This window comes from Haliotis rufescens, unplaced genomic scaffold (genome assembly GCF_023055435.1).
Source record: "Haliotis rufescens isolate VD_foot unplaced genomic scaffold, xgHalRufe1.0.p SCAF_1, whole genome shotgun sequence".
Classification (NCBI taxonomy): domain Eukaryota; kingdom Metazoa; phylum Mollusca; class Gastropoda; order Lepetellida; family Haliotidae; genus Haliotis; species Haliotis rufescens.
In genome coordinates, this window is record NW_025963779.1 from 5,355,659 (window position 1) to 5,499,837 (window position 144,179).

The 144,179-nt window shown below is 40.0% G+C and overlaps 1 protein-coding gene across 1 annotated transcript; it reads right to left on the minus strand.

Annotated features, from left to right (window-relative positions):
• Positions 1-1,006: 1,006 nt before the first annotated feature.
• LOC124150095 (lachesin-like) lies at positions 1,007-72,843 on the minus strand. The gene is made up of 8 exons (XM_046522009.2): positions 72,444-72,843; positions 20,475-20,584; positions 14,049-14,253; positions 12,940-13,092; positions 8,612-8,740; positions 6,039-6,329; positions 5,354-5,590; positions 1,007-4,172 (listed from the first exon to the last, which is right to left on the minus strand). The coding sequence occupies exons 1-8, from the start codon at positions 72,481-72,483 to the stop codon at positions 4,069-4,071; spliced, it is 1,269 nt and encodes a 422-aa protein (XP_046377965.1). The 5' UTR covers positions 72,484-72,843; the 3' UTR covers positions 1,007-4,068.
• Between the last annotated feature and the right edge of the window lie 71,336 nt (positions 72,844-144,179).

The window sequence follows — 144,179 nt, forward strand, 5'->3', positions numbered from 1 at the left end:
TTAATGAGACAGAGATATGTCCAAAGTGAGTCGTGTGTATTGCTGGGAGGCAGATAATATCACACGATGATATATTGAAATCATACGCGTACTTTTAAGTTTGTTATGTAAAAGAAGACGTCACACTATGATGATGGAACGGCCGCTGATATGAACTGGCGCATGAGTAGCTGTGAGGGGCGAGCGGCACATCTCTGGTCATGGATTTCATTGTATACACGGACAAGTGTTCTGTGTTCGTGAATGCTTCTCTGCACGTAGAACATGCACCAGCGTGCATGCTACTCATCTTAATCATCACTGGTGTTGAAGAAGCGGGGTGAATTGTATGTACATTGGGACAAGCGTTTCGTGCTCGATAATGCTTTCCTGCACCATGCATAGCCGGGTCAAGGAGGCTACATACAGTCACTGGTTGTTTAACGCCGCACTCAGCGATATACCACCTATATGACGGTGGTCTGTAATTAGTCAATTCTTGACCAAACAATCCAATGGTTGATATCATGAGCGTCGATCTACGCAGTTGGGATATGATGGTATGCATCAACCAAGTCACCGAGCGTGACAACACGATCCCGTCACGGATGATTAAGAGGGGGGACGACTATTACTGAGATTGTGAGACTTTATCATACATATTTAGAGACAGTTGGGTAGCCTAATTGTTAAAGTGTTCGCCGAAGACACGGGTTCGATTCCCAAACCGGGTACAATGTGTAAAGCCCATTTCTGTTTTCCCCCGCCGTGATATTGTTGGAATATTGCTAAAAGCGCCGTAAAACAATACTCACTCATACATATTTCACTGGATATCCTTATGTCGAGTATGATGGCCAGAACTTTGAAGAGTTATTTTTGAAATATACTTTTTCGCTTGATCAGATACACACGTAATTTGACGATGACGAGACGTTCAAACAAATGTCCTTTAATTGTTTATCGCACGCCTGCTGGGGCTATAAACGATCACATTGAGAGGCGTGATAGATAACACCGACAAGTGTAAATATACACAGTTTATTATCTACAATTTGCCATGGATGATTTCAACAAGACAGTGAAAGATGGTGGGAATATACACAGAGATCAAAATCAACTGATAAAGAAATAAATAATGAAGAACATTGATGAACAAGTTTGTCCAACAACATCACACACTGAGCATATCATACACGCATGAGTAGTTTCTAAAACTAAAATAATCCATGATTGACCAATAATAAATTATCATCAGAACATAAGATAATATTGACTGCCAAGACTATTATTTTGTGCACTTTTGCTAGCCAGAATTTATGAATGAACTAAACTATACTGCACAAGAAACGTAAGGAATCAGAATGTTTTGGGGGACATCTTTTGTAGTGAAAACGGAGCACACAATTTCATGAAAACATCGCCAAATATATTCATGATTTCTAACGATATTTGTTCAGTATATGGATGTGTTATGTATTGAAATGGCCAATTCATAGCTTTAGAAATATATAATAGTATGACTTGCATCATTGTTTGGCGTCTGTTCTTTTCACAAATCAAATCAACTCCATTGTATATTGAACATTTAACCGTTTTTGCTATGTCACTGTGAAATGCTTCATGAGACTATGTAAGGAGTTTGGTGCCGCTAGATTGTCCTACTGTACAGGTGAAGTGAAGGGACGATAGCATGGAAGTCACATGTACACTCAAGTTGCCAACGAGGACTAGCACATGTACTCTGGAGCGCTGCCCACCATACATGGATTCAAATACAAGGTACAACATCGTGTTTCTCTTATCACATATGGAAATAAATCAAAGCAATATCTAAACACACCAATAGTTGTCTTAACTCTCTAGATAAACGTCTTCAAATTAAGCTCTGAAACACGCTTTGAACCCAATTACTTGTAGTTAACCATACCATATGTTCACATAAATGCTATCCAGAAATTGTTGCTGTTTTGCAATGTGATAAGCATGCTATATTGTGTAGATGTTGCTTTCCACGCCTATTACCAACATGTCACAGTTTGAAGCCTGTCTGTTTAAACAAACTACCAACAACTACCAAACTCACAAAAGACGTATGCAATTCCTTAACCATTTTAACATAGATAATCACACTACAAAATTTTCAAGATTTTACCTAAATATTTATATTTACACATAAAAGTGTTGTTTGGCCTTGACCCAGAAATTTTCTTTGCATCCGGGACCCTAACTCCACAATGAGGCTTGAGTGGAAAAGCACTCCACGTTTTTGTAACGTTCCATCATTGAAACCCCTTTTGAAAATGGGACGCTTGGGACGAAATTGTCGCTTATTAACTATAGCAACCAGCTATTTTCAGATTGAATTAGATTATCAAAATTGGTTTACGGACAAGAAGAGTGTGTTTTGACAGCCAGATACAATGCAGCGTATTCGTTATTTTGAGGGCAACGGCCCCTTGTTAAATAATTAAGTACACTAACTACATTTTGCTTGATAGCACCATAGCAATCTCCCATAAATATGTACATCATTGATACACACGTCTAGAGAGCGTTCAGTCAATACCTACACAGTCGTATATACAGAGGGTGTACAATATTGCTCCCGTGCAATGGGGGAGGGGTCGGGTGAGTATGAGTGTCGGATCAATTACAGAGGGAGAAGCACTTCAGATCAGTGATAATAATTATAGCAATTAAATTGTGAACTAAAATTGACTATTAGGGAAATCTCAATTAAATATTACAACGAAAACGTGATACCTGATGACATGGAGAATGGTGTGTGTAGTTTAGTTTTAACATAATTGGACAAAGTTGACTTGTGATGCAAAGGATAACACGTTTTACAAAAGATTATTTGTCATTCATCCCGGATACAAATAAGACTAGGAAATATGCAAGAATTCGGCCAACGTGCCTTATGCGACAACACCTATTATGTTCATATCAAGGGGAGTGAACTCGAGTTTCAATGTCATCATTGAATGTGTGAGGGGCCTGATCTGAATGTTACCTATTCAATAAATGATCAAGCGATCAAGGTCATACAACCTTGGAACAAACACTTTCAACAGTGACGGGTGCATAGAGAGCGAAAAACCTCAGTTGTTGGTAATGTGTTCTACATATTTTCTATAATAGCATAAAACATCTTAAATGGAATTTTGAAACAATAGTATTACAAGAATAATGTGTATAACTGTTCCCACTATGAGATCTTTCTAGTATGATAATAACGTAACATACAAACAATTATTGTTTTGTTTTCTCTAAAAATGAAGGTTGTATTTGTATGTATTATTGATATATGGTTGTACGTCATACTTATTTGTTTTATTAATGGCTTACCATTCTGAATCACGTTAATGGACATTTCAAATATTAATCCCACTTGGTGAAACATTCGTAAAAGATACACAAGAATCGGAATGATGGATTCGTTGATCGAAATACGAATTTGGATATGTTGAACGATTCAATTGCATACAAAGCAATGTATACAATCATTGATATTATACGACACAAGAGAACAGTGTTGTACACGGTTGTAAATATATTTGTACAGAGCCTGGACTTGTCCCAGCAGTTATTAGTGGGGGTAGCATCAATGCAAATATGTTATTTTCAGCTCCACTGCTTCAATTTGGTACTGAGCTGATTTCATTACAGTTGATAACAATATACAAATAGCATTGTCTTTGCACTCCCTCCAATAAGGTGACTGAAACTTTTGTCGGGTTAAACAATAACCTTCCTCTTTAAGAACCGTTGTGTTTCACCTTTAGTTTATTTGGTTCCCGGGAGTGCTTGCAGTTCTTCACAGTGTTCTGCATCCATAAGATGCAACATGATAACGAGAAATGGTTTTCCAATCAATAATACTGCCTGCTATTATCACCTTTTCCTTCGACATTAGACACCACTGGTTCAAAACACACACACAAGGTCCATCTGCAAGCGAATCCTTCCTTCTACTCACTGCAAGCCTTTAAGTATCCAGGTTTCTTATTGGATCGCATACCAGCCGGATGTGACATCATGTGACCTTCACTTTGGTGTCAGCTATGATACAGTATGTTGAGGTCAAGAAATCAACCAAATATTAATCACAGTCAATATGGATGTAATAAAAGTATATTTTTCATCTGAGGCACAGTTTCTATGACGGAGAATGGATCTGGGGTCATCTGAAAAGAATTAGAAAAAAACCATTAAAGAATTCAATTCAAACTGTGATCAGATGTCTTGAGATTAAGACGGCTTGAAATATCTTGCAGAACTGATATGAACATCGCTCAATGAGTTTATTTAATAAGGAATACACCCTATACTAGTGTTAACCTTTTGTGTATTTCTATTTGGTGTACATTCTACCAATGTAACTTCATTGCCAATGATAGAGAGCATCATAATAATGTAATTAGGTAAATAAGCTTCGCATTTCTTATTTTAATCTGACATCTTGAATGAAATCAGATTCGCCCCTGAGTATATGTGATATTATCCAACGTTATAAACACCAACTAGGCCGGAGAACTGGCGACGTCGACTAATACAATATAGGTGTGTTCATTGTATCATCAGGGAGCCTATATACAGTCCTAAACCCCTCCAAGGCTGGATCAGATCACAAAGGGTATTTTTACTGAGATTCATTTATGAGATTTTAAAGAAAGAAAAACACCCTCTTTCATACCGATGATAATGTGTCAATTGTCGTGAGACCCACTGGAAACTGGTTATTTAATAGAGTTAAATGCTTTTTGTGAACCACGTAGAGATGAGAACTTTTCCAAGGTATCTTAAAAAAGGTGAAGCTCTGATACGGCGAAATATAACAACTGTTTATTGTAACTTTTAAGAACGTTTACGTGCCACGTCTTGTCCCCTGTGATGAGATTGACCAGAAAGGACCAGAACTGCAGCTGTAACGTCATTAAAATCAAGAAAGAAAGTTGTTACCCACACACGTTTCGTCATGTTCTTCCGGGGGCATGAGTGGCGTCCCATAGGCATGCCAGAAGCGTATGGTCGTGGGTTCGAATCCCAGATTCGTTCTGATTATGTTTCCAGGTTTGTCAGCACCATACCCGTGCTCGTAGGTTTCATCTAAGTGGTAAACGTCTGAGACCCCCATCACTTCGGGTTTTCCTTCCACATTGAGTTAACACGCCGTGGTATAACTGGAATACTGTTCAAAACGGCGTTAAACCAAACTCACTCACTCGTAAACGTTTAGACTATATACCAGAGCTCCGGAATTAAGCGGACACGCTACGACATACCTTAATATAATCACCTAAAAATCATGTTCTACCAAGTTCTGCATGCCATTAAAAGACTTCTCGTATTTGAACATTATACATACTGCCCGTCTCTCCACTGTATCGACTAGTTGGGGATCTGGTAGGCTGGAGTTTGTCCGGGTATTTACCCGGGTACTGATCCGGGTATATTGTGGAGGCTGGTCCAGGGCGTTGTCGGTCGGAGACGTAGCTACTTTCCTCATCCTTGTCTTCATCAACGTCGTCGGGGATGTCTGGTAGTACTTCGTAAAACGGCCTTTGTGTTGTGGAAGGCGTTGTAGTAATTTCCGGCTCAATTTCTGTCAAAGAGAACCAAAAAAATAATTAACTGTTTTTTTTCCTATTCAACAATATACAACATGTTAGCAGTGACATTTTCCATTTACAACTCATTCCGATCATTAGCAGCCATGTGACCATGAAACACTTAATGTAAATTTTCATCATAGTTCCTCGGATATCAAGTTTGTATTCTTAGTCTAATAATTATTCTCAAAATGATAAAGTACTATTTAGCAACTCTTTAAGGACCCAGTCCTATGCTTGTCTTAATAGGCGACCAAATGGCTCTGGTGGTTAGACACGGTGCTCATCATATCAGTCACAGGGCTGTTAAACGTAGACACGATTATTTACAGGCTGGCGTCATAAACCTAGAGTTCTGCTGACGACACACATTAAACAACTATGTATGCATTCAAATTGTCAAACTAAGTTAAACCAAATTCAGGGAAACAAATCACTTGCCATATAAGACCATTTCCTCTCTGTCCATCCCTAGATGGTTACTTCCCTCACAGACGTATCTGCCAAAATCCTGCTTCTCCAGTGGGTTGATGCGGAGACTGAGGGTCACTATCCTATTCTCAATGTCCTCGTACGCCTCCACCGTAAACCGTTCGTCAGTTATAATCTGGCGGCCATTTTTCTTCCAGAATGTAAGACCTTGAGGGTTGCCGTACACACTGCATTCTAGTATGGTCTCGCGTCCCAGGCGATGTCCTATGCGCTTGTTGGTCATCACCACTTCCGGCGGAACTACAACAGAACATGGCATGACATCAATATGAATCTCTGGCGTCATCCTAAAGGCCATATATACGTCCAACAGGGTCATCTCTGGAAAGTTTACATAAAGACAAGGTGGAACTTTTAAATGTCATGGAACTAAATGACTGTTTTATTATGACAAACATGGCATACAACTGAGTATGTACATGTGTATCACATCTCCACAATCTGCGAGATCTCAAATGCATGTCTATGGTAAAGGCATGTGAGCAGCTGAGCAGGAGCGAGATAAAGTCAAAGTTGGTTGATGGGGAAAGGGGCAGGAGAAGAGAGCCATTTGGGTGAAAACAGAATGAAAAGTAATATGGAGCGAATTGCCTCAGTGAAGCGGTGTCATTGATGCTGGCAGTTGTGCCTGGCGAGATGTGTAGGTAGAAGAGTATTTAGGTGTGGAAAGATGGTAACAACAAACATGTAGCTTTGTTGAATCAACACGTCCGAAATGTTGCAAGCAGAATTTAGTTCAATTCGGTTCATTCCCTTTTTGTCCAAATTCGTGTTATTAATTAAGCAATATTTACACAATGACTCTTGCCTTCGTCAATGCTGACAGTTTTGTTGAGTGTTTTTTCAAAACTCTTTTACAAAAACTCCACCGCAGAGTCCGCTATGTACAAAACCCACAGGAAAGCTGCGTTACGTCAGTTTATTAAGTAATTTGGCGCACATTTACTTGTGAGTGGGGGCATCTGGTTTACAGAAGCCGCTCAGTTGAGTAATTACAACACGCAGACTTCATGTTATGTAAACATCTTGAAGAAGACAACGCTATTGTTGCGGAGGGTGTTGGTATGGCCCATAAAAGACCCCTTTCAGCTCATCACATCATCAGCAACGATGTTCCTACGTCATTTCAAGACAGTACTTCAAGGGAAGATTTAGAAATCAAGATTGAATTAGAAATAATGACTCTCTAATGAACCTTGAAACGTTTGATCATGCTGTTTGGCTCGTGAAAAACCACACGAAGACTTCCAAATGTTTGGGAGGTTTGTGAACCTTAATTATGTTTTTCGTAGATGAAATAATTTATTGACACAGGTCATATATGCATAATAAAGCGATGTCTGGTACTGTCGAGTTTCCATGGAATTTGGCTATTCACTCTGTGAGTGTTAAGAAATATTGTGTGTTCCATGTCTGTGAATGAAAGGTCTCAACTAGCAAGCAGTACAATGGAACCATGCAGTGTAGAACCAGAAACACTGATAAACGTATAACCATAATATCATAGTAGTCTATATAAACACGAAAGGTCATATAGCGCGGGATTGTATAGAGTTCCATTGGTTTCCAGACATCATTGAAGAAGGTCGTCGTGACATTTATTTCCGGAAGGAGTCTTGCCTGTGCTGTGGAAATCATAGGGCTTCGTCTTTAACGAATAGATTAAAGGGTGTCATTGTTCGACGTATCGATTTGAGAATATTGTCCTTGAAACAGGGAAAATGTAGAACTTTTCACATCTAAACTTCTTTTCCGAAACTACTGACGCAACGATGCATGAATGATTACTTTGGTGTCTGTTTTAGATTTTTCAGATTCTTTCGATCAGAAGATCAGAAGATCTCCCTGGCAATCACTGTAAAGCTGTCTTTATTCATTTACCAGCCATTTAGGCGGATGCATTGTACATTGTAAATGTAGCGTGTGGTTAGTGTGCAGTAGGGTTGAACAAATTGAAACAGTTTCTTTGTGAATTTCTACTTAACATGTCTTCACCACTGTCCACTAATTCTATATTTTCGATTTCCTCTCTGGAACTGTAAAGATGAAGCTTTGCATGAGTTACATCAAAGCTGGTCCCGCACTGGATTGTTCGAAAAGCCAAACTTTTGACTTTCGGTATTCATTGTTAACATAAAGGAAAAGCCATGTTTGTATATTTTTTCAGATAATGCGATGAAAGAAAAGTGTCACGTTGCTTGAAAGTCTTTTAAAAAAGGTACAACGTATGTTGTTTGTTTCGCATGTGGTCAGGTGAGCTACAGGGCCTACGGCTGTATTCTTTACCAGTGAACGTATGTAGATGCAGAGACCTATACATCTGGTACTTTGACCTTGACAAGAACTAAAAACATGTGTGTAATGTATCACTCAGCTATTTCTTGTATGTGAATAGAAACTGTTTCAGTAGATCTAATTTTCAGGACACGCTTTCTTGACATTGTAACTGACTGGCGCTTATAAAAGGAATATCTTCAGTCTTACAACACAGCTGGCAACACGCATGTCAATAGGAGACTTACATTCCACGACCACTCTGATGGCTTTACTGACAGCCGGGGGAATGCCGTTGTCAACGTAGCATTCGTAGATGTCGTCACAGTACCGGGTGACATTGTGGATGATCAACACCTCCCCTTCTAGACCGATTCCTGAAACAAAATCCACAGAGTTATTTGCAGTTTTATATTTTACTGAGTGAGTTTGGTTTACCATGACTTTGATCACTATTTCAGTTATGTCACGGCGTTTCAGTCTGATGCGAGAGAAACGCTCGATGTGACGAAGGCAAGGGAGTAAACTCACTGTCAAAGTCCAGTTTCCATCCTTGCCGAACGAGGCTGGGAGTTCTGGGCACGATTGTAGCGCCACCAGTGGCTATAATGAGTTATGTCCCGTCTATGCCCCTCCTATTGACCAATCAGATTTCACCTCTCATATCACTTGCATTTGCTTCAAACAAAATGGCGGCGCCTAGTCAAGACGATCTCATCGATGATCAAGATATATATTGTCATAAAACGGGTCTTTCATCGCGAAGTACATCAAATTGCGTAAGCACCTTGATTAAAAACATTAAAAGATTTCGAAAATATGTCGACGCCCAGTTAACGGTATACATGTTTTGCAAATGCTGCAGTCGACCTAAATTTGCACGTTGAAGTCCATGTCGTTTACAAATCGGATGTCGATTTCGTTACGCGATTTTGATTCGACTATGCACAGACTCGTTAGTCCAGCCAAAATATAACGCAAGAATTCAAGCCTATTTCGGCAAGGGTGGAAACTAGACTTTTATAACAGTTAACTCCCTTGCCTCGGGAAGATGACCACTTTGGTGAAACCCACGATCTTATTGTATATAGTGCTGACAAACCTTGGTCTGTAAAGGTAAATCTGGGATTCGAACCCACAATCATAAGTTCCTGGCACGAAGAGACTCAACTCTGCAAAGCGAATTGCTGTACCTGAGCCACCTCGGTCAACCATACCCGTTCTTAATTTGAATCCAAAAGGACATCACCGGAAGAGAAAGTGGGTTGATATTCTTGTGAAATAATCAATCTTTTCGTGTTACTGATGTAACTGTTTTGTAACTATTTGTTTTTTAATCAATGTGTAATAACATCCGAGTAATTGTTGCTTCAGCACCCTTCAAATGAAACCAAAAAAACACACCAGAAACAAGATATGTACAAAACAAAAATCGACAGAGGATCCAACCCTCACGAATCAGAGTAAACTTACAATGACAAGAAGTTATACCACAACAGCTAATGTTGGAATCTGTACGTAACGTTAAATCTGACATTTTTCATCTCCCAAAAATACATCTGTTATCCTGATCTGCACTAACCACAGGAAAATAATAATCATGTAATACTTAGCACACTAAAAAACATTAGCCGTGCCTTTTTAATTTTAATGAGCGAATCTCCTCAATATTCCCTCAGTGTAGACCCGTGAATATTCCGGGATAGAATAGGTCTTCAGCAACCCATGCTTGCCGTAAAAGGTGACTATGCTTGTCGTAAAAGGCGACTAACGGGATCGGGTGGTCACGCTCGCTGACTTGGCTGATGCATGCCATCGTTCCCGATTGCGTGGATTGATGCTCACGATATCAATAACTGGATTGTCTGGTCCAGATTCGATTATTTACAGACCGCCGTCATATAGCTGGAATATTGCTGAGTGCGACGTTAGACAACAAACCAACAAACCAACCCTCAGTGTACCCCTTGCCCTTTAACATATCTGTGAATTGAGAACCAACAATTGGCAGTAGCGCGTCCATTATAGCCTTTTGTCCGACACTGTGAAGTGGCCGCCGGGTCACAGCCCTGAGAGCTTCCTTATCTTTGACCGTCAATAACGTATGTGTACTTCCGTGTATCCCCATTAAAAGCCGACTTCTCAGTCCCATCTCCACCCCAATCTCGTCTCCACTCCTATCGTACATGTGGCTACCCAGGGACTTTCTGATGCCACCGCCAAGGATCAGTGTAAAAGGGAAATAAAATCAGAAAAGTGAGTGAGGATGATTTTATCAGTTCCTTCTGCGGCTTGAGCCAAATGGGATCCAGATAGATTTTCGGTTAAAGATCGCTGTGCGGCCACTCGAGAGATAAAACCGGCGCACATTCTAAGACAATAAATGATGGCTGCCGGAGGGAATGTGTCTTCTCTCCCATGAGGCGAAGCCGGATCCTTGAGTTTTACGTGAAGCCGTTAATCTTTGAGGGTATGACAAAAAAAGACCTCCAATTAAATTTACACGAGTTTGCCAGGAAATAAAATCCCTGCATCATGCTAAAATTATCTCGACCGTATTGTCAAAGTTCAGGACTTTTATCGACTCAAACACCAGTCAAACTATGCTTTTACCACTAAAAGTATACAGAATAACGACAGGAAATAATTCCACAACCGAATGCACTTCTTTCAAAACCAGAGAACTATTTTTGTGTTGTTTGACCATGGATCTGTGCTCTGATTAGACAAAAACCTTTGTTTATTCTCAACCAACTGCGCTTTCGTTTAGAAAAAGATAATCTATTTTTTTCCGTCTAACGTGTGAAACATATCAGAACTGGGTTATAGCAATCAGTGGGAAGGGACCGTCAGGTATTTGTTGATTAAAGAACTGTACTTAACCTTTATCTTTCAAAGATGTAACGAACTTCCACTTTTTTAAAGTACACGCTGAGATTGAAAACAGAAATAGTGTTTCTTTATTGGATAACTTTCGGAATTCGTCGGCATATCCTCTTTCGAAGGAAACCCGATGAACCCAGGCCCCTAGGGGTGAACTGTTATACTCGGATGTAAAAAGATCTAGGAAGATAGTAACACATTGATATATGAAATGTAAACAGTTCTGTGTATATGTATATTTTGTATATACAGAAACATATAGATAGATCACATTTTGAAAAGACTATCTTGGCTATATCTGTAAATAATATTGACAGGGATATTTCGTGAATATGAGTTTTTCAGAAGCACCGACAAATCTAAATGAAAGCCTACAACACCAAGACGTTATAATGACAATGACATACATGTGCCACCTATTATAGCTTCTGTTGGCTGAATTTGTCACCATAAGTCTGTCAGCACCAAATAGTGGATTTCACATTAAGAGTGAGTTAGGGTAAATTCCGCTTTGAACAGTATTTCAGTTATAAGACATGGTGACAGATTAATGAAGAAGAAAATCGCCAAGCGTGACACGTGAGAGATGTTTACAGGTCTACTGAGGCCAAAGAGCGCGGGCAAGGTGCTGTCAAACCAGGTACGGAAGAAGGGCGAATCGGGTACTCATGACCATAAAGGGATTCTGGTGTGGTTGACGGACACAACTCTACACAGCCAATTAAGCGGCTTTGACGACTTTGCACCCCGAGCCTCAACTGTGATACCACTGAAATTCTTTCTAAAGACGAAAGCGAAATTACCAACTATTGCCAGCATTCACTGCCCCTGTGGGTAGCCGGACGAGAAAAGGAGTTAAATTATAAAAGTTCCAGAGAAAATATGTAAAAAATATTGCCTCTGGTCCAACAAATGACTTGAACAACCGAAACATAACAGCATAACAAATTATAATACACTACAAAACGGTAATACCCTGCATTGCCTCTGGTCCAACTAATTCTATTAACCTGAACAACCAAAATATAACAACATAACATATTATAATACACTACAACACGGGAAGACCCTGCATTGCCTCTGGTCCAACTAATTCTATTAACTTGAACAACCAAAATATAACAACATAACATATTATAATACACTACAACACGGGAAGACCCTGCATTGCCTCTGGTCCAACTAATTCTATTAACTTGAACAACCAAAATATAACAACATAACATATTATAATACACTACAACACGGGAAGACCCTGAATTGCCTCTGGTCCAACTAATTCTATTAACTTGAACAACCAAAATATAACAACATAACATATTATAATACACTACAACACGGGAAGACCCTGCATTGCCTCTGGTCCAACTAATTCTATTAACTTGAACAACCAAAATATAACAACATAACATATTATAATACACTACAACACGGGAAGACCCTGCATTGCCTCTGTTCCAACTAATTCTATTTACTTGAACAACCAAAATATAACAACATAACATATTATAATACACTTCAACACGGGAAGACCCTGCATTGCCTCTGGTCCAACTAATTCTATTAACTTGAACAACCAAAATATAACAACATAACATATTATAATACACGACAAAACGGGAAGACCCTACACTTAATGCAGACCCAGGTGGCTCAGTAGGGAGGGTTGCTGTTTTCAGATACATGTACGTACGTTCTTTATGACCTCGTCCAAGTCTGAAATTCCTCTTGAACCATGTGACATTTGGGTGTGGCACCCCCGTGACGTTGCACACCAACTCCGCCGTCTCTGACTCCCTCAGTTTTAGGTTGTCGGAGGAAAGTTTGCTGATGATGGTGGGCGGAACTGTCAAAGGGAGATAACTTGTGGTAAATGCAAAATTGATGCCTTCCAAAATCATTCAAATAAATGTCAGCTTTTTTCCAGTTTTCACACTCTAAAGGAAACATATGTTTCCTGTTGGTGTACTAATCGCATTATATGTTCCCCTTAATGAAGATGAAGCAGTGGTTACATGTTCAAATTGATTACCCCCGGCTTTTTTCATTCCATCTATTGATTTACCGTTATGGGGTTGATAAAGAGAATGATGGAACACGCATCATTCACTCACTCACCCAACGAGAAAAGCATTAGTAGATGACATGTGTTCATTTGAAGGGAAATAGTTATTTTCTGTCTTTCGTGTTTTTTTCTTCTGAATATATGGTTTTAATTTATCATTTTCGAACAAGTCTCTCTCGCTGGTCGTAACAACCCATGGAACAAGGATTGGGAGGTAACAAAGAGCGTGCGTGTTCGTACACCGGTGCTATTAGTCACTGCATTTCAGCAAAGCGAAATCTGCATTAATATTACCTTAACTTCCATACTTTAAACGAACTTAATTACGACTGTCGGAGCTCTGTGATAACTTTGTGACCCTACGTATTGATGACATGAAGTGAACGACAACTAAATTGTCTATGCTTGATACTATGACTCGGGTTGCATTTAAGGACATTGCCTCTTCTATCCGTACTAAAACTAGATTGATTCCCAGTTAAAACTGTGAGTTTATCCCTATACAAGGAGAGATACCCACCATATACCGTCCTCCTTTACCCCATGTACGTGACAAGGGCTTCATCTATGAATCACCTACAACTTAGAGTGTGATAGATGTACGTGACAAGGGCTTCATCTGTGACTCACCAACAACTTAGAGTGTGATAGATGTACGTGACATGGCTTCATCTATGACTCACCTACAACTTAGAGTGTGATAGATGCACGTGACAAGGGCTTCATCTATGACTCACCTACAACTTTGAGTGTCACTTCTTTAAACTGTATAGGGTTTGTGTTGATCTCACACTTGTACGTCCCGCTGTCGTTATAACGAACATTCCTGATGTGCAGATTCCATTCCTTGATGTAGGGTCGCTCAACGCTGATCCTCTGGTCATCTATCAAACGTCGGTCCTCCAAGCTTATAAGTGTCTTCCGAGGACTCGACCACACAACCTAGAAGTACAACGATGACCTATTAGAGAACCCTTGTCACCGTGGCATGAATCAGGATCATCACTTGTACTTTACAACATAGTCATTACCAAAGTTCCCAGGGAACCTGTACGTGTCGCACTACAGATAAACAAACAAACGAACAATCTACGCCCGTATGATAAATCAGGACCATCACCATTACTATGTGTATTAAACCATAGCCATTAGATATAGTGACCGCCTCCGTGGTCTTGTGGTATAGCGTCCGCCCGGAGAGCGGAAAGTCCAGGGTTCGATCCCGGGCCGCGTCATACAAAAAGACGTTAAAAGATTGTACTTGTTGTTACCCTGTCTGGCGCTCGGCATTAAGGGGCTAAAACAAGGACTGGTCGGCTCGGAGTCAGTATACTGTGTCTGAGTGGGGTATTCATGTTAAACTGCGGCATGGTATCTCAGTGAGCTAGCACTATAAATCTGCATCAGTCCGGACTAGTACAAGCAGCCACACACACACATACACGTGCATGCACGTCGCTATATAAGTGCAATAATCTTGGACGCGACGTTAAACCCAATTTCACCTCACCTCACCATTAGATATAGTAGAGCCAAGACATTACAAGAATCAAGAATCAAGAATTTGTATTGAACAGAACACCCTCGTAAGGCAGGGTACACACAATCTACATATGGGAATAAATATAACTATAGTGAGTGAGTAAGTTTGGTTTAACGCCGCTTTTAACAGTATTCCAGTTATATCACGTGTCAGCTTAATGTGGGAGGAAAGCCCGAAGTGATGCAGGTCTTAGACGTTTACCACTTCGGTGAAACCCACGAGCACGGGTATGGTGCTGACAAACCTAGAAACATTATCGGGGCGAACAGGGATTCGAACCCACAAACATAGGTTTCTGGCGTGCCCAAGGGACAAATATAACTATAAACATGAAAGGTAGATATTCATAATGTACATTATATATATAAATATTACATATTATTTCATTCATAGAGTTTGTTACATTATGTACATGTATCGTATCATAGCACAGAACATATAATAATACAAAATATTACAAAATAATACAAATAGTCCATTTATATGACGTTGCACTCCATGCATAAGCAAGCTCTAAGTGCTTAGACATTTACTACCCCGGTCAATGGAGCAGTGTGCGCTCAACAATCATTCTCAGCTCCCTGGGGAGTATACCACTCAAGCTGCCTGTTAGGCGCTAGAAGGTTTACAACCGCATTGCCATCTCATCCTACCGGGTACCCATTCACTGCTGGGTGAACAGAGGCACAATTCGAACAAAGTCACTTCCCTAAGGAGACACCACATGTTCTACATGTGTTTCAGTGTGGGGCAGGACCGAAGCCCTAGAAACTCCCAGCCAAGATGCTGAATGCGGTCAATCATCCATGGAATCTCCGCGTCGACGTTGCTTAACTTCTCCTAGGACCACGTGTCAACATCAAGCCTAATATGTTGAATATCAATGAAGATCAAAATTTTGATCATGTTGAGATCATAGCACTGATGTCCTCCGATGACTCACCGTGACACGTAGCAGTATACGTATATAAGGCGTTCCGAGCGCAGCCCCGTGCTACCAGAGGCGGCAAGTAATATAGTTACAAAGGTATTCGAAGGAAGGAAGTATGCAAGCTATAAGAAGTTACATGAGGTGGAAACACATTCAGCAAGAAGTACTCGCAATCTATTTGCCATGTCGGTGCAAAACACATTCACTGACATAAACGTCTTGTGATGAATTAATCGTACATTCCATTAGCAATAGGGGTGAAATAATATAGGCATAACTTGGGAATACAGTATGCAGCCAGTGAGCGGTCGCTGCAAACAATACTGATATATATACCAACGTTCCCATATAAAATAACGAATGACCATGGGATGGGTTCAAGCGATACGAACATGTTGGTCTGCATGGTCACATACACGTGTGAAATACTGATGGTTGTAGGTTGTATTGATATAATTCCAGTCAGAGAACCATCACTCATGTACTAACTACTGCCACCAGTAGGGCAGGATGCGCTTAATCTTTTCGCGAACACCTGGTTTCATCGCTGATTTTCTCCGCTACTTTGCCTTTTAAGCAGAGCGTAATCTGTTTCCTCGTATACGAGGAGGGTAATGCTCTGGCGTTGACACTTTATATTGTATGTTTTGCTCGACCGTTACTTATAGCCTGATACTTGACCACCATTATATTCTAATACTTGGCTTTACATATATACTAATACTCGACTGTTACTTATATCGTGATACTTGACTATTATTTATAGTCTTATACTTGGCTCTCGTCACGATATGGCTGAAATATTGCCGATGTGACGTAAAGCATTAACTCACTCACTCACTTTTACTTGGCTATTACATATATACCGATACTCGACCGTTACTTATATCCTGATACTTGACCACCATTTATATTCTAATACTTGGCTTTACATATATACTTATACTGGACCGTTACTTATATCCTGATACTTGACCACCATTTATATTCTAATACTTGGCTTTACATATATACTTATACTGGACCGTTACTTATATCCTGATACTTGACCACCATTTATATTCTAATACTTGGCTTTACATATATACTTATACTGGACCGTTATTTATATCCTGATACTTGACCACCATTTATATTCTAATACTTGGCTTTACACATATACTATTACTGGACCGTTATTTATATCCTGATACTTGACCATTATTTATAGTCTTATACTTGGCTATCACATATATACCGATGCTCGACCGTTACTTATATCCTGATACTTCACTATTATTTATAGTCTTATACTTGGCTATTATATATATACCGATGCTCGACCGTTACTTACATCGTGATACTTGACCATTATTTATAGTCTAATACTTGTCTATTATATATATACCAATACTCGACCGTTACTTATATCCTGATACTTGACTATTATTCATAGTCTAATACTTGGCTATTATATATATACCGATGCTCGACCGTTTCTTATATCCTGATACTTGACCACCATTTATATTCTAATACTTGGCTTTACACATATACTATTACTGGACCGTTATTTATATCCTGATACTTGACCATTATTTATAGTCTTATACTTGGCTATCACATATATACCGATGCTCGACCGTTACTTATATCGTGATACTTGACTATTATTTATAGTCTTATACTTGGCTATTACATATATACCGATGCTAGACCGTTACTTATATCGTGATACTTGACTATTATTTATAGTCTAATACTTGGCTATTACATATATACCGATACTCGACCGTTACTTATTTCGTGATACCATTATTTATATTCTAATATTTGTCTGTTATATAGTAACTAATATTTGACAGTTAATTATCCGCGAACACCTGGTGTCATCACTGGTTATCAGTGTTTCATTCATATATTGGTCACCTCTGTTTCGCCTTTTGTACCCAGTGGAATCTGTTTCCGAGGATAATCGAGACTGGTTATTGTCTGGCGTTCGCGTTTTATATTATGTACTCATTCTCGACCGTTACTTATGCAATTTCCTCGATCATTATTTTTATAACAGTACCAATTCTTGACACTTGACATACCTGTATTCTCATCCTTTAACATGTCTGTAATATACATTATTCACGTGCATTATCAATCTTGACCATCACTCATTGTTAATTCCAACTATTACTTGTTCGTTAAATGATGACCGTTACTCGTTTCTCAAACCATGATCGTAACATGTGGTAAAGGATTATCATAACTGATATTATATTAAATCATTGCCAATCAAGTAATGAAATGGTCGTTATTTGTACAAAGTATCAAATGTGTATAAATTCTGTCAATTCTGAGTAATAAATGATATATCATGTTCGTTTGGGAATGTTACGTTAGAATTATATCTTGACTTGTGTATCAAATAGTTACATGACTTAATAAAATTATTAATTTTATGTTTCGAAAACCATAAACAACATGTTCAGACAAGAACAGTAGAGCAGATGCGGCCAAGGCTTTAGATGCCCAAAGTCGTTACAATAAGGCTACCCAGATGCAACATGACAAACTTCAGCTGCACAAATACTTCCCAGGCTGCGAAAATAATCAAATTAAAATATCAAATATCTAATATTACAATAAAATGATGGACAAACCGAATATCGATAAAGGGAAAACTAACTAAAGTAATTATCACAGTTGCGTTTGTGTCACACATTAAATTAGCCAAAGTTTGGTTTTGTTAGCACAAGGATCGATATGAAAAGGGCAAAATAGAAACGCAATTAGCGACATGTCGAGAGAGAAATTAAGACTGGTGGCAAGTTTGCGTCCGGTGAGATATAAAACACCACTTAATGACAGCGTCTCGGAAAGGTTAGTTAACATTATTAATTTGGCTTGTCAAATGCACACTTTTCCAAAATGTTTTCTTTTATTTTTAACAAAATCAGCATACCCTCAAGACAAAACCAATAATTGAGATTCATATTACAATGATCTAAAAAAAACCATTCTTTTACCTTTCTCTCACACGCTGTAAAGAACTGGGAGTCATTGTACTGTGGGCCTCTCAGAGGTTTAAAACCGTTTTGGAATTCTATTTGCATACACCTGGGGGATGTGCTGTTGATTATTTCCAGTTGAAAGTACAATCGCTTAAGAATGTTTTGTGGTTTCGGACATTGTGTGATGGGGTCTGATGTTCAAATAATGTGGGTGGCGGTGCATGGGGTTGCTGGTTGTTTCATGAATTATTTCCATGCTACATAGTAATACATAGCCATGTATAGTACCTTCAAGTTACTTTGGGATTGTGAATACTACTGACTTAAGGTAGAATCATATGCTTACAGAAGAATTATCACTAAATGTAGAAGTGGATGAAATACCTTAGTTAGGTATCCAGAAAGTGTGTAGTGTTATTACTGAGATTATAAATGAAGAAGATTTATGTAAAAAATGTAAGGTACCTGAGGATAAATGACATCATATTCTGTATAACTGTGTTGTTTATAATGACAAAATGGACCAACTCCTTCCACAAACGTGTGACATGTATCAGGGCATTGCTTCTCTGTGAGAACTAATTGTAACTTATGCCAAATTTCAAATTTATGTTTACAAAATGCGTGAGGAATTTAAATGTATATAAGTCTAAACAATAATGTCTTGAAGACTTTATGTACTTAGGGTCTTTGGCCTTTACTACAATAAAAGCAACATAAAGATCCGGGTTACAATAGGTCTTCAGCAACCAATGTTTGTGGTAAAAGGCGACTATGCTTGTCGTAAGATGCGACAAACAGGATCGACGTGGTTGATGCATGTCATCGATCCCAATTGTGTGGATCGATGCTCATGATGTCAATCACTGGATTGTCTGTTCCAGACTCGATTATTTACAGACCGCCGTCATATAGCTGGAATATTGCTGAGTGCGGCGTCAAACAACAAACTAACAAACAAAACTACAATAAAATCTGCCTTTCAGTCTGTCTGTTTCTATTAGGGTTGCTTAAACGTTAAGCCGTTCACGGTTGTGGGTACGTATTATTTTGAACATTTAACATTATACCATAAGCGAGAGACAAATAGGCAAACAACTAATTATTTCAAGGCAGAGGTCTTGTACATCATTATAGAACATTTTAACCATAGTTAATTTATGAATAACTACTCATCTGTTCGAGATAATATGACGTTATTATGATGAATATAACTAACCGACATGGGTGAATGAAATAACGTCTTTTTGTGTGATTTATAAGGACATTTTCAAAGATTGAACCGAAGGTCTGAGTTAGTCCATTACTTTTTGGAAATATTTTTTGTCATAATAATTACATAAATGCCCACTGTTCGGATCACCTTTGGTACTGGTGTCACCAGATTTGCAATGATCATTACTTGTTATAATATCATGTGGCAACATATTGTCCTCACAGCATGCACAGTTTAGAAACACATCCAGACCAGTGATGTAACAAATTGCATGCTATAACATGATGTATATGATGGATTAATCGAACGTCCTATGATAATTTCGTTACTATCATTATTAATTCTAGATGATGCAAAAATGGTCCAAATAGCAGACAAACGTGCATGCTTATGGCCATTAGAACCATTCTCTCGTCGTTCCTTGAACAACATGCAAGACCCTCAAACGGAAAACGGTCTTCATGAAGCTGTTCTGAGATTGAATGTTACCTGATGACCTCCTATGTACACCACAGAACAAGGTAGAATGGCCCGAGAACCCTGCTTTATCCTCAAGTGTTCTGGTGTAGAGTTAAACTGCGGCTCGAGTTCACACAGAGCTGAAAAGATAAATAGTGAAGCTTATAAGGTGGGTTATAAGTAACAATTAGCGAGATAACAGGGCCTTCCTATAAGTACGGGACATGTTGTTGTTGGGTAAGCCTTTTATTGAAGACGGGTTTAAGCTATTTTTTCCAATTAGTCTAGACGTAGGCTTGTCTGTCTGTGCCCTTCGTGTTTGAATCATTTGCCCCAAAACAAAACCGGTGTGAAATTGGTATCAATTATTCATGCAGAATGTTGGCTATGGAAGATAAACGACTCTAGACATTTAATCGTCTGTCATCGATAGCACTTCTTATTTTACCACCCAGTATCGTTATGTTATAAGAAAGACAAGGACATAGAATCATAAAATGTCCTTGTCACTATACTACAGAACTGTCAATTATAGGAATGTGCAAATGTATAAACAAGACGATTTCAAAGAATGAACAGTACATTAACCTTAGTCGCATTAAGCACGAAATTGCGTCAGTTGTTTATATTTGGTTTTCAATCATAAAGCTATGTCAATTATCAAAGGGGCAACTTTGCATAGGGGAATCATGTCTAACAACGCTTGCTCCGTATAACAGCATGACGCAAGACAAACGCCGCCACTCGAAACAGAACGAGCAATTTCTCGCAATGACCTTTGACTATGTCTGATTCATCAATAATTTGACACTGCACACAGTGTGATGACTTTGAGTCTACATTTCAAATCCCAATCGACTTTTGTGCAGCATCAATCATAAATATCGGCTATTGAAATTGGGAAGCACTCAAGCTTGCTGAAGCCACTAATTGACAACTACGGAGCGGACCAATCGCAGGCCTTTGTAGTGGTTGTCTTCTCCCACGTCCGCGTCTTTCCGAACTCGGGTATTAAGTGCTTGGCGGCGGCACACGATACACACAAACAGAGTGGTGCTGTTATTAGCAGATTGGTAATATTTGAAATGTAAACCTCTTACATGTCACCTCCCACAGTGTCTATCTAACATATTTACCAACACCAGCAGAGCAAAGAACAATGTTGGCATTAGATGTACATTCAGTCCATTAGACGATGAAAGTATAGGACATCTTTGATCTTGTATACAGATTTATTCATATTCGAAATGGATACAACAACATGTATATCTATAGGGTTGCTGATCACAAGGAAATGCTGGAAAGGATGTCGAAATATTCGATCATGTTCACTCAGTCTGTTCAGGGACTGGTCACTTATTATGGGAGGCGGGTGACTGGGTGAATGGGAGTCATGACAAAAGGACCGCGAAAGAGGGGGCAAAATATGATACAGTTCTAAGACCAATCCCCGCCACCTATAATAAATGCCAGCCCCTCACATCATACAAACATGCACTAATTTATTAGTTAGCAAACGCATATTTTATCAAAATATTAAAGTATAAATTAATATTGGCACCACCATTAACAGCACAAACAGCAAAATTGGCAATGTACATGTTTTAACTATCCATGGAATGCTGTACAGAAGACAATGATATCCCGTGGTGCTCTGTGTAGTCAGGTTTTCCTAATGCTCCTCAAAGTGAGTGTTAATTAACACGACTGTCAGTGATTAACGGTTTGGCAAAGTTGATTAACTCGCCGAGTTCTGCCTGCAGCGAAACACCATCTTCACGTGGCAACCTGTCAGTGTTGCTTCAAACTACGAGGGGCATTTGTGGATATATTTATCAAGCATACATATAATAACAAGAAGATAATTAACTCTGGGTCATAATTCGACCCCAAACTGCTTGCTTATGATATAACATAAATACCTGAAGACGTGTTTTGCTTACAACGTAAATTGAAGCACAGCTTTCAAATATTCACGAATAACTGTCATTTAGAATTAGAATTTACAATAACCTTACTCTTCGACGTTATTTATTTTGGTAAAAAAATATTCCATGAATTTCGATCTGCTTCAGCAGAGTGGCTACAGTTCGCACTATGCTTGGAAATCGCTCAAACTGCATATACATAATACTTAAATTCTATTTGAAATTTTTGCGTACTACATAAATTTAAAGATCGTACTTGAGTGTAGCACGTAATTAGCAGAGCAGGGGCCTAGTAATAACAATATGACAAATGTCAAGGGACCAGTGTACGTTTTTTCTCCTGCCTCAGCTGTTTCGATGTTTGCGTGAGAAAACAATAATTGGGAAGTTCCTTAAATTCCGGAACCGAAAAACGCCAACTGAAGTTAAAACGAAACAAAGGATGTAGAAATAATGTGTGGAGGAATTGAAAGAAACAATTTTGTTAAGATCCATGTGGATGATAAACTGTGTCATTCCAACGCCACTTGGTATATGTGTGAAACATTTGTCGATTCTTCGTAAAATTTGAACTCAGAATCCAACGCAAAACGACATGCTTAATGCAAAATTGAACAGATCAATAACTCAAACATATGGAAAATATACATGCCTTAACAGCGACAAAACACTTTCCATAATCATGAGAAATCTCTGATGAAAGCAGACCCTATTGTACGATTCCGACTTTATCATGAGCATGTATTTATGAAGAAATATCAATGGTGATAATACCAGGTTTTCGTGAAACGGTGTGCTAATCCTGGCCCACTGATGGCACCCGTCACAAACACATGCAAGATAAGCATATCCAATAAAGGATTTTAGTCGTGAAAGGTCGCCTTTCAGCAAAACCTAATAGTACTATTCCAATCAAACAGTCAAGACTGGTCATTGTCAAGTTCTCACAATGGAGATAACACATACAGAATATTCAGACACTTTGTGTTAGGTTTGTATGATCGCCCACGTGTGAATTATTGACAATGTTACAGAGCCCCTACAGACACCAACATGTAGAGAACGCCTCACGTTACTAACGCCTGTCAGTAAATCACTTTGGGATCACGCCTCCGGTAGGGGATGGGTGAATGGTGACGATAGTAGCAAGTGACGTGCTGATCATTTGCCAGAACGCATCGAACCGCTCTCGGTCCAAGACAGAAAATACCACGGAGTCAATGATTAACCGCAATAGACAATATACTTTAATAGGTAAGGAAGACAATTTAACCCATCTTTAACAATTCAGCGTGCATATCCAGTAAAGACACCAGAACTGGATCTAAGTAAGTTCGGGACAACTTGCAGATTCCCATCGCAGGCTGTCTTAAAGATACATTATCAATAAATCAAGCAGGTATCATATTCAGGCAGAGTCGTTACAAGAACCCGGTGTGTATTCCTGGGAAGAAAAGGCCCCTAGTGCCCAACCAATACTAAAAATCGACGTTCCCGTGAATATCCGGGTTATAATTGGTTCTGAGCAATCCATGCTTATGAGACTAACGGGATTGGATGGTCAGGCTCGCTGACTTGGTTGATGCATGTCATCGTATGTCAATCGCGAAGATCGATGCTCACGATGTCAATCACTGGGTTGTCTGGTCCAGACTCGATTATTTACAGACCACCGTCATATAGCTAGCATCTTTTTCTAACGTGTATCACTTCTAAACGTCATACAAAGACGTGAAACTAAAAGTCGACTAAGACTAAGGATAGCGTTGTCAAAATGCGTAGTTACGTTGATAGTGTGTCATGGCATCTTAATGACGTGGACCGTTTACTCATTCAATGTTTACTGTTTGGATCTATACAGGTTCTTGTAAGAGAGGAACATTTTCCTTGTGGATCTATACAGGTTCTTGTAAGAGAGGAACATTTTCCTTGTGGATCTATACAGGTTCTTGTAAGAGAGGAACATTTTCCTTGTGGATCTATACAGGTTCTTGTAAGAGAGGAAATTTTCCTTGTGGATCCATACAGGTTCTTGTAAGAGAGGAACATTTTCTCCTTGTGGATCTATACATGTTCTTGTAAGAGAGGAACATTTTCCTTAGGTGCTCGCCAATTATAGACAATTACTTTCCGAATAGCATGCTTCATCTACAATCACAGTTTAAATGCATCATAGCGCCTCAATGTATCGAATGGTCATTTAACATACTATATGGCCACTATAATATTCAGCGACATATTTAGTTATATAAGTTGTTATTCGGATAACAGTATTTTCTATGTTCATGAACATCCAGTCTATGATTAATGTATACAAAAGTTAATTTGATTTATTGACGTTTTATTAAAGTTTGGACCTCTCAATGGCAAGGGCCTAATACAGATAGAAGTTTGATTATGTTCTCACTCAACTTCAGAAAGAAAACTTTATTTCATTATATTTGATGAATATCAAGTTAAAAACGAATAAGGGTCAGTTGGCGACCAATTTGTTAAGGTTGTCTTATTACGCACATTGTCGTACAATGTATCAATTTAACACGTCAACGCCAGAAAATAATCAGTCTCAAATACATGCCGAAACAGATTCCATAGGGAATTATAGGAACAAAGAGGTGAAAATTATATGAATGGATCACTGAAAAACAGTCATGACATCAATCTTGTCTTTACATTCCCGCGAGTTTTAACTGTAATGTTGTTAAAAGCGGCGTTAACCATAGTTATGCAATTTGAAAGATTATATAATGTTTTGTTGATATATTCCTGACATATTGTAGTATAAATCGAAACATCAATGAAAGCTGTTGCATATCACTGGCCTGTTGGCACGTCATGGGAATATAACACATGGGAGGTAACTCTAGAACATAGATTTGCAAAAGTGACAAGAAAGCAACGGCTGGCCAACACAAGGTATCTTATAGTCTATTGATCTTCTATTACAGTCCCTGTGAACACAGAAGGATGCCTAGCTTTGGTACAGACGCTTTCATATCCTCGCCGTGAGTCAGGCGTGATGTGACAAACTAACCAAGAGACAAGTAAAAATCACCATTTTCCAAAAAGTTATGACGATACTGGTGATGATCGCGAGCTGTCAACAGTTGATTGATAACTTTGAAATCTATGACACAAAGTCACCCTACCAAAACATTCCGATATTGAGAAAAACACTGCGGCAAATGGATATCAGTTAACGTAGAATGAGGGGCAAGAAGAGAGCGCTTTGACAACTGAAATTGAACAAATTGAAGATATTATTTAAAGAACAGATTAGGAGAATATGAAAAGAATGTGACATTTAAATCACACATCAATTGATACAATAAAGCATTTTGAAAGAAACGTATGCCTATTTCATCTAAGACTATTGATTTTTGCCTGTAATCAGATTCTACTCAAAAAACGATTATTGGCAGAATGAATACCGTCAATGGGAACATTTGATGACAAGAAAAACATGTCCGAAAACTAAACGATTAAGTAAAACTATTTTTTTTAAATCAAACGAATTTCAGGAATAACGAATAAACGTGTGTGAAATTGCGATGAAACATATGCGGGATTCAACATGCCACCTCTCGCAATAAACAATAAACGATAAACAAGTACAATGAACTGAAACAGGATTCGCTTGTCATGGGTTCGACTCTCGGCTCACCCAGATCCTGATGACTTTTCAAAAGTGGAAATCATGTATGGACTAACACTTTGGACTTTCAGATACTTTAAATGGCCGAAATGATCAATAACCGTGATCCAAATTGTATCCTTATTCACTCAACAATGCTGTTTGACTGGTATACAGCCACATACATGAATGCTACTCAGAAGAATATATTTGCTGGTTATGATGACAAGCTAGCTTGTAACTAATTGTTTTAGATTCTGTATAAAGTTTCAACACTCAATCATTCTGCCTATGAAATTTGATCATTTGATTTAGTTGTTATAGATTGTTCACTCACAAACTTGGCAACGTAACATATATTTTATTACCCAAAAAGTGTCATCCGGAAGCAAATGGTTTCAAACATTTTTATGTGATTGGCATATCCTGTTTTGATATACATGGTTTGGGCGTTATGGGCAACACATGTTCCCTTACATCAGTATTTACAATGTCAATCTGTTATATTGCATGCTTTCAAGGTTCAGGAAGAGAGGGGACAGAGTGAGAATATCATGTCAACACGTAATGGATCGCTGAACGGAATCTGCAGCTGAAGGGAACCTATAAAAACATCCTAACATCGATTTCAAACATGATCAAATAGAATTGAGTCCGAGTTCTTTCCGGCGAGGGGCTTAACGCGAGGGCATGGCCCAATCATAGACGAGTTATGAAACTATATTCATCACGGTAACATTAAGCAATGGCTAACGTCATTTTCTTTACACGTCAGCCAAAGTGTGACCCGAACGTTGGGTATACAGATACTTCATGGCAGAATGTCGGCTACATAAAGTATGGAAATAGGTACGATAATATGATGCAGAAAAATACTATGTTTCTGATATTTTGGAGTGGCCTAACATTATCTGGATTCACCAACGCTGACATAAACAGTGCAATCTCGGTATTCTAGAGGAATAACGTAGTTGTCTCCAGTATTAGAATCCCTTTCGCAGGGATGCATAAAAAAATATCTCAACTGCACTTAACAAGGCCAAAAGGCCTCAAATCGCCCTAGGTCCCGCAATATCACACACAGCCTGTACAGACACGAACTGTATTGTCCATCATGTGCAGTTTTTACTTTCAATTTGGGGGGCTCTGGTTATAAGGGGGAGGAGGGATAATGCTTCATTTTTTCCTAATGTAAAGATAATGCCTTCTTCCAAAATAAGGTTATCACTTCAATCATTCATAGAAGTGAGTGAGTATTGGTTGGATTAACGTCGGTTTGACCAGTGAACGGGATTTTGTCCGGAGATCAGATATTCTTTAACTCCAGATACAAAACCGGATGGAGGCAACAATTTCTTTTTCTTTTAACGGTCTGAAGCATAATCAATTTTTCCAAGATTATTCCGGGACAATTTTGTTCCCTTAACCCGGACTGGACCAATGCATTACATTCATCGCCTTCTCTTGAGTCCGTGTTGATATTAGTAACTGGAGCCTGTAACATGCATTTATTGCAGTTATTAGGCCAACCTACACATACATACTTTCGTTGACAGTCAGATAAAATATGACTTTACGATAGTAGCAGTACTTTACCTTTGCACCTCTCAAGATCATTCTCTGAGCCTTCTCTGAGACAGATGCTATCCTGCTGTTATATCAGACAAACAGAGTGAAATTACTTTGCACGTGGAATATTTAAGAACCAATAACATGAACGCATTATGTCGATAAAGAAGCTATAGGACTATTAAATGTATGTTTCCATCACAAATCATAACATAACAAGAGCCGTTTTACTTCATCATAAAGAGATTGCATCCTAAGGCATTGTACAGTCACGTGCTGGCTGTATACATGACTTATTGCATATACATTTACTTGGAATTTGCACGAAGATATGACCATAAATAAAATGAGAATTGATAGCAAATGTCACTAGATATGTGTTTGTTATGGAAATAATGCAAAACATACCAATTTCCCAGGGTGCTGCTACTCAGATTTCACATGAAACATTAAATATCCGCTGTGCCAAATCAGTATTACATTGCATGTCCTCCTTACCTCATCCTCATCGTGATGCATAACATTTGCGTTGTTCTAAACCAATGGTGCTTAACCAAACATAACTGAGATCAAGCAAACTTCCTAACTTCAAACTAGCAATGTTATAATCCTTAATTAAACACATTAGTTCTATTATAGCTTCACCGGTAACTATTCCGAGCAATATAACCTTTAATAGACACTTTAACATTTCTTTGTAAAATCCCATTCACCTAATTATACCTGTAACAGATCATATAATTCCAAATGGTTTCAACTTTCACAGGTCATGTACGTCGAATATTAAAAACCATCGACGCTAAATTGGTAGTAAATTGTATGTTATGACGAGATTCCCATCAACCACAACATCCCAGTGGCTCGCTATCAACACGTAAAGACTAATATTCTTGCACATCTGAAGCCTCTGTCTGTCTGCTGGGCCGTCTTAGACCAATCCCACAACAAAACATCTCTTAATGATCTAAAACGCTGGTGTGTAGTCGACTAGCTCGGCTGGGTCACCCAATGAGTCACTGACCATTATAACACCCATGCTGTGCCAGGGCTGATTGTTTGAGCTGAAGAAAATCCCTACTAAGCCACTTCTGGAACATTTCAATAATGTCTAAATAGAATTTGTAGCAATCGACTTGCCGATTTAGTTTTGTGAATGAGAACAGCCGGGTCTGTGAATTGAGTTTGGAATAGCATGGGCATCCAGTGCATTTCTATTGTAATGCCAGATTTAAATATTTGTAAAATCTTTATTTCAACAGTTTAGACCAAAAGCTTATAACTGTAGACATTTCGTTATGAAAAAAGATGAGATTTTTTAGAATTAAAAATCCCCGATAATAGAAATTTAAATGCACTGCGTTATTGTTAAAAAAGAAATTGCACTCTCGTATCATTACATGGACAGGTACAAAGTAATAAATGTCATTTAAGGGCCAGCAATTGTCCATAAGGACACAATAATAATGGTTATTTGTCGTATGGTTCCTAGCCCGTGATTTTCAACAAATGTGCAAAGTAACGAATAAAAGAGAAACACTTCACAATAAATGATGTACGATTCCCCTGGTGTTTTGTCTAACAGCTTGCAAACAAATGTTCACATATCCAACTCTCAAGTAGGTGATAAAGAACGTTTATTACGCTCTGGTCGGTTAACACAACGGAATAATCCATACCGTCATTTACACTAAAGCCACCGGGGGATACATGTCGGATATCAATAATAAACCAACTTACGCACCTTTGGCGTGAACATGTCAACACCATCAATAATTAATTACGATTCTAATTATTTTTGTTTCATTAAGAGTATTTGCTATCAATCAGTTAAGGATTATTGCTGGACCTGAGAGGATTCCCGCCCTGTAATCATTTGGGAATCAGCTTTTGTGGCAGGTAATTTGAATCGACTCTTGTCACTGTAGGAATATATGGGTATTTCTCAGTTTATCAATAAATTTGATCGGAGCAAGATGGGAAGTGACCCAAGTCGAAGACTGTCAACCTTAACATAATTATCGTAATTAACCCTTTATCACCTAAGAGAACATCAATTTGGATCAACATCCTTGATTCTGTTCGTTTCTACAAATGTTTCGCCTCGACGCTTTTTCCCATTTTGTCTTTCAGTACGAACCAGATCCCGTGTGATTCTACGAGATTGGCATCCATGACAATCGGATGAGGAATAATGGGTGTTTTCTTGCTGTCTGCCACGTCGGGTTGTGAGCGCTCAGTGCTGGCGTTAATAATGTGTAGGGGTCGAGTGGTCAAGCTGCAATTCCACTGTCCATTGGAATTTAGTACTTAGTTCAAGGGTGTCAGTTGTGTATCGGCCGTCACAAATCGCAGCCGGTAGTCTCTGCCCGACATTACATTTCAGACCTTTCATTGGCTAATCCATAACATCACATGGTTTTACGTGTACCATTCCAGATCCATAAGGCGCTGATGAACCGTGACCTAGTTTTCAGAGACAATTTTCTTGGGTAATTGAATATTTAATGACCCAATATCGAGAAATCTACAAGAACATGCTTCAGGATCAAAGAGTTTGACTATCTGCCGATATGTATTCATAATAACCATTCATTCTAATTACACGGACAAAGGGACCAATAGTAGGAATTAGTAGATCGCATCGACCAGAGCCATACTCATCACAGCCGTCATCCAGCAGCCACAGTAATATTTTGTTCAAAGAGCATGTTATTTGTAAAGTTCACCTGCACTTCGTTACAGTAACTAAATGATACATGATAAAGTTAACTGTCAATGTAACCCTGCGTTAAACCCTTACAAACAAAATCAAGCATTCCCCGGGGCTTGAACCCTTTCTATATAAATCATCACATTGGCTGAGACAATAAGCAATGGTTGGCAGAGTCAACAAATATAGAGTGGTAGGTAAAACGACCTATTCTTCACCTCAAACATCCAGGGTAATTTTCGTTGGATATGAAAACAAACGCGAGTGTGGATCTTCCCTGTCTCGCTGCGAGCTATCAACAGCCGTCATGTTGGCATTACGTGGATCTTTGCTGTTCACACAGAGATCGGTAGATTGGGTGGGGATAGCGGGAGGGAAACATCGTGTCTCCTTTGTTTAAATACCATGCTCTTGGACGTATCACCCAAGGAAGGGAGTTTGGGATAACATTGATTACATTGCATAACACACATGGAAGGTAACTGTAGATCGGCTGTGATCTTTACAGTGCACACACGTTTCAACTTTGTAGACATGATATTGACAGTGAAGGACCGATGGGTGTGGTGGTGGGTGGATAGGTTTTGGGTGGGCGTGGGGCTGATATGGATGTGTCAGCTGTTTGTGTTACCATGCACCAGTAGTGTCAGTTTGAGTATCTTTTTTGCAATGCATGTAGGAGCGGTACATCTCCACCTGCAACAGTTTTACTCCAACAGGACATGCATGATACTCGACTTCATGACGATGCAACATCATTAGCTCTCGTCCTTCAGATATACTTAGTACTTCCAAATGCATTAGAGGTTAGTTATTTTCAGCATACCACCCATCAATAATGTGCGATCATGTAAGCCACAAGAATCATACACCAGCCACAGCAGTGTTCATGAGAAAACGAAAACCAAAATGTATTGATTCTGTTATGTTTTAAAGAGGACTGACGTGCAACTGGTAGACAAATTATAACATGAGTGAGTGAGTGAGTGAGTTGGGTTTTTCGCCGCTTTTAACAATATTCCAGTTATATCACGGCGTGTCAGCTTAATGTGGGAGGAAAGCCCGAAGTGATGCAGGTTTACCACTTCGGTGAAACCCACGAGCACGGGTATGGTGCTGACAAACCTAGAAACAAAATTGGGGCGAACCGGGATTCGAACCCACAATCATAGGTTTCTGGCGTGCCCAAGGGACGCAACTCTGCACAGCGAGTCGCGGCGCCTTAGACGACTCGGCCATCCGTGCCCCCTATAACATAAGTACATGTGTCAGCACGTGATCCAAGTACGTATGTCTGTTACTTCTGTTACTCGGTAAATGACACATATAAGACATATAGATTATCTTATCTAGTATGTACTGCACCTCAACCGAGATATACGTACGAGACTAAGTATATTGCATCATGGGTAACGAGCAATTGCTCGCATTAAGAACAGAAGATGGGGAATTGGTGGTATGAAGGAGATGGTTAATGTCGTGTTCGTTAGAAAACATAACATTTCTCAATCCACAAGCCTCCAATTCTCCAAGTCTTAGGCTAAGAAGTGCACCATCTTATCGCACTGGGGATGCTTTGAGCCAGCTACACAAGTACATCGCATTGATATACGTGACTTTTATTACCCCATTGAGATGAGACTCATTTGGTAAGCAACAGTTGCCCTTTTCTTACAGAATGTTGTCGAAAACATAAACAAACGTTGATATATATGTCATGCTCATCCTATTTGGTTTATGGGAGTTCATCATTACAATCCTCTTTGATGTGCATATTGCGGCAATCATACCAGAGACGCTAACTGGGATGTAACGTTGTTTAACTTACTCTTCTGGCATTAACATGTCTGTACTTCGTGAATACAACCGTCCTTGTTTACCCTCACATCCGTAACACCGTGGGTAGGGAGATGAAGACGTTATGGTGGAAGCTACGGTTTTGTTGGTGGGTACTAATCTGAGGAAAGGGTCTAAATTATATTTTTAGCTTTTAAGCAATTCTAGAACAGGTGTTTATATTCTTTAAACTACGCAATGGCAGATGATAGTGTTATCAACATACTTCTACCCACTAACACGACATGGAGACCATATCTGCAGTGTGGAAGATGATAGTGCTATCAACATACTTCTATCCACTAACACGACATGGAGACCATATCTGCAGTGTGGAAGATGGTATAGGTAGAGGTCCAATTACTGCACTTTTTTGGAAGCGTGGACTGATTGGGAGAGATTTATTCTTCTGCTTGAGAACTCACTTGGTGGTTTATACTGAAGGTCCTCCGGGATTACCTTGGAGGCCTTGGTGATAACATGTAGTCAATAACTACCCAATTAAGTTAATTGTGTGTTAAGATGGTAAAACTGCTGCGTTACTGGGCCATTAAAGGCGAGACAGTGGGTTGGCAAATGGCTGGAGGACTGTGCATTGGAAGTAAGTGATACGAGGAAATGGATTGTGAAATTGGGTAGATTACCAACTCCTAGCAGAAGCTCTGAGGTCGTGCTTTGAATCATACACTGCTATGGATATAATGCAAACTTAATTACTGAGGGGAACCTTTGTTCTGAAAGGTTACTGTCTGATGCTCGATTCTACAAAGGGTATTTGTGATGAGGCATGATTATAATCAATATCTCGTCAGCTTGCAGGCACACTTGTTGGAAATGAAGCATTATCTCAACACCATATAAGCAATGTTTACCCTACACAGTAATGCACTGTATCAGGTGTACCTGCATACTTGTCAAGCAGTAATTACCATTGACAAGAACCATGCAACGTCTTTATTACCCGGTGCAGTCCCGGGATATCTGTCTTACCAAACTATGTTCTTTGAGGTCACATATACCGTACATGATCCTTATCAGTGGTGTTGTGTTTGCGTAGGTGCATATTATATATTACAAATTTGTCACTGACACACTAAACGGACACAACTTGATCCAAACCTGGTCCAAACTTACACCACACAAAACAATTATGAGGAAAAACATCGCTATAAATAGACAGCAATATACCCATTGTATCGTAATATGTTCTGGATACAGTAGCAGTGCAATGTTATCATATTCGCAACTGTTACATCCATTCGTGGTTTTAAAAAGATGTACAAAGGTTCATGAATATTTCTCTAACATGACCCATTAATCCTTATTGAGCTCAAAACGTGAACAATAACGGTCAAGTAAAACATATTTGTAGTTGTCACTGTCAAGATGGAGAGTTTAAGATTTTCTTCTGTTGTATAACTACACCATTTCAATTAAAAGTAGTATTTAGTTTGCATATTACCGAAGAATACAATGCAAGTGGAATGACTCCGCACTCATTAAACTGTAAACTATTTCAGTGGCAAAGCGGGCAAACAGAAATTCAAATTACTATTATAGTATTTTACAAATGTAATAGCATTACCTTATCTGACTCATTATGAATACCTTATCAACAAGTCATCATGCAACACGTGCTTAATACTGAGATAAACAACTCAATCAGCTGAACAAATGTTTAGCCCATAAAATTAATGAACACACAACTAAAATTCTACTTTGATTCGTCCAAGTCCTACTGTTGCTAATATCTATGAAGGCAATAACACTATCTGTGGTATCCCCGTTCGTGCAGTTGTTAGCAAGACAGCACAGAACCAAGAACAGCTGTCACATCTCACGGGTCAAGTCGACAGAAAACTCATATTGCTTCACAAGATTATTTTGATTAATTTGGACAAATCGTGTAATAATTTGTCATTTATCAAATATCCACCTGCCAGGATCTGCGACATGTTAGCAGAACGTATGAATAAATAATGACGGACATCTCTCGTTTAGCTGCCTGATTGGATACGTTTTACAATAGGGTGAGCTTTTCTCTAAGGCAATGAATCAGGTAGAAAGAACAATCGAATACTCCACATTTGTTCCCTGTGCAATTCCATTATGTCATCAGTATTGTGGGCGATCGATAACGGCTCTACATCATCAATGGGAACCCGTCAAATAATTATGTCTTGCTTTCGTGATCGAAAAAGCTGTCTCTCAACTTCTAAGGTGTTAACTTTATCATTACAGAGGCGTGGGTAATTTGCCAAACATACTGATTTATTGTATTGCGCACAAACAACATTGATTTGTCTTCCACTTGAGCGTTCAGTCTGGGCGTGAAGACCTATAGAGAGATCACACAATGCTTGAGGAACATTTGATATTCTGGCACATGAATCGAAATCCCCATTCTTCGCCTCTCTGTATTCCCTTATAACGTCTGTAGTTAGATGCCATGGAAACGAAATAGAGTAACGAATCTCAAAGGAAGATTTACAACGTTTGTCGAGATGACTGTAGGACGTTATTTGTTCTTCCCGGGATAGTGAAGAGGTTAGACTCAATATGGGAGCAGTTACGTCGTGTTTGCAGGTACAATGTATTCTATCGTATTCATTAGTGTCAGTGGGGAGGAGTGGGGAGGATTTTACACCGCTTGCCATGTTCCGGCAATATCATTGCGGGAAACACCAAACACGGGTTTCACTTTGGGTATGAATCGAGCCTGGGTTTTCGTTTTGACGGGTTACCTCTTCGTTAAACAAGGTGATGTGAGGTGAAATTGGTTTAACGTCGCGTCCAAGATTATTGCACTTTTATAACGATGTGCATGTACGTGTGGCTGTTGTATTTGTTTTATAGTGCTAGCTCACTGAGATACCATGCCGCAGTTTAACATGAATACCCCACTAAGACACAGTATACTGACTTCGAGCCGACCAGTCCTTGTTTTAGCCCCTTAATGCCGAGCGCTAGACAGGGTAACAACAAGTACCATCTTTTAACGTCTTTTGGTATGAAGCGGTCGGGGATCGAACACGGACCTTCCGCTCTCCGGGCGGATGCTCTACCACTAGACCACGGAGGCGGTCCTCGTTACACAAGGCTACCTCCTTTGTTATTGAAATGAGATGGTGCAGTGAAAATGTACTCCACGCGGCCACTCACTGACACATTATGAAGTCACTATTCTTCGATGTAGATTCATAAGGCAGGCCTTTACAGTATATGTTTACATGTATAAATAACTCGGGATACATCATACTCAAACATTCAGCTAAATCGTCACAAATTCACTATTAAGAAAACCTTCTAATACATTGACCCATCAGCAAAACGAAAACGTCATTTGCCTTTTTGTTGCGCAAGCAGTTTCACCTTTGTTTTGTTTCCATGTTTGTCAGAATCGTATCTATAATCGTTGGTTTTACCAAAATGGTAACTGTCGAAAACTTTCTGATTTTGCTCCCAGATCAAGTAGACACGCCACGATTTCAAGAAATATAATTAAAAGCGGTGTCAAACACAACCAATATACTCCCTTTAACGCTAGGCGCTCTTGTGAGCCATTCACTGTGTGTGCATGTCAGTGTCACTCATATTCAAACACTTAGATACGTGTATCATATGTCGATAAGACCTCCCTTTGAAGATAATGTATTTTCCTACGTGTGTGTTTGTGTTTGTGTTTGTTTCCATACATGTATGTTAGTGTTCATTTCCATACGTGTATGTTAGTGTTCATTTCCATACGCGTATGTTAGTGTTTGTTTCCATGCATGTATGTTAGTGTTTCTTTCCATGCGTGTATGTTAGTGTTCATTTCCATACGTTTATGTTAGTGTTTATTTCCATACGTGTATGTTAGTGTTTATTTCCACGCGTGTATGTTAGTGTTCATTTCCATACGTGTATGTAAGTGTTTATTTCCATGCGTGTATGTTATTTTTTTATTTCCATACGTGTATGATAGTGTTTATTTCCATACGTGTATGTTAGTGTTTATTTCCACGCGTGTATGTTAGTGTTCATTTCCATACGTGTATGTTAGTGTTTATTTCCATACGTGTATGTTAGTGTTTATTTCGACGCGTGTATGTAAGTGTTCATTTCCATACGTGTATGTAAGTGTTTATTTCCATACGTGTATGTTAGTGTTTATTTCCATGCGTGTATGTTAGTGTTTATTTCAAAGCGTGTATGTTAGTGTTTATTTCCACGCGTGTATGTTAGTGTTTATTTCCACGCGTGTATGTTAGTATTCATTTCCATACGTGTATGTTAGTGTTTATTTCCATGCATGTATGTTAGTGATTATTTCCATACGTGTATGTTAGTGTTTATTTCCATGCATGTATGTTTGTGTTTATTTCCATGCGTGTATGTTAGTATTCATTTCCATATGTGTATGTTAGTGTTTATTTCCATGCATGTATGTTAGTGTTTATTTCCATACGTGTATGTTAGTGTTTATTTCCATGCGTGTATGTTAGTGTTTATTTCCATGCATGTATGTTAGTGTTCATTTCCATGCGTGTATGTTAGTGTTCATTTCCACGCGTGTATGTTAGTGTTCATTTCCATACGTGTATGTTAGTGTTTATTTCCATGCGTGTATGTTAGTGTTTGTTTCCATGCGTGTATGTTAGTGTTCATTTCCATGCGTGTATGTTAGTGTTTGTTCCATGCATGTATGTTAGTATTCATTTCCATACGTGTATGTTAGTGTTCATTTCCATACGTGTATGTTAGTGTTTATTTCCATGCGTGTATGTTAGTGTTCATTTCCATACGTGTATGTTAGTGTTTATTTCCATGCGTGTATGTTAGTGTTTATTTCCATACGTGTATGTTAGTGTCTATTTCCACGCGTGTATGTTAGTGTTCATTTCCATACGTGTATGTTAGTGTTTATTTCCATGCGTGTATGTTAGTGTTTATTTCGACGCGTGTATGTAAGTGTTCATTTCCATACGTGTATGTAAGTGTTTATTTCCATGCGTGTATGTTAGTGTTTATTTCCATACGTGTATGTTAGTGTTTATTTCCATGCGTGTATGTTAGTGTTTATTTCCAAGCGTGTATGTTAGTGTTTATTTCCACGCGTGTATGTTAGTGTTTATTTCCAAGCGTGTATGTTAGTATTCATTTCCATACGTGTATGTTAGTGTTTATTTCCATGCGTGTATGTTAGTGTTTATTTCCATACGTGTATGTTAGTGTTTATTTCCATGCATGTATGTTTGTGTTTATTTCCATGCGTGTATGTTAGTGTTTATTTCCATGCATGTATGTTAGTGTTTATTTCCATACGTGTATGTTAGTGTTTATTTCCATACGTGTATGTTAGTGTTTATTTCCACGAGTGTATGTTAGTGTTTATTTCCACGCGTGTATGTTAGTATTCATTTCCATACGTGTATGTTAGTGTTTATTTCCATGCATGTATGTTAGTGTTTATTTCCATACGTGTATGTTAGAGTTTATTTCCATACGTGTATGTTTGTGTTTATTTCCATGCATGTATGTTAGTGTTTATTTCCATACGTGTATGTTAGTGTTTATTTCCATGCATGTATGTTTGTGTTTATTTCCATGCGTGTATGTTAGTATTCATTTCCATATGTGTATGTTAGTGTTTATTTCCATGCATGTATGTTAGTGTTTATTTCCATACGTGTATGTTAGTGTTTATTTCCATGGGTGTATGTTAGTGTTTATTTCCATGCATGTATGTTAGTGTTCATTTCCATGCGTGTATGTTAGTGTTCATTTCCACGCGTGTATGTTAGTGTTCATTTCCATACGTGTATGTTAGTGTTTATTTCCATGCGTGTATGTTATTGTTTGTTTCCATGCGTGTATGTTAGTGTTCATTTCCATGCGTGTATGTTAGTGTTTGTTCCATGCATGTATGTTAGTATTCATTTCCATACGTGTATGTTAGTGTTTATTTCCATGCATGTATGTTAGTGTTTATTTCCATACGTTTATGTTAGTGTTTATTTCCATACGTGTATGTTTGTGTTTATTTCCATGCATGTATGTTAGTGTTTATTTCCATGGGTGTATGTTAGTGTTTATTTCCATGCGTGTATGTTAGTGTTTATTTCCATGCATGTATGTTAGTGTTCATTTCCATGCGTGTATGTTAGTGTTCATTTCCACGCGTGTATGTTAGTGTTCATTTCCATACGTGTATGTTAGTGTTTATTTCCATGCGTGTATGTTAGTGTTTGTTTCCATGCGTGTATGTTAGTGTTCATTTCCATGCGTGTATGTTAGTGTTTGTTCCATGCATGTATGTTAGTATTCATTTCCATACGTGTATGTTAGTGTTCATTTCCATACGTGTATGTTAGTGTTTATTTCCATGCGTGTATGTTAGTGTTTATTTCCATACGTGTATGTTAGTGTTTATTTCCATGCGTGTATGTTAGTGTTTATTTCCATACGTGTATGTTAGTGTCTATTTCCACGCGTGTATGTTAGTGTTCATTTCCATGCGTGTATGTGAGTGTTCATTTCCACGCGTGTATGTTAGTGTTCATTTCCATACGTGTATGTTAGTGTTCATTTCCATGCGTGTATGTTAGTGTTTGTTTCCATGCGTGTATGTTAGTGTTCATTTCCATACGTGTATGTTAGTGTTTATTTCCATGCGTGTATGTTAGTGTTTATTTCCATACGTGTATGTAAGTGTTTATTTCCATACGTGTATGTTAGTGTTTGTTTCCATGCGTGTATGTTAGTGTTTGTTTCCATGCGTGTATGTTTGTGTTTATTTCCACGCGTGTATGTTAGTGTTCATTTCCACGCGTGTATGTTAGTGTTTGTTTCCATGCGTGTATGTTAGTGTTCATTTCCATACGTGTATGTTAGTGTTTGTTCCATGCATGTATGTTAGTGTTCATTTTCACACGTGTATGTAAGTCTTCATTTCTATACGTGCATGTTAGTGTTCAAATTGATGCAATTTTCCATTCACTGAGAGTTCCACGAGGTCACACAACAAGACAATTATTTAGTGATGCCATTGCATTCGAGGGTTAATTAAAGTTGCCAGAAGCAGTAAGCAACGTATCGTAAAATCTTTTGGTATAAGACAGAGTATCTTTGACACTTTCACTCTAAGTGTGTGATTCCCGGCTGCATCGCTCCATATCGGACGGATTGATATAAAACATGGCCCACCGATAAATAACAGCTGGCGTTGCACAGTGAGCAAAATAACATATCAGCAGACACCTTAAGACATCCAGTGGAGCTGTACTCATAAATAAGTATATTGCAAGGATCCCAGACATAAAGATGCAGACTGGCTACGGGCAACTGGCTTAACTGTGTTTTGATGTTTTTGTTGAATGGATGTACGAACTCAGGATAGTTTGTGCAACATATTGTGTGTGGATTAAGTCATATATGATACTAATTGGAAAGCCCAACATCAACTCGCTTGGTCCTCAGTGCCAAGTGTCAAAAAAGATTGTGAAAGTAGGTTAATTCTTTCACGTCGCGTTATCAAGTAGAAAGGGACATCAACAACACGAACATTACATAAGAGGGGTGCATTTCTAACAAACATTGCAAAAGTGTTTGTGAAACTTCGTTAACTTTCAATTTCTTCATAACTCGATTTTTCACCTATAACGAGGCAACATTATGGTCCTATCGGAATCCTTAAAGCGAAATATCTTCGCTTCGCTTGTCTCGAACTGCGGACAACTCGATACATTTTCCAGAGATTCAATGACTTCGAGTTAACGGGGTTTCAATGAAGTCCATTTCGCTCTAACAGTTATTTCTTGCCCAAACAAATCTTAAGACATGCCATTTGGACTTCTTCTCATGAATCTTTCACATGGAGATGATTCCTGTTCGTGAAGTTATTTCTGATGCAATTATAACTGAGACAGAAGTCATGATTCTGGACATGGATGTGTCGCCTGTAGGTACTTCACGTAGTGAATACTCAGTTAATATTCACGCCTAATACCACTTCTTTCCCGCAGCGTGTACAAATACATTATCAAATCACACCGGGGGTACACAAATACACCACCACTTCAATAAAGAGATCCAGGCCTTCTTTACGTGCAATGGTAAAAGGGCGTAAAGGCTGGTCTGTTGGGCAAGCTTTTGCCTTTATCGACAGACGATAAACTATTAAATATACATACACTGGACGCAAGGATTGCCTCAAAAAGAAGGACTAATTGGCTAGTCTTTGAACCAACGTTAATTCCACGGGGTAAGGTCTCACCTGGACTCCTCGCAGCGTCACACACTTAGGGACTTCCGACACGTGTTGCGTCTAGCCAACAGGTTCAAAGGTGAAGGTCAATTTCAGAAGGTAATTAATAAGCGAAATGCGTTTGGGGGTTATTTTGGTTGTATTATATAACTTGATAACATGTGCTGACGTTTCATACCGACAGTATTTTGTTTGCTGTAGGAATTGAAACAGTTACTGATTTGTATACAAACATATTTTTAGTATGATGCCATATGTCGTCCAAGGTCTCTTACTGCGAGATGTTGTAATAGATAGTTAGTATCGCGTTGAGTTGGGTAAAAGAATAATTGCTTCAATATTGTTGTGGGTGGCTTATATGCATTTCTCACCGCTGACTCCCCAAAACGATGACAAGACGTGTTTTTTTATTTCTAGGGGATGAACAGCACCATTGATTTTACTCTTCTTTTCTATTAACTCATCTTCAAATCATGATCGATATGTCTTTCATAAAATGTCCGTATCGGTGAAAGAATGGTTGGTTTAATAAGTCAATGTCATATAACCCAAACGGATGGAAATCAAGATAATAAAAAGGGTCGGTGTCTGGTCAAATTACACAACCCTCGGTTTAGGATACTACTCCCGATAACTTCGACTAACACAAGTTCCAAGTTACATTGATAGCAATAATTACTCAGGAATTGAATTACACTTCAAACACCCACTTTGCCACCTTTAAATTTAATTTCTATCGATATATATTAGCAGGTATCTGATTCAGTTCAGATTATTGGGAAACATCTTTTCTTGGGCTTTCTTATAAGATTTATAAAATCACATTTATGCTCTATAAGCCACTGATGGCCCGCAGGGCATACAATTTTAAATTAAGTCAGAGCGAGAAGAAATCTAATTAATCTTTTTCTATTCGCAATGTAAACGCATTTTTTCAGTCACGTGACGACAACCCCGTGCCCTGTGTTGCCATGTTCGTTTGTTGTAAAAAGACGGGTCCCTTTTTTCGGCAACAGAACGCCTTGATTGTCTCCGATGAGATACTTGAAATCATATTTACTTAAAGCTGTCTAGTCCTCCGCGCTGGCGGATGGCATAATAGAAACGTAATGATCTCACAGCGACAAATGTGGGGATTATTCAGTTGCCAAGTACAGATGCTTCTACTAATAAGACTGCACAGGGAATACAATGCTGAATAATGGGTAATAATTGCCTGTATGTTGAAACAGAAGCTACGAATCATACGATGACCCCGTTTTGCTAATTACCTACTGCTTGGCGCCATAGTTGCACGGTTACGTTTATAGGGGCCTTAATTTGGGTTTTACTGAATGCTTGTAATGATGTACCGAGTGGTAAGGACATGGGGGTTACTGAAGGAGCCATCAAGGCGTATGATGACAGTCAGTGAGCTACTCAAGGGTCCTAACATTATAGGGCTTTTTCAAAGCATGCATCCGTAATTTCAAAGAACGCACTGTCAATGTGGTTCTCTGCTACAGGATAGCAGGGAACGTCATGGTATGAAAACAGAAAACAGATAAACAAATCATCTCGCTGACATCTCAGCTTGTTTGAGCCGAGACAATGCTGTGGATTGTATAAGAGAAGATAAAGAAAATAGGAAAGGAAGCTAACGCTCATTTGGACTTTCAAGATGCCAATCAAAACTGATAGCTTGGTACAGTGTTAATACCACAAACTGTCTCACCATCTTAAAGATGATATGGGTGTACGTGGGGTTGGGGGTTGGTGTGGGGGTGGGGGTGGGGGTGTTGGTGGGGTGAGTAGAATGGGGATGGAACAGGTGGCGGTGGTGTATTGGAAAATCATGCATGTTAGTACATCCATCACGCATCGGGACGGCGGGGGTAGCCTCGTGGTTTAAAGCGTTCGCTCGTCACGCCAAAGACGCGGTTTCGTTTGTCACATGGGAACAATGTGTGAAGACCGTTTCTGGTGTCCGCCGCCGTGATATTGCTGGAATATTGTGAAAAGCGGCGTTACATCAAACTCACTCACTCGCTCACGCCATTATACATCCATTTACGACTATACACCCTGTAAAAATGTGTTTTGAACTCAAACAATCCGTCAAGACGACAGCATAAAGAAGTGAATGTTCACCTTAAAACCACACCCACCACTGCCCCCTAACACCAACCCCGCCGTCATCGCCCCGCCCTGTCCCCATCATTTCCCTTCTCAGGCACCCCGTCAGGATGAAAACCAGAGAGTTGTGAGAAAAAAACTGCATGTTATCAACGCGAATGTCAACATTCCTAGCACCATGTTTGTAAGGCTGCAATATGGTTAACGGAAGGATGATGAAAAATCAGAACTTCAAATACTGAAAGTTCAGAGTCAACATGAACTTTATGGCAAACAGCGCTAAGAGCATCTGTTTGACACATTCTCTTTGTTACTGCCCCTCCTTAGTTTCAGGAACTATACAGTAAGGTTACCCTGTCTATTATGAATACAATGTCGAATCATATCTTGTATGACTAAGCCTGTGTCAAATTAGGAAACAGCCATGTGTTCAAACGTATACTAAGACTGTGTCAAATAAGGAAACAGCCATGTGTTCAAACGTATACATCATACAGTGAATGAATTTCCTGTTCAAGCCTTTGATCTGAGACATTAACCTGATTGATTTACATTCATTAATATCATATGATCTTCCTCCTGTGTGCATATGATGACAAGGAATAATTGCTCTCAGTTTTGATGTCTATGAACAACCATTTCGTTGTTCGAAAGTCTATGTCTCGGTTCAACGTTGATCCCTTGGACGTATTATAGTGTCAGGACTGATGGACAGGTACCAGTATTCGACACTATGGTACATGCTATTCCCATTAATGGTTCGTCTTCTGTGTATCACTCAATTGTCATCTGGTCAATGTGTAGCTGAAGCCTCCTTGCTTGAGTGACAGGCTCGATTCCAGACAACGCCATGACACGAATGACTTCCGCGTTAACCCTTTAACTGACAAGGTCCTGGCACAATCTCACCCGTCTGACCAGCGATGTGGGAGCACCCGTTTCTCCTTCCTTCTCAATCCGCGACTAGGAGACCGTCTGTATGATTAATTCACTCGATGCCACCTGCCCCATTTCAACTCAGAGGCAGTGATTTCCCTTGAGAAAGGAACCCACAATTAGTGGAAGCTAGAGGTTCTTCTCTAGCAAGCCCCGAGACTAGCGGCGCCCGACGTTACAACTCCGCTACCGCCGACCAAGCATTGGGAACTGTTTAAATCATCGAAGACACTTGGTTTTGATTTGATTAATGTAGCGGAATTTTTCTTTGCGAGATCTTTATGTGTTTCGCAAAACTTAACGATGCTTTTTAAATATTTGAAAGATAATTGGGTATCATCTGTGTAATATAATTATTCAGTGAAAATGACGTTTAATATTACGAGTTTATTACTCTGCCAGTCGTAGCCTCCCTATACATCATGTATAATGGACAAAATTGTACTTAAGAATTCTTTACCCGGTGCTGTAACACCAACATAGGAGCGAAAATGAGTGTTCCGGCGTTAAAATGTTTTAATTGTTAATTGATAAGGTAAACAGTCAAACATACATAACACTATTTTATCAGTACTCAAACAATTATCATCCGTAATGAAATCAAAGCAATGGCATGCTTGAATCCTACTAATTACAAGCAGTTCAACCCAGGTGATCCAGTAATTGAATAAAATTACATCCCAGAGCGTAAATCATTCCTTCATCAATAATGCCTCTAAGTTTGAGTCATATGGGTTTACTCAAAAACGAAAGGAAATTTGCAACATTGTCTAACAAATCATATAATTCTAATTAAAGCCAAACGTTCCCATAGAGGCGTCGTCCCGGCACGAGGCTACCAATTACTGTCGTTATGGCTTGGACGAGCACTGGACGCGCGCGACCTAGAAAATGTCAGCCCATGCTCTTTCTCATATTGACGCCCTAATATTCACCATATCAGATTATGAAATGATAACAGACTATTAAATTATGAAATCAATGAACGAAGTCCTCTTCGGTCCGGTTCAGGAGATTTCCCTACCATTCACCGTGGATTCAAGAAGTCCTTCACGAACCATTAGTCTGAGTCGAAAAACGCCAGCACTGCCTGGAGATCTTTTGGCCATATGGGGCATTAAATCATAATAAAGACTTTATTTAGGCTTGGTTAAGATTAAGAACTTCTTAACATCAATCAAAATCCTTTGTGAAGAAAAGCTGTAAATTGTTAGCCAGGGAGGAAAGAAATTATGGCGTGAGCGTTGGATACAGTATAGACAGTTTGATCAAAAGGGTGGAAAAAATTTATCCTAATCTTGTTTAAAGTATGTTCGTATAAAGACGTATGAGATTTTTTTAAAGAAAATAGCATTTATCATTTTAATGTTAAGAAATCCGTGAGACGTCAAGTAAAATATAAATGCTTAGTGGTATGAGTCATACCCATTATAAAAAAATGTCTGTCGATCAACATTGCATAAAACACGTGCCAGTTCACATGTTTAATACAGGAGACATGTAGATATAGTCTGACTCATTCTTAAGACTTTGCAATTCTGTACTTTGGTTTTCAGTGAGCTCGTGAGTGAATGAGTTAGAGAGTTTCTGAGTGAGCTGACCTTTTACGGTATTTCAGTCATATCAGGACAATGACATGTAGATATACTGAGGGAAGAAAGCCCAAAGTGATGCAAGTCTTTTCCTTTAAGTAAGTTGTACCAATTGAGTGAAACCCACGAGCACAGGCACGGTCTGATCAAGAATCACGGCAAATCCGGGATTCGAACCCACAATCGTAATATGTTCCTGACACGCTTCATAGGGGGTGCAACTCCGCAGAACAAATCGCTGCACCTTAGATGACGTGGTCAACAGTGTCCCCCTTGATTGTGCATATAATATGTTTAATGCCTACCGCATCATGTACTTGTGAATGTACCCGTGAAGATCCGGGGTAGAATAGATCTTCAGCAACCCATGCTTGCCGTAAAAGGCGACTATGCTTGTCGTAAAAGGCGACTATGCTTGTTGTAAAAGGCGACTAACGGGATCGGGTGGTCAGGCTCGCTGACTTGGTTGATGCATGTCACGCATGTCATTGCGTGGATCGATGCTCATGATATTAATCACTGGATTGTCTGGTCCATAAACGATTATTTACAGACCGCCGTCATATAGCTGGAATATTGCTGACTGCGGCGTTAAACAACAAACGAACCAACTTGTGAATGCATAGCTGTAACGTTGCTATCAGTTGATGATGGTTGATGTACTCTCCCCTGTACACGAAGTGCAATAAGTAACACCCGTCCACAGTGTCCCCGCATATGGTCAGTTACTTTTCCTTTGGATGTCTTTCTTGTAACAAAGTATATATTTTTCAAATGAAATTTAGGAACACCTGATTTTTCCATATGACTATAGTTACTTTGTCATGGCATAGAAAAATTGGGTGTTCTTGCATGTGTAACTACTTTTGAGTAAAAATTTAATTGTTGAATTGCCCCTCATTTAGGACAAAATAAAATGATGATGGAAAAAGTAAAAAAGAACAGAAATAAATGTAGAATACACATGAATGGAACATACAGGTAATCGGTGCAGGATGCAACATTCCCTGTCAGTCCTTGGTCTTAATAAGAACCATAATTATTTACTTCAAGAAACTGCGTGATGGGAGTCGTGATTGATGTGCCTTAACTGATAGTTCTGTTGAGACGAAATTCACAAACAGTGCAATTATCTTAGATAACAGACGCTGAACCTCTCTGATAGAGTACATGTCACGGTATTGACAATGGTCAAGACTCTTAAAATGGTCTGAAAGAGAAAGGGAGTCCGTTTGTCTGGACGTAGGACAGGTTCAACAATTGGGATCATCTGTACTGATTACCGTAGAACACTGATAGATCTTTAATTGATCCTAGAAACTATTAACAATAATCATTAAAACAAATCGGTTTTCGAATCAGCACATACACAGTTAGTAGCATTGTACCAATCAATAATTACTAACATCTGTCCATGTAGTATGCGGGATCTGATCAAATTCCTTGTGAATGATACAATTACATTCGGTTTGGTCCGTCCTCGGGTTTTTAAAAATAAGTCAAAGAAAGCCTTAGTTGATTCAGCACAAGCATCACAACGTGTCAGTAGATACATAAAACGCCCACGCCAGATTATCCGCCGAAACAGATTTCAATATGCGTAAAAGGCAACATGGTGGTGGAAATCAGCGATGACGCCAGGCCAGCTAGCAGAAACTTGCAGGAGTTCAGTACTTGGTCATCGTTTCCTGGGTGGAGCCTACACTTATGTCATCACAGATTTCAAGCGATCCATTTCTTTCATTTTCATCACTATATTGCCAATTCGCCGTATGGAACCTGTTTCGGCATATACTTGAGACTAATTATTTTCGAGTGTTGACATTTTAAATATGGAACATATTAACCCCAGTCGAACATGATTAACATGCTATTTTGAGATTTTCATACACACACCAATGCTGATCGAACAATGCGCGTTGGCTTGTCCTTTATAAACGTCTGTTTACAAAATGATCAAAAGTACCATTAAGTCAGTCAAGACGACTGCTTGTCCCTTAAAGCCCTTTCCTCGTGTAGACTCAGTCCACAATTACACATAACCTGTCCAGAAACTCACCTCTACCCAGCGAACGATATTATATGCCTGTGTAAGGCAATACATCACCCCCTATGTTGCGGTACCCCCTCATTCCCTGACCCCCAGACCTCCGCCGCTCCCATCACATAATAACTCCCCACTCCGGGCGAATGTTTGTCCGATTCTGGCACTCTGTCTAGCGCTAATCACAGTAATTGCAACAGTCGGTTTGGGCAGCTTGGGGCATTTTAAGACAATCCAAGCCAATCCCCAAGATAGCCTCAGTAATTAGCATAATTACGGCAGCTTTGATGTGAAGATTTCTCTTAGTTTCTTTGGCTCAATTGAAACGATATGCGCCGTTTTTCCAAACGTTTGCGTGCAAAGACAATAATTGCTGGTTTATAAAATCGATATCTGAGCACCGAAAGGGATGCTACATCTCCTCTTCATAGGTGAAGTGATAATTGCGCTAAATAATTGAACCTGTGTAGTTATGGAATTCCTTGTCATGTTTTGAGTCTAAATATACAACTGATACATGATCACTAACACAAACATAACTTCCGTCAAATAAAACAGGTTTGTTCACACTGACAAATATCTTCAATCCGATCAGTCATCGACTTCAGGATTTGTGTTCGGATTCACCCCTTCAAGCCCCATTAAGAAAGAATAGGATTCTGAAATTTTCTACCAAACGCATCACTGTTTGTAGTAGAAAATGAAGGCATGTTATGCTCCGTTTATGAAGTGACAATGGAACATCAAGACGGCTCTCTCAGTAATAACCCAGAGTTCCGTTCTTAGGATGAGTTGTTCTTCACATCTTTCGGCACGTGTTTTTAGCTATTTACAAGGTTTTCAGCAAAGACGCGCTTAAAGCGCATGGTGGTCATTAAACGTCAGTGCAAGGCGTGGGAATGAAAGGCTAGGTGAACGTAAACGTGGAGGTCATGGCCGCCGACACTGACATATAAATGAGCTGCCGCTATGTTGATTGGCGTTACGGGAACGGTGCAACAGGACATATACTATTTTCCTATCCACACCTATCAACAACCAGTCCAATTCACCAGAGGGGGATTTATGAGTTTATAGTGACTGCCGTATTCTTTGAACTTAGTCCTGACAGTGCCATTGCTCTTCGAAAAGAATGAAAAGAGCTCCCTTACGCCCTTGTGTCATTTTCTCCGCAAGCAATAACCCAACGGATTAACGCTGCTCTTCCCAATATTCCGCCAATATCCACTAGAAATCAAGTTTAGAATGATTTGGCAAGTCCAAATTTCCTCAGCCTGAAATCATGGATTCTCCTGGGGTCCATTTGGATTATGTTTTTCATATTTTGAGATATATATTTTGAAATAAGATCATTTCTGGGACTTAATGTCAGTCATACTCAGCGTCTAATCAGTGACATCTGAGACATTGTCTCGTGTAATTGGGATAAAAACGTATTGCTAGATGGATCGAGATTATTAAACTTGAGCGAGTAGGTGTTTAAAGTGTCGTAAGATTCAAATCTGCTTCGACAATATATTCCCTACCAAACTAAAGCGAGTAGGAACCATTTATTGTCGCCATCTCTGCTTGTCCTCCGACCTATGTGGCGCTGCATCATTACGTCGGTATATCTGTCTGTGGAGTCATAGTGTGCATCATTGTTAGGGTTACGTGAAACAATAAAATCAAAAATGAGTTTAACGAGTAAGTAAATACTTATCTGTGTTATTACTGATCTGCTAGATACATTATACATGACATGGACTGATATCTTAGGTAAGAAAGTGCGTCTGGTTCAACACCGCTTTGAACAGTATTTCAGTAGTTCTATCCCGGATTGTCGAGGTGTTATGGGACGGAAGCCCACATTATCGCAGATAGTATTCGCTCACGCCCACTGGGGTCCCACACCCACTGGGAGAAATCTACAAACATCAAGCCTACTATTCCTGGCAAATCGGGGAATCGTGCGTACGATCACCGGATCCTGTCACGGGTAAGGTATGCAACTCTCTACGCGAGTTATGACTCCCCGTACCACTGGGCCAACTATGCCCTCGATATCTTAGGTAAAGTAATGGGACATATTAAGAAATGAAGAAGGATATCTGTGAGGTAAAATAAGGTAGGCCGGTTGTTACACAGGTCATCAAATCAATATAAGTTATTAGTCTATACACATCCATGTAATATATCCGACACGTACACTAATGCACAACGTGTGTGACTAAACTATTTTTCTTTAATATTCCAAACTGAAGTAGATGAGAAGTAGTACTATGTCTAGCAATATAGTATTCATGGTGATACATTTGAAATATTAAAGGAATTTAAAATATGGGCCGTGTCTAATTAGCTATGACTTATATAGATTACAACGTTAACTGATACAAACATTTGTCTATGGAATCGTCTTTCATATATTATGACGCGTGAATCGGAAACTACTACATTAACGCAGGAAACACAGGCTCATGTTACCATGAAATAAACATTCACTTCATCTAATAATAATTCAGATGCTAAAAGTGAAAATATTAAGCATTTAATTAAGATCTTCTGACATCAACGTAGTGAGATTGGGAACAGCACATCATGATCAGTTATATTCGGTGGAAACAGATTAATGTTGAAACAAAGCCTAACCCGAACAGGTCGTCGATTTATGCCACTTCAGTGAAATCCACCATCACTGATGTATGGTGCTGACAGGACAATAGTCTACGAAGGATGTACCTCTTCACAGACCCTGAGATCATTGGACCACAAGCACGCCAATTCTGCCAGTGAAGACATAACGTAGAAGCACGCCATTGATTATATGTATATATGTATGTCCAGTTCGCATAAATGAGATTACTGAAAACCAATTATGAGATGGAAGGACAAATATCAGGGATGGTCATATAGAAAGCAACGACCGTTTACTTCGTTAGTCTGACCGATTATCTTATATTGATGCAATATGTTAAGGAATAAATCCAGTAAGGGGTCTTCTAGATTAACATATAGTCTCTGAAGTATCGTAATGTATACTAACAAGTCTAACAGGAAACCCTCGAGTATTAAGACACCATCACGTCTCTTAATTTCAGAGGTGAGAATGGGTAGGTGGAAAAGGGTGATAGTTTCATATGATCCGGGATCTGTAAGTGAGACTACGTCCGTTTCATCAACTCCTCTTTGGGACACCACATCGGATGGTTGCATTGTATAATGTGGCGGCCGCGGTGTCATCGTGGTTCATGGTGTAAATCTTGGTTCATGGTGTAAATCGTAGTTTATGATGTAAATCGTGGTTCATGGTGTAAATCTTGGATCATGATGTAAATCGTGGTTCATGGTGTAAATCTTGGATCATGATGTAAATCGTGGTTCATGGTGTAAATCGTGGGTCATGGTGTAAATCGTGGCTCATGATGTAAATCGTGGCTCACGCAATTAACACTAGTTTTTTCTAGCCCAGTCTCTGTTATGTACGGGATGACGTGATGTGGACGGAATTATGCTGACTGCAGCATGAGCCAACACTTACTCGCCAGCAGCCCTTAGCAACACTGCCTGGACTGTTGTGTTACTTTCAGCTGTAGCTATCATATTGGTCAACGCTCGTGGGAACACACAGTGACACATGTAAATGCGATGCATCATCATAAGGCCCTTAGGTAACATCTTCGTGTCCACAACATCTGTCGTGGCGAATCTACCCGGAAGCCCATCAGGTCGCAGATGTAATGCTATGGTGTTAACATAGAGAATCTCACCCGAGTGTCTTTTGATATCAAATATATCAACACGAGTTGATAAAAGTGGAACAATTCCGAGGCTTGCCGAGGATTTTTGCCACTTTTAGCAACTAGTGTTGATATATTTGATATCAAAATACACGAGGGTGAGATTTTATTTATCATCCAACATCATTCTTTCAACTTTTTCAATTTGTAGACAGTAATCAGAAGTGTCTTCAGGGTAAAAAGTACTGCAAACAGCTTCAGAAGCAGAGCCATTAGTGATGTCATTTGATTGTGACGTCATGGTAACCAGTGACGTCACAATGGTCTACAAAGCATTGTGATGTAATTTCATTGCAGCGATATCTACAATGTAGATATCGCTTGATCTCATCCAAGCGATATCTCCTGTAGGAGCCAGTTTTGGGTGATAAAAAGGTATCTACGCATATGCAAATCACAGAAAGTGTGTGAAAATCAGTTAATTAGCTGAGCTCGTCCACTGTATATATTTGTTTTGTTTGTTTTGCTTGTTTGTTGTTTAACGCCGCACTCAGCAATATTCCAGCTATATGACGACGGTCTGTAGATAATCGAGTCTGAACCAGACAATCCAGTGATTGACATCATGAGCATCGATCCACGCAATTGGGATACAATGACATGCATCAACCAAGTCATCGAGCCTGACCACCCGATCCCGTTAGTCGCCTCTTACGACAAGCATAGTCGCTTTTTAGGCAAGCATGGGTTGCCCATCACAGTCCATTGAACTGAGGGTGACTTTTTACCAGATTGCGGGGAATACAATACGTTTGTGATGCAAGAGCTTAGTTCCTCTGTTCCTGGCGAGGCAACAGATTTGTGTGTTTATAGTTTAAGTATATGATATTGCCTGTCAAACTCGGCAATGGGTGAACTATGGAATGTCCAGACCAAACGATCCTTCTGGATAGGACCATTTTCTGTGACCTGCACTGCAGTATACATGGGAGAGTACGTTCACTCTCTCTTGGGAGGGACAATGTCAGTGTGTGTATTTCAGGAAAACCAGATGGTCAGCCTCCCCTGTTTGTGAGCCTCTATTTTTATGGAAGATGTCACAGAAAGTTGTGCAGGAGGGAGTCTCACTAGATTATCAGCTACTGCCAAATATTTATACGACGTGAGTACTTGATGCATGAAACAGTACACATACACCACAGTGCATTCCGAATCTTATATCACCGGTCATGGAATTTATCGTTGAAAACGAAAATGTTAAAAGTACATATACGTTCAGTTTTTTTGTTCACAACCTTGCGTCTATTTTTTGTACGTTTAGGTATTTGATCTTTTGATTCCCATTGTAGTTTTTAGGGGAGAAAAACATATTTTGACGAGTTTATTTCCATGGAGTCTTTTAATCGATTGATTTAATTGTGCACGTTAAGTCATAACTTAATAAGCTTAAATGTAGAGCTTGAAAAAACATTCAACTGAAGTAGGAAAAACGTAATGGATGTTTCAAATTTCAAAAAAGTATTATTTTTTTAGAACAGAAACCTGATGTTGAGTATATCCTCCAGAATGTTTTCCTGATAATAATTGTTAATGAATAGAAACCTTCAGGGGATGCAAGGAAAGATCAAATAATGGAAATTTCAACAGACAAAAACAGAAATGCTTTAAAATTTAAGCAACCATAAAACTTTCTAAAACGCCACACGAAATAACGCCCGTTTCACAATCAACACAGCGCTAAGGGTGAAGAAAGAACATTTCTCAGTGAAATGATAGGGTTTGTCTAAGTCAAGTCTCCCATCTTCCCAGGGGCAAAGGATGACGTGAAGGGGGACAGGAGTACAAATGCCAGGGGGGCCCTAGGGATGACATATGTGAGTGACCTGTTGGTTTCCCAGGATCGAGGCCTCACCCAGGAGAGATGTGCGGTTGACAAATGACCACGGGCCATGTTGAGACACGCCTCTTAAGCCACACAAGGACCATTGTGGACCTCTACTTCTGGTGGCAGACTTCCACCCTCCTGGCTTCTAAAGGCTAGATGCGCTGTGATTAACGATGTCGACTTCATAGAAGCTTTGTTGTGAACCCCAACTGAGTTGCGACTGTGAGCGTGTTTGCAGATGAATTCTTTGATTGATTTAGACGAAATTGCTGTACAAATCTGTTCATTCTTATAGAAAAATCCATTTATAATGATATTCAAATGGATTTTTTTCAATAATACTAAAATTTGCAATTCACATTATGAACAAATGTCCATAGGAGTTGTCAGATGATATATCTGATGTCGAAGATTCTTGCCGATGTATCACGTTACAGAGTTAGAAATCAATCCACTGTCCGGAATTTATTCCTACATCATGCATCTGCCTTCCCGGCCAAGCGGAATAGCAATATGTATGTTAGAGTCAGAGAACATGGTGAGGATTCTAACACTAACCCGAATTAATATTTTCAGGTGACACATACTTAACATACAAGTTCAAGCAGCGAGAGTCATCACCAACGCATCGGGTCAGGTTAGAAGATCATTCCCGAAAGCTTAAACACTTAAATTAACGACATACATGCACGAACAGCGTGTGTAAACTTTAACCTTGATAACAAAGTGTCAACTAACAAACCGACCACCAAACACAGAACAGGCTTAGATTTCAATGTAACGAGAAGAAAAAAGTAACAGTGTAATGAGCTAAGTTAGCTGGGAGTCTGACTTGACAATATTTATCCATAAACAACAATTAGTCGGCGTAGCTGATACGTCTACCTGTCCCGCAAGGTCATATCCTAGCTCCATCTTGGAAAAACAAATTAGGCTAAATATTTCAAAGTTTATTTTGACGGTTCGTAAACTTGTTCATGAAATATGGGCGTAGGGAACCAATGGCATGACAGATGGTTTCAGATTGCGTATCGCATGACAAATACGGACCGTGCACGTCACCGAACGGGGAATGTAAAAATGGTGAATTTCCACAACTAAAAGTTGGAATGAAGAAAATACGGAAATTAGTGGATGTTGCCTGGGGGCTACCTCTGTCGAAATTCACTTTTTAATTAATTTGTTCCCGAGTGACTTTAAGAATCAATAGAGTCGACTTTAATCTTGTGTAAAAATCGGCGTTAACCCAATAGCAAATATGTGCTGAGACAACATTTACGTAGAGGCCAGCATAAACATATTAGACATCCAAGGCAGAGAGGTCACGCTTGCCAAGCTCATTTCCTGCCCCAGTCAGGGAACATGTTCCTTTAATAACATCCAGTGCTTTCCTTTAAGGTTGCCTTAATTCCCAATCCCACTTTTTGTATCTCCCCGCAGATGCCTAATCACCCATTGTGATAATGCCTTGGGTATTTTGTACGTACATTTCGTTCTTATCTTATCGCGTGTTAATGCGCGGAATAGGCCTGCAGCTTTAATAACAGGCATAACATTCCTGCTCATTAGACGCAGTTAATTATGCGAAGGATGAATGTTCAAAAAATAATCGACAAAAAAATCAGACATAATCATATAAATCCACTTTTCATTAATGTTACGCTGTACGTCGAAACAATACAACAATTCGTGCTATTTGGAATATTGCAGCTATGCGGTCCTGCTTTAAAATAACCCTGTTTTGTTTCAACCAATACGAATATAAAATGTGAACGAGATAGTGGTGTAATTACATGCTATCTTTTACATTAATGCAAACATCATGACGTACTTCGTCAGCTGTCTGTTTTCTTAAGTGTTCATATCAATTACCCCTTTCTCCTTAAACTCGTCAGCTTTGATTAGATTTTCAGACATTTTGAAGTGTATATTGCTGGGCGTTTATCAACTTTGTCAAAATATTTTCTTATCAAACGTTCCTAATATTTGTCATAACACGGCCCATCTGTTCAACGTGACATACTAAAGTAAATACGATGCGATACCCTGCCCCTTACTGCTACTCCCCGGGGGTGCGGCTCAAGTGTAGGGGGAGGGGTACTCCAAGCTGATGGATATCGCTTCGTTCACAAGATGGCAAGATGTCGCAAGTCGAATCTTGTAATTCTGCCAATACGTCATTCTTCCTCCAACTATTTGAGATGAAATGCATTTTTTTCATCTATAATTTGCCCTTTACCCTCAAAGGAATCTGTTTTGGCAGATAATTGAGACTGATTTTTTACCTGGGCTTGACGTTTAATATTTACTTGTAACATGATACTTTTAAATACCTGCGTTAGAGTATATTTAGTTTTTTTGCAGTCTGTGTTTCAACACCTACGTGTAGAAAACTTAAAAAACCCAAACATATGAATTCTAAATATTGAATAGCATACAATCTCTCTCTCCCCCCTCTCCCCCCATCTCTCTCTCTCTCTCTCTCTCTCTCTCTCTCTCTCTCTCTCTCTCGCCCTCTCTCTCACTCTCTCTCTCTCTCTCGCCCTCTCTCTCTCTCTCTCTCTCTCTCTATATATATATATATATATATATATTTATATATATATATATATATATATATATATATATATATATTTATATATATAGACACACACAAACACATATCCTCTAGACTGGCTTGGATATCTACAATTATATTAAATATGGATATTCCACAGGCAAAGGGCAGGATTTCATTGTCAGTAATACACAGCTATCCGGTATACAAAACCGTGAATTTCAAATATTTCAAATAACAAAGGGGTGTTATTGAGTTTCAGTTACGATTTTCTCCGCATCTTACATCCCCTAACTGAACGTTATAGATGGGAAGGTTGTGTTCCATTAAAAAGCTATATAGGAGGTCATCAGCGTCTTGATGGCCTCTTGCGAGTTGTAATGGGAAATAGATTGTTTGTAATCGAATTTTGACACCATAAACGAAACTTTAACAAAACAAACATGATAATCAAATGTTGACACTGAGATAATTAAGTTAATTAATCAATAACTGTTTTTGATTCGATAACAAAGTGGAAATAACTATAATCAGTATTTGACTCTCTCCAACAAAACCTCCCTCTGATCAGTGACCAACCGATGACTCGGAAATTCTCTCCCCAGCTGGCGGATTGTTTGTTTGACAAAAGGAAACAACCATACTGAGTCACTGATTTGTATTCCAGGGACACTATATTAGATAAAATTCACCCAACTTCAAAACAAGTTCATAACTCGAGATAACTTTTAAAACCAAAGCGATCTCTTTCATAAAAACGTAATTGTCATGCACTGGTTCTTACTAAGTTTATTAATTGTGAAAGCATGGAAAATCATATGTCATTGCATAAATGGATTTTGATATGTAGCCTTGTTAAATAATATATGTTGGCGATGTGTGAAGTACTCATTCTGTTTGTAAAGTTAGGGTATTCAGCGAGACAGATGCGGTCTCCCAGACACAGAGATGCGCAGACGGATGGCTCAGGACATTACGCGCAATCGAGATATATACAGAGCGAGGATAGTTTTTCAAATTATGTAATCAATGTTGTTGTTACTGGCGCTATTGTTATGATATTGTGAAGAGGATAACTGAAATCAGTTTTGCAACTGTGACGCAATATGTGTTGATTATACTGCTGGAGATTTTCTATTCGAAATACAATATATTGGGTTTACTAACTGTTTGTAAATTATTTGAAACTGGGTATCTTAGATGCAGTGTTTTATCAGTTTCCTAAAAGACAATATACCGATATGACGACAGTAGTGTTCTACTAAAGGTGATAAGTAGTCTCTCTCAGACACAAGAAAGGGGGTACGGGTGGCCCAATGGTCTAAGGCGACGCAATTCGCCGTGGTCGTAGGTTCGAATCCTGGTTCGTCCTGATTATGTTTCTAGGTTTGTCAGCACTATACCCGTCCTCGTGGGTTTCACATTACACTGAGCTTTCCATCCACATCAAACTGACACGCCGTGATGTAACTGGAATACTGTTCAGAGCTGCAATTGACCCAACTCACTCACTCACTCACTCACTCACTCACAGAACAAATCGTTTCTAAAACATTCACATAGTTCTACTCTCATCTCCTCCTCTGCTCCAGCAGCCTTAACTCATCCCCTTTTCAGCTCATGAAATAAAGAGACTTGTTGGTTCTTTAATACTCGAGCGTTCCTTTATAGAATTCATTTATTTTACGTTAAACGCAACTATATTTCTGGGACCATGTTTGGCTTTGTGATAATATATTAAATATTAAACAGTTTCATCTTATTGATAGCATGGGTATTAGATTAATTTCATATCAGGTTTACTGTTTAACGCGCAAATGTACCCCATCCTCATCAACTCATCATTTCCCAATGTTTATTGACATTACATGTAAATGTGACAGATTTCCTCTGTACTCGGAATGTCTGAAGTTTCGAGCTTTGTCATCGCAGATGCGGAAGTGACCCGTCAGCTTAATTTCAGCCCTAACGGGCATTACCAGCATGTGTCAATACTTTCCGGTCAGAAAAGCCTTATGTCAAACCTCAAATAGAACATGTGTTTATCCACCCACCATGCATGTCGACTGATGAAAAATGATCCTGGCGTCCTCAGCCTCCGGATCTAACTAACATCACTACATGAATAACATCGTCATCTTTCAACTCCAGTTGACCCGCAGTCACAAAAGATGTCACTTGTCACATGTATAATCTCCGTGACGCGAATGCACGTGCTTTACGGGTAAGTCGAGACGTGCAACATGGATGCATGTTCTTTGTGTAAGTAGGGTTCTCTCTGAAGTCTTAAGCACGGGATAAGTCAATACGATCCAACACGGAGGCCCCCTGTCTCTCACGGAAAACAAATTATCAAACCGGCTCGCTCCCATTTTAACAATCGATCCCGATCTCCGAACAAATCAGATCGCCTACCCGGAAACTCATTAAGTGGCACAAACTGCGGACTATGTAAACAAGGCTGACAGGGTTGTGATGGCAAGCCAATGGACTAATTGATGAACTTGGATTCAGATTGATAGTGTCCGCGACTTAATTTACTCCACTTTCACTGTGGGATGACAGAGACTGCGCTAGACTGAGGTAAAACTACTTCAACTCCTTGGACTTTCTAACATGGAGTCTGAGGACCCGGCCAGACGAAGCCCAGTCGAGTCCAGTCGAACCATCCACTGTATCAACAAAGACTACGCTGTACTTAGTACCACTTGGCGACCCGAACGGTAACTATTTACTTGCAGCTTTCGCCAAATAACAGAAAATGTACGATTGTCATCAATTATCTAAGTCGACTTTGATCCTTGTGTTTTTCTATTGCGGTCACTTGAATAATATATGGTGTAAATTGAATGATAAGCTTATAGGGGAAGGGCAAGCACTAAAGTGAAATAAGGTGTGTTAGGTCTGTAGGATGTTAGAACATCTTCATCAATAACAGAAGGTTTCCCATTAAACTGAGCGCCACGACTATGCGATAATACCGTATGTCCGTTTCGCGGCTCCATCCCTGTTTTCATTCAAAAGAACACGGAATTTAACGCACAATCACCAATTTCCGCTTCCAGAACAGGCCTTAATGAAGTCAGTACATCTGGAGCACATTTGATAATGAAGTGAACCAATCTACATTTCCCATATGGTGTTGGTCTTCACAATGCATCCTTATCTGACGGATACTAGTATTCCCGAGTTCAAAGACTCCTCTGCATCCAGCGGGGAATACAACAACATAGGTACATCACAAAGTGACTGTAAATGTAACAGGCCGTTTGACCTGACTGAAATATCGCCAGGGGCTGATCCGTCCTCAACCTCTGATTACAGCGAGGTTAGCAATTAAATCGCCGCTGAATGCTGGGAGAGAGAGAGACACAGAGAGAGGAGAGGAAGCTAGAGAGAGGAGGAGGAGAGAGAGAGAGAGAGAGAGAGAGAGAGAGAGAGAGAGAGAGATGTTCTCTGCTTCATATAATTTATTCACCTGATGTGGGAGTATATACTCCGAAATGTTGTGTTATAAATACATGCATAATAAAGGAGTTGATATCCTTATGTGAATCACTTCTAAATGCCATTCAAATAATATTAAATAATAATAATAATAAATTCAATAATATTGAACACCATGTTAAACTAAAATTCACCGCACCTGTAACTGGTTGAGAGAGAGAGAGAGAGAGAGAGAGAGAGAGAGAGAGAGAGAGAGAGAGAGAGTAAATGAGTAAGTAAATGGTCAGGACTCATCTGGTGATCTAGTCTTTAGCCCGATTTTCCCTTTGTTCAGGTAAACATCCAATATGCGTTTGAACAAATATAAACCGTATGAAGTCCTCACCAGTATGTGGGAAAGTATGACGCCTGTCTACAGTGCAAGACAGATGTTTCACTATTGATGAAACATATTCATCACTGGACCAACCTGGACATTTCCCGTTAAGGTGCATCATATATGAGTCGGGTAAAAGGGTCGTTACTCAAGTAGAACCTGGCGTCATGGCTGCTTTATACTTTAGCTGCAGAGTTATAAAGAGCTGGAGACCTGTACAGTTAGTTGCAATGTGTTTGCAGTGTAAATGAAAGCCTAGTCTCTCATCTCCAACCTTCATCTCCGCCATCTTTTTTCTTCATGTGCACTACCAAATTTATATTTCAACAAGTCAGCTGTACACAGAATGGAAGTGAGATCGAACTAGTCGATTGTTGATAGCGCCACCTACGCAGGAGCCTGATCGATTAAGAGTCAAATTTCAGCCATTATGAACAACGCGGAAGTATTGTATCTGACTTAAATATGACGACCCAGTACAACTGACGCCAGACCCCAGCAGGCCTAAGTATGACGATGATCATTATGGAAGCCCCAAATGAGATAACAATCAGAATGTACCCAACCGTGAAAATATTTTGTATGTGTAAGATAACGATTATCATCCTTTGGCTATAATATTACTTGTACATCCCATCTCAATTAAATTATGGCCCTCGCTTGCGCTCCACATCCTGCGTAACCCTTCCCAAAGGTGTCATGTTAGTGAATTTATTCTCCTCGCTGGTCATGTGATACAACCGCCTGCTTCAACAAGAGTACAGCTTGTCTGCAACAATTTTGCATGTCTGTGGCCTTGACACCTACCGTACACCATCTAGTCTATAGTTTTGTCTACTGCTGTTTTCGAAATTGTTCTTGTGATGTCAAAGGAAAGACTGGGTCTTGCCTAAATCCCAGCAATTATCACCTATACGTTTGCGGCTGCGCACATGTGGTAATGGCATCAGACAGTGTTAGAACATCACGCAGATGTGACAGATAACAAGTAGTATATCAACTCTCAATGAGAAACAATCTCCGGGTATGATAAAATTACGAACGTTGTTCAACTAGTGGTGTTGGGGGGGAAACTGACCCCAGTGAACGTCTGAACCTCGTTACGTTGCCAGCAGAGATCCGTCACAAGCGCTCATCACACTTTAGGAGAGCACTGCCACTGTACAATTAGATTGGCGTAAATTAGGTCATTCTAAAGTGATTGGCCCATTCACTGTCTCTCTGGACAGAAAACGTCTTCTTTTCAACTGGAGGAAATCGGGCTCAATAATATTGTTTGTGTGTCATGATGGTCTTGCGTTCTGAAAGGTTACAGAAGGACATGCTAAAAATGGTGCTAAGGTTGTTTTTATCATTTGCCAGCCTGGATTTAACGCCGCTGTGAACAGTATTCCAGCTATATCACGGCGTGTCAGCTTCATGTGGGAGGAAAGCCCAAAGCGATGCAGGTCTTAGACGTCTTTCATTTTGGTGAAACCCACGAGCACGGGTAAGGTGCGCACAGACCCAGAAACATAATCATAATCAGAGCGAACCGGGATTCGAACCCACAATCAAAGGCATCTGGCTTGTCCAATGGACGCAACTCCGCACAGCGCATTTACACTTTGGTATTACGTCATCCAAATAGCGTCTGGACATGTGCAGAGAGCACTATAATGTATTATAGGGACCACATGAAGAACACTATACTGTACCATTGGGAATATACACTATGATGTATTATAGGGACCACATGAAGAACACTATACTGTACCATAGGGAATATACACTATGATGTATTATAGGGACCACATGAAGAACACTATACTGTACCATGGGGAATATACACTATGATGTATTATAGGGACCACATGAAGAACACTATACTGTACCATAGGGAATATACACTATGATGTATTATAGGGACCACATGAAGAACACTATACTGTACCATAGGGAATATACACTATGATGTATTATAGGGACCACATGAAGAACACTATACTGTACCATAGGGAATATACACTATGATGTATTATAGGGACCACATGAAGAACACTATACTGTACCATAGGGAATATACACTATGATGTATTATAGGGACCACATGAAGAACACTATACTGTACCATAGGGAATATACACTATGATGTATTATAGGGACCACATGAAGAACACTATACTGTACCATAGGGAATATACACTATGATGTATTATAGGGACCACATGAAGAACACTATACTGTACCATGGGGAATATACACTATGATGTATTATAGGGACCACATGAAGAACACTATACTGTACCATAGGGAATATACACTATGATGTATTATAGGGACCACATGAAGAACACTATACTGTACCATAGGGAATATACACTATGATGTATTATAGGGACCACACGAAGAACACTATACTGTACCATAGGGAATATACACTATGATGTATTATAGGGAACACATGAAGAACACTATACTGTACCATAGGGAATATACACTATGATGTATTATAAATATGATACAAAACAAATGATGATGCATTTAAGAGTCCTTGACAGGTGAACAGTTGATAACGGTTCGTTTGTATTTATTTATTAATTCATTCGGATTGAGAGAAGAACGTGTTTGTTTTTTGTTTGTGATTACCTAATGATTTACCCATGTCTGGTTTCAAGAGACGAAATGCTGCGGCAGCGTCTATCAACCTCTATCAAACCCCTTTTTTTCAACAAGTACCCCAATATTCCCAGCGCTAATTCTAAATTACCTTTCATCATGAAAGCTTAATACTCTAAATTCCAAGTATCTAACTCAATCAACCAATAAAATAATCAATTCGAATCTACATGGCACTTAATTTTCGTTCATTACGGAACTCCAGTCTCCAATCAACCCCCTGTAAGTCGCCATGGTGGTCTGTGATTGACGGCAATGTACCAAGGACCTGGTCATACTGGGTGATATGGACATCGTCTCTGCTTATCAGTTACTGGTGATGCTAGGGACATGCATGCTGGGAGGGCACACAGACATAGCACCGTATAACACTAGGGGGTGACATGTACACTGTGTTGATATCATCTTGGGCGAGCTATAGACAGGTTGCATACAACCGGTGTCGGCATGGTAGACATCACAGAGTATACCAGACTTGCAACCACACGCTGCCGTCACAAGCTACTGAGTGCAATTCACCCAACGTAATAGAAAGAAAGAAGCATAAATATAATATGAAACATCATCTAAAATTGTTTGCAACACATGAAATTGGCAGTAGCTGGTGTTGTTTAACACGATGCATATGCTGTTCAATACCATTTGGGAGGCACCGTGGAAACGTTGGACCGATAATTGAACGCAATACGTTGTTTGGACGTCATGTACTCAGCCCTGGGCTTTGTGCCCGATGGGAGCTATATTGAGATTATTACAAGTTCATTTTAATTTTTTAGAAAAATGAAGAATATTTATCAAAGGTTTTCTAATAAAACAGCTTTGATCAAATTCAAACATCAATAATATGCCAAAGCTAGGCAAAGCCAATGAGACGGGGATGAAAAGGTTTTAACTTTTCCAAATGATCTGATTATTTTCTTTGGAAACTGTATTTAGATACCAACGTAATTTTTAATGATTTAAATATTTTTCCACTAATCTAATTGAAAAACAATGCTCCATGATCTCGATCACGTTTACCGTATGAGGAGATTATTTACTTAACTTTCTCCGATCAGAGTTATACAAACAACAAACACCATGTGACGACATTGCCTCAAGCAGAGAACAAACATTATATGGCAATATAACACATTGATCATCATGACATTTGTACGAGTAGGGCGCAAAGGCTAAGATTACGTTTGTACATGTTTTTATGTTGTTTTATTAATGAACATGCATCCATATAATTCATATTCAGTTTAGGTGAGGTGAGGTAAGGTGAAATGGGGTTTAACGTCGCCTCCAAGATTATTGCACTTATATAGCGACGTGCATGCACGTGTGTGTGTGTGTGTGTGTGTGTGTGTGCGTGCGCGCGTGCGTGTGTGTGTGTGTGTGTGTGTGTTGCTGCTTGTATTAGTCAGGGCTGATTCCGATTTTAGTGCTAGCCCACTGAGATACTATGCCACAGTTTACATGAATACCCAACTCAGATACAGTATACTGACTCCAAGCCGACCAGTCTTAGTTTTATGCCCTTAATGCCGAGCGCCAGACTGGGTAACAACAAGTACCATATTCTAACGTCTTTCGGTATGACGCGGCCGGGGATCGAACCCCGGACCTTCCGCTCTCCTCGCGGACGCCCTACCTCGGTCCGTATTCAGTTTAGAGGAACGTGACGATTGATATTTACAAGCAGATTGTGGGTAAACAAAACATACACCCCTGAATTAACTGTAACAAGTTGAAGACACACATTATTTGCTGGATCCCATTGAGAAGGATCAATTGATACCTTTTAAGATACATCAGCCCGTTCGGTTAAAGGTTGGCTTGATTTGTATGGGGCCTTTAATGTCGTATAGTTTGTTTATTCGGCGATAGCAATGTCGTTTGAAGTATCTCCAAACAAACAATACCCATGTGCATTCATTCATTGCTCTGAACAGACAAGTGATTTACCACCAAACGTAGCAGTGAGAGTTGTCGGCTACATATAACATCAGGTTCCCTCCCAATTGGTTTAAGCGGTGGATAATTTGTACCATCTTGACCTGTCAAATAGCAACACTCCGGGGAAGTATACTGGGATATTGAGTTACCGTGGTAGAGGTGTGAGTGTGTGTTACTTAACGTTATGAAGATCATTTGGGGAACCGTTCCAGAAGTGTCACCAACGAAAGCATGGTCATTATAGTCGAATTGTACAATGGATTCTTACGACTATGGAAAGGGTTTTTCCACTTTTGTTTTGTTGAATGACCGCAATTGGGGACGAACTAACGAAGATATGCTCTAACTAATAGGGTTGTGTTAATATTACACCTACATCTACAACACACACAAACACACTACTACTACTACTACTACTACTACTACTACTACTACTACTACTACTAGAAGTCAAGCTTGCTGACTTGGTTAAACATGTCATATGCAGTAAACTACGGTTATAACGAACACGCTTATAACGAACTGACGGATATAACGAACTTACTTCTTAGTCCCGACCATTTGCTGTGGTTATGCTGTATATATGCTTATAACGAACTACGGTTATAACGAACTAAAAATAGAAGTCCCTTTGAGTTCGTTATAACCGTAGTTTACTGTAATCGCAATTGCGAAGATTGATGCTCATGATGCCAATCACTAGGTTGGTCTGGACTCTATTATTAGACATATAGGTGGAATATTGCTGAGAGCGGAGTTAAACAACAAACAAATTACTACCACTCCGACCCTATGTATAGTTATAGTGTTGGCAGTAGTATTACCACTCCTTCTTTCAACTACTTCTCTCTCCCTTGACAACTCCCTATACCACTCCGACTGCTGCTACCGTCCACTCCACGACCAGCTCAACATCGGCTACTGACGCTGTACTAAATGGAATAGAGCTGAAACGTACATGTCCATGCAACACCAAGGCACCCAAACAATCAAAAGCAACATCGGCTACTGACGCTGTACTAAATGGACTAGAGCAGAAACGTACATGTCCATGCAACACCAAGGCACCCAAACAATCAAAGGACATGTGTAGTATATTGAAACGTTTTGGATTTAGATACTGAATACGTAAGCAAATCTGTGCTGTGCGTCTGTTGAAGTTGTCAGCATGCTTGGGATACACTCCAGCTTGTTGACTCCGAAGCACAAACCGCTTTACCGACGGTTATACCGCACGTGATCTTATCAGTGAATGACGGATGGATACGACTATTTATTTTCAGCGTCGTTAAACATTAGGAGATGTAGAAAATGGAAAAACTACACACTGCAGGCGAAAAGCTGTGAACTGCACAACAAGCGGACTTTATACTTGTATGGCTATGGTGACTATATAATGTAATAACCATTAACCATTAATGATCTGAGACAAAAATCATAACTCTACTTTTACTGTCTGCTCACTTCTCGTTACATTTACTTATGTTATAAGGTTTTTTTAGACACATATATGGATAGGATAAGCGTATCAGTGAGACTTGCTATTACACCTAGTCCAGATAATGGCCAATAACAAGTTTACATAGACCTTACTTGTTGAGCTGTGTGTGTACTAAATAGCTGTTTATCCAAACAAACGGTTTGACAACAAACCAGGCGATACTCTGTCGCCCAACATAAAGGTAGTCCCGAGTTTATACTCTCGGTACGTTGACAAATTGTTTCAACAGAAAATCCGTAGATTAAGTGCCTTTGGACTGACGCTATAGCAAACCAAACAGGACAATATTTATTGTAAGAAACCAGCGCACAAGTACTTAAACATTTAAACAATACGGGGTTTGACTGCTAGAGGAATGGCAGCGAGTGAAAAAAGGCGAGCTATTTGGGGGAGTCTTTATTGCCCACATTACTGTAATGGGAGCTTTGCACTGCATGGGGAACCTTAACCCATAGAATGTTATTTCGATTACTTCTAATTCTTCCGGACACTTTCTCCGTCATAGTCTCTTTAAGAACACCTACATGATGCTGAAACAATTGCACGTTGTCGATTTGTAATTACGCCAAGACAGATACGATTTGGTAATCGTTGCCAAGGTTTAAAACGCCCAATTTAATTCAATCTGTTTCCATTTCTGTAAAAGGCACGATGTGAATTTTGTGGGCGGCGGTTTGGAGAATGTAGTAGGGGAATGAAGGAATGCTTGTCCCGGGATCTGATCAAACACAATCAAAGATTAACATACAACCCTCTTGGCAGGTGAGCCTTTGACATCAGTCAGTTATTCAAGGCAAAGTGGAGACGTATTTGCTGTTTGTTAAAGATTTCTTTGGCAACGTGCTGCTTCCAACATGATGTCAACAATAAAATGTTTAAGATGTTTCAGGTTATGAAAATAGTAAATATTATCCATATTCTGCTTGCATAAGTTTCAGCAGGTGTGGGAGGAGCATATTTAACAATCTCTACATTTTCCACATTCTATGATTTGGTTTGGTTTGTTTGTTGTTTAACCCCGCACTCCGCAATATTCCAGTTATATGACGGCGGTTTGTAAATAATCGAGTCTGGACCAGATAATCCAGTGATTGACATCATGAGCATCGACCCACGCAATTGGGATACGATGACATGCACAAACCAAGTCAGCGAGCCTGACCACCCGATCCCGTTAGTCGCCTCTTTCGACAAGCATAGCCGCCTTTTACGGCAAGCATGGGTTGCTGTAGACATATTCTACCCCGGATCGTCACGGATCGGTATGTCTGAATATCGCTTGTCAAGGAAACACAAAATGTTTATCAATTATGGTATCATCAATGATAGGTTAATACCATACACACGTCATTTGGTCACGGGTACACAGTCACTATGTTAATATTCCGTCTGTAATATATCTGCTCCCTGTCTCATCCATCAAGCTTCTTGTACTAAGACGTGTTGGTTGCTACTGTTGAACATTACTCATCCTCAAGGACTGTTACCATGCTCCCACATAGAACGTAGCAGTTGCAGTCTAGACGCATTTGACGCGGTAAGTCTCAGAGGTAGATGTGTGACATACCTGCTACAGCGCTCACTTGTTACGCTGGGCGCACAGGTTATAGCATCCTTGTGGGTATAATATACAACGTTACAATCGGTGCCCCTATCATGCTACGGGTTTTGTGGCACGCGGAGGCATATGCCATACTGAGTTCCCACCTTGTACACCTCGAGCGATCGTTAACGCCGATATGGCTAGAGGATACAAGAAGATTGTTCCCATCCGTACATGTGTAGGGATTCAGTTGTTCGGTCAGACAATATACACGAAACATGGTCAAGATGCATTTGAGAGAATTGTCATATTTTGATAATTTGTCCAAAAACAATTCGCTGATTTTATAATATAATTATTTCATTTTCTGAAATCAGGACAAGATGAGTATGTTGACATGTAGATGTCTTGAAAATGTACATCATGTTTTCAATTATTTTTTTAAATCAAGAGTGACATTTTCACATGTAAAGTCTCGAAAACCTACATTAGTATTCAGTGGTAATTGATCATTCATAGGGGCAAATTGGTGGACAGTTCTTAATGGGATATGAATGCAGAGTTGACCTGTGGATTTCAACATCTTTATTCTTTCAATTAGCATTGTAATTGAAAGAATGAAGTAGATGAACTCTGTCAGCACTGACACTACATCCCATAAAATGTCAGGATATTGGAGTGTAGATCACAAGTCTGCTTACTGAATTGAAGATCATGTATACTTTGTAATCTATTTTTAAAATGGTTACACAGAGAGAGAGAGAGAGAGAGAGAGAGAGAGAGAGAGAGAGAGAGAGAGAGAGAGAGAGAGAGAGAGACCCTTGCTGGTCAGGAATGATCCCGTGGTCTATTCTTTAGCCCGAAATTACCTTTGCTCGGGGAAACCAATATGCGTTTGAACAAATATACCAAATCGTATGAAGTCCTCACCAGTATGTGGGGAAGTATGACGCCTGTCTACAGTGCAAGACAGGTATCTCACTATTGATGAAACCCATTCATCACAGGAACAGCCTCCATCAGTCACATCGGCCTTAGTCAAAACAAAACGAGAAACAATCTGGTCTAGCGCTAACGAGCAAAACATTAGAAATACCAGGGGCACATTGCTACAATTCTACCCAAACACAGGTGTGTAATTGTGTTGAAAGGAAACTGCTTCTTACGATTGAAACATACTGCTTCCAGAAGAGAGTTACACTTTTTGGATTGTGCTCCGACGTGCCGACGACTAAAAACAATTATATACATTGTCATCCAATCTGGTATCTGTGATGTTTTGTCGAGATTTCGAGAAATACGTGGTAGGTTCACTTTTCATGTGACACGATAACATTGTCGTGTGATACCTGATAGAAATACATCTCGCCTGTCCACCGACCACTCGCATTCCATTATCAGTCACATCCGTATCAACACTACACTGGTCGTACAACATCAAATCTTAATGAATAAATGACATGTTTCATATTACAATGCCCGTAAAGCTAAAGGGCTTCGTTTTATATCACATTAATGATCGCATCTTAAGCAAGGATGAACAATACAATACAAAAATTAACCAGCCGCAGTTTGATGAATAATTCACAATCACATTATCTGGCTTGAAAATCCAAAACCATACTTGGCAGTTGTCTCACCCTTAATATATTTTTCACAAATGTTGGATAGGACACTGAACGTTGCCAGCCTAATGCACGTTAAAAATAACATAATTTTTCCACATGATGTTCTTATCACAAGATACTGGTCTCATTTACAAGGCAGGTGTTTCGATCCAGCCTGGCAGATATTGCATTTATTCATAATCTTACTTGAAATACCATCTATAAGCTCACTCCAGCCTGTAGAAGGTTAACGTCGGTTTAATTCCAGCGTTTGTGCCTGAACTTTCATCTCTCAGCATGAGCGGCGTCAACACGAAGCAATGGGGTTGATGTTACTTCTGTACTTAGTTTTTGTTGCAAGAAAAGTATTCGAGCCTAAATCGGGATATCACATTTTTCTACTACCTTGACTTCATAGTTCGAGCTTCTTCTTTGGGGCAATCTGGTGCCAAGAAAAAAACCTTATCTTTGGCCCGATACTGTAGTTATTTGAATTATCACCTTACGTATGAGCGCTAAAACGTTGGAATGTCCCAGATTAGCTAAACAGGAGGCTAAAAACTTCAAAATCGTTGCAGCAATAAGTATATATTTTATGCCTGCCTTATCGTGATCATTCTGTATGTTCGAGAAGGTTTGTGTAATGGCTGTATCCCCCATGAGCTTGGTAATGTGTGTTTCCATAAAACGGTTTATTGCCAATTCCCGTCCAGACACCTTTTGTTGAACATTGAGCGGGTGTCTTTCATAAGGTATTGTTGCAATCACTGCACGCTAATAACAGTCGCAGTCCAAGCTTATAATAATCAACATTGATTGATTGTCTGTTTTCACTGTGACATTAATGACCAATGAACATGTCTGACAATCAATACGGAATTGTCAACATGATTGATCATACCATACTCAAGGATATTGACCGTAACTATTCAATATATGTAATAACATTTATTTGTAATTAGGTTACATAAGCTATTAACGGCTGTGTCCTTCATTCAATAGTTCCATTACCTTTTGGTTATCTAACACATGAAGAACATTTGGTATAAATTGAAAGCAAGCAATGTTTATCTAACTGACAAAGCGATATTTCTCTCAAGCTACTTTTTTCGACATCTTTCTTGGGGGGAAGATTAAACATTCTTGTGTCAATGGTGGAATTTGGTCATAGCAAGGGTCAGATACCTCATTTTAAGCCTTGAGGTAGCGTCCTTAAACATTCTCAGATAGAAGATCTTTGTTTTCGCATGGCCGGAAACTGAAGCCAGACTCTTGGGGGTTTGAAATCGTATGGAAACCCCGTGTTGTAGAGTATGTACATAGGAACACCTTCACCGTTTGATAGTCTCAGTGCTCTTGTTAGTATGTGCTAAGTGCGGTAAACAGACTTTAAGTGCCTGTTGATGAGTCCATGTTAACTAAACGAGCAATGACGGAATAAGTCTGCCCATTTAAACACAACGATACTGATTACATATTGACATTTATGTGTTTAATATAGATCAATGTAGGTGGGACAAAATGACAAATACATCCTTCCAATAAATGCACTGGCAAATGGCTCATTACTAATGTGTTGGCGAAGGCATTAACTGTAAATGTATATCCAATATAGAATATGAAACATATGACACACCAAACTGAAGGACAAAAGTGACAAATATATTTTCATACACATTAAAATTATTAATGCGAGCTTCCGATAGTAATTTGGCAGCAAAGGCGTTCAATCGATATGCGAAAATATCCAATAAAGATAACATCTTTGTTGAATATGACTGAATGTGAACACATTTGTTTCCATAGCGATGGCGTTTCATTACAAGGCAATGTGTTCCTATATTAAGAGAACATAATTACAGAAAGTTCATATGTTCACAGAAGTTCAATAGAAGGAGGTTTCTCCATGAAAAGGTTCTTGATGTCTTTCTGCGAACAAAATTGTACGTATTGGGGTTAGAAGTTCGTGAATGACACGTTGATTACATATATTCGGAGTTGACTAGAACTTTTCACGCTTGTGCACGTCAACTTAATAGAAGATCCGTCGTCCACTTAGGACTACAATACTGCTAAATACAGCAAGGATCACATGGCACGAACACAGACTGACCACTGGTCAGTAACAGATCGTCCAGACGTTTGAAAGAGAAATGTAATAGGCGACGTGACCGATAAAACGTTACACGTTTCTTGTCTGTAACGCAAGGCTTAACTGTTGATATATTGCCGCTTTATTGAAATGGGTGCCCGCTTAAACTATGTCTTATTAGTCATCTCGGTTTCATTTCCTCTGTGAAATGTCTATAATTAAGCTATATACACACTACACTAGTCACAGTGAAATGAAGGGATGAAAAGTGAAAAGTACACACTTAAACCAAATCGATTTAAATTGAATCTACTGTCCATGAATAGTATAGGCTAATATTTTTGCTTATAGTATATGTGCTAGATACACATGTCACATTGATGGTTATTGAAGACAATCAAATGTCAACATTTTTCATACTCTAATCATAGGGTTGAGGAGGGTCCATATCATTTTGACGTTCATTTCAATAACATTATTTGTCGAAGTCTCTCATATTTTCACATGTGTATTGCATGCATGTCCTACATTTAAGACAATCTTAATGTATTTGACACATGTGGTGCGAAAGTCTATATATATCTATATATATAACTCTATATATATCTATATATATATATATATCTAAATTTTTATATAAATATCTATATATATATATCTCTATATCTCTCTATCTCTCTCTCTCTCTCTCTCTCTCTCTCTCTCTCTCTCTCTATATATATATATATATATATATATAACTCATGTAAACGGGGGTAGGAGGTGAACACATACCAAAAAAAAAATTATTCCCCCCAAACCATCCATGTCAATATCAACACGGCATTGATCGATAATCGATACATAATGATATCAATGGCATTCACATTGGCTGTCGATCTTACAGCTGATGTTATAGACATACTTTGTGTTACGTACATTGCAGTCACCCTGTCTATTTCAGGCAATGATATAGATGATGCATCAGTCGTGCATGTCATGTATATAGCAGAAACTGTGTAATGCACATGTGTGCATGTCATGTAAATGACAGTTTTCGTGAGATATATCAGCATACGTTTCATGTACATTACAGAAACTGTAGTATGAACATGTCATACACCATCAACAGCCATACACATGGGCATCGTCTCGGTAATGTACATTGAATTCCATGTTCCCACCTTTACCGTGAATGGCGGAGACGGCTAAGTCAATGATTTAGTAATCAATACATTATTATTCTCTTATCTGCATTTCATGTTATCAGGATAGTTTCCTTATTGAGATGACTAATTAACCGTGTATGAAAATAACATCAAATTGATAAGGACAATCAAGATATTTTCAGTTATTTCTCAGTATTTTTGGATTCGATCTCAAAGTTCAACCTTATCTATTATATGTTAATGCATTTCAAAAAATGCCACAGAAACGTCAATGTGGATGCCACGATGTCAAAGCGAGATTGTGATGAATATTATTAATCATGTGTACTAAATGCTTTTGTAGCTGCATTCTTTCACATCATTGTCATGAGCATTGGGATAACGGCAAATATATTGATTTTGTGAAGGTTCACTGAATAGACACTATATCAAAATCTATTGGGCGCTGACCATCGTGAAAACATGCCAAGCCATTTTACTCAAGGTTAAGGAAATACTGTATAACTTATTAAACTTTACAACACATGTCTATGCATGAATTCTATGAAATCATCATAAGATCATTAAAATGATATATAAAAAATACGAGGTGATTTTTTTGCTTCTTTTAATATCCTTATTCTCCTCACCTTGCAATTTACATTGGTATTTAATGGACTTGGAAAACGTCGGAAACAATCCTGAAATGTTAAAGCATTTCATTCCTACTTAAGTTATAGCTAATGGTTGTTGGGATCTATAATGTGAGAATATTACAAACTATTGATGATGAAAACGGGATCCAAACGAGTCATGATTAATTTCAATTTACTTTTATGAGAACACTACACTAACGTTAAAGACCAATGCCATGGTTAACGTTTAAGGGGTTAAGCAAAGTGCTAATAGTTTATTGAATAACTGTCTATTGACTTACCTAATTGCAGCAAAGCGGAAAAAAGGAAAAGTTCCCTCATGTTTCGAGCCTCGCCTTGTTGACTCGTTCATACCTTCAATAACGAGAGGTGTCAGGGTAATCCGTCACAAAATTCACATCAATTCGCTCTGCATCTTACTATCGTCTGCTTGGCCTCGTGTAAACTTCGGGGGATTAAGACAAAAGTTTCCTTCACAAAATAGTTCCACGGTCAGCAATATGCAAACAGAGGACGAAGCCGAGTTTGTGAATAGTCCTCCCTACGTCTTTGGCATATCGTACAGAAAATGAAAGACAAACATGTGGCCCCCTTAACTCTCACAACAGTAAGTCTGCGCGCTTACACGCGCGTTAGCCTTGTATCTATTTCAAACGCCGGCTCCCGTCCGTCAAGTTCCGCGGAAGCGATCGATTCGTGAGGCGGAGCTGTGCGGCTCTGCGTGGCGTATGTATCTCTCCCGCTAGTTTGTTATTGATAGGGGGAGAGGAAGGGGAAACTAGTGGAATCTGGGGGTAGGATCCCTAGGGACGGGCTGAAGTGTGATTTATATAATCCACATCTGCCCACTAAATTCGCTGCGGTTGTTATTTAATCTGGCGTTCACGTCTATGAATTGAAAGGACATTCAGAGCCACACAACTGTCCACGACGGTGTATGCCTCCGTCGAGGTGATAATATGCCCAATTATAATTATGTCGCAAGCATGTGGACGTTTAATTGGGGAAATGAAATTTGAATGAGTAGAGATCAGACATGGATGATATCGCGCGCTTGTAGTTAATTTCAACTTTGTGTTTACTGATGGGAGAAAGGACAATGACCGCAACACCAAACGACCAGCGTCCAAGAACCAATTTAGTAATGTGGTTTCAAAATACATGCATTTTAAATAGAGAACATTTGATAATTGATATTTTTCAAAATCAATATACATAACCACTACAATGTTGTACTAAACATTACATTATATTATTGTGAATTTATTGATGACAGAAGTGTGTTCATATGTGATAAAAACTGAACATTATGGGATGTTGAAACCTGTGATCATCTTCTGTGTGATTCACACCTATGTTATTGTTAGATCATGAACACATGAACATCATGAACATATGAAAATTCATATCAAATAGATATCATTAGATAATAAAAGTAACTGTATTGATTGAACATGCATCCTTCGGTGCAAGTCTATTATTAAAAATCGAGCAGCTTTAACACTGAACGCTCGGATTTAGACCACAAACTAATTTTGAATTGAACGTATTTATGTCTTTATTTGATAAAGACAGGTTGATCGAAGGAACTGATTAAATAAACTATTAAACTCAAATATATTCCCGTCAACTCGGACAGCTATGATAAAAGAAACATAAACAAGACAGAAAAATCAAAACTCTCTCGCAGAGCATGTTTTTTGCACAAGCAATAAATTCCAATTTTCATGCGTCAACAAGTTTGTAAATTTGTTTCACGGAAAGAGTAGTAAATGTCTTTCCTATGCTAACATCCACATGAAAAGTTTAGCTCCAATTGATTGGAGAAAGCCCCAAGCATTGAATAGAATCACCCCAAATCCAATAACAGCTCGTGGCCTGTAAATTAATCTCTCCCTTGTATTTTCATTCGACGTTAGAATGAATTTAAGTGCATTAATATTTAATCTCGAGGAAATGGGAATGTGACACTGTGGATAAGCGTATGAGTGTATCTGTTTCAGGAGCGTTGTACGCCTATTGTCCATCTAACAATGGCTGAGAGAACACTAATGTAATATTTAAGCACCATACGAACATTTTGGTAGCACATGCTTCTTGCGATGGCCATGATAAAACATCTCTACGCTTTGATAGTGTGAAAATATCACCCCTGCAAAAAATAGGTATAGAGTAGATTCAAAATTACAATACCGACGAGACACAAAAAGTAGAATTTGATTTCATTTCTATAATAGCTGTGTACCAAACATGCTATACGCATTATGAAATACAATAATTTACAACGATTCATGTGCCCTGGACATTCATGTTGCAGAAGTCAATGCATATTTCGAGTTCTGGCACACAACCACGCCATAAAGCGGAGCTGGCTTGAAAGCCCTGAAAACCATGGTGGTATGGGCTTTGCAGTGCTTGCATGTATTTGCTGGAAATTGTCATGATTGACCATAATGAAGCGTCAGGTAGTTTGCGTGTTGGATAATTGTTGACCGTCTTACAACGAAGGCCTACAGAACAATTTCCTTAACCGAGATACTGTCATGATGCGTTAAAAGGATGTTAGTCGGCTTCGCTTTTAACAACATCGGATATACAGCGAATCTTATTTAGGAACTTTCGGATATTGCAGAGACGTTTTGAAAGTCCCTTGAATTTCGATCTATGCATCTATCTATCTATCATTCAATGGAATTGCCATGCGATTGTTACTAGAGATAAGCCTATCCTATAAACATGATTAATATGTTCTTATTTTGTGTATGAAATCGTCTACATGCCAACATTTGACACGTGATACCAATCCCGACATTACATTTCAAGATGAGTGAATGAGTGAGTTTAATAAATATATTTAAAATTATAGTTATATTGTGATTTACACACTTGAGTAATCATGTAATAATTTTAATTATACACCCAAATTAAGTACGGAGAAGCACCTATCCTAAAATGCCCCACAAATAACTGAAAACATGAGAATAACTATGAGACTTAAACCGTTCTTGAAGGACAGGCGTCTTGTGCTTCTTCGGGAACATGCATTGTCTACTCTCTAATTGGAGCGTTATCATCAGTCACCTACTGAACTGACTTGCACAAATACGTATATCGCCGGCTTAAGCAAAATCACCGGTATCTCTTCCAGTCCCGATTCCTGCCCTTCTCGGACATCCAGTGGACCTCAGTTCTGGTGGGAGGGAGAGGTGGAAAGTTTGCTGTCCGCCGCACTGTTAATAGCCTTTTCGATTAGATAAACCCACAATGGCATCAGTTAGGACGGTCTAGTCTGGCTTTTTACATGTCGATGATAAACCGTGGAGGTTATCGCGATTAGACTGTCCAAACATATCCATCAACACCTACGACCTTTGTATTGCCAAGTAAATTATTCAGTTTAAATTACTGACGATTGTGACATTATCTCACTAATCACTATTCAATTAACGCAATCTGTCTTCTAATAGTTGTTTGTTCTGATGATTTAGATTACAAGGAAATCGATGAATGGCGATATCTTGTATGCAGATAATATTTGTTTGCTGTTCATTACCGTAGACTATACAAACGGTCATAAATACGGATCAGTGTCAAGGATGGCATCTCACGACTGAGATATGATATCTGATGATTGCAGTTGCGTGGATCGATACTCGTGATGTCAATCACTGGATTGTCTGTTCCACACTCGATTATTATGAGACCGCCGTCATAAAATATTGCAGAGTGCGGTGTTAAACAACAAACAAACAAACCCCCAAACAAACAAACTGGACAGACCGCAGACTGACTTCATTAATACCTAGTGAGGTTGCAGCAGTGACTTCATCACAATCAATTTATAATTGTTAAGGCAGTATAGTTCAATCAGATTTAACGGATTCGCATATACACAGTCCTTTCAAATCAAATTCTATAACCGGCGACTTTGTTCTTGTGAAAAACGGGCTTCGAATATTACGAACTAATTTTAAAGGTTATTGTAGTTCGTTACATCCGAAAGTGGTCATGTACAGTGAAACCTCGTTAACCCGAACTTCATTAACCCGTTCAAGATGAGGTATCTTCCCGGACCCCGACGACTCATTATCAGCACACCTGTCCAACAGTCAAATTTCGCACTTGCTTGTTTCAAACTATAGTTTGTTCGATTTATACTACTCAGAAGAATTTAAGGGTCCCCCGATCCTTTCATATTACAGCAGCTGTAGTTAATCCGTCATGCCATAAAAGAATCGGGTGTTCTTTGACTTCACACCATGACAGATTAAGTATAGTAATAGGATGAATCGGGTGTTCTTTGACTTCACACCATGACAGATTAAGTATAGTAATAGGATGAATCGGGTGTTCTTTGACTTCACACCATGACAGATTAAGTATAGTAATAGGATGAATCGGGTGTTCTTTGACTTCACACCATGACAGATTCAGTATAGTAATAGGATGAATCGGGTGTTCTTTGACTTCACACCATGACAGATTAAGTATAGTAATAGGATGAATCGGGTGTTCTTTGACTTCTCACCATGACAGATTAAGTATAGAAAATGAAATAATCGGGTGTTCTTTGACTTCACACCACGACAGATTAAGTATAGTAATAGGATGAATCGGGTGTTCTTTGACTTCTCACCATGACAGATTAAGTATAGAAAATGAAATAATCGGGTGTTCTTTGACTTCACACCACGACAGATTCAGTATAGAAAATGAAATAATCGGGTTTTCTTTGACTTCACACCACGACAGACTAAGTGTAGTAAATAAAATAATCGGGTGTTCTTTGACTTCACACCACGACAGACTAAGTATAGTAAATGAAATAATCGGGTGTTCTTTGACTTCACACCATGACAGATTAAGTATAGAAAATGAAATAATCGGGTGTTCTTTGACTTCACACCATGACAGACTAAGTATAGAAAATGAAATAATCGGGTGTTCTTTGACTTCACACCATGGCAGATTCAGTATAGAAAATGTAATAATCGGGTGTTCTTTGACTTCACACCACGACAGACTAAGTATAGTAAATGAAATAATCGGGTGTTTTTTGACTTCACACCATGACAGATTAAGTATAGTAATAGGATGAATCGGGTGTTCTTTGACTTCACACCATGACAGATTAAGTATAGTAATAGGATGAATCGGGTGTTCTTTGACTTCACACCATGACAGATTCAGTATAGTAATAGGATGAATCGGGTGTTCTTTGACTTCACACCACGACAGATTTAGTATAGTAAACGAAGGAATCGGATGGTCCTCAACTTCTTTTGAGTGGTATATGTTCAACAATTCTGAGGACTTCGAGTTAACGAGACTCTGTTGTGCTTTGATCATCCCATGTGTACACTGTACGAGAAAGCTGAGCAATAAGATGGGAAATGTCTCTTGGCAAAGTAGATTTATAGGATTAGCCTATTTTCTCAATGCTACCCTACCGCCACTGTTCATAAGCTTTCTTACCATAAAACCCCAGATGACACAGGTACCTTATGAATTAATAAGGTATTGCCGCCACTATGGAAGTTAATCATTGGGCCTGTTAGGTTTGTAAATATCTGTCATCAGAGGTTATTGCTTAAGAAAGCTATCGCCTTCATTAATGCAAATCATTTCTCTTGATCTTTTCTTGTATACGCTGTAGCCGTGTACAGTTGTTCATCACATATCATCATATATCTACACACAAGTCATAAGAATCGATGTATTATGTTAGTGCTAGTGTTCATGGTTCATCGTTAAATCAAGGCCACGCTAACCAGAAAGATCATCACTCAGACAGGCTAAATGACGAACAATGGACTCACAGTTCGTACTAAGGGCATAACGGGAAAACATTAGGACATTACAGAATTACAGGGAACGTTCCATACAACTTGAGTCAGCTTGCCCAAAGCCAATGTGGACAATGAGATGCGATTATTGGAAGTCCATGTGAAGTACGGGCGTTTTGGTAGTCGTGACGGGAAGATTGCAGTGTGCAAGTGGGTACGGTCCAAGGGACGTTGTAATCAATTGGGCACAGTCAATTTGAACTATTTGCTTGTGAGCTAAAATATACAACTTCTCGACAGACGTTGTCCTTCCTGTGTCTAATCATGATAGATCTAAAGATAAATGGAGGAGTTCACAGGGAACCGAGAACTGGAGTGAGTGAGTGAGTGAGTGAGTATAGTTTTGCGCCGTTTTTAGCAATATTCCAGCAATATCACGGCGGGGGACACCAGAAATGGGCTTCACAAGTTGTACCAATGTCGGGAATCGAACCCGGGTCTTCGGAGTGACGAAGGACCGCTTTAACCACTAGGCTACCCGACCGCCCCACCGGGAACTGGAAGAAACAGGTCTCCCCAAAGCGATCGTAGCATTAAACCGGTCGTAACTCCCATACTTTGACATACGACTGTCTTAGTGCTGCGGTCGCTTTGTGGAACGGGGCCTAGGCTTGTAACGAAAAATGGAATAAAAGCTTCCAAACAATGCATGTTGAACTCACTGCTTATTGAAAACAGTCCAAGCGTCGAATGGTTGCTTTACAACACTTCGTGTTTGGAATACTTATATACTCTTGGATTGCTTGGTAGTGTCGGAGAAGTTTAAGGTTATGACAAATACGTTTTTCGTGAAAGCTTGTTTTGCCTCGAGAGATGGCTCTTGGTTATGAGGTACACTACATATGTGATAAACGTGTGGCCCTCTATCATTCTGGTTATATAATGATAATGAGTCACAAATTATATGAGTTAATTTTAGATTGCAATAACATCAGTAAATTACCCCCTTCGTTTCCCAGTTACAGAGTTCAATGAAGTTCCACGATGATGAAAGGGCTTGCGGTCACTACATATTAATAATTAACAACGCGTAACAATGCTATGATGCATAATACATGCTTAGTGGACGATGGAATCGCACGTGACAGATTGCTACGGAGGCAGATTAATATTATCAAGTACGTTAATACGACAGAATTGTTTTCCGACGAATTTACGATAAGCTCAGTCTGTTGAAATGGAGTCAATTAGTCCAGCTGTTGAAATCAAATTGTCGTAATTGTCAAAGGATTTCTAATGTGTTCGTGTAATTAAAATTGATTCTATCAAATATGCAAAACATGATAATACGATCTATCCAGTTTAGATCCGTCGATTTTCTGTGAAAACGATGAACGTTTTAATAGGAATACTAATATTTTAACGAACTTATCTTAATATTATATTACCATTTATATTAATGGCAGTCATAGATTCAACTGTTGCTGGGAAACTAATTCCAAGGTTTAAAGTTAATTTGCAATATGGAATTTCTTCAATGCCTCAATGTGTACTTGATCACATTAAAATTCGTCAATCAATAAAAGCTGTTATGAACATTGTCTCGAGTGTGCGTGTATGTGTATGTGTGGGGATGTTATAAGGAAGTTCTTTGTGAACATACAAATTCGTAATGACGACTACTGATGACATATGCGCTTACTCTATTACAGCCATAAGGGATTTGTTGCATTAGGGGCATCGATTTTATTTAATATTTGTTTCTTCTGTTCTAATTGACTCTTATGGGATAGAGTAAAATATAATGTTTTTCATTTGAAAGTGCTTTTGTGAGCCAGTTTGACGTTATTATTTCAACCCTTTACACTACAAGGTTCAGGAATCTATAGCTCTAATATTTTCGTACGCCATTATGGCGGCCATCTTGAATCTCAAAACGGCAACTCTGTATATTGATTTTATGCCATAGATGGTTACTTATTTCATTAGAATGGAACCTCCAACTAAAAGCTTTTGTTTTGCACTGGGTTAAATATAATAATTCCCAAATTAATATCGATTCCACTGGTTTCACGAAACTGATTTCATTTCTCTTGGTAATGTAATGTCCACCGTTTCTAGAAACAATCGAAATAAAGAGTATGCCAACTTTACGCTAAATGACCCGCGAAGATCTGAATTGGCCTTCAGCTTCAGCAACCCATGCTTTTTGTAAGGAGCGACTAACGGGATCTGGTGGACAGGCGCACTGACTTGGTTGAAGCCTTGTCATCGTTTCCAAATTGGGTAGATCGATGCTCATGAAGACAATCACTGGATTGTCTGGCCCTGACTCGATTATTTACAGACAGCCGTAATACAGCTGGAAAAAATGCTGAGTGTGGCGTTAAATAACAAACAAAACGTTTGAAAAAACTCAGGAGTAAAGAGCACGTCCTTCTGACTTCTGAGAGTGATTGGGTAAGTTTGGTTTTAAGCCGCTTTGAACAGTATTTTAGTTTTATCATGGCGGCGGAGAAGTCAGCTGGATCATGCCTATCTGATCAGGTCAGACGTTTACCACGAGTATGGCTTTGGTGCTAATAAACTTAGGAACATAATCAGCACGGACTGGATTTGAACCCTCGATCATACATGTAGGTTCCTGGAACATATAAGGGATGCAACTCTTCACGGCGGATCACCTTAGACAATAGGGACATCCATGACTCCTGACTTTGTGTTTATTGCATTTTCAAACAAACGTTTAGAGTTATGAGGTGAGGTAAGGTGAAATGGGGTTTAACGTCGCGTCCAAGATTATTGCACTTATATAGCGACGTGCATGCACGTGTGTGTGGCTGCTTGTACTAGTCCGGACTGATGCCGATTTATAGTGCTAGCACACTGAGTTACCATGCCGCAGTTTAACATGAATGCCCCACTCAGACACAGTATACTGACTCCGAGCCGACCAGTCCTTGTTTTAACCCCTTAATGCCGAGCGCCAGACAGGGTAACAACAAGTACCATCTTTTAACGTCTTTCGGTATGACGCGGCCGGGGATCGAGCCCCGGACCTTCCGCTCTCGGACGGGCGGACGCTCTACCACTTGACCACGGAGGCCGTCGTTAGAGTTATGATGCCTACGGTGGTACATGTGCATTTACATTTTATATTCAACATCAGAACACCTTGTATTACATTATTACCAAAGCTCTCCAACCAGGGTAAGAAAACTTTCGAAGCATATTTTTGTGCTGCATCCTCTGTCAGGTAAAACAAACAAATAATCGGTTTTGTTGACAGGAATATTTTAAAGTTTCAACAATTAAGTGAGGTTGTTTTGACGATCGGTGCAAACAAGCCATATGGTTTAATTTAGACTGCGATAGGAATGAAACATCCATGTTCATATACAGAGCTGAAAAGCTAAAACCTTTCATTTAAACGTCTGACTAATGGATGAATGAGTGTCTGAGTGAGTTGGGGTTAATGCGGCTTTGAACTGTTTCGATATTATATCACGGCGTGTCAGCTTTTATAGGGGGAGACGACAGTGCCGCAGGCCGCAGGCCGCAGATGTTTATTGCTTTACTGAAACACAGGAGTATATGTGGTGCAGACAAACCAATTACACAATAAGATCGAATCTGAGATATCTTCTGCAAGTCCAAACTGGGTTCAAACGTAATTTCCGACCATAATGCATTTGGAGCTGATCACGTGACCCCTTTTGGAAACCATACCATGTGTTATAAATATATAGAAAGCAATTGGGAATTTGCTTTCGACAGTATCACTAAAATACATCAAAATGTCAAAAAAACTCTAAATATATGGTGTAACTAACTAACTGCAGGCCCTGGGCAGCAATCTCAAACCAAAATTCGAAATACATTTTTTTAGATCCTTGGGGTATTACCCCTGTGAATGCATACCAGATACTTGTAATTTTACCTTCTTCAGGGGATTCATCGGGGTAGCTCCGATACGACCCCAATTCCAAAAATATTTGTCGTAACCCCCGGTTGTCCTGAGGATATGAAGCCACGGTCGACGGATCCTGGTAGCTAAGGTACTCAACTCCGAACAGAGGAACGCAGCGCCTTATCCTCCGGGCCAACCATTTGACATTTCTATTCTGTAATGGTAACATAATGCAGGGGGAGTGAGAATGCCATAGTTATGTCACCCTGTGTTTGGCCTGTGATAAAGGGCGGTTGGGTATCCTACTGGTCAAAGTGTTCGCTCGCCACGTCGAAGACCCGGGTTCGATTCCCCACATGGGTACAATGTTTGAAGCCCTTTTCTGGTGTCCACCGCCGTAAAAGCGGCGTAAAACAGTACTCACTCCATCATTCTGTACATGTTCAGTCGCTATTTGGCCTAAAACAATACTCACTCACTCACTCTCTCACAAACTCGTAAGATAAGACCACTGTGGATTATTAGCACCACCCAGTAGGGGTGGGGTAAGGTGAAATGGGGTTTAACGTCGCTTTCAAGATGATTGCGCTTACAAGTGACCTACATGCACATGTGTGTATGTGTACGTGTGCTTGCGCGCGCGTGTGTATTGGTGTGTCTGTGTCTATGTGATCACTTGTATTAGTCCTGACGTGTGCCGGTTCTGTACAGTTAGCCCACTAGGAAACCATGCCGCAATTTAACATGGATACCCCACTCAGACACAGTATACAGCCCCTTAATGCCGAAAGCAAAGGTAACAACAATCTTTTAACGTCTTTTGGTATGACGCGGCTAGGGGATCGAACCACGACGATCTGTCCACTACGCCACTGATGCGGTCAGCATTCAATAGTGAGTGAGTGAGTGAGTTTTGTTTAACGCCGCTTTTAACAGTATTCCAGTTATATCGCGGCGTGTCAGCTTAATGTGGGAGGAAAGCCCGAAGTGATGCAGGTCACAGACGTTTACCACTTCGGTGAAACCCACGGGCACGGGTATGGTGCTGACAAACCTAGAAACATAATTGGGGCGAACCGGGATTCGAACCCACAATCATAGATTTCTGGCGTGCCCAAGGGACGCAACTCTGCACAGCGAATCGCGGCGCCTTAGACGACTGGGCCACCCGTGCCCCCGTCAGCATTCAATAGCTAGACCAGCTGTAATGTATGGATCTTAAAATAACCAGTAAGACTAATGAGGTAAACTTAACTCTAAACTGCACGGGATAACATTCAGGACAAAATCTTTCTCTATTGCACCAAAATTCAATATCCTATATAGATGAAAGTTTTGAAGTCCATTAACTGAAGTATCCAATCTCTGAAAGTGACGTAGAGCTACACTAGCTCTCTTGCTGACTGATTTTCAAAATGCGTAATATGGTCATTCCGACGATTCCTGGTCGTCTGAAGACGCTGCACGATGATCCATAACTGCTCGCCTCGAATGTTTGATGCAGACGTTGGTGTTATTAGTCTCAAAGCTAAAACTCGGTTAAGATTCCATACATAGCACCCTTTGTTTGATAGTTGGTGTGTCCCCATATATTTATATACATTCACTCAAATGTAGACTGAAAAGATCCAATGGTGGTCAATGGTAGCGCTTTCTGCGCCATTTGATGACACTAGCCTTTCTCAATTCCAAAACAACGCATATAATAGGACACAACTATTATGAAAATAAAAGCGACAAATCCCTTTCCATATTCTTATAGAAATCTCTTTTAAAAGTAGAGTCGATGTACGATTCCGACTATATCATGAGCATGTGTTTAATAATCACTATCAAATAGTGAAGGTACCACGTGTTCGCGAAAAGGTGAGCGTGTCCTGCCTACCGGTGGCACCCATCACAAACACATGCACGGGCAAGTCAATTGTTCACCTGAACGGGAACATATGGTACAAGTCAAAATATGGAATTGCATCGGACATCATTTTTGTCGTTGATGCGTCAAATTTGGAAATGTCCTCCACATGTCTACCATAAAATCTCTTTAAAGTTTTCCTCATGCCTTGAATGTTGGAACTTTGACCAAGAAGCTTCTGAGCAAGAGTCGTATGACGCTCTTTAAAATATTTGGAGAAAGAGAATGCTCGATTGATTCTCAAAAGTTGAGAAATGTAAACACCACAGGCTGGAGCTTCTGAAGGGAAAGTTGACCATTGAAAAGTCATCCGTCTTGTCATACAGTCTTGTCGCTCTGAAATTCTATGCATAGATCGAAATATGAAACAGATAAGGCGGTCTCACTGGTCTCCTTTATTTCTGGTTCCGATGGGTAAATCAGTGGAAGGGAATTGGCTATTGGGGAGTTATTGAACGATATCAGATCATCGATATGCCTGAAGCTAAGTAAACATTATATACATCATATGTGTTCAGTGGAAGGGGAAAAGTCCACCCTCCCCTGTGCGTACCGCTGTTTAACATGGCTACCCCACGCAGACAGTATACAGACTTCGAGCCCACCTGTCCTTGTTTTACCCCTTAATGTCGAACACCAGGCAAACTTCTTTTTTTGCAGCGTCATCTTTCAAGGACTTTCGTTGGATCTTGGTTTGAAGCCAAAATCTGCCAGAGGCAGCCACATCGTCTGAGACAATGTAAGTAAGTGTGCAAGGTTTCTTAACCGTAACAGGATCCGCTTATCGCAGGTTCGAATTCCGGATTCCCCCGATTATGACACTTGGCCAGCACCATCTCCAGGTGGTACACGCCTACGGCTTCCAAGCCATTTTTTAACTGAAAAACTTGTCGAGGCTGCATGCGGTTATTAAAAAATATTTACCTCGTGCACTGAATGTGTTTTTGTAATCCTGCTCATAAAAGTACAGTGCCCTCTTTTCGATTACTACTGTAACATAAGGATTAACACAGATGAAAAATACATTTTGGTTCTGCCCATCACACTTCTTGAGATAAGACCGCCTCCTTGGTCTAGTAGATATGGCGTCTGCCCGGAGAGCGGAAGGTCGGTGGTTCGATCCCCTGGCCGCGGCAGATCAAAGATATTTGTAAGTACTTGTTGAGACCATGCCTGACGCTCGGCCTGAGGGGTTAAAACAAGGACTGGGCTGGTTCCATGTTAAACTGGGGAGTGTTATCCCTGCGTCCAAGGATTATCCACACCCATACGTCCAGACCAGTACAAGCACACACGCAGATGCACACATACAGACTCCATACATACAGACACACACATACACACAAACAAACACACATAGAGACGCATACACACACGCTATATAAATGCAATAAGCTTGAACGCGACGTTAACTTCCATTTCACCTCACCTCTCCTTGCGATGAAACACTCGTTAACGCGCATTCACCTACAACTACCATCACACAAAACAACATGCCAATTTACTCAAGCCACATCACTATTTCCGGAAACATGTCATAGAATCGTAGAATTTCAAAATTGTGTCAAAGCAATAACCAAATCCATGATGCTTCTCGCTGCACATGTTCCTAAAATCAACACCTCCACCGCACAATATGAGTTCCCCAGCTGGAATCGCAGAAGGAACTCAACAAAACGTCGAGTTTGTAATTGTCTATTTCATGCTCAGCTGAGTAAGGTGAAGAGAAATCTAATCCCTAGAATGAGAAAACACAAACTGATGGCACAGTTGTGATCATATCAGAGAGATGTTTAATTGATGCACGAGAAGAAGTCATTCCCCTACAATAACACGGGATGACATTCTTCGCGTGGTCGCGTAATGGTTGTGGTGGTCGAGGGAATCGTGCATCGCATTAGACCGGTCATGGTCAGGGCACCTCACTACTCCGGAACCTCATTACTCCAGACACCCCCAAACCAGGCTTTCCAGACAATTAATGATGGGGACGTCTAAAAAACAGCACACCGTTGTTTATTCATGATTCTAATCCGGACAATTTTTAATCCGGACACATTCACAGGGAATTTTTCCGTCCGGATAAATGGGGTTGGTTGCTCTGTTAGCACGGGAGGCTTACGGTAAACCTCATCTGATGTTTTACAGCATTTCATACCAAGGTATATGTGGTAACGTTTTTATTTTCAACATGTTTATGAAGTAATCCGATAGCACAGCAGCATGTGTGACATAATGTCGACTAATTGATTATTGGCCAGTCCTTGTTTTAGCCCCTTAAAGCCGAGCGCCAGGCTGGGTAACAAGTGATATCTTTTAACGTCTTTCGGTATGACGCGGTCGGGCATCGAACCCCAACCTTTAGGGCAGGCGCTCTACCACTAGACCACGGAGGCAGTCCACTGCTGGTGAGGAAAGAATATGGGATCTGTGGTCAACACTGACCAAAACATAGATACCTTGCGCAAGGTACAGAGACGACGAGCATTGAAGTATAGAGTAAAACTATTAATTTAGAAATTGTTATGAAAGCTATCAGACTATTCCTGTGGTTGAGAACTTGACTTTGTACTTTAAAACAACTGCATGATTAGGACTTCTGGTGAGGATAAAACGTGTTGAAGGGGATGACGTCAACTCCTCAATAGTCGACTTTTCCCTTTATGTCGAGCAATATTCCAGAAGCTCCAGCCTTTGGAGCAGTTGCCTATTCTGACTTGTGCCATAACGTTCCCGGGTTTTGTCAGGTGAAAAAGTGACTTGCTTTTGCATGTGTTTGTGTTTTACAAGGCTATGTTTAACGTTAGATAACTGTTATGTTTTACTGGTATGTCGCAGCTACCGTTGATTCCTTCGCGCAGCGCTTTCATGGACACCTGCAGCGTATTTTCAAGTACGGGAACTACTTTTTATCACCACAGACACAAGGAAACAAACGCCAGCTAGCTTCAAAATCAACTCACTTCATACGTTAAGCTTCAGAAGTAATTAGTAGACGAGACATGCATCAACTTTGCGGAGTCTTGGTTACATTTTCGGCGTCTATTTTAACGTTATGGTTATTGTATCGTATTATTCGGTCAAATATCTCACAACTTATTAAACCTTGGACGTGGTTCCCATAAAGGTATGTATTTACTCCAGAGAATTCAAATTTAGATTTGACTGACGAACGATGTGAAATGTCATAGACGACTTGATAGATTTGTGAGGAGAGATAATGATGTTTACAGACACGTTAGGACGTCGAGTGCATCTACCATCTCCTGGTTTGACAGTGTACATGTACATCTCTGCGGTGGATTCTTCACATGCTACAGATAGTCCAGATTGCTCGCGAACACTTATCAGAAGACTTTTTTCGCATCTCCTGAAAACATAAGACATTGATACTGCCTTGAGAGGCATTTTAAAGACAAAATAGGACATGTTCCATGCGTATGTGTGAAATTTGAGTAATTGGGGGTCATAGAGAATTGAATTCGTGTTCGCGAAATCCGTGCTGACAAACCTCTAATTTACTTTGGTGGGAGATTAAAATAGTATGACAAAAGTCAGCGACGTTCAAATACGTTTTCCAACAGTTTGAGATGAATAATCACTTTAGAGTAGACAAACCAGTTGTGATTTGTACGGCATGCTCCCACAGATTGAAACCAAAACTATATTATCTTGATCTCCGATGATAAACGGAAACAGTCAAGACGTTTTAGCCCCAGAGTACCCATATAAATGCATGCACACAGCCCCGCGTACTTCCACTTGATTATATAAGTACTTGTTTACCTCAATTACACGATGATTAAAACGTGCCATTGACAAGCAAGCGTTTTTCGGATTGGATATTATTATCAAACAAGAATTAACATTTTGATACCAGAATCAAGGATAACACACTGCATGAATATAAGTGAACGTCTGTTCTGTTGCTATCAATAACGACTGCGGGTTTCCACCAGTGTCTAGCCAATGATCATTTTGCAAAGGTTCAACCTGTCTTGTTTCACCAATAACGACTGTTTGATTATCTTTACTATTAGAACATCAGTTAAAGTGTCCTCAGACTTCAAAGCTGTCGGCCAGTGTACCTGAATTCACGACGTGAAGCGAGGTGGGGGTGAGGGGTGACAGTGTTCTTGCGAGAAACAGAAACAATTTGAATGTTCTGTTGATCAATTTTAAATATAATAAATTTCTAGCCACCCTTAATTAATCACTACAACAACTCGTTAATCCGGACGTTTTAACGCGGAAACATACAGGATAGAAGTCCGGAGTTTTAGATGTGAAAAAAACTCAACTAATATGTTTAACATGATATCATTCTAGCTGTTTCAGTTTTCCTTACAGTGTTGTATGAACTTTTACATTGAGGCCGAACAACGAAACGAGTAAACGTGATTTAGACATTGTTTTTTATCATCAGTGTTCGAAAAAAACATAATAATAGGTTGAACTGTAGGTCCGATAAATCATGGCGGTGGCATTTACTTGAGTCGGGACAAGGGCGCCGCAAATAGCTGTACAGAGTAGAGGCAACTGCCAGATCTTCCCTGATGTTCAGTTGTTGGTTTGTAGTGAGTGAGTGAGTGAGTGAGTGAGTGAGTTTAGTTTAACGCCGCTTTAAACAGTATTCCAGTTATATCGCGGCGTGTCAGCTTAATGTGGGAGGAAAGCCCGAAGTGATGCAGGTCTCAGACGTTTACCACTTCGGTGAAACCCACGAGCACGGGTATGGTGCTGACAAACCTAGAAACATAATCGTGGCGAACCGGGATTCGAACCCACAATCATAGGTTTCTAGCGTGCCCAAGGGACGCAACTCTGCACAGCGAATCGCGGCGACATAGACGACTGGGCCACCCGTGCCCCCTGTTGGTTTGTAAGCAACATACCCATGCTTGTTGTAAACCTGCGTCACTCTGCGATTTCTTCCCATATGTCTGTCTGTCTGTCTGTCTGTCTGTCTGTCTCTCTCTCTCACACACACACACACCCACACCCGCACACGTACACGCACACGCACACGCACACGCACACGCACAACACACACAGGGAATAAGAATATATCTATCGGCTTATGTTTTGCAGAGAAACTATACACGGATAAAAATAATTCATGCAATTTTCGTGTGTACGTATAAATCTTAATAACTTCTTTGAATCCTTTCATGGTCGCATTTCGTGTAGGTTGGTCAAATAGGATACGTTGTCCGGACATATACTTTCTTAGTATATTGGTAGATTGGACAACACTACTTAAACATTCAATATGCCATGATTCTGAGAAACCGGATCCGTGGTATTATCTGTCAGAATAAATCTCAATTTTATGATGATTAACGTTGTATTCACATTCCAAGTACCCACGGACAGTGCCATATCTTTCGGTCGGGATGTGAATCCACGTCAGCTCATCAGCAGCTGGTGCTTCTGATAAAACTCCTTAGGATTCCAACACTGCACTATATGCATGGTTGTATTTGAGCGGCAAATGTACTATGAATATAATGTGGATTACAACGTCAGCAGGATGCATATATATGATACATCATGAAGCTCATCATACATGTGCTGATTCCTGCACACTGCAGAATGCTTTCGTTGTTCTTTGAGTTCCTTCTGAAACTCTCATGTCTAGGAGCGCATTATGCAACAGTAATTGGAATGCCCTACCACTCAGACAATGTTTTTACACATGTCAAGAATAACTAGGGTTTATTGCATGGCTTCTGTAGATGCATTGTTTTCACGCTGAAAGTGTAAACTGGCTACGTAACTTGCAACTTGGGTCACATTCTCCCCAGGGAACGGGGAATGCAGCTTCTTATGAACACTTACATGTTGGTCGGATCATAATGCTTTGAGCATGTCGCTTTGCGGTGTGGAGGCAAAGGCAGCCTAATTGATAACGTCATTAGTAATATAATTACTTTACCTCAGCATGTTACGGCTGTTTTAGAGACTTGTAACTTGTAAAATGCTGTTGTTGTATTAAGTTAACCCGACATTATTGATGGATATAAAGTATACAGCGGTAATGATATGCATGCATATTAGTTATACAGTTAGTCACGTAGGTTATCATTAGGTCAGCTGAAGAACATTATTTGCGATGGACGAGGTGGGTTATGCTGAGGCGCATTAGAAATTTCAAATTTAAAAAGAAATTTAATACTTTTTTGAAACATCCGATTTATTTAGAATTGCGGTTGTGGGTGCGGGTAGCCGAATGTCTAGGCCTCGCATTTCGCTGTGTAGAGTAGCGTCCCTCGATCGTGGTAAGTTACTTCTTACGCTGAAGTGTTTTATTCTGTGTAATATTGATGCTTTTTATGATCGACAGAGTTCTTACATTCCAATGCTGATCCATAGATTAGTCTGATGGAATCCCACAGCGGTATTATGAAACTGTTGTAACGGGCCTGTTAAGAGATCTGAGGATGGAAAGTTACCAATGGTGCCAATAACTTGATCGTCTAGATCTCATTAATTATTCACCATGTAGTAGGCATAGCATAGTTTAACGTCCATGACCCGAACTGAAGGCGACAAACCCTTTCCATAATCATTATCTAAACACATACATTATCACATACCTCAAGCCTAAACACGTTCGAATTCTGCATATAACCTGAATATGGTTAAGGGTGTAAACACGTTCAAAGTCTAAAATGCTTAGGATATATTGTAGTAAGGCCTCTGAACAAGTAGATTTTGGGATGGTGTGGTTATGTGGTGAAATTCTAGCTCTCATCATGTGTTAAGATATAAACATGTCTTCGAACATCTAAACTCATTTTTCATTGAACGTGTTAATGTTCTGGTCCATATGTCCTTTGAAAAGGTCATCTATGTTCAAAGACCCTTTCAAATATTTAAAAAAAAAAGATAAGCATAAAAACGTGAAGTCAGTGTCACGCAATTCATTATTCTCTGCATTCAGCGTTGTGAGACCCAGCATACATCTGAACAGGACACAACATTGGAGAGAATCGCCTTTCATTGCAGCATATGGCTACTCTTATTCCAACTCACTTTTTAAATGTCTCCCAGCTATCCCATAGCCAGACAATAAAATCCTAAGCACTCTTTGGAATGGTAATCGCGGTTTTATGTCAGAATAACTTTGTCAAAACTCAATTAAAGCAAAATTAATTTTCTTCATATCTATTGAATTTGTAATATCCGCTACATTAAACTAACAATGATTTATTCATCACCTTGAATCAAGTTAACTGAAAGGCACATTTCCTTCACTCCAGCATGTGTTGCTGTCACGCCTACTTATGCTCGGCCATGTTTCCTGTGTGAGCTACTTCAGCCTCAGCCCGCAGCATCAGCGGCACGTGGTACCCACCTGACCATCAGTACCTGGAAATTAACCCCCAAACACTCGTCCAACATGATCAAATGACCTGTGTGTGTGGACGAAACCCTTTGTTGGTGTATGTGTAGCATTAGCCGGAGGCACTTCCGAGTCAGTTCCAGTGAACGTATCAAATGAGCGTTGGCTGATTTACTTATACGGCGAGATGCTATACCTGTGAACAGTCTCGCTCTCTTTGTCTTCTTAAAGGGGCCATTGTTACTGCAATCATGGGAACTAAAATGATATTAAAGCATGTAATGAACAGCTAAAGGATAATTATAAAGACATGCATTTGTATAAAATTATATATGATATAATCATCTATATAATACAGTTCGTCTGTTGGTTGTTGATAAAAACAATTGTTGATCAAGGACAGAAGCGAACATACAGCCATGAAAATGACCCATAAGATGTGCGATAATACCAATCCTATTAATTAAATAAAATGAATGACTACACATCAACAACAGAACCTGCAATGGGTAATGAAAAGTGTTGTAATATTTATATGTTCTTTACTTGTACACCAGCACGCACTATTTTGTCTTTTCCTATTTAATTAATAGGGTACGTAGAGGTCATGGAAGTAGAAAGATGCTAACTATATGAATAATATTCTTATGCCATTTTGTCAAATGTGATTTAACTTACTTTATACTACATGGTATGGTTTGTTTACCCTCACATGTATGTCATTGGCGCCATTGTTAATTGCCCCTTTGTCTCTTTCCCCCCTTCGTTCTCTTAAAGATCGCCTCCGTGGTCTAGTGGTAGAGCGTCCGCCCGTAGAACGGAATGTCCGGGGTTCGATTCCCGGCCGCGTCATACCAAAAGACGTTAAAAGATGGTACTTGTTGTTATCCTTTCTGGCGTTCGGTATCAAGGGCTAAAATAAGGACTGGTCGGCTCGGAGTCAGCATACTGTGTCTGAGTGGGGTTTTATGTTAATGTTTTATCATATCAAGCAGCCACACACACACACACACACACACACACACACGCACACGCACACGCACACACACACGCGTGCATGCACGTCGCTATATAAGTGCAATAATCTTGGACGCGACGTTAAACCTAATTTTACATCACCTTATTCTCTTAAAGTGCTAACCACAACTGTTTTATAATTTGTAGGATTCTCCGTCTGTCACATCGACCTATTTAGTCGTAATTGTCGATCGTAAAAGATTTTGTTTAACTGTACTTCCTCCACCAACAGAAAAACCACGTCAACCCAACATCCCGGGAACCATTGATACATGTAGAGCTCGTGACAAGCGGGGTGTCGACATAAGAAGCCATAAAGATTCAATAGACATAACATTACACTTCTAGAGTTAATGGAGTCAAACACGTGAACTCTCTTCAGCCTTGTTTTCTCTTAAAGGGACCCGAAAGTCTATCGTTATTTACTGCATCTTTGACTGTCAAATAATACCACCACAGCTCGGAAGGGGAATATCACAACGGCATAAGGAAGATATGAAATCAATACACATCTAACGATAAGTGTAACTGACAGCGTGCAACACATAATATAATCAGTCATTTACTTCCCCGCGGAGGAATACCCACCCTCAAACAGCCATTACTTGTATTCATGCTTTCAATGTTGGCTATGTATTTGCATACCATATGCCTCTGATTTGTATGAGTCACGTGGCTGTACTTGCCACAATGCTCCGTCAGATCGGACTGTGTAATCGGTGGCTGATCCACAGCTGTAGTTACAGATGTTGGTTTGGTACCGATCGAATAAAAAATGGCATGGGACAATAACAAAAATGGATTGAATGTGGCGCATGTCACGGTGTCATGTTTCATCTTGCCACTCAGAAGAAATAATTAGACGATAAGCTTATCATGCATCCGTGGGTTTGTTATCTGAAGTATTTTATTCATTTATGACAAAAAATGAATTCTGACTCATGGTCAGTTTTAAAACCCCTATGACTACTCTTAAGAGGTCAGCATTTTAAATGACGGAATTGCACTATATTTACCAATATAATGTATACAAAACGCCCAGACTCGATTATCCGCCGAAACAGATTTCACAGGGCGTTAGAGGCAAATATAGATGAAAAATGTATGAATGGATCACCGAATATCAGTAGTGACATAGCTGTTCGCAAAAAGTGTAAGCACATCCCCACACGTAGCACCCGCCACTCACACAATTTGCATAAAATAGTAAGTGTTTTATTGATAGTCGGCTTTTGGCATTACAGTGGAACCTCGTTAGTCCGGACCCTCTTTCCGGAAGAATCTAGGAGTCTATACATTTGTCATATAAACGAATATTTCAATCAGGATGATTACTCAGGATACGGTATTGTCTGTATCAGAGCTGTGTCAACATGTATATAATAAGTAAAGCCTGTTTGTATTTCCGAAATGAAGCTCTGTTTGGGCTTCCAAGGGCACTTGGATTAAAAACTTTTCACAAAAACATATATGTAAGATAAACAAAATCTTTGTAACATTTTAGCATAAAGGGCAGCAATTACAGCATACAAATCAATTCCTATAAAACAAATACCAGATAAAAACTGTGATTATTAACGATGAGGACAGTCAAACAGGAACAGCGTGTTTTACGGGTCTTCTGTTGTCAGGAAGCTTTCTTCCCCTCAATTGAACTTTCCTTCCTCGTATGCTTCGGAAAGAAGCAAACCCAAGGTTGTAGATTTAGTTCGTGTTTGCGTCACTGATGCTGATATAGTAACAGGCACAGCTGTTGCAACAACGATGTATTTGTACCGCAACGGTCGACCACAAAAAACAAGAGCTGATTTTCGTTAAGAATCAATTGCTTGTTTCCAGTGACGAATCACTTCTCTCGGCCAGTTTACCCAGAGCTCTACAAATACTGTGGTGATTTAAACGCAGTTTATCTACGTTGACTAGGAATCACGACGGCGGTTGCCGTGCAGCCTCGAGAGTCGCGACATTTTTAAACGTCAGAAAAAAGTGATTAAGGCATTTTTTCAGACAGAAAATTATATATCAGAGATTGTAGCAAGAAAAGGACACATCCACCGGGACGAGAGGGGGAGCGCAAATCAGTCACTGTCCTCCAGGACTGGTAATAACAGACATGCATAAGTTCATGTAATGATAAATTATCTGGCAGTAACATTAGACCAGTGTCGTCTTACTTCATCTGTATTTATAGCGAAATTGTGTACGGCCTTTTAACGTTATTGAAATGAATAAAAAGCTGACGAGTTTCCACGTGAACTTTTTATTGCGTATCACTTGTGATTCCAGAGCGATGCTTGGCGTTAGGCGGCAATTGTTGAAACTTACGATCAAACACCCTCGAATGTGTCCGAAAACGTCCGAGCTTTGTCGTAATTTTATCCTATAGTAGGGTCTTATCACAATGTGGTTTCGGTATATATATAATGTAATCTGTGAGATGCATAAATTTGGTCTCAAGGACTTAGGTAATGTAAAAAGCTTTCTAAAATGGCCCAAATGGCTTACACAGGAGATCACACTAATGTTGAGTATAGTGATACCTTCTTCAGTGAATAACTTAGTAAACATAGTAATCCCTGATAATGTATGCTTAGACATCTTAAGCCAGCTCTAGACTGTATGTTGTAGTGCACCCTTTGTCGGGCAAAATCGTATAAGAAAGTGTGCACAGATAACAAGACTGAAGTGCGTGTAGCGCGTAAAACAGCAAAATCAGTCGCGACGTAAGTCTATTCTTGTTTCAATATGTGTTGGTAAAGAAACTCTTAGTGATGTCCATCCGAACTGACCCAAGACCCAGGGGCCGCGGGCAGTGGCTGATAACGACCAAGTGTTCACGGGATTTTGTTTATGGATCCAATCAGAATGCCCGCAGGACTTGGCTTCTCCAAGGTCCGCGCCGACAAAGAAAACATGGCGCTCAATAGCCATCTAGTACTTGTTTGAGATACAATATTTTGAAAAAAGCCTTGTAAATGTCAGGTGTAAATGCGAATTATCACATGTCTATCATGCAGTGGAAGGACTGATTCTGGACGCAGATTGAGGGACCGTGGGGAGAGCGACTGGATGATGAAGCAACAGACAGAGAGACACTAGACACGAGGATATTTTCGTTGGAACACCAGTTACGAAAGTCAGACGCAAATACCACAATCTCCACACCGTCAAGACCCTCAGACATACATAGTTGTTGGTTAATGCATGTATGTAGTGTGGCGCATATCTTTTCGTCTGGTAACTCCCGCTTCTGAAATTTACATTTTATATTTTTATATTTGGGTATAACACCAGTGCAATAAACATCCATTGTGATGTAAAACGTATGAAATTCAATTCTTCTGATGTCTTTGAGATATTTTATAAATACTAAAAGTTTATATTATAACTTATGAACGTATGCAACTGTCAATTGGGTACCCTTGCAAGAAGTCCGGAAATAAAGGGTGGGCTTTGTTTAAAGAGATTGGGGTTAACGCCGCTTTGAATAGTATTTTAGTAATGGGATCTTAATGTTGGATTAAAAACTGAAGTGGTGCAGGTCCACATGGATGAAGCCCACGAGAACGCGCAAATCTAGAAGCAAAATCAGGCCGAACCAGTATTCGAATCCACGATCATCTGTTTCTGTGATTTGAGTGTCCTCAGAGTTTCCTCCTTGAACACATCACGTCGAGGTACAATTATACAAGGGCTATTTTCCATCAGTGGACATAGTTTTTGGTTAAGTTTTCTAATTTTTGCTTTTGATCTGCTCCCAAGATATCTGATATGAAAGGAAAAGTAATATTCGCAAACAAAAAACACTCGTTGATATTGGACAATCGGAAATAATAAGTGTCACTGCTCACAGTTGAATAACAGCATTATCTTTTTTTGATTGTTTTTCAGACAAGTATAAATTTTTGAACCATAAGATTAAGACCACAATACCGTACCAGTATTTCAAAGGTTGTGTTTACTAATGGTAGACATCATGGTTGTATATTTGTTTTATGACGGGGGATAAAACACAGTCGGGATAAGGACACAGTAACCGATACTGGTCGTAAGAGGCAAGCAAATGGATCGTATGGAATTTTGCTAAAACTGGCGTTTAACAGAAAAAGATATCTCGGGCTGTAGCTGATCTCACAGTACTCTTCATAATATCCTAGTGCTACGATTTTTAGTATTGCGCTGAAGGAGTATTTGGTTGAATGCATCACAGAGCCCGATATTCCAGTAAACCCTGTGTGTGTGTATTTATGTGCGCATGTGTGTTTGTGTGGCTGCTTGGTCTAGTCCACACAAATGCTGGTTTTCTAGTGCTATCCCACTGAGATACCATGCCACAGTTAACAACGAAACCCTACTCAGACACATTATCTCCGAATCGACCAGACTTGTTTTATCCCCTTAATGTCGAGCACCAGGCAGGAAAACAACAAGTACCATCTTTTAACGCCTTTTGGTATGACGCACCCAGGGATCGAAACTCCCGACCTCCCGCTTTCTCCGGCGGGCAGTCTCTCGATACACAAGGCCATAGAAGCAGGTACATAGTGACGTCACTTTCATTATATATAGACGTTTCCGACTAACAGGATCCGGACAAACCAGGTGTCACTGTATGTATAAATGAATGAAATTGATCCGAATATGTACAAACAGACCTGGGGAGTGGTTATAAATAATATTTTCAAACTGATACTATCCATTGTCGTCAATGCTTTGCTATAAAAAAAACATAGATCTATGTTGTTGGTTAAAACCTACTGTCATACTGGTGGGTATTTGAGACAAAGGGCGAAAAGACAGACATGTACTTTACCAGAGATATTGCACAACATTGGCGCACCAGATTGTAGTGTGTCATGTAACCTACATAAAAATTAATCCAGTCTCGTTTTACGTTTTCGTGTTTCTCTACCTCATGATCATTCTGCACCAATCAATTAAACACACATGTCACTGCAGGTATGTGTACATGCATGCATTCGCATCATTTGACTTGCACCTTTGTAACGACATAGAGTAAAGTGCTGTATACATGAATACATGGTACTGATAGTTGAATCGACTTTATTTGCTTTATTTGAGTGGGGATATTCGACCAAACCTGTACAAGCATTGATAATTACTATGAAATAAACTAACGTGGCACATACACTAACATCGGTGAAAGTGCTAAATCACACAGAACGCAACTAGGGCTGCCGTGAGATCTATTCAATGATTCAAAGCTGGCTAAGTTTAACGCCTGAGTACCAAATATGCACCGATTTTAACGGTTGTAGAACGTCCATCAATTTAAATAGCGACGATCAAAGGAAAATGTCATTTAACTTTCTGGTGAATGATATAATTTTCTTCTGCTTTCTATAACATATTATGGTCTCCATTTAGTTATGCTCGCTGACTGAGCAAAATACACACAGGAACAGCCTGCGTGCCTCACAACCTTTGATGAAAGTGACCATACTCCTCTACAACGTAGTAAATTTTGTCTCCCTGATGCTTAGTAAGACGTGCTGGGAGCCCAGGAAGTGTCCCTGCAAGATAGGCCAGTGCTGTTGGAGTTACGAAAGCGATACGTTCTCTTTGTGGACGGGACCTTAGGGAGACAGGGGCTTGGGCCATGTTCCTCCATGTTATCATACAGGAAGATAGGATCCAGAACCATGTTCCGCCAAGTTATCATATAGAGATATGGGTCTTGGGCCATGTTCCTCCAAGTTATCATATAGAGAGATTGGCCTTGGGCCATGTTCCTCCAAGTTATCATATAGAGAGATTGATCTTTGGACATGTTCCTCCAAGTTATTATGTAGAGAGATTGGCCTTGGGCCATGTTCCTCCAAGTTATCATATAGAGAAATTGGCCTTGGACCATGTTCCTCCATGTTATCATATAGAGAGATTGGCCTTGGGCCATGTTCATCCAAGTTATCATATAGAGAGATTGGCCTTGGACCATGTTCCTCCATGTTATCATATAGAGTGATTGGTTTGGGGCCATGTTCCTCCAAGCTATCATATAGAGACATTGGTCTTGGGCAATGTTCCTCGATGTTATCATATAGAGAGATTGGCCTTGGGCCATGTTCCTCCAAGTTATCATATAGAGAGATTGATCTTTGGACATGTTCCTCCAAGTTATTATGTAGAGAGATTGGCCTTGGGCCATGTTCCTCCAAGTTATCATATAGAGAAATTGGCCTTGGACCATGTTCCTCCATGTTATCATATAGAGAGATTGGCCTTGGGCCATGTTCATCCAAGTTATCATATAGAGAGATTGGCCTTGGACCATGTTCCTCCAAGCTATCATATAGAGACATTGGTCTTGGGCAATGTTCCTCGATGTTATCATATAGAGAGATTGGTCTTGGGCCATGTTCCTCCAAGTTATCATATAGAGAGATTGGTCTTGGGCCATGCTCTGCCACGTTATCACATAGGGAGGTGGGTTTGGGCCATGTTGCTCCAAGTTATCATATAGAGAAATTGGTCTTTGGCCATGTTCCTCCAAGTTATCATTTAGAAACATCGGTCTTGGGCCATGTTCCTCCAAGTTATCATATAGAGAGATTGGTCTTGGGCTAGTTCCTCCATGTTATCATATAGAGAGATTGGCCTTGGGCCATGTTGTTCCAAGTTATCATATAGAGAGATTGGCCTTGGGCCATGTTCCTCCAAGTTATCATATAGAGAGATTTGATCCAAGGCCATGTTGCTACACATTATCATATGGAGAGATAGGGGCTTGGGCCATGTTCCTCCATGTTATCATATAGAGAGATTTGATCCAAGGCCATGTTGCTACACATTATCATATGGAGAGATAGGGGCTTGGGCCATGTTCCTCCAAGTTATCATATAGAGAGATTTGATCCAAGGCCATGTTGCTACACATTATCATATGGAGAGATAGGGGCTTGGGCCATGTTCTTCCATGTTATCATACAGGAAGATAGGATCCAGAACCCAGTTCCTCCAAGTTATCATATAGAGAGATGGGTCTTGGGCCATGTATCTCCAAGCTATCATATAGAGTGATGGGTCTTTGATGATCCAGAGCCATGCTCCTCTACGTTATCATAGACAGGGCCATGTTCATCCAAGTTATCATATAGGAAGACGGGGCTTGGGCCTCGAAGTTATCATACAGATAGATAGGGGCTTGGGTCTTGTTCCTCCAAGTACAGCGAACTGTTAAGGGCGAACTACACATCCTTCGTAGTTAGGCTCAGAGCTGTTCGGCCACCCCTCGTATGGTAATCTAATATGGCACAGAACTAGGGTCCAATGACCATGAGTTCGAATCCTAGATTCGCACCGGTTTTCACCATGACCATGATGCGACGTTAAAACAAATTCTCTCCGTCACGTTCTGCTACCTTCTGTCGCTCAGTTTCGTGTTGAGTTCACTGTTGGCGGTGTTGCCATTGTGATTGGCCACAATTAATATCATAAGTCCGTTTGCGTGTTACCCCTGTGCACATGTACTACTGATCACAATTATGTGGCTGAAATATTGCCGGCGAAACGTTTAATGATTAAAAATTCGCCCACTGAAACCACTTTTCATACGTGTATACATTGCAACCTAACCAATATTAGTACTTACTTTAAGTATATGCGTCCGATCACTTGCCAGATTATTTATATATAAGTTTAGTTTAAATGAAAAACACAGTTTCTTCACAAATTCGTAAAACTATCGTACAAAAGTAATCGTTATTTAGTAAACACAACTCAGGCAGCTGTATACATGCAACTGATTAATAATCAAATCGGCGTATATCCAGCTCATCCACCTACTCATAGAGGTCCTAGTACTTGTTACTCGTAATATATCGCTGTAAGAATTCGTGTAGGTCATCCATTACTTCACGTGTATCGTTCTGACAGGACTTGCGCTCACCTTGTTACAGTCAGATATTGTTGTGCGCACAAATACTGAAAAAAACATAACAATCGATTTGATGTTCCCTACCAACGAAATAAACCTTGATTTTAAACCAATGACGTGCTAATAATAGTTCATATTTCATAACGTTTAGTGCTCTTTCATGTATCCCAATAAATGATCACTTTAAGTTCACATGGGGTTGGAATTAAGAAACATCCTTACCGATACAAGCAGTAAAAACAGATGACATAATCAACATTAGGTTTCTTCTTCCCGAACATGACATTCTCCAGAGACAATGGCCTCGGAACACACATAAACCTCCAGGAAAGGAACTCACTTGAAATATACATTAGAGTATAAAGTATGTACAGCATTCGAGAGGTCAATAGGGCAGTGTTGATACAGTTAATGCTACCACAGATGAGGTCCATCATGCAATGTGCTCATAAGTGTCAACAACAATGCTTTGATCATAAGACAAGCCCTGCAAGCTATTACAAGCCATCACCAACACAGCGATCCACAAGTCAAGTATGAAGTCAGCTGTCTGATCTAGACATGCCCCTAATACAAATTGGATATGTTGTAACCGCTCTTAGTGTGTGCTTGTGCCTGAATGAACTATACTTTTACACTGATTGATGCATTAATCTATTCCCCTCCCTCTCAGATACCTACTTTATGAGTTACATTAAGTGGTGAAGAAAATTTACGATCGAAAATTGGATGACTAGACACTGCTCTGATATTGTTCTTGGACCTTTTATTAGTATGCATTCATCAATTTTATCGTAAAGCCACCATGTGTTTTTTCCATATTTTCATATACCTTTATCGCAGATATAGTGTAAGGATGAAGTCTGAGAGTGATGTTGTTAGTTAGTTTACCATGTTATTATGGTGTTAAGTCCCGAGGAACAGACTGGATGAGTGATGTGTGGTGACAAGTCTCCATTGAGAGTACTAGGGTCATATTCCAACTGAATGTTTGCGAAATATCATAGGGATAGAAGTCGAATGCGTCTTCCTTTTTAGAGAACTTTGGGTATTGCGTTGACAGACCAGGGATCACAGTCATGATGAAGGTTTGATTCGAACAGAAACCAAATGGATCATGGCAGATGAAGGACCCAACCGCAAAATGAGGGGGCCATGATTCATTAATAACACCATTATTGACATAAACAACTAAATTAACAATGATTCAGGTTCGAATAACTAAATAACTTTTACAACGAACCCCTGCTATTTACCTACAGTGAATGGAAAAGGGAAGACGTGGTTGCTTTTTCCTGACATAGATGCATCAACACCACAAACAGGGGTAGAAATTGTGAAAACGTATTTTCACATGGTATCCACCGTAATCTAAGTTAGAAATATATTCATTTTCTAAGCATATGGGACAGGACGCTTGAATTATATCAAGCCCGCCTATTATATTTCTAGCCACGGTTATAATATGGACACTGACTGCGATTTAATTACAGCAAAACGATGTAACTCTTCTTACGTGTCTCTTCTGTCTCTGTACCTTGTGTAGGCAAAAAGCATCTGTAACAAAACTGGATGATTTGATCTGGTGACGCGTCGACATGTATAAAACTTGACAGAAATTCCTAGAATGACGAAACAGCACAGAAACAATGTTTATTGCAGTAGTTGTATTTACATATTAAGGACATGTGATGCCGTTAATATGTATTAATATTAAATAATACTAGTGTATTGTAAATACTACCATAGGCTCCAGTTGGTTGAACTCGAGTGTTGCCACACCAACGTTAATACGAAACATCACTGAATATTAAACTGGCCGATAAGCTCAGCCTGACTCATTTAATGAACAATGAGACACCAAAGTTTAAACTATACAATATATTAAAGACATGAGAAAAAGACAAAGTGTGACGTTCTGCTTAACGTGACTTGATGGTTTCCCGGCGTTGAGATGACATGCGATCTCGCTGTACGGTTGCCTAGTTGGAGACCTGTCAGCCATATTGTAAATGACCAGATCAAAAAGCTTTCCGGAAAGTGACTATTAAAACACACAAATGATCTGCCAGATAATCCTTCGGCGTAGTCATACCTCGTTTATCAGTTCATCTTCACATCGTCTGTGAGCTCGGCAGGAAAAATGACGACCATGGATTTGCAAAGTGTACGTGATAACGCAATGATACATAGATTTTTTTACTAAATATCCTAGGCAAGTCTAGATCAAACTTGATCCATGACTGCGGTTTATATGGATTTAGGTTTTCAAATTTGCTCTTGGTTTGTTTCATGGTTTGATTAAATTCCTCAAACTATTGATACTTTTTTTCCAATTTGGCAATATTTTTCCTCAGTATCACCTGAAGTAGATCATGTATTGATGACTACTGTGATTCGTTTAATCACAATTTAGATCAAATAATAATTTCAACAGGAACTCTCATAAATAGTTTGGCAAGACCATAGCGTGCTTATATGAGTGAATGCATTTAGCAACCCTCCTTCTGACGCAATCTCAGCATGGTTTCTTGACTGTATGCGCTGCGACATCTTACATATATCAAAATGGTTTCCTTGAATATTTGTTCACAGAGTAATCCTATGAATCTATTTCGGCTTAGTGTCAAACAGGACAACAATACGAATACTACTTTTAAAAGTCTGTTTTTCCTTTTATATTCTTTTCATGACTTACTTAATTTCTGTAGCAACACAATACGTTTGTCAGTATTGATTATCGTACAGCACCATTGGAATCAAAAGGACAAATCTAAATTGGACATGAAGAATATCAAATCAAGTCCATAAGTAACTGTGACATATGATAGTATATATCCTTTTCGTCTGTAATAGCCAATACTTTCCAAGCCAATCGTTTGATCATTTGATCATAATAGTTATGACATATACTTTCAGATTCTAAGATTTGCCTTTCAGTCAGTATACTGGTTAAGACGCCATAATGGCATCAGTTACGTTAACTGCACATGCAAACCTATGGAAGGAGTTGGTTGGGGAAATTAACGGGTACGTCCGTGCAGTTTGTAAATAGTTGAGAGTAAATAAACCATCTTGGCTTTGATTTTCTCATCGAGTTACTGTGTAATAATTCAGTTTAATAAATTCCCTCAATTTGGAAATCATCACGGTCTCACAACAACCGCATGGCACCGTATGAGATGCCACAAACTGTGATTTGATTTGTGTTATCAGTTGATTGGGATAATTCAGGAGTCCTCTCAATGTCACGCTCCCAACATCCAGTTGACCGTCATGTAAGCATGCTAATAACATTAAAATAACTCCAAAAGGGGCGTGGCAAATAGTGGAGGCTTTAGCTAAACGTTAAGTCATTCCAAACAGGATTACTGTTTTATATTTAAACATCGATTCGATAATGTTGCAAGATATTAAGGGCTAAGTGTGACATGTTTTGATGTTGTGAATCTCGAATTCAAATTGTGAAGAGAGACGAGAAAACAAACATCTGCTTCGGATTAAGATCCATGTATTACGATTAGTGACAAAAAAGTCTCCACAAGACATATTGACCAGAGGGGTGACTTCAACTTTCCAATAGTCAACTGTCTCATTTTGTCGAGCGATATTCTAGCAGCTCCAACCTTTGGTGTTTCACAACTTTTGAGGTATAATCGAGCATGCTCTTTCTACAAACAATTCAAAGAGCGTCATATATCTCTTGCTCAGGAGGTGTTTGATCAAGGTTACAGCATTCAAGTCCTCGGTTGAGTTTTCAGAAAGTGTTAGGATATACATGTAGATAACATTTCCAAGTTTGACGCATCAGTGACAAAAATTATCTCCGACGCAATTTCTTATTTTGACTTGTACCATATGTTCCCGTGTTTTGTTAGGTGAACAATTGACTTGCTTTTGCAAGTGTTTGTGACGGGTGCCAACGATGCGGAAGGATACGCCCACCTTTTCGCGAACACCTGGTATCATCACTATTTCCAATTGGTCCCTGTTCAGTCAAAAATGGAAATGTCTGCCATAAAACGTTTTGAAAGGTTCTCAAAGTCCTTGAATGCTCAAACAACTTTTGAGCAATAGTCGTATGATCGTCCATGAAATCTTCTTAGAAAGAACATGCTCGATTTAAAAATGTAAACACCAAAGGCTGGAGCATAAAAGGAAAGTTGACAATTGGAAAGTTGTTTGTCACTTTGAATCTTTATACATATATTTAAATGTGAAACAGATGAAATGGTTTCACTGGTCTCTTTTGTTTCTTGTTCGTGGGGGTTCATCAGTGGAAAGAAATTGGCTATTTGTTACTAAACGATATCAGTTCAACGATATACTAGAAGCTTAAGTGGAACTTCTTTGCCAAATTGTTTATTTTCATTTTGAAACCCGAGCAGAAATCCCAATTCCTCTCCATAAAGAAACAAATCAGCAAGAAGAGGAGCACAGTTGGTGTTTCCCCCCAAATCTTACATATGAAATGATTGTCTGGCAAGCATATTGCAAACGATGAAGACGTCATTTCTGCGGTGGAGGACTTTTTACACCACCAGGAGGAAACCCTCCACACCAGAGGGATCCATACCGAAAAATCACGTGTGTAGACCTAGGAAGATATTATACTGAAAAATAATAAGCAATCAACTCCATCAACGCGGTCAACATAGTTAGACTCAGAACTGTTCAGCTACCCATCTCACTTCACTAGCCGTTTGAAACAGGTTAGTCATCCAACATTTATCTTGTTTGGTCATTGCAGCAATAAATACCTGGTAACTTTGACACCTTGTCTTTAGTTCTGATAGGACACTCCGTTCAATGCCTGACCTTTGAATGGGAATGGACACCATACCAAGGATCCTTATGCCACTCGAAGGGATCCATTACAATTGATTTTCAAGATATTAGAACAGGGTCGGACTTGAATGTCAATTTCATCGAAAGAATGAGTTTAAGGCATCGGCAGTATACTCTGCTTGTTCCTTGTTGTTCGCATGAATGTATCTGAATGCAGTCAATAGCTGGGTGTTGAGGACCGTGTAAACTGCTGTGACGTCACATCAATTACTATTGAATTACTATACAAATACGTCATGACTTGTATTGGTTTTAATATGGACGAAAATGGCCAGTGAGGAAGCTACTTTTTAACTGCTAAAATACATACCCTACTATAACTGACAAAGCATTGATGAGTTCGTATTGTACATACATATTTTTGACACCCCGGTTCATTCCTACTGGGCGTAATGATCCTCGCTTCATGTCATGAACACGTTTGTAAGGTACACCGGCACGATGATACCCCGTGTATTAGGAACAAACATTAGATTTGTCACCAGGCAGGCGTATGGATCCGGCTTTGCAATAAAAGTCAATGTCGTTAATACTGTGTCAGCTTACTATCCAGGGAAGGTTGCATGGATATTGGTTTTGTAGGCAACAGGCCAGATGTAAATATTTCACAAGACGAACCCAGCTGCAGCTCCAGATATCAGTGGACAAAGGATGTAAATATTGATATATATTGAGTTTATTTCAATTGTAAAATGACAATACATTCATGACATGCCATAGATGTGTTTTTACATAAAACAATAATGTATTATCATTTCGTTTTATAACATATACAGCTTTCCTATCGAAGCACATACAATACTTCTATCAGAGTTAACGCGATGATCTCCCCATCGTCCCTACTGGACATGCCAAAGGGCGGAATAAGGAAATCTGTGGAGGAAAATAATATAAACAGAACCATTTCCATGAAGATAAGATAAGACTCAATTACACAATACCATCAGCATATGTTTATGAATCACTGTCAAATAGTGATGACACCAGGCGTTCGCGAAAACGTGAACGTAGTCTGCCCCTCGCGGGGTATTGGGGTACCCGCGGGGTTAAAGCGTTCGATCGTAACTCTGAAGGCCCGGGTTCGATTCCCTACATGGTTAGAATGTGTGAAGCCCATTTCTGGTGGCCCTGTCGTTATAATGCTGGAATAACTATACTCACTCACTCACTTACTGTGGTACCCGTCACAAACAAATGCAAAGGCAAGTCAAGTGTTCATGTGATGGTCGTCTAATGCGTCCCCTGGACACGCTAGAAACCTATGATTGTGGGTTCGAATCCCGGTTCACCCCGATTAAGTTTTTAGGTTTGTCAGCACCATACCGGTGCTCGTGGGTTTCACCGAAGTGGTAAACGTCTGAGGCCTGCATCACTTCGGGCTTTCCTCCTACATTAAGCTGACACGCCGTGATATAACTGGAATAATGTTAAAAGCGGCGTTAAACCAAACTCACTCACTCACTCACTCATGTGATCGGTAACATATGATGTTCTCAAAATGGAGATATGTTCACTGAAAAGCCGAAATTGGAAACCTTTGCTTGAACTACTTATAAAAAGAGCTTGCTCGATGGTACCTCAAAAAGTTAGACAAGCAGACATCAAAGGATGGAGCTGCGGGAAAAATGCTCGACATGAAAGATAACTTGACTATTGGAACGTTGAAGTCATCCTTCTTGTCATACAGTCTTGTTGGTAGTCTGTCATTCTTAATCTTTATGTATAGATATAAACATGAAACAGGTGAAGTTGTTTCACTTGTCTCTTATTTTTAGTTCAGGGGACAGTGGAAGGGAATAAGCTAGGGTTAGGTATTTAGGTAGTTAGGTATTAATTAAAAATTATCAGATCATCGAAATACCTTAATCTAATGTTAAACTTCTGAGTCAAATTCCCGTGAAATGATTTGCAATTACGAACATCAATTCCCATTCATATGCATAAGGAAACAAATCAGCAATAACAAGAGCACAATTGGTGGTCATGGGATGCCTTATAGATTTTACAAATGAGGAAGTACAATGTACAATAATCGCTAATTACTATGGACATGTTTTTGTAGCTTTTTATAATTATTACGATAAAAATGTACATCGGGTTGATATAACAATTCTTCTTTTATTATAAGGGACTACCATAACGCTTTTCTATTGTGTCATTTATTTTGGTTATAGCGAGTATTTAGATGACGTGAGTCACACATTGTACATGGAGTAATCTAAAGGTATGTTTCACCGGAATCTTCTACACAGAAGACTGTCCCTGCACCTTGTCCTCGGAGATAGGAAACGGGGCGGAAATTGAGGCCATGGTCAATAGAATCCTGAGAGTAGTCATCTGACCTCTGACACGTATCACGGGACACTGACTATAATCCTGCCCCAGACTTTGAAAATTAATTAAATTCAATCGAACCAACTGACAGAACCAATCGCCGCTAATTAAAAATCAACGACACTACTCGGCAAAGTGATTGTTTGGATTTCGACAACCGAGTCGCCTGTCTGAGAACGTGCATACAAAAACTGTCAATTTTCTTGATTTCAAGTACAATCGAAAATGCCTGTAAAATCCTAAATATTTTCCTAGACAACAACGACAGAAGTAAACACATGAAACGTGTGTAAGGTGAATTACCAGGGGAAAATGACGCACTCTGTTCGAAGAAACATTTCCTACATCCATCACAACCAATCTTTCTCGTCGTTTTCGAAGACTTCAGACACCGAGATATAATTGTATGACATGTTTAAGATGAAGATAGACGGACCTCTCTGCATAATACAGTACATGGGGGATGGCTTGGCAAGCAATTAATATAGCCTCCATCTTAGCACCTAGATGGTAACATGGTCAAATATGCCTGACCACTAATTTATTTGCCCCCAACCTAGCATACCTTCGGTTTGATCTTTAAGATGAACCGGTTATGTACCATCCATTCCTTCAAATTTGATAAATCGGATATCGATAAATTCCGATGTCATCTTTCATTACAAATCAACATTTGCTCTTGTGATTGCTGCGATGTCGTGCACAGGACGTTCTCGTCGTGATGCCTTCGGAAACTTCACACGCTACCATCGGCAAGACTCCCTGGCTGATGATGTTGCCCTACGCCATTCTTTGCCTACCTAATGGGTTTCTTATATTACTGCATTCTGATGACCGACATCAGCTGCTGATATTCCCTTTTTGTTGTGAAAAGGACATCGTAATCATTGTTGACAGTCAGTTGAAAGTGTACAAAAAATGTGTTACCTTTTTTTCCACATCTATGTTACTCAAATGCATCGCGCCTTGGAAGATCAATCTGAAAAGTTTAAACTTTAAAAAAAAGACACTTTGTTGAAGGAAATGAGAAAAGTAAAAAGTAAACCTAAGGTGGATGGTTTTGAAGGCTGTTTATTGCTGTGGTCAAAAGTTTGCAGCTATATCATGCTGAACTGTACGTTATTCAATGTTCCTTGTGGTGTCCTTCTACACAAATAAAAGTATCCAACATGGCACATATACAACACGTGGTGGAGGGGAATGTTGGATATAGAAGACACCCTTCAGAACTGAATTTTTATTTGAGTTTCTATTAAGAACATGAGTTACATGTCGATATTATACCATAGTCAATTCAACATCTTGGCGTCGTTTAAAGATGTAACTGTACGTGAAATCTTGAATTCATTACCTGTCAATTAAGGTTTAAATCAAAACGTTCTTATGCACCTAAGAATAACTAAGAACAAATATAGCATTTCTGTTGCCCTGTAGATGTTTCAGGTTCTCTTTGTGTACTGATATAGGACTCTCATAATCAGCTATTCTCATTTGAACTATCGGTATTCAGGAACGTTGTAACACTCATCATATTGGAAGTGCTGTTTATAATGTGTCATACATTTGCATTTTGTTACGCCGCCTGTAATGTTTGAAGTATTATAATATGTCTACCAAACAAATATCCTCTTGACGCTTTACTTCTTAAAGTCAACTGCACAAGTCATTGCAGGGTGGTATCAACATGAAGGAAGATACTAATCTGATAATACACATTTCCCAATACTCGAAGAAATGTCAGACAATTGCTGTGACAATGTCTGGTCAATCGTGGTGTTCGAGAACTTTTACCTATCACCACCACCCACTGTCTTGGTTAAAGCAAGTATCGCTGTTTAATTTGTCACCATGTCCCTTCTCAGTATGTTATATACAGGATCAAATCATACACACATGCTTCGTGCTACCACAGAAGGAAATCATCACAGAATTATCCAGTAGCCTTAGGTACCGTCAGTATTTGTAATTAACGCTTTAAAAACAAATATCGATATTTTTATTAGATTAAATCTTGCACAGTCTTGAGTTCTGGTGTTTTTTAGATAACCTGCCCCGAGAAAAATAAAATATTTAAACTTTTGGTTAAATGTTGCTGCATGTATCCTATATATAGTCAGACTGCCTTTTGATGTTTGCCGATAGTTTCTGTGTGTAGCAATGCTTCACCCAAAGGCAGGTCCACCAATAGAAGCCGTGCGTAATTGGATGTTCATTCAGCCGCTGTAGGTGGGTTCCGCAGACGCTCGCTTTGATACTCGTATGTAAAACCCATCCTCAAGTAGCGTGTTCAATGATTAAATAGTAAACTTCTTGCAGAGATTTACCCTGTCCCCACTACATTACAGCTACCACAATAGCCATCGCCATCGCCAACTAATATTACTGTTTTCTTGAAGCAGTGGTGGTACTGCTAAAGGAATCTTAATGCAGATGCTGCTGTTGTTTATTTTTAGTATTCTTCCGTTACTAATACTAGTTACTAGTTAATAATATGTTATAATTAAATAAAGCGACAAAACCCTATCCATATTCAATAGAAATCTCTGTATAAAGCAGGGTCGAGTGTACGATTCCGACTATATCATGAGCATGTATTTACGAATCCCTATCAAATATTAAATGATACCAGGTGTTCGCGAAAAGGTGAGCGTAGCCCGCCCCACCAGTGATACCGTCACAAACACATGCAAAGGCAAATCAATCGTTAACATAGAAAAGCCACGACATGGTACCATTCAAAATAGGGAATTGCATCGGACGTCATTTTTGTCACTGATGCGTCAGATTTTGAAATGTAACCTTGATCAAACAACCTCTTAGCAAGAGTCGTATGGCATTAATACTGCGCAACTCACGGAGACACATAATATTATTACTCTGTTCAATGGATCAGTGTGCACTCGAATTTCATTCTCACTTCCTGAGGAGTATATAACTCAAGCTGCCTACGATGTGCTCGAGGGTTAACAGTTAACACGTTCCCATCTCCTCCTACCAGGTATCCGTTCGCTGCTGGGTGACCAGATGCATTTTCAAGTCATTTTCCACTTTTATAGTGACAACTTGGAAACGTGTTTCAGCCCTAGACACTCAAAGTGTCACCTTTATCCACCTAGTCTTCGCGATAACCATTGCTTCAAACTGCTGTGCGGTGTCAGACAAAAAACATGCCTTTTTTAAAGTATTTTGTGTGGCGGGTATTCCCGATATGGCAGGACATGCTTAGTACCCTTTTCGCGAAGATCTAGTGTCATCATTGATTGTCAGTGATCCATTTATATGATTTTCACTCCCAGTGGTATGTGTTTCCTGGGATAATCATTTTTCGTTTTTATTTAAAAATCACCTTGATATGACTGGAATATTTCTGACTGCGGCATTAACAAACATTCATTCATTTTTCCTAATGGTCAGTAATTGGCTTTTTACATGAACAGTAACATTAACTGCCCCAGTTAGGGAATAAAATGGACAATACAATTGAATCAGGTTATTCGTTATAGTGGAACTTACGGTTTGAGATTGTATTGGAAACAAAAGATTCCATCACTAAAATAAGTTTGAAATACATCGTATCCATAAATATCTGTGTGTCTGGTTCCCTGCCGTATGCTTGTGAACTCTCGTCAAGTCAAATGTACCAGCTTATTCTTGGGATAAGAGCATTACTCTTTATTACCCTTATGGTTTCTTGAGCTAACATCTCTTTCTAAATGTTATTGTTTCGATATGAAAACACAATCGATTTTAAGGCATAAAGCAGACGCCAGAGGTCGTTGAATCTTAACGGTAGCAGATTTGTAAAGCCTAAACTGAGAAAGAACTGATTTAACAACGGTTTGAACGAGAATCGATTTTTTAACCGAATGACTCACTTTAGGCCACAAGAGCCAAAGTATTATAGTTTTCAAGCCACCCCGTGGTAAAAGATTTGTCTGATAAACGACAATAACCATGTGGCCCCAGACAATCTGTACATACTGTCACGTGACGGGGACAACAGACGACAAAAGCAGACGACAGAATGTGACGCGCGTGTAACGCGACATTTCTGTTACTCTCGCTTCCAACACGACCTTTCTGTTTACCCAGGATCGCCCTTGTTGATTTAGTCTGAAGATGTGGCAATCCAAAGACGCCGACATTTGGAACGACAGGCTTGTATGAAAATGTCATTTATGGGTACATATAACATGACTGGCAAACAATTATCTTCTACTCGGCAGACGACAAAATATGAGGACGGCGTACTATACGTTTATTTGGGTTTCAATTAATCAAATCTTAAAGGAGAATACAGCAAAGCAAACATCACCGGAGGGGTCAATAATAACCTCTGCGTTTCTGATCTTTCCACACTAGGCGCCTGTTCCAAGTAACACCATAATGGCAAGACACCATCACAGCTGATAAGTTCACATTTTGCCATCATCGGATGTTAGTTCAGATAATATTTTATAAGTGACTCAAATTCCCCTACCACAACGCTGAAACGGATCATTTAGTATACTTTTCTTCGAAACACTTGTAAAATATTCGATGTAAACTCTTTCAGCCGAATCTGTTTCTCTGATTCGATCTGATATATTATGATTATTTGTGGAATTCATTGCCAAATGGATAAGGAACAACCAGTTCTTCTAAGTTCATCTGTTCATGAACCGTGTATTTCAGTACACACAGTACATGATGCAGCCGTAAGAGGAATTCGTTTTCCACACAGTCACGGCCAGGGAATGTTTTAAAATGTGAAAGGGCATTATCATTCCCTTGATTCGTAATCCGACAATTGCTAATCCTGACGATTTCAAGGTACCATCTGGAATAACGAGGTTTTACTGCATTAACACACACACACACACACACACACACACACACACACACACACACACACACACACACACACACACACACACACACACACACACACACACACACACACACACACTAACTCTCACACACGCACGCAAGCGCGCCCACACACACACACACACACACACACACGCATTCATATAGAGAAATAATTGTTACCAAAATTAATGCCGTGCCATTCCCATAGCAACAAGAAATAAGAACAATAATGTTTGTAAAACGCCAACGATTATCTCGATTATCCCACGAAACAGATTCCAGTGGGCGTAAAAGGCAAAATATCGTAAAAAAATTATTTGAATGGATCACAGACAATCAGTGATGACACCGGGTGGTCGCGAAAAAGAACAAAATCTATGCTCAAAGAACACAATTGTACCTGGTACAGGTAACGTCTCATTAAAGATTGGCATTCTGTAGTAGTAACACATTAAAAAATTATGTTCGGGGGCTTTACATGTACATATTAATGAATGTCATATTGCATAATTATATAATCTACCATTACGTAGACCTTTGAGCTTTCATTCGCGTTCTTATATCAAAGGAGTACGAAAGAGCCAGGTTTATGCCCAAGGCGTTGCACTTATGTTCTATAACTGAAAGTGTTTATTCGATATACGACTTAGACAATATGTTGACAAAGGCAACCCTCAATATTATCGGCTAACGGTGATACCCAAAATGCCCTAGTATTGTAGGTTCTAGTAGCGCCTGTAGGTGATCCAGCGACCAGAAGAACTGGAGGGCATACCTCTCCACTGCACAAGTTGCCTTCCTGAGCCCATTGAGACTCATCACTCAACCTGAGAGTCATGTTCCGGTATCAGCGCAAGGCATTCTGGGATGGTGTACAGCCCATAGAATGTTCCTCCCCGTGTGGAGAGAGCTATTTTTGTGGCTGGATCAGTCTAAACCGCTCAATATGATGTCAGAAAGCCGTTGTCGAAGCTCCTGCTCAAGTCAATAGTCTCCCCACAGGTTAGGGGAAATGTAACCTACAGTGAATGTTTATCGCTAATAAAGTCTTGTAATTGCGTCAAAATTGGCAAACTCTCATTGGAAATTTCAACACCGTTCGACCCTCTTGGTTGTAGTCAATACCTCTAAGCAGGGTCATGTTTGATTGAGTTATTCACAGAGAGATTACATTTCACTTTGTATATTCCATGTCATTTTAAGGTACCAGTGATCTTTAATGACTGCCATTTCTAAGGCCTGGATTGATGAAGTGGATTGACAGAGAGCCGGCGGGTAATAACTACCCATCAGACCTATACTCCTGACAGTCACGCCGCCAACCAAAGAACGCGTAATTGAGAGTTTGGGATGAATCGATGGCGACCGTGAATACAGAGCTAATTAGATTACAGCCCAGCAACATTTGTAAACCATTACAGGGATTTTTGTAGACGTTAAGGACTATCTTTGTGTTAAGCTCATGTAAGGAGCGTCGGAGGGCACATTTGTCTCCTACCAGTGGATATCCCAGACGCCTGAGCCAGGGGAATAGCGTCGCTATTGTGTTGTGCCATTATATACTCCCCCACCAACACTACCGTCTAGCCTTTGTCTTACCGGGGCAGTAGTGCATCTTTACGCCCTGCCAGACTACGATTCATTGCTCTTACATATCAAGTGCGTCTCACATAAACGCTTTTAAAGCCACCCTCCAGGTCGAGAGATACGTCGTGCAAGGCCGTAAAGGGAGATTATTCGGAACAATACTACTATGACTTAGATTAATGTACAGGTCATATGACCTGGTCGATAACGGTTTTAAGGGGATACGTGGCTTAAGTAGACGAACCATCTCTTGACACCCCGGCTAGCGACGTAAGAACATGACATTTGTGGCTTCTGTGATGGAAACCGGCAACACTATCGGTGAACACTTATAAGCATTAGCTGGTAACGAAACAATCACCCAATCAAATTTCTCAGCTTGGTTCAAGGATTTCCCATTGTGTGGGGGATTTGGAGACTGTAACTGTCTTCTCTAATTACAAGCACCTAGGAGGCCAAAAACCTACAATATATTTATGGGTACTGGTGGAGGCTACAAACTCACAAAAACATCTACCAGTATATTCACCATTTTTCTTCTTTGAAAACATGATTGATACAAACTATGTATAGTATTTTTTTAACTGTCTATATTTAAGCAATAAAGTATATTATTGAAATATGTGAGTATGTGTGTCTGCACAGTATCTCTCGGTTCATATATCTCACTTTAGTTTACCGCAAACAACTTAACACGGGAGTTAAAGCTCAAATACGTTCATGTTTCACTGTTGGGGGTTTCTACTATCTCTCGGAACATTAATATAACAATCAGAGTCTATATAAATAGAATGGAAATATCTGCATAAAGCAGAGTCGAGAGTACGATTCCGACTAAATCATGAGCATGTGTTTATGGATCACTATCAAATAGTAATGATACCAGGTGTTCGCGAAAAGGTGAAGGTATCCTGCCCCTCAGGTGACACCCGTCACAAACACATGCAAAGGCAAGTAAACTTTTCACGTGAAAAAACACGGGAACATATGGTACAATTGAAAATAGGGCATCGGACATAATTTTTGTCACTGATGCGTCAAAGTTTGAAATGTCCTCGACATTTCTACCATAAAGCTTTTTGAAAGCTTTACTGAGGCTGTGAATGTTGTAACCTTGATCAAATAACTTCTGAACAAGAGTCGTATGACGCTCTTTGAAATCTTGGTAGAAAGAGCATACTCGAATGTATCTCAAATGAACATGTATTTCGGAAACATGTTCATGCAATATGAAAGTTTCTGAGATTGCCATGCAACAAATATCTTTGAGTATTTATGTGTGGTTTCATGAGGTTAAGAAATCTCACTGGAGATGGATGTAAAGACATGTACATCATTATATTTTCCAGACTTCTGGGTATTCTACCAGTTGCTCTTTCCATGTCTATTCATACGTGAATCTAGAGGACAAAGCTCCTACTTGTGTAGCCTTTCCTAGAGCTACAGTAGTACGATATTCGGGCCATGGTTAATGATCTCATTGTGATCACATTTTTCGAGGTCCTCTTGCAATCATAAACCACGCAGTGTGAGGTCCACTTGTTGGGATTCAGGGTCAGAACGTACTGATTTCCCAAGTCCCGTGCACATCTATCTGGGAGGATTCTGGGTCTGAATAAACAAAATCACTAAACCACATGCCTGTCTATCTGTTGAGATTCCGGGTCAGAACGTACAGACTCCCCAAACAACATTTTTGTCTGTCTGTTGAGATTCCGGGTCAGAACGTACAGACTCCCCCAAACCACATGTTTGTCTGTCTGTTGAGATTCCAGGTCAGAACGTACAGACTCCTTAAACACATGTTTGTCTGTCTTTTGAGATTCCGGGTCAGAACGTACAGACTCCCCAAACACATGTTTGTCTGTCTGTTGAGATTCCGGGTCAGAACGTACAGACTCCCCCAAACGCATGCTTGTCTGTCTGTTGAGATTCCGGGTCAGAACGTACAGACTCCCCAAACCACATGTTTGTCTGTCTGTTGAGATTCCAGGTCAGAACGTACAGTCTCCCGCAAACACATGCTTGTCTGTCTGTTGAGATTCCGGGTCAGAACGTACAGACTCCCCAAACAACAAGTTTGTCTGTCTGTTGAGATTCCGGGTCAGAACGTACAGACTCCCCAAACACATGTTTGTCTGTCTGTTGAGATTCCGGGTCAGAACGTACAGACTCCCCCAAACACATGCTTGTCTGTCTGTTTAGATTCCGGGTCAGAACGTACAGACTCCCCAAACACATGTTTGTCTGTCTGTTGAGATTCCGGGTCAGAACGCACAGACTCCCCCAAACACATGCTTGTCTGTCTGTTGAGATTCCGGATCAGAACGTACAGACTCCCCAAACAACATGTTTGTCTGTCTGTTGAGATTCCGGGTCAGAACGTACAGACTCCCCAAACAACATGCTTGTCTGTCTGTTGATATTCCGGGTCAGAACGAACAGACTCCCCCAAACCACATGCTTGTCTGTCTGTTGATATTCCGGGTTCAAACGTCAAGACTCCCCCAAACCACATGCTTGTCTGTCAGGAATCCGGATCTCAATATATAGATTATCTAACTCAAGTGCTTCACCACCTATGATGTTTCATGTTCCATGTTCCATGTTAAGATTCCTCCTCTGAATATATTACGATTGTCTCAACTGTATGCTTGTCTACCTGTTTGGATTCCGGTCACATAAAGTTTCCCCAGAGCCACAAGATCTCGTGAACATGTGGGGATTCTGGGTCGGAACACAAAGATTCCCCGAACCCCAAACATGTCTCCTTGAAAATAATCCAGGTCTGAATAACATCCAAGTGCTTCATTTCCTTTGGTGTCTCTAAGTCAGAATATATAATCTCCAAAATCCACATGCTTGTCTTCATGTGGCCATTCCTGGTCACAACAGATTTCCCAACTCCATGTGCTTGTCGACCTGTGAAGCTTCCGGGTCGGAATACCAGTATGAGGATTCTCGTAACCCAATGCTTGTCTACGTATGGTTTATGGGTCAGAATATAGAAACTCCCCAAACGATGTGCTTGCCTTCATTCGGGGATTCCGGGTCAGAATACAGAGATACCCAAACCCAGATGTGCGTGTCCATCAGTGATGATCCGGGTTCAGAATACATAGATTCCCAAACCCAGACGTGCGTGTCCATCTGTGATGATTCCGGGGTCAGAATACATAGATTCCCAAACCCAGATGTACGTGTCCATCTGTGATGATCCGGGGTCAGAATACATAGATTCCCAAACCCAGATGTGCGTGTCCATCTGTGATGATCCGGGGTCAGAATACATAGATTCCCAAACCCAGATGTGCGTGTCCATCAGTGATCATCCGGGGTCAGAATACATAGATTCCCAAACCCAGATGTACGTGTCCATCTGTGATGATTCCGGGTCAGATTATATAGATTTTCTAAACCCCATGCTCGTCTCCTTTTACAGAACCTGGATCAGAATATAATGATTCCTCAAACCTCATGTTTTTCATCAGGTCAGAATACAAGTATACAGATGCCCTAGACCTGTATATAAAACAGTTATCCAAAACCATACTTGAGTCCTATAAGGAATCCAGATCAGAAGAGGTTCCAAACATCCCATACAAAAGCTGTCTGATATGGCTGATTGACTTTCATCGTACCGTGACATCATTCATCTCGCCCATCTCAACCATTGGTTTCTCTTGTCTTTGCAAGGTTCAACGTGCCATTGCTGCGATCTGAGTGAATGCGTTAAAAAAAATCTTCACTCACTCACGTATCAGATTTTCATTACACAAATCATCATTCACCTTGCAATCATTTTGATGAATTTGTTGGCAAAGTACCTTAACTGCTTGTCTGATAAGAAACGCCTACTAATCATGTTATTGGAAGATATACTCACATTGACAGCGTACGTACCAGCTATAAAGTATGTTGAGACATACTATATTAAGGACAAACTAAGCCGACGGCAGAAGTGATATTTACGGTAAAGGAATTAAGTCTTCCCTTAATAATAGCCAAAAGATGAGACGGCAGAACCTTGTCTAATGGCCACCAGGGTCAAAGAATTCCATAGCATCTTTCTGATATTACTGCTGGCAACGTCATGACTCTTGTGGTAGAAGCTTCTGATCTGTCGTCTTTGTATTAACGCCGCTATTTATGTTTAAATCAATACTTAATATCAAAGTAAATTTGACAACATAAATTCAGCATCGCCGGCTGATTTTCGTCTGTCAGTGTTGAAACCATATGAACAATCGATGAAATAAACCAAAAAATATACGCACACTAGCGCAAGGAAGTGGTGTTATTTGTGATGTGCCTTTCTGAAAAAAATACTTGCGTGCCAAGGATCCTTGAATTAGAAGGTGTTGATGATGATGACAAACGGCTCTTTTTTCACAAACGTTTTATTTCGAGGTGCACGAATTGCATGTTAGGAAGCGAAAAGTAACGCTGCAACATAACATACACTTGCGGAGGACGAATTGCAGGCGGAGGGGGCAATGAAATGCTGCAATGTGTATGCGCTGCTTTCAATAGAAAACTCACCAACAGGACTGTATATGGTTTTCTACCAACCTGCTATATATAGAATGTTACGCCTTGAATGTGGCACTGAAGACAGTCGAATACATGACTAAACACAGATGCGCGTGGTGCAGTGGAAGTAAACCAAGTTGTCTCATTCGGAAATTTACATTAATCGTTGTTTCACAAGCAAGATCGATAAACACTATGCCCTCATATATAAAATAAGAACGAGCAACCTAAAATCAATCAACTTCTGTCCCTAACCTATGGAATGTACCACAAACACACTAAATCTCCAGCGGTTTTACAACCCATGGCCATCTATGTCCATGTAGGACAATATTTTTATGAAAACATCTTTTCACAAAGGAAGTTCAAACACGATACAATTAAAACTCGCTTTACCAATTTCCCGGGTTACTTGAGGGGGTCCCAAGACGATAGCGTAATTGTGTTTTCGCTTGCTGTAGACTAGCGCCATCTATCACACACTGGGCTCAGATGGCCTCGTTCTCGCCTCTGTTGATAGTGGTCACCAGGAGGCGCTCTAATTGCCTCGTGCCGCTAGATGGCGCTTGTGTCCGCTAGCCGGACGTCACCAACAGAAAATCCTGAATGATTTGTATTCCTCGGACGAAAGTTTTACCTTTTACTAAAACGCTTTTCTTTAAGTGTGTCAGTCCTTGATGCACGACTGTTTTTTTATAGAAGTTAGTTGAGATTTTCTATGAAAAGGCGAATTTAAGGTTCTTTGAGGTTACATAAAATCGATAGACATATTCATGTTCAATTTCAATGATGTTCGATACAGGTTTAATTAGGTGTACTTCTTAATCAACAAATACAGGATAAATTACGTATACGATGATAAATTATTATATCGGTGGTCGCTGGATTTGGTTTGAAAATGTGAGCGTTTAATAATGCGAATAATCACATTTCCAGTAATGTCCAAATCAAAGCAGCATATAATCTAGTGGTCCGGTGTTCGATCCCCGGCCGCGTCATACCAAAAGACGTTAAAAGATGGTACTTATTGTTACCCTGTCTGGCGCTCGGCATTTAAGGGCTAAAACAAGGAGTCAGTATGTTGCGTCTGAGTGGGGTATTCATGTTAAACTGCGGCATGGTATCTCAGTGAGCTAGCACTATAAATCAGCATCAGTCCGGTCTAGTACAAGCGGCCACACACACACGTGCAATAATCTTGGACGCGACGTTAAACCCTCACCTCATCTCTAATGTAAGAAAGATTCACTCGAGACAAAACTTTGTTACTGAAAGTGTTATTCATAAGAAAACGGTGCAGTCACATCTCCTTATATTTTAGTGTTTAGACAATTCTCCAGATCATTTAAATTTATTAGACGATGCAATCTGAGTTCGATCAACGTGAATCACAGTAAAAGCAAATGTGAATAGACGGTGATTAGTATCAAATGTATAAAGAAACTAGATATCAAGTAAATGGTCTCCCTTTGTCACTGAAGTCGGGACGAAGTTAACAGCAAACCTGAAGTTTGAATTACTTCAACGATACAATTGTTATTGCGCACAGATGCTCATTAGCGTATCCCTGCGTTACATTACGGAATCGTGTTACATAGCTTATTGGCGCTGTATTAGTCGTTCGTGAGATGTTATTGTCGATGGGCTTTCTTAGTTACGAATCGTAATAAGATCTCCCGTTTGTAGCCTTAAACATGAAAGAGTTCACCTCCTCAGAGTTCTATCGGATTGAGCAGAGAAGAGCGGACATTGTCTTGCCCACTAGCTATAGTTAGGTGATGGCAGTTTCAATAAAGGTCGCCTAACGACTTGAAACATCAAACAATCTCGTAACGTTTGTCCGAGTTGAAACAATAGCGTTGAACTGTTGGAGTATTTAAACAGCTTTATTTAACGCAGTAGTAGTTTAGATGGTTAACAGGCCGTTTAGGCAGATACTACCAGCAGTGGTAGTTACTGCAAGTGTCAGTTGTTGGTGAAGAAGTGGTAGCAGTAAAATAGCACTGATTGGCAATAAGCAGTGGAGAAATGGAAGGCAGGGGAATTTAGCACTGATTGGTAATTAACAATTAACAAACGCTATTTAGCTCCTGGCTTCCATTTGTCCATTGCTAATTACCAATCAGCGCTAAAGTAAACTGAATGATCCTCCCTCTTCTACCTTGTCACGTTTCAGATGACGAATGTTTTGTCGTGTCCAAAGGACATGCCGATATCAATAGAAAATGACTCAACAAGCAGAATCTGTTTTTTGAATGTGGATCCTCCATTTGCAATAAGTTCAAGTATCCAGATACAGGAGGTCAGTAAGGGTTGTTGGGGATCTGTGCTGAGGAGGTCCTGGATGATAACCTTCCTCTTTGCTAAGCAAAAAGGCTTAACGGATTTAGTGACAAACAGAAAAGCAAAGGACTAAACGAATCGCCCTGAAACATTCTTCTTCTAATAGAAATGGGTTCCGACGTCACCACCTGCCCTTACGACTACGTCTCAAGCTGAGTTGACCAGCAATTCATTAAAGACTGGAGTAAAACAAGTCGCTCGGGAAGGTCAATACATTCCAGTGACTTCAAAATCCATTTGTGAGGTTCAGAATCAAAAGCTTTTCTGTAGGCTGTCCAACACATTGAGAGGTTACGGTGGCAAGTTTTAGTTTCTTCGGGGATCATTGTCTGAACCAGCAATTGACCTTTTTTGGCTCCTTCCTGCTCCATGTAGATAATGTCATTTGAAGCGCAGTACGATGACACGAGATCTGTGAGACACCCTGTAAATATGTTGTACTGTGTGTTCAAACAAGTAATAGGGATGAAGCTTTTAGTGTCTGTCAGATCACCTTTCTTTTAGGAGAAGTATTGTTCGCCCTTTGCACAACCAAGGAGGAACGCCCCCTGTACCCGCAGGAGAACTAAAACAGTGACTAGTTACATTTTTCAGGTGTAATGAAACAAAACAATGGTGACCTTTTTAGTATTATTATAGCAGGACAAAATGCTACAGTACGTTTACGCGAGACGCACCAACACGGATACATGGTCAGTGTACTCGATGGCCGACGTGAGATGAGTCATAAGATCCTCCTTCGGGACGCGGATCATCGATGTAGGCGTATCTTCTATTCCAGGGAGGAGCTGTGCGGGGTGGGTTCAACTGCACATGCCGTGAACTTCCTAGACTAACATTTAGTCTCTGAAATCTTATATTACACAATATCCTTCTTGACTCTAAAAATAAAAAAATTCCCTATGCTGATTTCAGTGTGGAATAGAGCTAGCTTGAGCTGGCTAGACTTGCTTTTGTATGCATTTCTAGATTATTATTTTTTCATAAAATAAATATATTCCAAGGTCATGGTGCAGGACTATGAACTTCCTAGCACCTCGTAGATGCTTGTATGACCTATCTAGGCCAAGGATTGAAAACAGCTCTCTCGAGTGTTGGTGTTTGGGAACACTTTACCAACTGCATTATGTGCTGCAAGTTCGAAGTCCAACCGAAATACAACAGGGTTGAGGTTAAAATCCTAGATTTTGGGCAGCTAATTAAATATATTCAATCAAACTGACGTACATGTCCGTTCTTTTCTGTTCAGTTGTAGACAGTCGACGAAAGGAAAGGTTTGAACTTGTAGATCGCCGTGGATGGTATTAATCTGATCAAATTATGAGATGTGTAGAATGCATCATACGCTTACAGTACCATAGATTCACACAGCAGCTGAAGGTTCTCGTTTGTGAAGACCAGTAGTCTCTTGTCGTCGGTAACGTCGTGCAATAACACGTCGCCAGCCGCCAGTTACGATGAGAGTCAATTTCAATTCTTGGCCCTTTACTCGCATAAATCGATAATCCCAATTTAATGGTATGCGTGGGGCACTTTTGTCACAGCAGATTAAAGTTTACTGATAAAACGTGCTTTACTCGTACCCAATTATTCTGTTTACTTCCATGATAAACTTCTCATTTAACTCAGAAATTGATTTGGTAGTGGTTTACTACCAAAAGATATCTTTAAACAATAAACTCTTATGAGCTCTTTACTCAAAATGTTTAACTTCCTACAGTCATTCGTGTTCACAATTGCAAGAGTTTTCAATCAAAAGGTCTTACTTGCTTCAGCGATTCCTTCCATTCGATGTCACGGTCCCTAGCCGTTATTCGATGTCACGGTCCCTAGCCGTTATTCGATGTCACGGTCCCTAGCCGTTATTCGATGTCACGGTCCCTAGCCGTTATTCAATGTCACGGTCCCTAGCCGTTATTCAATGTCACGGTCCCTAGCTGTTATTCGATGTCACGGTCCCTAGCCGTTATTCGATGTCACGGTCCCTAGCTGTTATTCAATGTCACGGTCCCTAGCCGTTATTCGATGTCACGGTCCCTAGCCGTTATTCAATGTCACGGTCCCTAGCCGTTATTCAATGTCACGGTCCCTAGCTGTTATTCAATGTCACGGTCCCTAGCCGTTATTCAATGTCACGGTCCCTAGCTGTTATTCAATGTCACGGTCCCTAGCCGTTATTCAATGTCACGGTCCCTAGCTGTTATTCGATGTCACGGTCCCTAGCCGTTATTCGATGTCACGGTCCCTAGCCGTTATTCGATGTCACGGTCCCTAGCCGTTATTCAATGTCACGGTCCCTAGCCGTTATTCGATGTCACGGTCCCTAGCTGTTATTCAATGTCACGGTCCCTAGCCGTTATTCGATGTCACGGTCCCTAGCCGTTATTCAATGTCACGGTCCCTAGCTGTTATTCGATGTCACGGTCCCTAGCCTTTATTCGATGTCACGGTCCCTAGCCGTTATTCAATGTCACGGTCCCTAGCCGTTATTCAATGTCACGGTTCTGTTTGTTGGAAATTCGATGTCTCTGTCTGCCACCGGTTGTTGTTATGGTAGTAGTTGCTGTAACAGCCAGAGGAAATGTTGTCACAGTGAACGTTCTTACAGTACATCCAACAGCGGAGGAGTTATGGAGTGATAAGGAGCAATTAATCCCATCAGCGTCTATTGCAGTTCACGGAACAGTCAACAATTCACATTTATTAATACACATTAATTAAGAAATAAACGACGACTGGGAGTTGTTTGTCGTACAATAAAACACTGTTGGATGAATTAACCATGAGGGGCGCAGCCCTGAGTGGTTTATTCTCCCTGCAGTGTTTTATTGTACTATAAACAACGACCACGAGTCGTTTATTTCTTATATGAGATATCAACATTTTGTTCAGACTTTTTAAGGATGTCAATAAATTAAAAACATTTACCCATATTTAAATAATGATGACTCCCCGAATACAATCCGACCTCGGCAATGTCGGACAACTCCATTTTATGAACAGGGGGGATAAGTTTGGTATTCTCACAATTTTCACGTCGATTATCTGCACCTTTTCCTCCAAAACCGATTGTCATATTTTTCCCACTTTTGGGTGAGATCGTTCGGCCATTGCGTTTATCTGCGTTGTCCAGCTACATCTATGGGGAACAACTCAATAGACACCCCCCTCTAAGAAATAACATCGTCCTTTTTACGACGTCATCAAGTTGCGAGCGCATGTTCGGATCTCCAGAAATGACTTCATTACAGAACAATCATGTTTTATCGTGAAATCAATCACGCTTCGTTCTTCATTGTTCTTAGCGATTTATCGCGTACCAAAATATATTAACAATACAACAATGTATAATAAGTACACAATTCACATATTATTAAAATAATTTATCTATTTGGCAAATATTTGGTAAATACATACATGATACAATTAGGCATTAATAAAGACCTGCATCTGGAAACAACAAACAATACAAATATATCTATTGCCAATCTCTTTTCATGTAAAAAAGGCTCAAAGAAATATTACTATGTAATAAGTCAAACCGATGAAAGCTTAAAAGTTATTGACAAGTGGGAAGAGGAACTTTTAATGGATATGAACTGGCCTAGCTTATTTATCAGAGCGCACAAAACTACTCCAGACCCTAAACTTAGATGGTTTCAGCTTAGATTGCTCCATAGAATTCTACCTGTTAATACTTATCTACTCAAGATGCATATTGTTGACAACTGTCTATGTACTTTCTGTAATGCCGAGCCAGAATCTATCCAACATCTGTTTTGGGACTGTAGGGTAAGCAAAAATTTCTGGAAAAGATTTTCACAATGGATTGAATCCAAGTGTCCACATACTGGCAAGATAAATCTTACTTCAGACCTAATTCTTTTTGGCTTTTCAAAACATTTCCACATCTGATACTTTTATTGGCCAAATTTCACATTTATAGATGCAAAATGAAAAATAACCAACCAACCATTACACATTTCCAAAATGAGGTTAAATATTATTACCAACTAGAAAAATATAGACACTTTAATAAAGCCAAACAGACTGAATTCTATACGAAATGGGCTCCTTATGAAAACCTTTTGAAAATATAAACATTTGCTATTCCAAAACTTTACTAAATATATATCCTGCATCCTGTCTTCCTAAGTACTAAAGCTTCTAGTGAGTGTGAATGTGTGTATGGATGTGTGCGAATGATATGTACTTTCTGAAAAAACCCTGGTCATGTATTTTGACCCTCATCCAAACATGATGTACTTTTACCAGGAACAATAAAAAAATAAAAAAATAAAATTAAAAAAATAAGTACACAATTCACATATTATTAAAATAATTGATCTATTTGGCAAATATTTACAATATAATCATATATGTCACCTACTAGCATGATCATACGTAACAGTGTGCCACAGCCATATATTAGACTTACTTGTGTGCGACATGTCACTTTAACGTGATCACGTGATACCTATCAACTGGAATTGATTTTATTAGATCACGTGACCTTACATACAACCAGAGTAAAATAACAATAAGAAACAAAGATCATATCATATAATCCAGTCCATTTTAAATATGGTAAACGTCATTCGACTGTATACGGTAAAATAACAACGAACACAAAACCATCATATATCAGAATGTATGTCACTTTTGGCTGTATATTTCGCCCTATTGTTCAATAAATTGGTTTAATCGAGATTCTACGTGATATTTTTTCGACTTGTACATTTTATACAAACTAGTGTGACCATCTGCTGAACTTTATGTACAATATATATGCTCGTCCAATTCCATGTAAATAATTGATAACCAATCACATGAATGTCGTGTCAATTATGACGAGGCAGTCCATATATACCAGTATGTCATGACCTTACTTCTCATATCTTACTTTGCTGTGTATCATTGACCTTCTATTGAAACTTCATGAAGAGATGATTCAGAATATTGACATCAAGAGGAGCGTATATTAACTCAGTCTGTAACAATTCTAAATTGTTTGATAGGCAGGACTTAGAAGTTGACGGATGACGAAGTAGACACAATGTATGGATAACAACTTCTTTAATGCTGTAAAGGCGACGTTTCGGTATAGATCCTCATACCGTTGTCAAGTTTTGTTACTGCTGATACCACTTCTACTACCGCTGCTACAACCACTACCACTACACCAACAGTCACTGCTACAACTGCTGCTGCTACTACTACTACTACAACAACTACTATTACTACCTCTACTACTACAACTGCTGTCATATAGCTGGAATATTGCTGAGGGCGGCGTTAAACAACAAACAAAACAACTACTATTACAATGACTACTACTACTACTACTACTACTACTACTACTACTACAACTATTACTAATACTACTGCTTCTACAACTACAAACATTACTACTACTTCTACAACTACTGTCATATAGCTGGAATATTGCTGAGGGCGGCGTTAAACAACAAACAAAACAACAACAACTACTACTACTACTACTACTACTACTACTACTACTACTACTACTACTACTACTACTACTACTATTGCTACAATTGTCACTACAACCACTACCACTACAACAGTTACTGCTACCAATGTCACGACTACTACTTCTATTGCCACAACCACTACCACTGCAATTGTCACTACTTCTACTAATGCTACTACTACTACTACTACCACCTCAACTAGATGTAGCAATACCGGTTTATGGCCACTGTTTCACACTACAATTTCTTACACCAGCAGTGCCATTATCTGTTGTGTTTGTTGTAAGGAGTGTATTGGTGAAGATGCCATCACCATATTGTACGGTACGATTCCATACCGTCTTTTACAATTAAAACAATTTGCACCACGTATTGTCAGATTAATCTCCATTATGAAAGAGCTCAGAGTTCTCTCCCTTGTGTTAATACGTCAGTGACAAAAAAACGGTTGCCGAGCGAAGTGACAAATGTTTATGCTAACCCTCTGTCTAATTATTACAACATCGAGTTGAAGAAGTGAGTTTCTATGACGCGATCATTACATGACCGATGGCAGGAGATCCCTCCTGGATGTGATTCTAAATCATATTTACGCTTCCTTTAACAAGAATCTAGAATGTAGGCAATGTCCCAGCAGGACGCCGGTTCGATAGCAAACTCATTTTCACAATTTGATGCAGATAATCAATCACAAACACCATGTTTAGACTCCGGCTAGATGCTTCCCCCAACACGGCTCGAGCATACGTAAACGTCTGAAATCAAGGAGATTTATCGCCGGGTTCTGGCGGTGGCAATATCCCCACGCCCCCTGGTCAAAATCCTCCACATATCTCAGACCTACGACCACGGAGGCCGTCTCCCATGTAACACTGCCATGGATCAAACTCCCGACAACAAAAGTCATTTAATACACAATTGCCCGTCAGCGTCCAAGCTTCAATGAGACTGATGAGAAGCAGGCAGACCTCCCCAGATATTGCTATATCATGTCTATAACAACTCTACTATTGATCGTATTGCTAATAGAAAGCACCCCTATACGTCTTGCACTAGAACGTCCCTGTCTCCCCGTGACGCTCCCAAACCTAATAAAAGTATTAATATGCATATCTATTACTGCTACGTCCTTTGTACTAGTGATATCTCATCTCGGAATTAATACAATTGTTGTAATCAGTTAACAGAGTCTGCGTTTTTGTAAATGGACTCCTAACCTTGTATAGGTTAAAGGCCGAGACGTAATTTGTGGAGATGGTGTGTAGTAGGTGCGCTGCATGCTGGGAAGATGCATTAACCTTATGCAATAAATCCTGACTTTATTCTGTGTAGCATTTTGTCTAATGCCATCTTTTAGTGACATCGTCGCAGGGGTATACGGAAAGTTTTGAGTTTTACTTAATAACAAAAATCATGCGAGAGACAAACTTTATGGGTTTTAAAGTGCAAAATTACAGCGAAAGACCGAGTTTTATGCTGAACAGAGCAAAGAGTGCTTCCATAAGCTCGGCAAATTTGATGCTGATCCCAAGCTGTTAGTAAAATGAAATACATAATGTCTTGCGAAAAATCATTGGGTATTCTATAGTGCAGAATATTTGTTGCAGATAATCAATTTCTCCTTGATTATAAGGGAGGTTGTTAACCTAAGTCACTTCGTCAGTAATAGAGATCGTCCAAACGTGTTTCTCAATTTACTCTCAGCAATTTGATTGGATTATATTTGGAACAAAAAATGCCACTCTCATAAGATTGAGTTGTTATGGCTCAAAACGGCAGATGAGATTTGAGCTGACGTATTCTGTTGCATTACCAAACAAGTTGGGGATCTAATTAAGGTTGTGAAAGACAAACGTCCAATGCGGTTGGAGTATAAGCGCGAGTACAATACATTTGTATTCTACTTGTGTATCCATTTGGTACACTGCTCAAACACATGTACATCTTTATATTGATGCCAAGCAATACACACGCCACACTACACACCTACGCATGTACATCTTTATGTTGATGCCAAGCAATACACACGCCACACTACACACCTACACATGACCATCTTTATGTTGATGCCAAGCATTACACACGCCACACTTCACACCTACACGTGTACATCTTTATGTTGATGCCAAGCAATACACACGTCACACTACACACCTACACATGACCATCTTTATGTTGATGCCAAGCAATACACACGTCACACTTCACACCTACACGTGTACATCTTTATGTTGATGCCAATCAATACACACGTCACACTACACACCTACACGTGTACATCTTTATGTTGATGCCAAGCAATACACACGTCACACTACACACCTACACATGACCATCTTTATGTTGATGCCAAGCAATACACACGCCACACTTCACACCTACACGTGTACATTTTTATGTTGATGCCAGGGAATACACACGCCACACTTCACACCTACACGTGTACATCTTTATGTTGATGCCAAGCAATACACACGTCACACTACACACCTACACATGACCATCTTTATGTTGATGCCAAGCAATACACACGTCACACTTCACACCTACACGTGTACATCTTTATGTTGATGCCAAGCAATACACACGCCACACTACACACCTACACATGACCATCTTTATGTTGACACAGGCAATACACACGCCACACTACACACCTACACATGACCATCTTTATGTTGATGCCAAGCAATACACACGCCACACTTCACACCTACACATGACCATCTTTATGTTGACACAGGCAATACACACGCGACACTACACACCTACACATGACCATCTTTATGTTGATGCCAAGCAATACACACGCCACACTACACACCTACACGTGTACATCTTTATGTTGACACAGGCAATACACACGCCACACTACACACCTACACATGTACATCTTTATGTTGACACAGTCAATACACACGTCACACTACACACCTACACGTGTACATCTTTATGTTGACACAGGCAATATACAACCGCCACACTACACACCTACACGTGTACATTTTATGTTGACACAGGCAATACACACGCCACACCTACACATGTACATCTTTATGTTGACACAGGCAATACACACGTCACACTACACACCTACACGTGTACATCTTTATGTTGACACAGGCAATACACACGCCACACTTCACACCTACACGTGTACATCTTTATGTTGATGCCAGGGAATACACACGCCACACTTCACACCTACACGTGTACATCTTTATGTTGATGCCAAGCAATACACACGTCACACTACACACCTACACATGACCATCTTTATGTTGATGCCAAGCAATACACACGTCACACTTCACACCTACACGTGTACATCTTTATGTTGATGCCAAGCAATACACACGCCACACTACACACCTACACATGACCATCTTTATGTTGACACAGGCAATACACACGCCACACTACACACCTACACATGACCATCTTTATGTTGATGCCAAGCAATACACACGCCACACTTCACACCTACACATGACCATCTTTATGTTGACACAGGCAATACACACGCGACACTACACACCTACACATGACCATCTTTATGTTGATGCCAAGCAATACACACGCCACACTACACACCTACACGTGTACATCTTTATGTTGACACAGGCAATACACACGCCACACTACACACCTACACATGTACATCTTTATGTTGACACAGTCAATACACACGTCACACTACACACCTACACGTGTACATCTTTATGTTGACACAGGCAATATACAACCGCCACACTACACACCTACACGTGTACATTTTATGTTGACACAGGCAATACACACGCCACACCTACACATGTACATCTTTATGTTGACACAGGCAATACACACGTCACACTACACACCTACACGTGTACATCTTTATGTTGACACAGGCAATACACACGCCACACCTACACATGTACATCTTTATGTTGACACAGGCAATACACACGCCACACTACACACCTACAAATGTACATCTTTATGTTGACACAGGCAACACACACGTCACATTTCACACCTACACTTGTGCATCTCTATATTGACACAGTCAATACACACTACACATGTTGACACAGGCAATACATAAAATGGGCTTTTATCACTCATTTTAGCAAAACAGATGCCTTTGAATGTGTAAAAAGTTCAAATCTTTCCAGTTGAAAGGAACATGCCTAGCTGCAAACCATTTGAACATATGTAATTTATTTACAAACAGGTGTTTCAAAACTTTACGCAACTTTAGTTGACAATTATAATAGATCAATAACAGGCTCGTCCTTTACGTACAATTGTATAACACTGCGCACATGTAAATTCATAATCTGCCTCATTATCAGTACGTCTTTGGTGATCAACGGTGATTAGAATTATGGGCCTTCAGCTCTGTTATATACGTCTAAAATGAGAGTTGAAACAAAGTCTGTGTATTGCCATGGCATCACTGTGATGTATATACCAATAAAGTCAACGATAACATTGTGTTTGTGCCGCGCCGATAACAATTGTTTACCGCAACGTTACATTTATTCAACAAGGATATCATCAATTAAGATAACAAATAGACCGCATTGTTCGCAGTTAAACATGGAGCATTAACCCGAACTTTTATAGCGAAGCTGTTAAATAGACGCACCAATGGCCGAGAGGAAGGCCCACTTCAGTGTTAATAAACGTCACAACTAAGCAAGAAAAATAAGGTTATCTGTTTGTGTCCTCGCTGGAGTCGATGGCAGGACATGAAGCGGACATACCGAGAGACAAGCTTGGGAATTGACTGAAATCCTCGCGACCGTCCCGTGATCCATACATAGCACACTGTCCAGTCAATGGAGTTTTCGTCATTCCAGACATGTTTTTAAGTCTTAAAATTATTTATAAACGCGTCCATACATTTACTTAAAGGGTGAACTGTGTTTTCTGTTGAGTCTAAGTAAAAGGTAATTACAGTCTAGAACCGACGTACTTAAATTAGTTGATAGAATAATGTGGAAAGGACACATCCAGGCTTTTCGCCGTGAATAGACAAGAAAGACTGCAGAGCACTGTCGCGAAGAACCTTCTTTTACAACGTGGCCAATTTTGTGCAATTTCATTTTTACAAGCCTCTTGTGTATATTTTTGTAGCGGATCTTGCTTTAGATGGCTTGACTGTTGCCTTATGAGAACAGGAAAGGTATGAACATCGGCTATAAAGACTGGCAAAGAAGGTCAAACTACTTTACCTCTGGAACCGAACATTTTTATAAGATGCAATGTGTTTGATATTTTGGTTCGGCAAATTGCAACAAATTACCCACAAGCTGATGCATGCCAGCTCATAAAGCACCCTCAACAGGAAAAGGAGTCTTATTGGTCAGGCACAGTTCAAATACAGCTGTCGCCCTCGAAATTTAAAATTCAGGCCCAGTTAATAAATGCTGCCATCTTTAATAGAAATTCAAGTTTCTCATTAAAACACCTAGATTGTGGCCTTCTGGAAATAACGATTTAAATTGTTTTTTGCTATATCAGTTTTAAAATGCCATCAGACATTTAGGAGACTATGCATTTGAGTGCAGTTGACTTGCTAATGAGATTGGACAAACGATCAGTTACAAAATACAGTATTACACGCTAAAATCTTTTCTCGTGTTGAACGCAACTAAAGGAATGTATTGTATATCCTCAAATAAACATCTACCCACAGTATATAGCATTTCTCCATCAGAGATTAATTATGGAATGACGTCAAGCAGGAATAGGTGATTTCACCTTTGCAGTCGGTGTTGTTAATTTGAGGTCAGTTCGGGACTGTTTAAGAATAACGTTGGTGTTGAATACAAGCAGTTTCTGGTGTTCGCGAACATCTAAATTCCTGGCGCTTAATTAGGTATATACGGTAGTTGGACCCCAGTGACCGCATCTGACCAACCAATTATGCAAAACAAACACATGTCACATTGACAAATGACCGGACGGGGCCGTTGCTGCGTTTGTTCTTCAAAACAGCGTCTACATCCCAGACCAGTAATAAAGGAAACCCTGCCCTATCGCCCGAAATGGTTCCATTATCTATGTCCCAGCATTCCCGATGGTCATTCATCCGACCCTCAGCGGTCATACGGCGGTCAGTTCATTGATGACCGCTTCACATTAAGCCGTTGCCACCTGACAAGACAGGGCAATATGTAACCTGCATGTTGTGCATCCATTGATGTCCGCATTATATTAAACCTTCGCAATCTGATAAGACAAGAACAATGTGTTATGGCCAGGATGTGCATGTCAAGATGCATGACGGACAGGAACCACCCTCTTGACCGGATCCCTTGACCAGGAGATGGTAGAGGTGTGGTCCTTCTGTCACATCGTGTGTTGGCAGTGACATATTATAGGGCAGGACTGGCAGCTTGTAGTGGGTCTTCTGACAGCCTGCAGGGCATGTGGTGACAGCTAGTATGTCAAGAGTTCTCCATCCCACTCACTCAAGCAATAATCCTGCTTCCTGATAACATAGTTAGCTCTGCGAGGACGAAATAGAAATGGTGACCATGTCAACGAAGCAGTCAAATCAACAGAATTGGCAATGAAGTCTTTTTAGCCATCAAGTCTCGCTGTCGGTGGTATTGCACCTTTTATTGACAATCATTTGAGGGAAAGTATGTTGTCAAGGAAAGTATGTTGGACAAGCTCATTGCACAAGCGAATCTTGGTTTTGTTAACTATACATTCAGTATACATGTATCAGGGAGACCACCGCAATACTAGGTTATGCAATAATCAGTAATTGGGCATGCGGTTTGCCATATACACTGATCTAGTATATGATGCATGACACAATGGTTGCTGATGAAACATGGTGGAGTGGGCCCCGGGGAGCGGTGGGGTCGTGTTTAGGGACCGACCATTTGAGATTTTTGGGGATGGGGTCGTGGGCGGTGGGGAACGGGGTGGGGCGGAGAGGGGGTTGGGATTTTGTCGAAAAAAATAAATTGTCCCCGAAACATTTTGAATAGAATGATTATGTTTCAAACTGTTGAAAGCAAAAAGAAATTGCCTGCCGCAAACATTGCATTGTTGGAAGGTGCTCTTCTTGGAAAACCGTTCATGCTGTTAGTTTTAGTTGAATAATATCTGAGTCTGTAGCTGTTAAACTATCTAATCTCTATACACAATACCAGACCCCTCATGTATTTGTCTGATGATCCTCTTGTCAAGCATGTCATGACTCATGGTGAAAGCAAGCCATTCCACAGTTTTCGTAAACGAGCCAAATATGTGGGACATAATCTCAATGTCAAAGTTGATTTTGTTGATGGTTCTGTACTGCTGGACGGTACAGAAATGAGTGTCAACAAAGTGAAGTGCCACATCAAACCGGCCCAGATAGGGATAGGCTATCTGAACGACCACTGCATCGAGGTTTATGTGCAGTGTGTTGAGAAGTTCGGCAACCCTGCAGAGTCATTGGCTTGGATAAAGTCGGCTGTCCTGAAAGGTGAAACCGAAGGCTTTCTGCTTGCGGCCCAAGACCAGTCACTTCCCACTTGAAACCGTCAATGTGTTATTCGATTGTACGATTCCGACTATGTCATGAACATGTGCTTATGAATCACCATCAAATAGTGATGATACCGGGTGTTCGCGAAAAGGTGAGCGTACCCTGCCCCACCGGTGACACCCGTCACGAACACATGCAAAGTAAGTCAATTGTTCACGTGAAAAAAACATGTGACCATATTGTCAAAATAGGGAATTGCATCGGACATCATTTTTGTCACAGTCGTCTGAGGCGCCGCGATTTGCTGTGCAGATTTGCGTCCCATGGGCATGCCAGAAACCTATGATTGGTGGTTCGAATCCCGTTTCGCCCCTATTATGTGTCTAGGTTTGTCAGCACCATACCCGTGCTCGTAGGTTTCACCGAAGTGGTAAACGTCTGAGACCTGCATCACTTCGGGCTTTCCTCCCACATTAAACTGACACGCCGTGATATAACTGGAATAATGTTAAAAGCGGCATTAAACCCAACTCACTCGCTCACTGATGGTTAATTAAAGGTTAATTTATTCGGACTTCACCCATTGTACCCATGCGACAAATCGACCCGGGTCTTCGGCGTACGACGAGCGAACGCTTCAACTACTAGGCTACCCTACATGATACTAAGACATTTTGTTCTTGTTCCGACGAGGCATGTGTTGGGATTGTACTAAGCCGTGGTGTAATTGCTGCTGGTAGGGCATGGTGCGCTGTGGCTGGAATATTGCTAAAAGCGGCGTAAAACCATACTCACTCACGTACTCACTGACTGACTAACTCACTAAAACATGATGTGTGTGTGTGTGGGGGGGGGGGGGGGGGGGACTCAAGAATTGATCATTGCACTACGTAATGCTTCCATTTGACGTAATTGCCAGACACGAGAAACAGTTAGCATTCAATCCGATAATGAGGATGTCCTGTCCGAATATGTGGGTGGGGGTATTTTAGGAAGCTGTAAATGTAAATTGAGTCATTATTGAGAAACGATTTCTCAATCCAGGGAGGTATTTGCATATTTCTGTCTGTGTTATTCATATTAGATACCATAACTTGTTGACGGGATGGAAACGGACATGAATCTAGAGATGAGGTGAGATGGGTTAACAGTTCTATTGACCAAGGTCTCCGCATGATTCTGTTCTCATCACACTAAAATATGGGTCATTAATGTGGGTTTTCCATCTGACCTGTTGATAATACCCAGACTACTATAGCTGTGATTCCAATTACTACAATTAGGCGAATGAGTAATCCCATATCGCGCACTATAACCCACGAACAAAAAAGGCATCGTTTGTAAAAGAACAAGGGAGGTAATCATCGCTGGAGCCAAGGAATAAATGTTTTAGAATATTAACCGACAATAATGTCATTTAAATATTATTTGATGTTCGTTTTAGAGAATTCATATTGATCAAGCGTATGATGAACCTCTCTTTTTGACTCCATTAGATCTCATTTGGTTAATTGGCCATTTCTGAAATTCTAAAAGGCACGTGAATCATCGCTACAGTGTTTTCCAAACCGGGAACTCCTCCCCTGGGAACAGGGTAATTCAAACTACAACTTCTGTGACATGTCTCTATACGTCTGTGTATCAGAGCTTAAAAAGCTCCATCTCATGGAATCATGCAGGTTTGGCGATGATCGATCGCTTGCCGTGACAGATTGTACATGATGTTTTAGGTCAACAAATATTATTCTGAATTAAAATTGTAATTAGCTTAGCTAGATTACAAAATCCGTGTTCTCTACTGTTAAAAAGTACTTTTGAATCATAGCAACGATAAAACAATTGAATAAAAGGGGCGTGTGAAGATGTAAGCATGAAACGGTTATTAAACATACACTTACACAAATTTGGCAATATCATTGTTGTCAATGGCGTATTTGAATTATAAAGGTTACATAGGCTTACTACGTATGTATATCAACACGAGAGCAGTGTTTCAAAGTATGATGTCACGAAATAGCTCCAGGACAGTCTCCACAGTGTGTGGTTCCTTCCTGCAAAAGTGGGGTGGGGTAGCCGCGTGGTTAGTGTGTTAACTCGTGATCCCGGAGGACTGGGTTCTGTTCCCAAAATGGGTAAAGCGGAAAATACTAATCCATCAAGAACCCATTAACTCACGATGCGTGTTTCAATGTCTGATGAAAAATGATGTACTGTAAATAAACATCTATCAAGGCTTATCAAGTCATAAAGTTCAGAACTTCAATAAGTTTGACAAGAATATTACGGGAAGTTTTGAAATGTCCGAGACTGGAGAACACTTTAAGTTTTAATTATTTTAAAGGCCCGGTGCTTCCGTTTGGTGCTCGAGATGTGTGTTTAATGACGGCTCAAAGGTCCAATCGAGAAAGCGTTTCTCCGAGATAGCTGTTGATAGAATAAATAAAATGATGCAATAAAAGGCACGATGTGAGAGTTTTCAATTTGCCTCAGACTAATGTTTGAGGTATGTTTATCACTGATCGAAATGCGTACATTGGAGCGTGTTGACAACAGCATCACGTCCTTCCCGAGAAGTGCCGATAGCTGCTTCAAATACTATTAGTTCTGAGAGAATATGTCATTGACGTTCAACTTTTGCAAGCCTGTGATTTGTATCTTGAATGTATCAGGTGCTCTTTCCCAAATCAGACTGTATCGTATCGCGAGGCATCTAAACCTCCTTTACTCAAACTATACTGAACCGCAAAAGAAACGTCACCCAAAGTAACAGTGCATGGAACGTTGTCGTTTAGATATTTGGGTAATGTTTGTCAAAGTTTCTAAAATTTAGCATTACCTTGTCCGGATAAAATGAAATTTGATGATAAAAAAGCAGGTGAAAATAAAACCGATCGCCCAAACGCATCACGGCAACGGCCAGGGTAATCCGATGAATTCCGTGCAAATTGAAATGCGCATGCGTTCCCCAATTGTCTGCCCTATAAAAATCCACCCAGATCGGATAACATTCAGTCGTTATTGAATTGCTGCCACATGCCAAGATTGACAAAGCCCTGGGACGATTGCAAGCTGGACAAACCGCCCGGCAAGAAGCCAATGCATTTCAAGTCCAAATAAGGACCATATTCAGGACCAGCAACGGTACCAGACCACCAACACTACAGATGACCGTCCACGTAGTGGAAGACCAAGGGTCACCACCCAACGTCAGGATCTTCAGATTGTACGACAGCATCTTCAAGATCGCTTTGTTACTGCTGCGGAAACTGCTCGACAGACCATCGGGACACACCAGCCACACATAAGTGCGGACACCGTGCGTCGACGATTGACAAGCAGACACATCCACTGTCACAGGCCACACCGAGGACCCTTTCTGACTCCACGTCATCGCCGGGACCGTCTTCAGTAGGCAACACAACACCAGCATTGGTGCCACCAGCAGTGGAGAAGAGTCCTCTTCTCAGACGAGAGCCGTTACTGTATCTCAACAGCAGATGGCAGTGAGTCTGGCGACGCCGTGGAGTACGTTATTCGGATGCTTGTTTTGAGACTCGAGGTGTGGTCCGAACATCATGGTGTGGAGTCGAATTGGTCTTGCACAGAGGGTCGGCTCTGTGGTCTTCCAGAACATCGGTCCAGGGATTGACACGCCGCCGCAACCACGAGTTTCAGCATGATAACGCCATGTCCCACTGCGAGAACAACAAGAGACTTCCTCCAGCAGAATGGCATCAGAACCATGCAGTGGCCTGCCCTCAGTCCCGATTTAAATCCCATTGAGCACCTGTGGGACGAGATTCAAAGACGGCTGAATGACGTCCGACCAAGGCCGACAACTGCAGCTGAACTGCGTCAGGCGTTCCTCAGTGTCGGCTCAAGTACCTATGGCCTTCATCCACCACCTCATCCATTCCATGTATTGACGGTGCATGGCAGTCATCAATGCACATGGCGGACACACGAGAATCTGACTTGTGATGCTATTTTCTCAGAGACTGGTGTTGTGTTTCACTTTTAGAACATTTGACACTTTAATGTCAACCGTGATGATCAGTTTTGCCAAGTTTCTTTTTAATATGTCTCAAAGTATGTTTACAGTGTTTGGACAAATAAGGTTTCTCATATATCTATCCATGGTTCGTGTAGCGTATAGGGCGTCTGCCCTTAGACTTAAAGCTCAGTGGTTCTATTCCCGACCGCGCCATACCATAAGACGTGAAAAGATGGTACTTGTTGTTGACTTGTCTGGCGTTCGGCATCAAGGCGATAAAACTAGATCTTGTCTGCTGGGAGTAAGTACGATATGTTTGAGTGGGGTGTCCATGTGAAACTGAGGCGTGGTATCTCCCTGGCATGCGCGTCGCGTACGTTCAATAATTTTGAAGGCGACATTAAACTCCATTTCACCTCAGCAAACTCCGTACCCTCGAAGAGACGATGTAGCCTTCATCCTGGCCAAGTTCTCAGCACCATGGTCTAATGTCGGCAGTTCAAATGTATCGACCCCTGTGGGGATTTAGGGTCCCCAAGAAGCTACGCCAGTCGTAGGAGACAATTAAATAGATCGGGCGGTCAGCCTCGGTGTCTTGAATCACTGCAACATGCTTCTCATCAGAGGAAGGCGTGGGAATTTGCCCAATATATCACTAACTGGGTGCTGTTGTACAAAGCGATCTTAGCGCTAAGGTGATCGTAACTCCCATACCTTAACATAGACTTGCGACAGTCGTAGCGCTAAGGTTGTCTTAAACAACGGCATCCTGGTCGGTTTGATCCAGACTCGATTAAAAACAGGGCCGCCTTCATGGAGCTGAATTTGGGTTAACTGCATATTTAAACAACATTCATTCAAAGAAGACACAATTTATGGATAACAACTTCTTTAATACTGTCAAGGCGACCTTTCGGTAAAGATCCCTAAACCGTTGTCAAGCTTTATACCGTTGTCATCCGCAAACTTCTAAGTAATGCCTATCAAACAATTCAACATTCATTCATTCACGATTGTCTCGAAGTGCATTTTACTAAAAATTAAAAATTTATTCCACTTAATTCGTCATTAGATGCAAAAAAAACGTGTAAAATTCATTCAGGAAATAATGTGTTCAGTTTTGTAATATCTCTGCCAAAGGGGATTACAGAGCGATATCACTCATGCGAAATGATAACAGCTTAAAAAATACACCTTCCTCAGCTGATTCAAAGACGTAACAAACACCTCTCGTTGTGATTGGCTGATGTAACATAATGATCGTCCCTATACACGAGTAGCATTCGTAGTATTTAACACAGCAGGGCTATTTCCAAAGCATGACAACGAATTATATACACAATATTATTGAAATGACAAGACTTACTTAAATGCAGAATATGTCATAAGAAGTTGTGTAAGGTAACTATTCCCTTACTCACTTCGAACAAATAAACTGCAATAGAAAGTATGTGCTTGAACTATGATTTGACCAAAAAATCAACGTTAGTCCGGACTGGTCCGGAATAGTACAAGCAGCCACACATACTTGCATGCGCAATGTAAACCCCACTTCACCCCACTTCACCTTACTTCCCCTCATGATGACAAATGTTGACCAAATTATTAGATTTTATCTTTTGATTCACTGTATTAATGTAGAAAATAAACTGACCGATCTAAGATAGTATACACTTGAAAATTGGATCTGACAAAAACATTACAAACTTCGTCAAAGGTCAGTACTAGGAAACAGTCGACAAAACACTGCACACTGAAGATCCAAAGCACAACTGTGATACCCGTATCAAATACATCACCATCGAATAACCATATAATATCTGTTTCATAGTTAGCCACCATCAAACCTGAGTGTATACTTTCTTTTTCCCAGTAGTTTAGAGTGAGTGAGTGAGTTTGGTTTTACACCGCTTTTAGCAATATTTCAGCAATATCACGGCGGGGGACACCAGAAATGGGCTTCACACATTGTACCCATCGGTAGTTTAAAGCAACTTCTTGTAACTTATAGAACTATTTTTTATCTCGTCTTCTATATTAAAATAGACATCTGCCTAAACACGGATTTATTCATACTATACACGGATTTAATCATGTCCCGCCTCACTAAGCCCAACCAACCTTGATTGTATTATTTGTACTCTGATACCAAATAAACATCTTGATCGTAAGTACACACATGATGCAGCGTCACCTTCCTTGTTCACCACTTAGAAGTGCCAACTCCGTGTTTGCTTGCTACAACTTGAAGTGTCGCCATCCTCGACTTACTTGACAGAAGACTCCCTCCCCTCTGGATGTTGCCTCGATCTGAACTGACGCGAGGTGCTGCATTCTTTGGCCATTGTCAGTCCAAGTTAAAAAAGGATTCAAATCAGCTATCAGCTGCAATCATTTTGTGCAAGTTGCCCATTATTGTCATTGAGTAGGTCTCTGTTTAGTTTGCCTCTGTTCATGTGGCCGAGCTACGTGTAGGAGTCCCTTAAGATTTATCTGCATGTGCCTGGGCAACTTCGCCCGTATACCTGCCAGGTACACTCTTCTGGTTCATCAAAATTGGCATGCAATCAATTTGTAAAACCAAACAATACTTGGATAAATATCACCGAACTCTCTGAGCCAGGGTCACCTTTTGTTTGGATGACCTCCAGGGGCCCTCAACAGAGGCCCAGCAAATGGCAGAGCCATCTGTTATGAAAGCATAATATCCTCTAAGAGTAGGAATGTCTGGATGATGGATTGAAAATGAGCGCAACTCAAAACCATAAACCCCAAATGATTGCCGTTGTTCTATGTCAATAGAGCACTTTGGGTCAAGAAAATATCTCATTACATCGAAACATCTTAAAAAATGTCATTCTTCCATCATTCGTCCTTAATGAAATTAGAATGTTTTATGCTTTCTTTTATTAAATTCTCAGATACAAAAAGAGGCTTGTGTGTTACAAACAACAGGCTGAGATGGCGTTCCTGACAACATCAAAGTATCTCACAGAGGACTTGAGACATGTCATTGGCGAGAATATTTCTCTCAACACTTTAAATAATTAACACACAATAATTCGAAGCCGTGGAGAATATGGCCCAATCTGTGTCCACAGAACAGTAGGTTTCATAGTCCTCTATACATCGACTGGCCCTGTCCAAGTATCTTTAAGAACACGTTTTGTCCACCCAGAGCGCCCACCTAATTGGTTTGTCCTCAGGGAGAACGTCTTTGTACAACTCTGTGGTGATAACCTACAGAGATTCAGATCCGTAGGCATTGTCTCCACATCCTGCCAGAACTGGCACTTATTTAGAGGGTTCTGGAAAGAAGCGAATACATCTGAAAGAGACATACATGACAAATGACAAATATCTAAAATATGTGCTTCTGTTACGACATCCTCCACCATAAAAGAAACAAAAGTACAAACAAACAAGCATCAACAGCAAAACACCTAACTTCTTATTGAATTGACTTAATGTACGATGTAGTAGAAAGACAATCGGATGCCAGTCTTTAGTCCTCGTTATTTTAGAAAATAATGAAACATGGATTTGGGTTGTTTCATCCTGCTACCCCCAAGAGGACATGCATTTTAATGTTACGGTTAACATAAAATCAATATTTAATGACAAAAAAAAATCTTCCGGTTGATCATTGTACACAAAATACGATACACATGATATCTATACTTTTCTTAGGATAATATTTTTGGACATGACATCAGTTACATTACGGCGCCATCAGCTTAAACTGCGCAGCTGAAACGTTCACGGCCTTGTGGAGCTAACAAGCATGGGAAGTTGTTGTCCTGATCAGGCGACGCTGGTGTTCGATCCCGCGAGACACAGCTAAGGGAGGCAACTGCGCACTATGACGTCTGAAGAAACCTGACGTCAGTAACTACGACTTGCCAACGAGTCTACCACTTGTATTCACGTTTCTTCTGTTGTTATGTGCAAAGGGGCGGTCGGATAGCCTAGTGGTTAAAACGTTCGCTCGTCACGCCGAAGACTCGGGTTAGATTTCCGACATGGGTACAATGTGTGAAGCCCATTTCTGGTGTTCCCCGCCGTGATATTGCTGGAATATTGCTAAAAGCGGCGTAAAACCATACTCACTCACTCACTCACTGTTATGGGCAAAACATTCATAATCCCCATCGTCATTGCTCTCCAGATGCATGATCCGCAGCTCGGACTTTTGACGATACAGACCGTTAGCGGTGGTTCTTGTCTGGTGTTTGTAACTATCACACAGTTTGTTTCTGTGGCGCGGCCAATGCATCTTGGGGCCTGGGTTACCCACGGTGTGACACACGAGATAGGAAATGTCCCCTTGCTCTTCATCACCTGCTCAGCCTCGATATGGTTTGTTTGTTTGTTGTTTAACGCCGCACTCAGCAATATTCCAACTTTATGATTGCAGTCTGTAAATAATCAAGTCGAGATCAGACAACCCAGTGATTGACATCATGAGCATCGGTCCACGCAATTCGGATACGATGACATGTAGCAACCAAGTCAGCGAGCCTGACGACCCCTTCCCGTCAGTCGCCTCTTACGACAAGCATTTTACGGGAAGAATGGGTTGCTGAAGACGTATTCTAACCCGGATCGTCACAGGTCAACCTCAATATAGACGATTGTTCTCGCTACACAACAGACAAAATTATGTGATCATTATTACGGTGTAAGAAGAGAGCGAAAATTTTATAAATGCTACAGTCAGCAGTATTTTACTCCGGTCAGTGAATAAAAGATTCTGATCAAAGCAAACCATTGACAGTAAACATGACAACGTGCCATGGCGCTGGGGTTTTACAGTTCAATCTCACAGGTCACCGAGCCTGACATCCCGATCCCCTGTATCATTACAAGCGGCTATGATCGCAAAGAAATACTGCACTGTGATAAGGGCCCGGTGTAAAGAAATTATTAGTAGTATTATCATCATTATTATTATTATTATCATCATCATCATTATTATTATCATTATTGTTGTTATTATTATTGAGTGGGTGAGAGTAGGGGTCAGGGTGTGTTTTGGGAGTTTGGTTTAACAACGCTTTGAGCAGGATTCCTGTTATATCACGGCGTGTCGGCTTAATGTGTGAGGAAAGACGGAAGTGATGCAGGTCTAAGACGTTTAAGTTCCACTCTGATGAAACCCACGGGCAAGGGTATGGTGCTGACAAACCTAGAAACATAATCGGGTGAACCGGGATTCGAACCCACAATCATTGGTTTCTGGCGTGCCCTTGGACGACTGGGAAATCCAGGTAGGAGTTGTGCTAATGGGACATTGTGTGAAGTGTTGTACACAACGCCGTTTTATGGTTGCAGTTTTATGGCGTGGTCCATCACGCTCTCTGACTCAGTACACTGGTGTGTGGAAACTGTGAATCATGCCCTCCACATATTCTTGGTCGTACCAAGGATGGATCACAAGCAAGGCGAAGGAAGACGCTAATAAACGGATCGAGCCACGCCATCATGTTGCTTGAGATATTGTGGTGGTGCCAAAGCTGGTTATCCATTGATATGTTCATTCCCACATTGACGGTGACTGATACTGAGCAGCGAGTTTCACTTTTCAGGCCAGCCAACTTCATCCTTCCCTTGAGTCTGGGTGGATTTGATATGGCACTTCGCTTGGTTGACACTCATTTCTGCACCGTCCAGTAGTACATACCCATCAACATTGAGATTATGTCCCGAATCCTTGGCTCGTTTAAAAAAAACTGTGGAATGCCTTGTTTTCATCTTGAGTCTTGACATGCTTAACAAGATCGGGGATCCTCAGACAAAGCAATTTGTTCAAAATGCACAAAACAATTCTGTCATGAAGAGCCACAACGTTAATCAAACCACGCCCTCCCATTATAATTGGTAAACAAAATCGATTGAGGGAAGGGCAAGGGTGCTGGGATCTATTGTCCGACATGATTCTTCGTGTGAGGGTGTCAATACCCTGACTTTCTTGTTTCGTCCAATCAACAGCAATAAAAGGACGGGTACAGCATAAGTATGTGAGGCTTAAACTTAATTGCGAGCGTTAAGTGTAATATAAATAGTAGTAGTAGTAGTGGTGGTTGTTGTTGTAGTAGTAATAGTCGCAGCAGTAGTAGTAGAAGTAGTTACTGTAGTTGTACTATTATTGATTTGTGTTAACTTATGCTTTACGTGTATCACTATAAAAAAAAGTAATCGACAGTAGCAGTTTGTCCCCCTTCAACTATCCTCTACACCAACAACCATTGTCTCCGTCAAACACCACGACATCTGCGATACAGGAGATTTACATACCATGATTTAAATTTCGTAAACAAGATCGTTAAAGCAAGGCAGAAGTAGCCCTAATGTGTTACAAATGGAGCTCCGTGTATAACATCTGTTAAAGACAACATCTGTGTGGCTTCCAGATCCTCAGCAGATAACAGATTGTCGTTCCACTTCACTCTAAGGCTACTCCTGGGAGGGTTATAAGGATAACCTACGATCGAAAACAGAATAACTTGTTCAGACCAATCAATATGATAATCTATATCAGCTGTATGCATTAGCAATAATCAGATAACTCCTCTTATAATGTGCCAGGAGTGATTTGGGGTTCGTGTGGCTCTGGTGTTTTGCAGTGCTCACCAGCATCAGCCTGACATAAGAATGTACATTTAACACAGGCCTA

What these genes read in the sequence shown, in the direction of transcription:
- LOC124150095 (XM_046522009.2), bottom strand. Translation starts at nt 72,483, where the DNA reads ATGAGGGAACTTTTCCTTTTTTCCGCTTTGCTGCAATTAG. An exon ending in TTCCGCTTTGCTGCAATTAG is followed by an intron (nt 20,585 to 72,443) that starts GTAAGTCAATAG and finishes TTATCTTTTCAG; the next exon opens with CTCTGTGTGAACTCGAGCCG. An exon ending in TGGACGAGGTCATAAAGAAC is followed by an intron (nt 8,741 to 12,939) that starts GTACGTACATGT and finishes ATTTTGTTTCAG; the next exon opens with GAATCGGTCTAGAAGGGGAG.